This window comes from Rhinatrema bivittatum, chromosome 16 (assembly GCF_901001135.1).
Source record: "Rhinatrema bivittatum chromosome 16, aRhiBiv1.1, whole genome shotgun sequence".
NCBI classification, from domain to species: Eukaryota; Metazoa; Chordata; class Amphibia; order Gymnophiona; family Rhinatrematidae; genus Rhinatrema; species Rhinatrema bivittatum.
The window spans coordinates 49,393,684-49,537,862 of NC_042630.1; positions in this window are offsets into that span (position 1 = coordinate 49,393,684).

A 144,179-nucleotide genomic window follows, 5' to 3' on the forward strand; every position below is an offset into this window, starting at 1 on the left:
GAGAATATGACTTAGAACAAGGAGCATCACATGGAATGAGGAACATCACTTGGAATGAGGAATGATACCAAGAATGAGGAAAATGGTTTGGAACAAGGAACAAGGAGATCCCTGACTGAACATGCTCGATGAGACCATAACTAGGAACTTGGAACTCAGCACTTCACTTGGAACATTAAAACAAGAATGGACTCCAAGCACATGACCCAGAAACATGGACTTGGAAGCTTAGAAGCAGGCCTAGTGCTACGAGGTGCTCTACAGAGCCTGCTAGGGGCTGGTCATGGACTATGATGCAGGCATACCTGCAGGACTTGGAACTCAGAACTTGAGAATGAAGTCTTGGACTGAAACTGAGGACAAAGACAGAATTCCAAAGACTTGGAAAACTTGGTTCCAGGACATGGACTGTAGCACTACCTACACAGCCCGCTGTGGGCTGGTCATAGTCCACATGCTTACAGGTCTAGGGTGCAGGGCTCTGAGGACTCAGAAGACTCAGGAATATGGAACCAACATGAAACAGAGGAAAAAAGAGTTGCACTCTGGACTGAAGATAGGAACCAGAACATGGCAAAGACTTGGATTCAGGACTGAAGACAAGAACCAGGAACCGAAAAGAGACCAGGAACATGGAACAAAGAACAGAAGACCTTAATAGTACTGACAATCCATTGGAAGGCAATGAGAGACCAGCACAGAAGCCCCTTTGTAGGGCTGCATGAATGCATCATCAAAATGGGCCATAGAGTTTTTCCCATTATGGACCCTTTAAATTTAGGCAGAGGCATGCGTTCATGCCTAGAGAATGCCGGCAGCAGAGAGGGAAGTCAGCGGCCTGGGCCGCAAAGAAGATGGCAACGGCGATACTCCCAGCTGCATGAATATGAGGCAGTGTTGGCGGGGCCTCACTGCCACAAGGCAATACATGGCAGCAACTCCCTAGCCACATGGAAGTGGTAGTCAGTAGAGATGTGCAGACAAAAAGTTTATGTTCATAAGTCCATAAGTCGAAGGTGAGGGTCAATTTTGGTCAATATGGACATATGTAGAATTCCATAAGTTGAGGCTATGTCCATACGTGCACCGGTTCCCTAAATAAAAATTTAAACCCCTCACCCTCCTTAATCCCCCCCAAGACTTACCAAAACTCCCTGGTGGTCCAGCGGGGAGTCAGGACGCCATTTCTGTATTCCTTTACGAGGAGCACGTGACGTCGGCGTCACGTCGGAGTGACGCCGACGTCACGTGATTCACCGCACATCCACTCCGGGACCCTCGTTGGACCCAACTGGAACTTTTGGCCAGCTTGGGGGGGTCACCCCCTTCATTTTTCTTTTTCTTTTCTTTACTTTTCTAACATATATATTAGTTGCCTTAGTAATTGTTGCTTTTAGTTTGGCCCACTGTTGTTCCACATCTCTCATTTTATCCCAGCCTTCTAGTTCTTCCTCCAGGTACTTCCCCCTTTCAACAAAGTTTGTGTTTTTGAAATGAAAAACTCAGGTCTTCGTGTGAGTTCCTCGTATCCTATTTGTGAAATGAAACCATACCGTTTGATGACCACTGGTGCTGAGGTTGGCACCCACCTGGACATTAGAGATATTATCTTCATTAGTGAGCACTAAATCGAGTATAGCTCCCTCCCTCATGGGTTCCATTACCATTTGTTTGAACAGATCCCCTTGCCCGGCATCCACTTTCTCTCTACTACCGTTAGATTCTGCAGAAGGGATTCTTCAGTCTACATCCAGCAGATTAAAATCTCCAACAATCACCAATATCCTTTCTTTCCATCTTTTGGATGTCTTCAACAAGATGTCTAGTACTTCCATTTGATTTGGAAGCCTGTAAACCACTCCAATAGAAATGGATGCCCCATCATATTTTTTTAGAATGGCTCATAATGGTTCTTCTTTGCCCCATCTTCCTTGCAGCTCAGATGCTTGGATATTATTTTTGACATAGACACTCCTCCCCCTTTTCTGTCCTCTCTGTCCTTCCTTAACAAGTTATAGCCCAGTGTGCCATATCCCAGTCATGAGATTCCGTGAACCATGTCTCAGTGACAGCAACAATGTCCAAGTCCGCCTCCACCATTTGGGATTACAGGTCTGGGATTTTATTGCCCAAACTACGAGCATTTGTGCTCATAGCTTTCCAGCTATTCTCGTTCAGGTTACTACTTTTCTTGGACTCCTTTTGTGACTTATTTAGCTGACTTTTGTTATCCACTTTGCCCTTTTCCATTGCATTTGTATTTGGGGGTGACATTTTAATTGTTACGCCCATCAGTCTCAGACGGCTGAGACTGCTCTTGCTCACCTCATGCCTCATGGCACCAACTGTGTTGGGTAGACTCGCGGCCTCTTGCAGCTATCCCCGGCCTGCCTGCCCCTGTTCCCGGGCCTACCTGGATGGCCTGGATGCTGCCGACCACCATTTTACCTTCAGAGTTCCTTGCACATGCTCTCGGGCCAGTCTTATGCACGTCATAGCGGGAATCTCGGGGGGTGTCCCCCTTAGATGACGTCATTCATCTGAGACATTTAAGCTGGCTGGTCCTGTCTGCCTATGACTTGGCAATGAGTTTCCTCAATGCTGAATCCACTTCACTCGCTAAGGACATCCAGTTCCAGTTCCTGCTTCCTTGGCATGAGACACCTCGGGTACCTGATCCTCGGGGACCCTTACCTCATCTCTGGCTATCCGCTCCTCAGAGGGCCCTGTGCCTTAGACAGCTATCTGCCCCATTCCCCTGTGCTTCCTCTGGGACCTACGCTACCCTTCAGTGTGTACTCCGCTTTACGGATCTCTTTTACTACTTTCTACTGAGGACCCCTTATCAGTGTACCCCACTCTACAGATCATTGCCGTACCATCTACTGAGGACCCCTCTTTGGTGTACCCCACTCTGCGGACCATTGCCATACAATCTACTGAGGAACCTCATTGGTGTACCTTGCTTTACAGACCTCATGGCTTGTCTAGGTCTGTGCGACCTTTCTACTACACTCCCCGTTCCATGGGTAGCGCTGTACTACTTCTTCACAGAGACTCAAGGACTCCCGAGTTGTATCTATGGCTCCAACCCCTGGGATCATCCTCTATAGCTCTCTCTGTCTACACACACTCTCTCTCTCTCTCTCTCCAACATCTGCTGTGTTATACACCTCACAGCTGAGACCTCGCCTCCTGATGGTGAGGCTCACGGGGCTCCTCCTCGTAGGAGGTAACATCTCTCACCTCAGCCCAGGGGCCCACAGACACACAAATCCTAACACTAATTTCCTTCTGCCACCCCCGTCATCTAGTTTAAATGCCTTATGATATAGGATTTGTATTTATCTCTTAGGATCCTTTTTCCTGCCACAGACAGATGTAAGCCATCTTTGAAAAAAAGCTTTTTACTATTCCATACATGGCCCCAGCCCCCAATATATCCAAATCTTTGTTCCTTACACCAGGATTTGAGCCATACATTGAAGTTATCAGTATGGCTTAGCCTCTCCTATCCCTTTCCATGAACAGGTAACACTTCTGAAAAGGCAATGGTTGTTGCCATGTGACTAATCTGCTTCTCTAGAGTCTGGAAATCTCTCTGTACCACTTGGATGCTGTTTCTAGCAAGGTTGTTGGTTCCCAGATGGATGATAATATCAACTTTAAAGTTTTTACTGTCTTCTTTAATCGCTTTAACTATCTGAATAGCATTTCTGCCAGTCGATGATCCTGGAAAGCTTCAAATTGTAGTGTTTCCATCAAAAAGAGTTCCCAAATTAGTGCCTCTGATGACAGAGTCACCCAGGACAATGAGCTTTTTCCTTTGGTTATTGATTGTATTAAGGAATTTCTGTATGCATTGTGTTTCTTCTTTCTTTTCAGATACCTCTTCAATCTCTTTCACAAGAGCTTCTTCATTATCTAATACAGAGAATGTGTGTCACTTGAGGGAGCATGCATCTCCACATCACAGGTCTTATTCTACTAGAGCCCTCTGTAATCCCATTGCTTTTTGGGTTCCTTAACATGCTGTGTGTGTGTGATGTAATTCCTGAATACTGTGAAGTGGGTGAAACTTTCTTTATTGCAGCTAATTCAGCATTAAATTCAGCCAGCTCCTTTTTCAAGGAAAATAATTCTGAACAAATGGGGCAAGCCCTAAGTTTCCAAATGATTTCTCTCAAAATAAAGGCTCCACAATAGTTACATTGAATAGTCCTCGTTTTGGTAAATTTATTTGATGAATAAAACCTGAGGAATTTTCAAATTTCCAAATTATCTTGTTGCCAATTATGCATTCAGGCAGACTATATCAGAAATACAAATCCAAGGGTGTGTAAAGGGGCAGGGTGAGAGGGAGATAAACAGTTAACACTTGGCCAGGGCTGTTCACTGGACCCTGTATCTACTATTGAGTTTGAACAGACCCTCCCCCAGATTTGCTAGCTAAGTTAAACTTTTTACTTAGCTGGTCACAAGAATCTGTAGTTATGGCTGTCTCCTTGATGTCAAAGCAGATTGAGGACTTGGTTGCCCCCTGAAATGCACTATGGGTCACCTTCCCAAAGCTAAATAGACCAATACCAATGCTCAGAAGTTGCACCACCTGCCGGCTATAGCCACATGAGGGATGACTGATAAAAAGTGCACAGCAACAGACCTTGGCACCATCTGAAGCATAGGGATACTTCCAGGGACTTTTAAAGTCCTGACTATCTGTGGACAGAATCATGAAGCATATACCATTAGCAGATGGTGCAGGAACATGTGGCTTGAGGCTTGAAGGTGAACTTAATGCTTGATTAAGAGATCTACAGGTTTGAGCAGGCTTATAATCAAGTGTGGATTTTGTTTTTGAGTTGGTTTGACAGGAGATAGCTGAAAAGCTGGAAGTGGCTTCTCTTTCATTTCTATAGAGTACATAGAAATGGACCAGAACAGGGCTAGATATTTTTGGACTGGGGAAGGTGGTACCACAACCAGTAATATACTTAGCTTAAGCAATTCATTATCAGTTCTTGCTTCTAACTTCCATTCATAGTGACCATCTTATGCTTTCTCCACAAGATGAGTTTTAAGTTTATAGATAGTGATATTCAGACCCCTTTTCTTTTCACCAAACACAGGACGGGTATGGATAATTGCTTCTCTACCAAATTTAACTCTTGAGCTGATCTTAGAAACACTCAATGGGATTAAATGAAACATACATGAACAAGGTACTCCCAATGGGCATGGAATATACACTTTGTAGTCAGTCTTTCTCACAGTTATTAATGCTTCCATATTATTTCCTGGAAAAAATGGGATTTCCAAACTTGAATTAGAAAATATGGCTTCATAGTTGGTGGTAAGAAGCAGGGTCTCAGCAGTCAGTTGTCTATAATGTTGAAAAATAACTATACTGAAAGGTTTATGTAAAAAGTAGGAGAGACATTCCTTTTGATTAGCCTATTTATAAGGGTGCTGAGACTTGGAACAATCTTCGGGAGGAAAGGCTGTTAACAAAGCTATCCCAAGACTATAACAGGAATACTTCATTTTGAGCACTAAGCAAAGGGAGAGAGCCATGGCAATCTTTCAGGACTTGATAGAAAAATCATTATTTAAGTTCATTGTGTTGATGATGGATAGGGCAATAGAAGCTTCCAAGATAGTGGAATTGAAACCCTGATTTGTATGGCATAACCAGGTCATATTAGTTACCTAGACTCAAGGAGAGTTCTACAGAGATGACATTGGAGAGTAGTAACTTCAATATGGCCATGACAAATGCTCTTTAGAATTGGAGATATCTCATTCCACATCAGCATCTTGGACATTGGTTGTTACCCTACTGATTCCATTTAAGGTAGACTCTCTGTTCTAGGCCCTTTTTGTGTGGGTGTTTCTAGTGATGGAGTATTAGAGGTTAGTAATATCCAAATACATCATTTGTCCTTATTTCTTAGCTGTTAATTGGACAGAGGTGATGGCTTGAATAATGCAATGCATAAGACTAGTGCACAGCTGAAAGGTTGAAACAAGCTGATGACTTAAATAGTGATATAGCTGAAGGCTAAAACCAAGGCTGATGGCTTTAACCAAGGATGGAATGACGTAGAAGCTGAAACTGCAAAGAGAACCAGAAAACTTGGATCGACTGAAAAACTTGAGTGAGGATTGGAAACAGATGCCTCCTCCGAGTGGTAGGCAGAAAAGGTGAAGAGAGAATCTGAAGACTTGAATGAATTGAACAAATCTAGGTGCAGGCACCTCCTGCAAATCTAAAAAAACAACAACCCAGAAACAGGTACAGGTGCCTCCTGTGGGTGATAGGGAAAAGAATTCAGGAGCAAAAATAAAGCTTGGATGAAATTCAAGACTGGCACAAGATGCAGAAAATCCAGGCAACACCGGCCTGTCGCTGGGACAAGTGCATCAAGGTCCTGGCCTTCACAATCTGTTGTGAGTGTGCATAATGCTTGAGAGTGGACTTGAGTGTGATCCCTTGGGTCACGGTAAAATCTCGGGGTGAGGCTCCAAGGAATGCAGCATTGGTAGGCAAGTGTATCCGGGCATGGGCTAGACAGGCTTAGAGATTTGGAACACTTGGAGCCTTGGAGCACTTGGAACACGCAAGCCTCTGCTGAATCTGCATGTACAGAAGCGAGACCCAGCAACACAATGCTTGTCTGTGAGGTAGCCCTCTGACCACTCAATAGCCCTTCTGGACCTGCCACTTGTGAGCAGACTGTGCATAAGGACAGATCGATGCAGAGGACTCACAATAAGATGTGATGAAGGCTTGAACATGACTCTGAAGGCTTGGAATAAGATGATAACTCAGGACTTCAAACTAGACAAATGTCCTGAAGACTAGGACATGGCTTGGAATATCACTTGGAACCTGAAACATCATTTGGAACAGAGATAGAGGCTAGGAATAAGGAACATAGGGTGGAAGAAGGAACAAGGGGATCCGTTGGCTTGACAAGCTCCACGAGGCCAGAACTAGAGCAAGACTAGGAACTTGGAACTCAGAACTTGACTTGAAAGTTTAAAACTCTGAGGACTTGACCTAGTGTAGCTTAATGCTACAAGGTGCCTTACACAGCCCGTTGAGGGCTGGTCACAGAACATGACACAGACACCCCTGTGGGACTTGGAACTAAGGACTTGAGAACAAAGATGTGGACTGAAACTGAAGACAAAGACAAAACTCTGAAGACTTAGCCCCAGGACTTGGGCAGTGATGCAAACTACACAGACTGCCATGGGTTGTTCATGGCCTATGTGCTGGCAGGACTTGAGTGCAGGGCTCTGAGGACAGAAAACTCACGAACCAGGAACAAAATGTGGAATGCAGGAACAAAGACTTGAACTCAGGACTGAAGACAGGAACCATGAACCAACAAGAGACCAGTTACATAGAACGAAGTTCAGAAGACCATGATGGTGGTAGCAATGAGAGACTGGCAAAGAAGCCTCTGTATAGCCTGCAGGAACGACATCATCAGAAAGAGCCATGGAGCTTTTCCCCCTTGGGTCATTTAAAATTCAGACAGAGTGCATGCCTAGAGAACACCAGCAGCAGAGAGGAAAGTCAGCGGCCTGGCCGTGAAGAAGATATAATCAGTGGCACTCCTGGCCACATGAAGAAGTGGCAGCATTGGTGGAGCCTCACTGCTTGAAGGTGACACATGGCATCATTTCCTCTTCTGCATGAAAACAGTGGCCAGGTGGAGCCCGAGGACAGTGGTACTCCATACTTCAGAGAGCAGGGCAGTGCAGCATTAGGGTTAGTAAGCTGCTTGCGGTCAGGCCCACAAGTAGCAAAGCAACATTAGCCAGCTATGTTGAAAATACATTCTGCATATTTTTTAAACACATTATCATGTTGGGAAGATTTAAATGTATTTTATGTAGTGTATGTACATTTGCGTGCATGACATAAAATACATGTGCATGTGTGCGTGCATCCATATAGCTGTCTCTGTGAGTGTGTGCATGCTTGTTTTATTCTCCTCATCTGTAATTGTTTCAAACAACGCTGAACACACAAACTTTTTTTGTTTTGCTTTGTGTCATATCTAAAAACAACAAAAGATATTTTGTTTTGGTTTTGCAGTTTGGCATGCACAAGCATACGAAAATGATTTAGCATGCATTGTAGCACTTCTCTAGGTATAACTGGGATATAGCTCAGGTACATTTGGAAATGGAATGCATCATGCTAATTCCTAATCATGCCCATGTCACAGCCATAGGAATGCAGCCCCCTTAACCACCCTAAAAGTACATGTGCTAGGGATCTCCCGAGAGCAATTTTATCTGGGGTAAGAGTGAGAAATTTTAAAACAGCTTTTTCTGAGGGCAGTTTTCAAAACATCTTATCCAGGTGCAAATCCATGTGTGCTTTGCACTAGCAAACTTTATTGAAATTTTCACAGGGAAAGTCTGTGTGTATTTCCCCTTAAAATTACCCAGCTTGCGGTAAAACAACCAGCTTGCGGACTTTGACTGAGGAAATAGCATGAATACATTTAAAAATGCAATTTATGCAAAGCAGAGCATGAGGAAATGTATTAGTGCTGTACATTCCCGTACAAGTTGTTAGTCGGGTAAAGATTGGGTAACATTCAGATATTATTTTTACCCTGATAAATGGCTTTTGAAAATTAACTCCCAGAATAGCGCTATTTACCTCAGTAAATGGCTTGTGCAATCTGTCCTCCCCAATACCATTTAGTCATGTGTCCTTTCAAATAAATAACTAGAAACTTTCAGCTGGTTTGAGGGTTGTTCCCAGTCTTAAACCTGGAGGGCTATACAGATTTACAGATAACACAAAATTATTCTGAGTTATTAAATAGCAAGTTGATTGTGAGAAATTGCAGAAGGACCTTGGAAGACTTGGAGAGATGGCATCCAAGGGCAGATGAAATTAAATGTGGACGAGGGAAAAGTAATGCACACTGTATTTATACAAAATTAGGAATTGCCAATCACAAAAAGGATCTGGGTGTCACTGTGGACAATATTTTAAAGTTCACAGCTCAGTGTGTGAAGATAGTAAAAAAACCTAAAAAGAATATTAGGAATTATTAGGAAGGAAATGAAGAATAAATGGACAATCTTATAGCCCCTCTGTAATTCTCCATGGTGAAACTACACCCGGACTACTCAATTGCATCTTAAGGCATTTTTGGCTAGGAAAGAAAAAATTCTGGATTTAAAGGTTTATTTCAATTGAAATGTCCTTGCAAATGTATTAGAAATATCATGGTAATAGGTACATATTTTATGATGTAGCTCAGCTTGTTAATTTCTTGAACAATAAGCAGGTTTCCAATATTGTCAGTAGGGATAGCCATATAACAGCTTAGTCCTTTAATAATGAATAGCCAGGCTAATTGTGGTTTGAATATTCTTTTGATTCTCTCTCCCAATTGTGGTTTAAATTAGATGCCTTTCTGTTAATATATTTGTGTTAGTTTTTCTTTTATTACATATTTTTGACTAATGGATCCATTTTTCTCTAACCAAGGCTGTTACTTGGATGATATGATTAAAATAAGAAAGAAATAATTATAAAAAAAAAAAAGAAAAAGAAATTCAATCCTAGATATAAAGGGCCCATATACTTTGCATCTCGTTATTGCGAGAGTTAAATGTTGGCTGGGAAAAGCATGCATGGATTGGAAAATATAATATGTGTCTGCTATTTCCTAATTGTGCCCAAATTATACCCCCTGGGATGTCTCAGCTCATCTAAACGGACTCCCATTTTGGAAGCCTTACACCCACTTTTAGCAGGGTTTAGAGAGGGCATTTTTCAGACAGCCCTTTTACCTAGGTAAATGCAGATTTGCCTGGATGAAAAATGTATGAATATTGACTTTTTATTAACAATTCAGTGAGTTTAGGAAGGAAAAGCCTGGGTATTTCTATTGTTCGTAATGTACTGAAGTTTGCATGTCACAATAAGGTGCATATAAATAACAGATTTGTTTTTAAAAATCATAAAGTGTAATTGAAGCATATTGGACCTGATTATCTAAAGGATTTATGGCTATAAAACCCAATTTTATGCAAGTAAATGGCCTTTTGAAAATTGCCTGAGGGATTGTACACATAAATGTATTTATGTATGTATAAAAGTAGGAGCTTCTTGTTAGAAATCAATAAAGGAAGCTCACTGAGGGGCGGATTTGTGTAGGGGATTTATTTCCGTGCATACATTTGACTTTCAGAAGCGTGCACACAAGTCTCCACATACACATTTGCACCTGCTCTGGAGAAGTTGTAAATATACTCACATGAGTCTGGCAGGGTTTCTGCACACAGTCCTAATTATCAAAGAGGACTTGTGTTGCAAAAGATCACTTTGAAAATTTGAAATAAAGTCTGCAAGCACTTTCTAGTCATATACTTTAAGCCTCTCTGCACTTTTATAAAATTACCCTCAGTGGGGAAAATTGAAAAGAAAAACTGAGCTTTGCCACAGAGTCCCTGAGTACCTGTCACCATGGGGCTTTGTATCAGTTCTCAAAGTGGAAGTATGTTCATGCCCTCCCTTTGAAAACTGCCTATGGAAAAACATCCATAGTGATTTGTACCTGCTTTCTCTGCTCATATTTGTATTCCTCTCAAAAACTATGCACCTAGATTTGAAGAAGCAAAAATAGACAAATTGTTTCATTTCCTACCTTTACCTGGCTCTGTGACATCTCCATTCAAAGCAAGTAAAGTTACTTACATTGTGGTACGACGCGCATCCTATTACAAGCAGGTGGTGGAGGGATTTCCAAATGGCTCTGTTAACCCTGTAAGTAGCCAATTATATGGGCAAATTATTTTGGGAAATTGAAACAAAATGTGGTTGTTTCAGAAGAAACACATTGCTGTACATGAACACTTACTCTCTTCCTTCTGAAAACAAATCAAAATAATAACACTTTTTCAGATCCATAAGTTCACACCTTTTTAATACTCAGTACAAACCCCTAATTAAATTTATCTCATTCCAAATATACAAACCCTTGAACATTTATCTATTGTAAACTACCACCCAAAGAGCAATTTATTTTTTCAAACTTAGGGACCCCTTTGTGTGGTTTACTTAAGAAAACACATGAGTCACATCTAATTTGGTTCTGTTGAGTCTAACTTAGTCTATACAATGTTTGATTTCCTTCTGTGGCTCACGTGATTAGTTTTAAATGTGCTACATGCTAACTTCATGGAATGCCCCCTGGTCCTTTTACTATCCAAAAGAGTAAATAACCGATTCACATTTACTCATTCTAGACCTTTCATGACCTTAAAGACCTCTATCATATCCCCCCTCAGCCGTCTCTTCTCCAAGCTGAACAGCCCTAACCTCTTTAGCCTTTCCTCATAGGGGAGCTGTTTTATCCCCTTTATCATTTTGGTTGCCCTTCTTTGTACCTTCTCCATCACAAATATATATTTTTTGAGATGTGGTGATCAGAAATGTACATAGTACAGTCCTTGACTTTCAATACTGACAGTGTCTTAACTGGACTGCAGAGATAAGCCCATATATTTATGTTAAAAGCATTCTTAAAGATTAAAATAATCTTCAATTGCTTTCTATGCTCAGCAATTGGTCAATGTACTACTTCTTTCTCAATCATAGACTGTGGATCAGGCAGGAGATTTAAGATAAAAAAAGGACAGATGAAGCATGGTCCTAGATTTTGATCACCATAACAAAATAACCTTTACTTTTCAAATACAGTGAATCCAGTAATGTTTTTTTATTTGAGGTCACGAAAAAAGAGCAAAGAGATCCCAGACAAAAAATCATTAAAAAAAAAAAAAGGGGGGGGGGGGGATCAAACAGCAAATTCAATCAATCTGTGTCTGGCTTGAATATTGTCAAGATGGGCTCCTGATGAAGCTCTTACAGTGAAACTTTGGCCGTGGTTGAGCCTCTTTAAAGTTCCTTTTTGCAGTTTGACCATGCGGATAATGGTTACAACACTCTAATTTAAAGCTCCAGTTTGCAGTTTGACCATGTGAAAATGTATACGATGCTCTAACATGTTTCAACAACTTGATTAAATCCGCTCAGCGTGCTCAGACTACGTGTTGAAACATCCACATACTCTCATCATGCGTTTATAGAAGAGAATTTAATAATAAGATCTGTACAAAAGACACTTTAGCAAAGACACTGTTTAATACCGCAAGTGATTGAGAAGCCCGGGCGATCTCATTCAATGCAAGAGATACGCTGTCTGGCTTGCTGATGCGGTTTTAACAAATATCTATATTAACTACAATTCTTAAAATATGAGTAGCATATGGGTAAGCATCAGGATTGATTGAATTTGCTGTTTGAGCCCCCTTTTATTTGAGGTCAACATGCATTTAAATGCTCCCTCAGTATAGATCCTGGTTTCATTTTTTACAAGTTATGGTAGTTTGTCTTTTACTTATAAGAGAAAAATAACATAAGAAATATGCTGGAAAAGATCAAGGGACCATCAACACAGCCATACAAAACTCTAGGAGGTCATGACAGGAGGCCCCTCCAAACCACCCTGAATTTATCTTTTAGGAGGATTTAATGAGATTCCACACCCCAGCAGTGGTTTTAAGCTGCAAGCTGCTGTCAGTTACTGTGCCTTGAATTTATTTTCCTATTACTATATGCACACATTTCCTCCAGCAGAGAGAATTACACATAAATTAAAGCAACTAAAAAGAATGTACGGGGAATACAACATATTTACTTTTAGTTTCCTTGTAAAAATGTTCATCGGGGCATTTAGGTCAGGAAAGCAAAGTATGTCCAGAAAGTGGTCTATTAAAGTCAGTATGCATACCTTTCCTGCAGAACCTGGAAAATCCAATGAGATATTTTGGCTTATGCACCCACAGAAGAAAATTCTCCAAGAAGCGTTCTATGCTTTGTTTCTTTTTTTGATAATTGCCTCTGAAGTCCAAGGGTGTATACGTATCTGCAGACTACCAAAACTTGTCCCTCTCTGAATCAACAGAAAATAGAGCACTCTGCTCAAAAGTAACAGAAGTGTCAGGATAGAGAGTCCCGTCCAGCTTGTGTGGGAGCAGTTCTTAAAAGATTCAGAGTCACAGAATTTCCAAGGTTTCTCAGTCTTACAGGCTCCTCTCCACCTCTGTGGCACAATTTAATTGATTGAACGTTAAAATAAATTATAGTCAATTCAAAAGAATATTTGATTTCTAAATGAAGTATCTTTTTAAAATGTGGGCTTATTCCAGTTTGGAAATACGGAAGGTTGTTTCTTTAAATTGTCATGATCTCTTTCTTACCTAAATTTAGATTCCTTAGTTGTGTTTCAGAAAATTTGTATTCATTGATTCTTTTGCTCCTTCCCCTCTGTATTTCTATGCTACTGATATGCTGATATTCAGTCAAGGTTTCATCCGATTAGTTTGAATCATTTTGAATCACATTTGAGATCCTGCCACTATAACCTTGGCCTAATTTATAATGTTTATTGGGAAGCTGAAATCAACCGGCAAACATTCAACCATTATAAAAAAATTCAGACATGTTTTATACATTTATCAATGGCTGCAATTATAAGGAGGGCCATCTAAATCTTGAACTGAGGCAGAATCAGTCCAGGAATGGTCTCGTTAGAGTAGGTCATCCTTACTACAGGCTCACATTTGTACCAAGGATTAACATTAAAAACACCTTCAGAATTGAGTATTCACATTGTATTGGAGAACACTAGTAACAGATTGAAGTTTAACATAAAGAGAGGTCCTACCCCATCACTTACTGTCTTGGCTGGTAGATCCCACTTCTGTCTGGCATGAATGGTCTGATGAACTATGAGCACTTAAGTAGTGAATGGGTCCATTTGGGATTGAATCCCTGCACCCAGAGACCTTGTTTCTTCTATTTTGAATTTTAGGATTAATTGTATGCATAATCCCCGTAGAGCTTTTCCAGGTATATGAAAATCCAGGGTCATTCATCCATGAGAGTTAATGATTTCCTGCCTACCCAATAATGGGGTAATTTGCACAAATTGTAATACATAAAATTGGAAGAGCAGTCATCAAAACTGTTTTTTTTAAATCTTCGTTTGATCGCTGGCTTAAGGCATTTTTCTTTGATCATGATTTTCTGACTGTAGTTCATTCTATAATGTTTCCACATCTAGATTATTGTAACAGCCTGTTTATAGGGTTACCCAAGATCACGTTGCAACCTATGCAACTTTTACTAAATGCTGCTGCGCGGCTGGTTTCTCATACGAAACGGACCAAGCATATTTCACCAATCCTATGTAAATTGAATTGGTTACCTGTGCATGAATGCATTGAATTTAAAATTGTAATGATCGTGTTTAAGCTTTTCGGTCTGGATGGTTCTCATTGGGCAAATACATTGCTGCGTATTTATAAACCAACTAGAGGTTTCAGATCTTCTCAACTAAACTTGCTTGATATTCCTTCTATGCGGCAAGCTCATCTATTCCATATGAGAGATACATTGTTTTTAATTGTTGCTCCATCTTCATGGAATCTCATTCCTTTTGAGCTGCGTTTTTGGATAACGTAAAGAAATTCAAGAGGCTTTTGAAAGATTTTCTGCTCCATTGGGTCTTTAGTATTTTCTAGAATCTATGACTGTGACAGATTTTTATATCTTTTTTAGGTATGATTTAGGATTTATCTTTGTCTGATTACAATTGTATTATATGTTTACATAATATTGTTTGTTTTTTTTTATTATATATTTATTATTTTTCACATATTCATTCACAAAGAGTACTTTGTAAGGAAATACAGAAATCAAATTCAAGGAAACAGAAACATCATCATATCACTTCTTCCATATATAATCCTAATATATGGTAAGGACAAGAAACATCACTAGTTACATAGGCAATAGTGGGGGGAGGGATCAGGAAAATACAAGGAGATAAGGAAAACAAATAGAACATTGCTACTGACAGGAACATCTATTAATTACCCCCTATTATACCTGGTTATGTCCTTCCCTCTAGAAACTGTCTCAACTGTTCGGGTAAGAAAAAAATATAGGTGTTTCCTGCATGTTTTATGACACACTTACAAGGAAATCGTAAAAGAAAACTCGCGCCTTTGGCTAAAACCTCAGGGCACATATCTATAAACACTTTCCTCCGTTGCTGGGTGGCCCTAGACAGGTCTGGGTAGACCCTAACAGTAGCCCCCATAAAGGGAGTATTAATGTTTTGAAAATAGGTTTTCATAACAACTGCTCTTTCTGGGTCAGAGAAAAAAGACACGAACAAAACTGCTCTTTCAGTCACTTCCAGGTCTGAATTTTCTAGATATTCCGTGAGATTTTCTAAATCTACCTGGTTTCCACCCTCAGCTAATTGTGTTATAACATTTTTAATAAGCAAAAACATAGCTTTCTTTATTGACGGGTGTAACTCCACAGGGATTTTCAAAACCTCAGTCATATATCTTTTAAGAGTTACTAACACAGGTTCACCCATTACTCTGGGAAAGTTCACCAATCTAACATTCAAATGTCTTTGGAAATTCTCCATAGACTCTAATCTTCTTTGTGTTGCTAGTCGGTCTCTCATTAATGTCATATTTAAATCTTGGACCTGTTTAATTTTCACATTTATTTCTTGGATAGCCACATTATTACAACTGGTATTCTCTTTCTGGTCTTTCTCTACCAACTCCAGTCTTTTCAACATTATACCCATCTGTTGGGATTGGTCTCTGAGGGTATGGGCATTTACCATCATTAGGTCCCATAGGGACTCTAAAGTTATCTCCGCCGGCTTCACAAACTCCCAAGGCATGGGAGCCACAGTTCCTACCTCCTCCCGTCTAGACCGTTGGTCTGATGTTCCTGGTGGTGCACTTCCCATGCCGAGGTTTCCCCCTTCATGGGTCTCCCACTCCAGACACGATATAGGTTGGGCTGAGGCTCCCTCCTCTGCTCCTGCAACGCTGGATGTTCCTCCACCTTGAACTCCTCCGACCAAACTTGGGTCAGTGTGCACAATACCTCCAGTGTGCAGAAGTGGAGAGCTGCACAGCGGGCCACGGGGATCTGGGGGACTCAGTGTAATTTCGCCAGGTGAAAATCTCGCTCCTCCCGAGACTGCCACAGCGGCGCTTGGTTCCCCCATTCTTGTTCCTGAGATCGCGAAGTCAGTTATTATTCGCTGGCCTGGTATGCAAGGTGAGTCCGGCGGATAAATCCTCACCTTGCCTTTTCTCTTGTGAGGCATTATTTGTCCAAATTTAGATTTAACCAGGAAAAAAGGAGAATTTTACAAGAGAACACTCAGAGCTGCGAGACTCAGCGTCCTTCAGCGGCGGCCATCTTAGACTCCTCCCTTACATAATATTGTTAAGACTGTGGTTTCTATGAAACTTGATTTGTGTTTTTTTTTTCTCATGTTGTTGTTTTAATGATATTATGTATGTTTGTTGTAAATTGCCTAGACCTTTTTTGCGTTAGGCATTTAATAAATTTTAATAAATGGAAAAAATGGAAATAGAAAAACACTTCTTCTTTCTTGGGTTACACAGGCAAGATCTGGAAACACCCACACAAGCAAACCATGCAATAAGGATGAAAAATTCCTAAAGTAACTATTCCTAACCATGCTCATATCCTGTGTAGAGAAAAGTGTAACCACCAATGTAGCACGATCAAGAATTTCAGAATAGTTCTCAAGAAATTTGGTCAAATTGGAGATACCAAAAGGAGCTTGATTGACAGGAGAAGAAACAGAAGAAAGAAAAGACATTTTACATATTGAAGGAATATTATCAGGTTCCCATCAAGGAGGTACTTCTTAAAGGTTACATCAAGTATTTCCACAATAATCTTGGGGAAATTTAAAAAACACAAATTTAAATGTCTTGCTTGATTTTCCAACTGCTCAGTCATTCTAGAAAGTGTATTGTGGTCTTTCACAAAAGTAGATTGAAGAACTTGTATATCCTTAATAGCCGACTCCATCTGTGAAACCTTCTTAGTAAGAGAGTCAACCTGACCATCATATTTAACTCCCATCAGGCCTAAACAGGAAGAAATGGCATCAATCTTCAGAGAGCAAGCATTTAAGGAAATACCAAAACTTGCCATTAGGTCCCAGAGAAAATCCAGAGTGACAACAGCAGGGAAAACCTTCTTGGACCACATAAGAACATAAGAAATTGCCATACTGGGTCAGACCAAGGATCCATCAAGCCCAGCATCCTATTTCCAACAGTGGCCAATCCAGGCTACAAAACTTGGCAAGTACCCAAAACCTAAGTATATCCATTACTACTGATGCTAGTAATAGCAGTGGCTATTTTCTAAGTCAGATTCATTAATAGCAGGTAATGACTTCTCTTCAAAGAACTTATCCAAACCTTTTTTTTTAATTTTTAATTGTTCAAAATGTTACAAAGCAATTTATGTTCTTTGTATAGTAATATACAGAAATATAAATTTAACATAATCAGACAATAGAAATCTACTCTTATACATTAGTCCACAAAATTATATTGAGGGGTGGAGTGGTAATTATAGGAAGCCATAATATCAACATCAAAGAGAAACAAGAAAGAAACTGGTCATAGCCTGATATTTCTTTACCCCTTAATATAGGTTAAGTAATAGGACTAACCATGGGTGATAATGTACTTATCACCCTTTTTTGGGGATTAAGCCATGTCTTAAGATATTCTGGTATAAGGAAGACATAGGTACAATTATTACATTTTACAATACATCTACATGGGTATCTGAGCTGGAAACTGGCCCCAAGTGCTCTAGTTTCCTGCCATAGTACTAAGAAACCCTTCTTCCATTCTTGTGTAGCTTTGGCCAGGTCCGGGAAGATCTGGACAAATTGCCCCATAAAATGGGCCCCCATATTTTGGAAGTAACTTCTCATAATTGTCCCAATATCTTTTTTCATATATAAAGGAGACTAACAAAGTGGCTCGCTCCCCAATCTCAGTAGCAGATGATTCCAGGAAGTCTGTCAGATTCCCAATATCAAATTGCTTGCTGATAAGGCAAAAAATACACCTTATTCAATGCCGGTATATCTTTAAGGGATATATGTAAAGTTTCAGTAAAGTATCTTCTTAAAGTAACCCTTGGTAGCTCTCCTATGATCTTGGGGAAATTTAACAGTCTTAGATTAAATCTTCTAAGTCGATTCTCCAACATCTCCATTTTCCTGTTTAGGTTAGTGCAATCTAAGATTGTAGTTGACTGCACAGTTTGAATATCCTTTAACTGGTTCTCAATAACCTGAACTTTATTTCCTTGCTCATTTAATTTCCTGTTGTGGTCTTGAGTCACTAAATCCATTCTAGAAGAAATTTGGGAGATTAGTACCATACATGCCTGAAGTGCCACATTCTGCTGGGCCATTAATTCCCAAATTGTGTCCAAGGTTACCATAGGCGGCTTCGACGGAAACACAATACCTGGTTGGATCTCCTGGGTAACAGTAGGCATGGAAATATCTGTTACTGAAACAGGAACGGTCTTACCGTTTTTGCATTGAACCATTCCCTAAATCACTGCCACACTCTGAGCTGTGTCTCCTCCTTGCATCGCTGTCATACTTTCTGGCTCCACCATCGCTGCTGTGCCCTCCATGGTCTCCTTTAAGCACTGCCCGCTCGGGGTTCCCATCACAGTTTCTGGCAGTACTGAAGACAAAATCGTGTGTGGAATCATTAACACCAGAGGGCTGAGTGATAATTCCCCAGACGAGGTGGTGGCCTCCTTACCGGGCTCATCAGCGGGGATCAGGGTCTCTCCTTTCGGGTAAAGTTGCGCGCATTCAAGGATTGTCCATTGTCCCGGTGGGAGTGAGGGTGTTGAGGGAAAGACCTTCACCTTTCGGGGGCATTCCAATTGCTGTAGAAAATCTCAGTAAGAAAACAAGGTAGGATCTCTTGAAACGTGCTGCTATCAGGCAGCCATCTTAACTCCACCCCCCCCCCCCCCCCCCGGCTTGATCATCCAACCTTTTTTAAACCCAGCTACATTAATGGTACTAACCACATCCCCTGGCAAAAAATTCCAGAGATTAATTGTGAGTTGAGTGGAAAAGAACTTTCTCCAATTAGTTTTAAAAATACTACATGCTAAATTCATGGAGTGCCCCCTAGCCCTTCTATTATCTGAAAAAGTAAATAACTGATTCACATTTACCTGTTCTAGACCTCTCATGATTTTAAACACATCTATCACATCCCACCTCAGCTATCTCTTTCCAAGCTGAACAGTCCTAACCTCTTTAGTCTTTACTCATAGGGAGCTGTTCCATCCCCATTATCATTTGGTTGCCCTTCTCTGTAGCTTCACCATTACAACTATACCTTTTTTGAGATGCAGCGACCAGAAGTGTACACAGTACTCAAGGTGTGGTCTCACCATGGAGCGATACAGAGACATTATGACATTTTCTGTTTATCCACTACTCCCTTTCTAATAATTCCTAATCATTTCTAATAATAAGATTTTTGTAATGTTCTCTCAACCTAGCTTGATGTTACCCAGGTAAAGTCCATCAAGTTAGGTGGAGAGAACATTGCACAAATCTCATCTTTGAGTGAGTTTCCTAACTCCGAAGGTTATCAATTCACAAGAGAGAACTGATCTGTTCGTACATCTCACTTTGAATGTTAAAGTGGGCCCTAACCCCTACACAAATACCTAAACATCACCTCGAGTTACTAGGTGGGCCTCCCATAGAGATATAAATATCTATCTAGTGTGAGGACATGACAGCTAGGTTCTCTCTCTCTCTCTCTCTCTCTCTCTCTCTCTCTCTCTCCCTCCTAGTGTTCCTTAACACAACCTATCACACAGCTTAATGTTACTGAAAAAGGTACTATCGCATGTGTTAAAGGTGCTTAACACATGCAAAAACACCATTATGCTATTTGATAAATGACCCTGATAGTTCTCAGCTTTCAACTGTACAGGGAGAGTGTTGGATCCAGAACCACAAAAGTTTCTGGCTCAGTTCTCAGACAATACATTAACAATAAAGATGGAAAATCAAGCAATAGGGACATAGTTCATTTTTTAAATTAAAAAAAAATAAAATAAAAACCAAAACAGAGCTCGAGGAAGTCCTCTGACCACTTTTCTATTCCCAGAAAAGCTCTGGGACCCAAGTCTACCTGGCTGGACTGAACCAAGTGCAGTTCGGGCTCAGTCCCCTCTACTCCCTCTTCCACAAGATACAAATTGTAGCCATAGGCTTAGGGCTATCCATCTTGACCTCCACAGGTCCCTCCTATCCACCCCAATGGAACTATGCTGAAGCTGGGGGACTCTTCTCTGACACCCATCTTACCTCCTGCTGAGGAGTACTTAAAATGAAAAGGGTAGAAGTACTGCCATTCACCCCTGCAGATATAAAATGGCTCTAGAAGTGATGTAACTTTGGTACATCTCCTTATGCGGCTGGAACCATTCTGTTATACAGTCACTTGATATTCTCAGGAGGACGGACACTGAGGGGGAGGAGCTATGCCTGCCTCTTCCTCTCCTTGGCTGGGGAGCACAACCTCTAAGGTCTGACATTGGTCTATGGGATGGGGGTACAGGTTGGCAGGGAGGGGTGAGGGATCCCCACACAGGATTTTCAGCTTTATTTTTTAACATTTCAAAGGGATGAGGCAGATTGGATGGATAGAGGGCACACAGGATGTGTGAAGGGATCCTGATTTGTGTGTGTGTTTTCCTTTTCCAGTTCTCTGGCTAAATTCAGGACTATATATTTTTTTCGATCCAGAGTTAGACAGAGAACTTTACCCAGCTAGCACTGATAGGTATCTGTATTCACAGCCTGGATCATGCCATCCTATCGTGAAATGACTTACATCCCTAAAACATAGCCATTCAGCTAACTGTTTATATTAGCCAGACAAACCCCTTCAAGTACTGACTGCATCTTTTAGACCCGGACTGGAAATCGTAGTTCAGTCTCCTGTGCTCAGTTTTCTAGCTCCTGGATTATGGTTACAGATACTGGGAAAACATCACAACTTATCCCCTGGAAATTGGAATGAGAACACAGGCTTTTAACATCGATGATTAAATAATAATCAATCACTAGATAGAGTTCATACAGCTGGTCCTAGCTCATGATGGCAATGCATATATTGACTTTTAGTAAACTGTTTATGTTGTGATGAAATTCAAAGTCATTATGGCATGAATGCATTACTTCAGGATGCAGAAAATAATAATGCATTTCCTGGTGAGCACATTGATAAAAAAAAAAACAACCCAGACCTAATCGTGTTGTCATCTCTCTCTCTGTATCAGACCAACTCTCTTCGACTGAGTTGTTATCTGTACTTCACAAACTGCCATGTTCTCCTGTAAGCTTCTACCCATAAGGCATCACAGAAATGACTCGGTCTCATAAGACAAAAGTCAGTAAAGCTTGCAAGGTGCTCCCTGAAAATAATGGAAAAAATTATATCAAAATATTTCATAAGTAGATTACCATTGATTTTCATAAAACTTAGCAAGCTAAAAAGGAGTTAGGTGTACAAAATTAATAATAAGAATCAGAAAACAAAAACAAAACAATCTGCAGGAACATGGTCCGTGTGTTCAGGGATCATTCCCCAGATGGACTTGTCATCCAATTTGCATCCAATAAATACTGGTCTTAGCTCAGCAGGCTCTTCCTACTGGAGATGCAGATACCATTGACCAAGAAGGTAAGTGCTGGATCAGATCCTTCTTTATCTTACACAGGAACTTGCACTAACGTTCATCACTGTGATGCATGCTCACTTACAATTTGCAAACGCTGTATCACAGATGTGTTTCACATTTTATTCTTTGGTAAAATTTCCTGACTACTTCATCATTAGGTGCAGATATCCATATGAGTTACATCTTCTGATCTAAATCAGTGCAAAATGTGTCAAATATTTTCTTCTGTATCTTTTAGGTAATTCACAAGTTAATATCCTTGCTATCTAAACATTAGAATAAAGTCAAAGAAGTTTTTTTTTTTTTTTTCAGAAACTGTTAAATGATCCTAGGTTGGCTGGTGTAACTTAGCGAAGCTCTGAGCTATGTGATTTTCTGATTCAGCTACGCCACCATTATTGAAGGTGTAATTTTTATTTTATGAGAATAAAGATGCTAATAATGATAATTTCCTCTGTCAAAAAGAAAATTTCCAAGGGAATGTCAGCTTCAAAGGCAAACATTTCTATCCAATGTTAGGATGTAAAGGCTCTGTGTGTAACAATTTTTTTTTTAATTATTCTTGCAAGTGTTATGTGTCCCAAATGTTAACTTTTTTTTTCTTTTCAAATCAAGTTTTTTGTTTTTTTCTGAGGAGTCCTCAGCATTGGCTTCAAGCATTTCCTTGCTATAACAAAAGGAACAATTCCTATTATTTCTCTATATTTAAAGGGTGATGAGATTTTCTTTCTTTTTATTTCTAGTACGGAGATTTCAGCTCACCCAGTTTCTTATTAACTTTGGGATAATGGCCACTTGTTTCTTTTTCTTTTTTGAATATTCTCAATGTATATTAGTTGTGGTTTTCATAATTTGATTATGCAAATGTAACATTTTTCAGGTTGGATGTTGATAGAAATTCAGTAAAATATTTTATAGATCAAAATTGCTTTTCCTGTTTTGTAGCATTGAAATTTTGTTAAACAAACATAAAGTTACAAATGTTTGTTTCAGATAATGTTGAGAGTGGCAGGATCTGAAGTGTGATTTGAGATAGCTGACATGTGTAGGTTTGATGATTGCTTTGAGCTATGATGTACTAAATCTTTACAGACAGTGTAGGGTGCGATGAATGATCAGTTCTTCAGCTGTCCATGCTGTATGCACACTTTACATGGATTCATGCAATGCTTGCATTGGAGCTCTGATGTACTGAATCTTTACAGACAGTGTGAGGGTGCGATGAATGATCAGTTCTTCAGCTGTCCATGCTGTATGCACACTTTACATGGATTCATGCAATGCTAGCATTGGAGCTCTGATGCACTGAATCTTTACAGACAGTGTGAGGGTGCGATGAATGATCAGAACTTCAGCTGCCATGCTGTATGCACGCTTTACATGGATTCATGCAATGCTTGCATTGGAGCTCTGATGTACTGAATCTTTACAGACAGTGTGAGGGTGCGATGAATGATCAGTTCTTCAGCTGTCCATGCTGTATGCATGCTTTACATGGATTCATGCAATGCTTGCATTGGAGCTCTGATGTACTAAATCTTCACAGACAGTGTAAGGGTGCAATGAATGATCAGTTCTTCAGCTGTCCATGCTGTATGCACGCTTTACATGGATTCATGCAATGCTTGCATTGGAGCTCTGATGTACTAAATCTTTACAGACAGTGTGAGGGTGCGATGAATGATCAGTTCTTCAGCTGTCCATGCTGTATGCACGCTTTACATGGATTCATGCAATGCTTGCATTGGAGCTCTGATACACTGAATCTTTACAGACAGTGTGAGGGTGCGATGAATGATCTGTTCTTCAGCTGTCCATGCTGTATGCACGCTTTACATGGATTCATGCAATGCTTGCATTGGAGCTCTGATGCACTAAATCTTTACAGACAGTGTGAGGGTGCGATGAATGAGCAGTTCTTCAGCTGTCCATGCTGTATGCACGCTTTACATGGATTCATGCAATGCTTGCATTGGAGCTCTGATGCACTAAATCTGTACAGACAGTGTGAAGGTGCAATGAATGATCAGTTCTTCAGCTGTCCATGCTGTACGCACGCTTTACATGGATTCATGCAATGCTTGCATTGGAGCTCTGATGCACTGAATCTTTACAGACAGTGTGAGGGGGCAATGAATGATCAGTTCTTCAGCTGTCCATGCTGTATGCACGCTTTACATGGATTCATGCAATGCTTGCATTGGAGCTCTGATGCACTGAATCTTTACAGACAGTGTGAGGGTGCGATGAATGATCAGTTCTTCAGCTGTCCATGCTGTATGCACGCTTTACATGGATTCATGCAATGCTTGATTTGGAGCTCTGATGGAGATCAGCAGAGTGACACTGTCTGATTCACATAGATTGACAGTGGTGGCAGAAAGTCTGTCTGAGGTTGTTTTGAAACATTTGGAAGGCAATGTTAAAGTCTTTTCTCTTTGGAAATTTGATTAAAAAAAATTGCCCACCCTTTATATGGGAATAGTGATACTTGTAGCATGTGTACATTCCTGGCTTTACCTGAGGAAAGAGGAGATCCTGAGGGTGGGGTTTGCACTTATATTGATAATTTATAATTTGCAAAGGTGTTTTATACTTTAGCAGGTGTAAATGTGTGCATGCAGTTTTTCTGGTGATAATTTTCACAGTGAAGTTAGGTGAGGAAGTTTGCTTTGAATTCTTATATATTGTCTCTGGGGTTTAAAAGTTACCTTCAGAAGAAACGTTGTATCACAATATTTATATTTAGATATTGTCAATATTTAAGCGAAGATATGCTTGTGTGACAGTTATAGATTAGGGACCTTCATAACATCCACGGTGCTGCAAATTAATAATACTTGTGTTTATGGGAAGGCGGTCCGAGCTTGTCCCGGCCCGACGCAGATAACATGGGCTTGAGCAGCTGTGAGTAAGGGATAGGATTAGCAAAGGCAGGTGGGGGTGGGGGGAAAAAGGGGAGTTAGGTAACCAATAGCAGCATAGCAATTTGAATGCTGTGATGCTATTGGTCAGTAGTTAAACAATAGGCTGGAGCAGAGCTTAGAACGGCAGTTGGGAATTCAACAGCAAGCAGAGGGCAGGTTTTTGCTTTGCTGCGCTGGGGATTTTCCAACTGCCATTTTTGCGGTTTCGCGGTCTTTTAGTTAGTTATTTAGCAAAATGAAGAGAGTCAAAAACAAACCGGAGGTGGCCGCATCGGGTAGAACTTCATCCCGTTCCTCAGCGAGGTCGTCACGGGCTGGCAGGGGGACGGTCTCTACAGATCACAGCAGGCCTCATTTGCTAAGTGACTGTCGGTCTGGACCCCGGCCGGCTTCGTCTTCACCCACTGACGTTCCCTCCCCCCCCCCCAATTCCCTCTTGCCCTGCTGTCCCTCCTCCCTCACGGATTCAGGTGAAAGCGGCCCAGAACCTGCTGTTTCCCTCCCTTTTTCCTCTTCTCCTCTCAGGCAAAGCCCAGCCCCCTATGGGACAGCCTCGTGTCAGTGTTCCTACTGCTTACAGTTTCCCCAACCTTGTACCTGTTTTTTCGCCTCCGCTAGGCTCGTGCACCAGTTTTGTGAAGGAGGCAGCCAGCGCCGAGATCCCTGGGGAAAAAACCTATTGGTTTCGGGTTACAGAGGGATTTACATTTAAATGTGAATCCGATAAAGCAGGGGTCGGGAACCCATGGCTCGCGAGCCAGATATGGCTCTTTTGAGGGCTGCATCTGGCTCGCGGACAAGTGTCGCCACACTTCGTGGTTCCCCGCTGACCCAGCTGCTCCCCGGTCCTCCGCCGCCCGGGCTTAAAATGCTGTCAGCCCAGGCGGAACGTGGCAGGACAGCTGGAGTCAGCGGCACCGGCGTGCTCTCTCTTCTCCTCCCCCCCCCCCCCGGAAGAGGAAGTGGAGAGCATCGGGTGCCTGCGCGGGAAGAAGAGACCACACTGGCGTGGTCTCTTCTTCCGCGCAGGCACCCGATGCTCACCACTTCCTCTTCCGGGCCGCAGGGGGGGGGGGGAGGAGAAGAGAGAGTCAGCGGCACGACTGGAGTCAGCCGGGTGCCAGCGCGGGAGTCATCGGGTGCCTGCGCGGGAGTCATCGGGTGTCAGCTGGGTGCCAGCGCTGGAGTCATCGGGTGCCTGCGCGGGAGTCTTCCCGCGCAGGCACCCGATGCTCACCACTTCCTCTACCAGGCCGCGGGAAGAAGAGAGCACGCCGGTGCGCTCTCTTCTTCCCGCGGCCCGGAAGAGGAAGTGGTGAGCATCGGGTGCCTGCGCGGGAAGAAGAGGCCATGCTAATGTCCGACGGGAAGAAGACTGCAGCGCGGCTCGGAGGAAAATGAAGAGTTTCAACCGCGACCGATGGGACTCCGCCTTCGCCTCCGCGAGGGCTGAAAATGAAGGAGGTTAGCGTTGGGAGGAGGCTGCTGCTGCCGCGAGTTCCCGGGGTGGGGGTGGGGGAGAGAGAGAGTGAATGAGCGAGCAAGCATGTGTGTTTGAGATCCTGTGTGTGTGAGTGAGAAATTGCATGTATGTGAATGATTGAGAGCCTGTACATGTGAAAGAGAGTATGTCTGTGATTGAGAGCCTGCCTGTGAGAGAGAGAGCATGAATGTACGTTTACCATTGGGAACCTGTATGTGTAAGTTTGTGATTGAAAACCTGTTTGTGTGAAAGAGTATGTGTGTATGATTGAGATCCTTTGTGTGTGAGAGAAATCATGTGTATGTATGATTAAGAGCCTGTGTGTACAAGTAAGATAGATATCATGTGTGTCTGTGTCTGATTGACAGCTGGTTTAGGTGATGGAGTATGTGATTGAGAGCCTGTGTTTCAATGAGAGAGAGAGACCATGTGTGTCTGTGTGTGATTGAGAGCTGATTTAGGTGAGGGAGCATGTGAGTATGTGATTGAGAGCCTGTGTGTAAATGAGAGAAAGAGAGGACATGTTTGTAAGCATGTGAATGAGAGTCTGTGTGTGAGAGAAAAAGACAGCATGTATTTATGTGATTGAAAGCCTGTGTGTGTGTGTAAGCGTGAAAAGATAGACAGCATATGTGTAAATGTGTAATTAAGAGCCTATATGAGAGAGAAAAAACATGTGTATATGTGAGTACTGAGAGCATGTGTGTATAGGTGTGTCATTGAGAGCCAGTGTGAGAGAGAGTGCTGGTATGTGACTGAGAGAGGAGAAAGTTCCAAGCAAACCACCCCACCTCCTGCTAATTCAGAACAATCTCAGGACACCTGGATATCAAACGTTCCCAGGTATGCAGAGCAAAAAAATTTTTGTATCCTTATTATTTTTCATTACTGGATCTTTGTGTCTGCTATTTTGAAATATTTTGTTGGTATCTGGAAATGTTTTATATGAGTTTTTAATTATTGGATATTCCACTCATCAGCTGTTTCGAAATATGTTCTTTTTGTTAGTACAGTTTTACTGCTGATGATTTTATATTTCTTGATTTGTTTTATAAGGATGGGTGATGTTTCTTTTTTCCTTTGTTACACTGCATACAGAGACTCTGGCTTGTTGCAGTTTCCAATTCAGTTTTTTCTGCATGCTTCTTGTTATGCGTTTTGGTCTCTTTATTCTATGTTAGGTGAGGGACAGCACGTGATTCAGGTGAGGTTTTCTGCTGGCGTGTTGTTTCTGTGTAGGACTCTATAGCAGCCTGACTTGGTCCGTTTTCCTAATAGGAGATGTATTGGTGTCTTAAGGCCTGGTGTAATATTTTCAGGGACTTATTGTACATTAAAAGTGAGATCTTACATAAAATGCACATATTTACTTGTATTTAGTTTTAAACATATTGTATGGCTCTCATGGAATTACATTTTAAAATATGTGGCGTTTATGGCTCTCTCAGCCAAAAAGGTTCCTGACCCCTGCGATAAAGGCTAAGAAACAGAAGGAGCGTGCCTGCTCTAGTGTCAGTAGAAAACCCCCATTCTCTAGCCGACGCCTGCCTGCTATGTCTCCTGTTATGACGGGATATTCTTTTACGGGCAGTGTTTTAAAAGAGCTGCTAGAACAGGCAAGCAGCAGAGTAAAGAGCAAGTTCATAGATTCTTCCCAGAGCAAGTTCCCAGCAGGGGATAATGAAGCTGATAGCAGACTTCCCAGTCAGCCAGTTGCCCCTTCGGTGCCCGTCGGTGCTAGCGCCGAGGATATTGTCAATATTTAAGCTATGGTATGCTTGTGTGACAGTTATAGATTAGGGACCTTCATAACATCCACGGTGCTGCAAATTAATACTTGTGTTTATGCACCTGTGTGGATCATATTTTTTTTTTTTTTTTTTTTTCACATTGCAATAGATATCTAATTGGCAGGGCTCAAATTAAGCATACATTCCAAATAAATAAAGAATCCACATTTACTGTATGAGCAAGAATAATGGAGGGAGTGAGCATAAAGAACAGTACAAAGTACGTTATAAGAGAATCCTGAGAGAAGAAGAGACTAAAACGAAAAGGTAGAGAGGGAATAAGAGAGAGGAAAGATAAAGAGAGAAAGGTAAAAATGCAAGGGAAAGTGACTTATGGATATGGCAGAGAAAGTTGGAATATGCAAGTAAGCATCAGGTTATCAAGATAGAGAGGTGATATAATTTTCAAGCGGTTTCCATACTTGAGCCCAAGAAGCAAGCCGATTACACTTTATAGCCATGGCTTTTTCATACTTATAATACATACACACAGAATTCCACCACCAGGCTTGTGAAAGCAAATCACTACGTTTCCAGTTAGATAGTATTGTGTGAATAGCAATAGCAAACAAGAAGTCCATTAATTTCCGATGAGGAAGAGACAGGGAAAACGTAGGATTGGAACCTCGAAGAAAAAACACAGTATACGTAAAGGAGTGGGAGATGGGGATGATGGAAGTGATCGTTGACCAAACTTGGAGCCAAAAAGTTCGTACATATGGGCAAAAAAAGAACATATGCTCAAAAGTCGCTTTGGGTGCTGAGCATGACCAGCATTGATGGGAGGTAAGTAAACCGGCCCTATGTAATCTCCAAGGTGTCCAAAAAGCTCTGTGCATGAGAAAAAAGGAGGATTGCGTCAAGCTGGAGGATAGTGTGATGCGAGTTGTTATGGTCCAAAGATATCGCCATGTAGGTTGACCAATATGGGCGTCAATTTCTTTAGACCATATGGAGTAAAGCCCATTTCGAAGAACATGAGCATCAGTAGATACAAGAATTTTATATAGTTTCGATGCTAAATGCCTCTGAGGCCCATGCTCCTGGAAAACTTGCAATAGATAGGGGGATGTATTGAGTGGAGTGGAGGAGTATGAGGAAGCAGCTATAACATTTCGTAATTGCAACCAAGCAAAAAATTGAGAGGTTGGTAGGCCGTATTTTGCTCGCATTCGAGGAAACGTATGTATCGTAACATCTTCCAAAATGGAGGCCAAGAACCAAATGCCTTTTGTCTGCCATAGCGGCCAGTTGAGAGGGTGTTTGTCAATGGTCAATCTAGAGTTACGCCATATGGGGGCCATGTTAGAATAGCTCCAAGAGCATATATGTTTGGGGCGAATGGAGTCGAAAAGGGAGTATGCCTTGTGAAGTGAGCGTAAAATTGCATTAGATTCAAGTTGTTTGGATATTTTCATCCCTGGGAAACAAGTAAGTGGGAAAGGGGATACTAGTGAACATTCCAAATCTAGCCATCTAGGTCTTTCCCCTTGAGTAGCAGAGGGAGAGAAATGATGCTGAGCTTGTTGAAGCATGAAAGCTTGATGGTAGGCATAGAAGTTAGGGAAATTGACACCTCCCTCAGCCTTAACGAGCTTGAGTTTAGGTAAAGCAATTCTGGGGGTCTTATTCTTCCATAAGAAGGAAGATAGTATCCGGTCAATTTGCTTGTAAAAGGCATAGGAGAAGAAAATAGGAATCATTGATAATGCATAAGTGATCTTAGGGGCAACCACCATTTTTATAGTGTCTAATCGCCCCCACCATGTGAGATATAGGGGTGACCAGTGGATAGTGAGATCTTTTATCGTTTGGAGAATACGGGTTTCAGCATTAGAAATTGTTAATTGGGGCTCGGAGTAAAAGTAAATTCCCAAATATTTAATACAATGGGGGACTCTTTGTATAGTAGAATTAGTGAGATCAACCAAGGAACCTAAAGTATTGAGGGGGAGGAGTTCCGTCTTGTGCCAGTTAATTTTATAACCAGAGAGAGCAGAGTATGAGGCAATTTGCTGGAGGAGGTGTGGAAGGGAGGAATCAGGATGAGACAGAAAAAGCAACACATCATCTGCATAAGCTGATAACTTATATTCTTCCGAACCAATTTTCACACCTGTAATTAACGAATTTTGTCGGATGGCAAGAAGAAGGGGTTCCAAAGCCAGGTTGAAAAGCAGAGGAGAGAGGGGACATCCTTGGCGAGTTCCTCTATGAAGAGAAAAAATTGGGGATCTGCGGTTATTTAGATATAAAAAAGCAGTGGGAGAAAAATAGAGGAGTTTAATCCATGAGATGAAATTGGGGCCAAAACCAAATTTATGTAAGGTGGAGAAAAGAAAAGACCACTCCACACGGTCGAAAGCTTTTTCAGCATCCAGAGAAACAGCTATGACCGGGGAGGGGGCAGAGGATACCGCTTCATGAATGTGAAAAAAAAGTCTAGTGTTATTTGTTATGAGCCTATTTTTAATGAAACCAGATTGGTCTGGGTGAATAATACTGGACATTATACGGGATAGTCGAGTTGCTAATATTTTAGTAAAATTTTGTAATCTGTATTCAGTAAAGATATGGGCCTATAGTTGCCAACTTCCGTAGCGTCTCTACCTGGCTTTGGAAGAACCACGATACACGCTGTGGAGAAAGAAGAGAAGAGTTCTGGTTGATCTGGGGCAATCAAATAATACTGTTGTAAATATGGAACTAATTCTTTGCTAAAAGTTTTATAAAAATCAGTAGTGAAGCCGTCCGGTCCGGGGGCTTTCCCTGCTGGGAGAGCATGAATCGCACATTCAATTTCCTGCGTAGTAATTGGAGACTCAAGGTCCTGAATCTGTTGCACTGATAACGAAGGGTGGGAGATTGTGGAAAAAAAGGAATGAAGATCTTCTTCTGAAAGATGAACTTCTTGCTGGTAAAGCTTTTCATAAAAGTCTCGAAATTCACGCAGAATATCCACATCTTGAGTAAGAACCTGATTTGAAGCAGATGTGAGATGAGTGATACGTTTTTTTTCTGCCTTCTTCTTTAAGTAAGAGGCCAGAAGATGTCCACATTTATTGTTTTCCGCATAAGTAGCATTCGTGTGAAAAGTAGATAAACGAACAGATGTGCTGAGAAGCTGATTATATTGAAATTTTGCCTTTATTACAGCTGCTAGAGAGGTGCTGGTCGGCCGTTGAATGTGTTCGGATTCCAAAGAGGCAACAGAACTCTGAAGTTTAGCCAATTCTGCTTGTTTAGTTTTCCGCTGATGTGCTGAGTAGCTGATAATAATGCCCCTAATAGTGGCCTTGTAGGCCTCCCAGAGGGTTGAGATTGAGACGTCTGAAGTGTCATTAGTAGAAAAGTAATCCATTAGTATGAGTACGAATGTGGTCTACAAAGGCTGAGTCTGCTAATAACGAAGAATTGAATCTCCATATTTTGTCCGTTATAATAGGTGACTGTAAAGTGCATCGAATAATAATGGCAGCATGATCCGAGACCAATATAGGGGCAATGTCAGCTGAGAGGATCTGCGGGATTAAGGAATGAGATGTTAAGAAGAAGTCAATGCGAGAGTAAGAGGAATGTGGAGCAGAGAAGAAAGTGTATTCCTTGTCCCCAGGATGAAGAAGACGCCAAGGATCTGATAATCCAAATGAAGACATGAGATGTTTGAGAGCTTTGCTTGATTTTGATATGGATAAGCGTGCCGTCGATTTCCGATCTATAAAGGGGTCTAGGACCTGATTAAAGTCCCCTCCAACGATAATCTGTGCAGAGTCAGTAGCCAGGAGATGCGAAAACACAGTGTGAAAAAAAACAGGATCATCTTGATTTGGAGCATATAAGTTGAGAATATTGTAAACTTCTTTATGTATAGAAATTTGAATGATATTCCATCTACCATCAAGATCCGCAGATTGCTGAAGAATCGTTGCATCTAGTCGTTTATTGATAAGTATAGCTGTTCCCCGTTTTTTATGAATTGCAGGACTGAATGAAATTTGACCCACCCAGTGCCGCTTCAGTTTAAGGGACTCAGCTGATGTCAACCGGGTCTCCTGCAGGAGAGCGATATCTGCGTGCAAGGAATTTAAATAAGTGAGAACTTTTTTCCTCTTGATGGGATGCGAAAATCCTTGGACATTGAGAGATACCACAGTAAATGAGGTAATGGCGGTAGTCATGAGCAAGTAGGAAGAGGAGCGATGTAAAAATAACCTGAAGTATGCCTTTGTAGTTTAGGAAGTAAGAGCAAACAAGAAGAGAGATAGATAAGTAAATCTGACAGAGAGGAAGAAAGAAGAGGCTAGAAGAGGATTAGAAAGAATATAGAAAAGAGTAGCAAAGAGAAAAGGAGAAGAGATGAGAGAGAGAAAAAAAAAGGAAAAAAGGAAAACAAAAGATGTCAAGTGTTGTTAGCACTATCCGTGCTATTCTAGGAAGTCCCTGCAGGGACTAGTGATGGGTTTCCAGGCGGACCACTGGCCTTCCAAACGATCCGCTCCGCTCATCTGAATATGCAAAAAGTGAAATCAATCAAAAAGGGGAAAGGAAGAAGCATAAATGTCAACTGTACCAGCGAAGTTGACGGCCTTTCAGCTCTAGTCAGAGCTATTGCAAAAGGAGTGCCACTTTAGGGCTAAGAGTAGCCTTATATAGTATCAATTCAGGTATTCATATCTTGGCTATCTTCAAGGGATTGAAGGAAGACCTCCAGGTCATGAGGTTGTTGATATATCCTGGTGTGATTAAGGTGAGTAACCTTCATCTGCGCTGGATAGAGTAGCCCGTATTTCGCACCTACGCGCTGAAGCCGTGGTCGGAGGGCGAGAAAGGCTTTACGCCTCGTAGCAGTTTCCTTGGCTAAATCGGGAACAAAAAGCACATTATGGCCTTTATATTGAATAGGTGCCTGAGTCCTGGCAGCCGCCAGTATTTGAAGGACTTGCGGATGACGCAGCAATTTGAAAATAATGGGCCGCGGATATTTAGAGTTATGAAGAGGTTTAGCGGGCACTCTATGGGCCCTTTCAATTTCAGCAGGATACTGAAGTGCGAGATGGAGGCTAGTGTTAAGCAGTTTAAGGATAAAGCCGCCGATATCGTTACCTTCTTCTCCTTCTGCAACACCGAGAATCCTTATGTTATTGCGGCGATTTCTGTTAGAGAGGTCTTCTAGAGAATTTTGTAAATGTGCCACATCTTTTGTAAGCTGGGGGACGGAAGTAGTTGTTAGTAACAAGGAGGAGACTTGAGTTTCCACATCGTCGAGACGGGAGCGAAACGTGTCAAGCTGGGTGGAAACCGCTTGCAATTCGCCTCGGATTGCGTTAGTGGCATCAATATTAATATTAATCAAGTCTTTGAGTTGTCGCAGCTCGATTAATACAACATCAGCGGATGCCATGACTTTCGCCGGCGGGGCCTTGCCTGGTGACGGAGGGTCAGCCTTCGATCTTTTTGTTCCGGCCGCCGCCGCAAAAGCTGCCTCTATTTTCCCGGTTTTGTTCGCTGCCATCGGGTGCAGTAACGATTTAGGAGCCGTAGGATCTAAAAATTAGCGCTGGAAAATATTTTGGAGTATAGTTTCCCCAGATTATTGGAAAGACTGGAGCGGAGACACTCGCTTAGGCGGCCATTTTGATCGCTGCGCTAGAGCGCCCCCTCGTGTGGATCATATTTAATCATTGGTCCAGTAGTCCATTGCTCATTCAAATGTGTTTTGAGCTTTTTTTTTTTTTTACGTTTTTATACTTTTTCTATTTTCTTAAAACACAAATGGGTTACTTCCCTGTGTTTGCTTGGCCGGAGTCAGAGGTCCGACGCGTGCGTTTCGTGGTGCGCTGCTTCAGGGATATTTAAAGCTGACTTGTTTCACCCAGCGCTCTTCTCCACGGTGCTACTGTGAGTGAAGACTCCATTTGTTGCAAATTTGCAGGTGGTCCCTTCAGTTATTTCAGACCTATCTCCATGCTGAGTTTCGGCATGTCAGCCAACATGAATGAGCCCAATGATTAAATATGATCCACACAGGTGCATAAACACAAGTATTAATTTGCAGCACCGTGGATGTTATGAAGGTCCCTAATCTATAATTGTCACGCAAGCATATCTTAGCTTAAATATTGACAATATCTAAATATAAATATTGTGATACAACGTTTCTTCTGAAGTTATACTATTCGTTGTACTGTAGATAAAGAGTAACATTTGTTTTGGTTTAAAAGTTACCCCCATATTTTACACTAATGCAGACTGATATGGAATTACCCTCCTCACTTTAATTATTGCCTGAGGAATGAAATGGAAATTAAAACAGACAATTTAGGATCTTCATGATTTAAGTTAACTGCCAACAGAATCAGTCTATTAATTTAATATTTTAAATTCAATTGTATAAAGAATATAGGAAAGTAGTTTCAACTATGCATTGCATTTTGCTTTAGATGTGAATGTCTTAATAAAGAAAAATCAAGTTTTTATACTTTTGAAAACAACATAATTATAAATATGTGAGCATGTAACATGGAGACTGTGTCACTTTGGAGGAAATTTTCAATGAGGATTTGTGTGCAAAATTAACATATAAGCCCATAAGTAGCATGCATTCGTATATATGTTATTTTATAAACATCAAGACTGCATGCATATTTTCCATTTTGCACGTACCAGTAGAAAAATGGTGCATTCCAAGGGCTCAGAAGTACATGAAGAAGTTTCAGTTTTGTAAAAGATATACACTTATGCATTACTGAATATATTTGTACATTCTTACACTTGCCAATGTACTCATGCAAATAAAATGGGACTTGTCTGTTTGCAGATTTAGGGTGGGTGTTAGGGATGGAATTGGTTGGGGTTCACGGTGAAATACACGAGCGTCTAGGTGAATGGGAAATGGACTGGATGAACTAGCAGTGGTAGCTTACTGCTGATTTGCTTATAAGTGCAATTAATTCTTTTTAAAAGTGTACACATATACAGGGTGGCCCATGGAAAAGTAGCCTGCCTCCACAACCATCTTACTGATGCAAGCTGCACAGAAGGGCTGAATAGGAAGGTAAAATAAAACCAGATCACTGCACATGGGGCGACACCACATCGCCAGACAGACAGACAGACAGTCTACAAACAGAGAGCAAGGGGTTACAGACTCTCTAAAGAGTGTGGTGCCAGTATTGGTGGTGGGCTACTTTTTCATGGGGCGCCCTGTACTTTATAAAGCACCTGTCTCTTCATACAAATCTGGATTATTACACCTTTATGTTGTATTTTTTATGGGCCTAAAATATACACGCATCTCTCTAAAATAGGTTGAGAAGGGAAGTGCTTGATTACATTAGAAATATTCGCAGGTACTAAAACACACACGTGGACTTTTGGAGTAGAGCCTTGTAATACTGTGTAAACTGTGCTAGTCCTGCTCCGTATAAAATACTAGCATTAATCTCTATGTAGCCACTTAAAGCTTGCAAGGGTTGTACCATGCATTGATTTGGAAGGTTGGCTCCCTTAACCTGTAACCATGGATCTGTCTCCCTATGACCCTCCATGACTGTCACACTGTAACTGTGCATCTTCAAATACCTCTTACATTGTGAGACACAAGGTACTTTCCAAACTCATTTCCAATGGTAAAATATTACTTTCTTCATGAAAGTGGCACCCTTTATATTTGCCTGGTGAATATGCAAGCAACCTTATATAGGTATGTCCTGTTCATGCATGGACTGAGCAGGGCTTTTATCACTGTAAAATTACCCATGAAATATATAATTTATTGTATCATATAGAGAAAAAGAAAATATTCATTGAGCACCATGGAAAACATTTTTACTAATATTGACTCGGCTGTTCTGAAACATTACTTCAGCATTTGTGGTAATGCTTTTCATATTTTATTTTGGTCTCTTTGATGCTTTGTTTCTTTTCATTTAGCCTCATTCTTTCTTATTTTCCTCCTATCAGCACTCTATGGAATATGAAAACAGGAAATGGGAAATCACAGCGCTGTGATAGAATTCCTACTTCTGGGGTTCTCAGAGCTCCCAGAGCTGCAGCTCCCTCTCTTCACTCTCTTCTTATTCCTCTACCTGATGGCTGTGCTGGGGAACCTCCTCGTTTTCTGCATTGTATGTGCCGATCCACACCTACACACCCCCATGTATTTCTTCTTGGCCAACCTGTCTGCCTTAGATATATGCTCTTTGACCTCCATTGTTCCAAAATTGCTGGCAACTCTATCAAGCAACAATAAGATATCTTTCAGGGCATGTATTCTGCAAATGTACTTTTATATGATCTGTATAAGTACAGAATTTACACTTCTCACTGCCATGGCCTACGACCGTTATGTGGCAATATGCAATCCCCTGCGTTACACCATCATCATGAAAAAGGGAGTCTATGCTCTTCTGGCAGCTGTCTCATGGATAATAAGTTTATTTGTGCCATTGCCTTGCTTTATAGTTGTGGCCAAGTTTTCTTTCTGTGAATCCAATGTAATCAATCACTTCTTCTGTGAACTCTCAGCAGTGGTGAAACTTTCCTGCACAGACACCTCTGTCATTCAGACTATGATTTTAACAGAAGGGATCTTTGTAGGAATCACCCCTTTTCTGCTAACCCTGACATCCTATGTGCTCATCATATCTGCCATACTAAAAATCCGTTCTAGAGAGGGGAAAAGCAAGGCCTTCTCCACCTGCTCCTCTCACCTTACAGTCATCATTCTCTTATATGGGACTTTGCTAGGAGTCTATATGCAGCCCAAGACATGGGACTTTGTGAATTCAAGCAAGCTGCCTACCACATTATATGTAATCATTCTCCCATTGTTAAATCCCCTGATTTATAGCTTGAGGAGCAAAGAGTTAAATGTGGCACTCAAAAAAGCCATCAAGAGGAAGCCATCATTTGTGAGACACTAAACATTTTTTCTAAGATATCTGTTCTAGAAATGGGCATTAGCGAATCTAAAACAAAAGAGGAAAAATTGTCCAGTTAAAACCCGGCAGTGTGAAAATGAATACATCCTTAGCACAGCTGAAAAGTATGTGTGTGGTGTCCACAGCACTAAAAAGGACCATTCCTGAGGGCATATTTAGGACAAGAACAGTGCACATAATTGATGTGTTGAAAACTCAGCAAGCTATTTTCCTTTGAATATTATCCTACTGCAGATGTGCTAGAAAGAGATGCTTGCTTCATGACTGAAGCAGGGTGTTTGGGAAAAAAAGGTTCAGACGCATCTCCCATTTCTCTCACTCATCCTGCACATCGGTCTTAGGAAATATTCATAAGTCAGGGCTCGCTTAAAATATTTTACTTGTGTGCTTTTTTAAAATGAAATTTACAGTTCAACACTCACCCCGCCCAAAAAAAAAAAGTTCTTAATTTCTCAGTACCTTCAGCAAACTCGAAAAAGATGGGCTACATAATACTAAAATCTAATGGGGTCAATTTTCAAAAGGGATTCTCTCTAGTTAAATGGTTGAATACCCACAGGAAAATTTTCTCCTTTTTATAATTGCAACTCTCCTCATACCTTCCAAGAATGGACAAAGTGAGACAGTAGGTGAAGAGCCAGGCAATCCCAGTGAAGTACTCATGAGATTTTAATTTTCAACTCTCTGTGTATACTTCCCAGCATAAAGTTTGAACCTCTAAACTCTGAGGGCACACATGCACCTGCAGTCTCTATCAAGAAAGGATTTTCAAAGGGAATCTACCTACTGGGAGTCTGATACTGGCTGCAGGGTGAAAATTAAAGAAATAATCCAGAACACCTGACATACTCTTGCAAATTCATTCCAATCTGAAAATATACAAGAAACTAACGGGTACATTTGAAAAAGAATGCACAGGCATCCAATTGCACGTGGTTAAGAGCATAAGAAGAACATAAGAACATGCCATACTGGGTCAGACTAAGAGTCCATCAAGCCCAGCATCCTGTTTCCAACAGTGGCCAATCCAAGCCATAAGAACCTGGCAAGTACCCAAAAACTAAGTCTATTCCATGTTACTGTTGCTAGTAATAGCAGGAGCTATTTTCTAAGTCAACTTAATTAATAGCAGGTAAAGGACTTCTCCTCCAAGAACTTATCTAATCCTTTTTTAAAACACACCTACACTAACTGCTAGGGATGTGAATCGTTTTTTGACGATTTAAAATATCGTCCGATATATTTTAACTTTTCAAAAATCATTAGAGGCAATATTTAATAGGAATTCCCCTGATTTATTGTCAAAAATCGTAAATCAGGGGAAGGGGGAGAAGAAGGGGGAGGGCGGGAAAACCGGCAAACTAAAACATCCCTAAAACCCACCCTGACCCTTTAAAATAAATCCCCCACCCTCCAGAACCCCCCCAAAATGTCTTAAATTACCTGGGGTCCAGTCGGGGGGGGGGGGGGTGTCCCGTTAAGAACATAAGAACATAAGAAAATGCCATGCTGGGTCAGACCAAGGGTCCATCAAGCCCAGCATCCTGTTTCCAACAGTGGCCAATCCAGGCCATAAGAACCTGGCAAGTACCCAAAAACTAAGTCTATTCCATGTAACCATTGCTAATGGCAGTGGCTATTCTCTAAGTGAACTTAATAGCAGGTAATGGACTTCTCCTCCAAGAACTTATCCAATCCTTTTTTAAACACAGCTATACTAACTGCACGAACCACATTCTCTGGCAACAAATTCCAGAGTTTAATTGTGCGTTGAGTAAAAAATAACTTTCTCTGATTAGTTTTAAATGTGCCCCATGCTAACTTCATGGAGTGTCCCCTAGTCCTTCTACTATCCGAAAGAGTAAATAACCGATTCACATCTACACGTTCTAGACCTCTCATGATTTTAAACACCTCTATCATATCCCCCCTCAGTCTCTTCTCCAAGCTGAAAAGTCCTAACCTCTTTAGTCTTTTCTCATAGGGGAGTTGTTCCATTCCCCTTATCATTTTGGTAGCCCTTCTCTGTACCTTCTCCATCGCAATTATATCTTTTTTGAGATGCGGCGACCAGAATTGTACACAGTATTCAAGGTGCGGTCTCACCATGGAGCAATACAGAGGCATTATGACATTTTCCGTTTTATTCATCATTCCTTTTCTAATAATTCCCAACATTCTGTTTGCTTTTTTGACTGCTGCAGCACACTGAACCGACAATTTCAATCTGTTATCCAGTATGACACCTAGATCTCTTTCTTGGGTTGTAGCACCTAATATGGAACCCAACATCGTGTAATTATAGCATGGGTTGTTTTTCCCTATATGCATCACCTTGCACTTATCCACATTAAATTTCATCTGCCATTTGGATGCCCAATTTTCCAGTCTCACAAGGTCTTCCTGCAATTTATCACAATCTGCTTGTGATTTAACTACTCTGAACAATTTTGTGTCATCTGCAAATTTGATTATCTCACTCGTCGTATCTCTTTCCAGATCATTTATAAATATATTGAACAGTAAGGGTCCCAATACAGATCCCTGAGGCACTCCACTGTCCACTCCCTTCCACTGAGAAAATTGCCCATTTAATCCTACTCTCTGTTTCTTGTCTTTTAGCCAGTTTGCAATCCACGAAAGGACATCGCCACCTATCCCATGACTTTTTACTTTTCCTAGAAGCCTCTTATGAGGAACTTTGTCAAACGCCTTCTGAAAATCCAAGTATACTATATCTGCCGGTTCACCTTTATCCACATGTTTATTAACTCCTTCAAAAAAGTGAAGCAGATTTGTGAGGCAAGACTTGCCCTGGGTAAAGCCATGCTGACTTTGTTCCATTAAACCATGTCTTTCTATATGTTCTGTGATTTTGATGTTTATAACACTTTCCTCTATTTTTCCTGGCACTGAAGTCAGGCTAACCGGTCTGTAGTTTCCCGGATCGCCCCTGGAGCCCTTTTTAAATATTGGGGTTACATTTGCTATCCTCCAGTCTTCAGATACAATGGATGATTTTAATGATAAGTTACAAATTTTTACTAATAGGTCTGAAATTTCATTTTTTAGTTCCTTCAGAACTCTGGGGTGTATACCATCCGGTCCAGGTGATTTACTACTCTTCAGTTTGTCAATCAGGCCTACCACATCTTCTAGGTTCACCGTGATTTGATTCAGTCCATCTGAATCATTACCCATGAAAACCTTCTCCATTACGGGTACCTCCCCAACATCCTCTTCAGTAAACACCGAAGCAAAGAAATCATTTAATCTTTCCGCGATGGCCTTATCTTCTCTAAGTGCCCCTTTAACCCCTCGATCATCTTACGGTCCAACTGACTCCCTCACAGGCTTTCTGCTTCGGATATATTTAAAAAGGTTTTTACTGTGAGTTTTTGCCTCTACAGCCAACTTCTTTTCAAATTCTCTCTTAGCCTGTCTTATCAATGTCTCTCTCTTAGCCTGTCTTATTCTTTATTTATCATTTTCCATTACAAAAATTCATCATTTTTGCAAAATCGAAAAAGCTGAGATAAACATTTCCAATTTAAACCATAGAAACTGCCACTTGGGCAATTGCTTAACATATATTTCTCATAATCCAAAAATCAATAATTTCTATATTGGACCCCATGCAATTCAAGGAGAGTATATTAAAAATAGAAAATTCAGAGAAGAGAAACATGGTACGCTGACAAGCAACATATTTACTTCATGCATTAATGGGCGTAGATGTACCTGGCTTCTTCGAATCTATAAAGGTCTTTAATTGTTCAGAGGAAAAAAAGATAAATATTTCTCCACCCCTTTTTAGGACGCACTTACAAGGAAATTTAAGCATAAAAGAAAAACCTAAATCAATAACCTCTTGACGAAGGGCTAAAAACCCCCTTCGTCTAATTTGTGTACTTGCGGCCAAATCAAGGTAGATTTTAATATTGGCATTCATAAATGATATAGGAAATTTTCTGAAATATTTTCGCATTACACCTTGTAAGTCAGATAAAGAAATGAAAGAAACCAGGAACGTTGCTCTTTCTAATATTTCAATAGTGGAGTTCTCAATTATTTCAGTGAGATTCTCTTGCCAATTTTAACCAGCGCTTGTTGCAGCTGGTCTAGGGAGAAAATAGTAGGGGTGTGCATTCGGATTGACCGCATTAGTAAAACGCAACTCATATTTTTTTTTTACTTAAAAAATTGATTCGACATAAACGATCGGATTTCCCACATATCGAACATAGATATGTTCGATATGTGGGAAATCGCGATTGTTGAGCCAAAATAAAAATATAAACCCCCTCACCCTCCTTAATCCCCCCCCCCCCGACTTACCACAACTCCCTGGTGATGGAGCGAGGAGTGAGGACGCCATTTCTGCAATCCTTGGCGAGAAGCATGTGACGTCGGCGGCACGTCGAGTGACGCCGGCGTCACGTGATTTCCGGCTCGTTCGCGCCGGACGGCTCGTTCGGCCCAAAAAGAACTTTTGGCCAGCTTGGGGGGGCCTCCTGACCCCCCCAAGCTGGCCAAAAGTTCTTTTTGGGCCGAACGAGCCGTCCGGCGCGAACGAGCCGGGAATCACGTGGTGCCGCGTCACTCAGACGCGACGTCACGTGATTCCCGGCAAGAACTTTTGGCCAGCTTGGGGGGGTCAGGAGGCCCCCCCAAGCTGGCCAAAAGTTCTTTATGGGCCGAACGAGCCGTCCGGCGCGAACGAGCCGGGAATCACGTGACGCCGCGTCACTCGACGTGCCACCGACGTCACATGCTTCTCGCCAAGGATTGCAGAAATGACGTCCTCACTCCTCGCTCGATCACCAGGGAGTTGTGGTAAGTCTGGGGGGGGGATTAAGGAGGGTGAGGGGGTTTAAATTTTTTTTTTGCACATATGTACATATACCCAACTCATTGGATTTTTTTTATGTCCATATTGGCCGCAAGTGGGACCCCCTTTCGGACATAAAAAATATGAACATAAAATTTTGCTCTGCACATCCCTAGAAAATAGCACTTGTTAATCGAAGGTAATTCTTCTTGTGTATATTCAAAAACTTCCACCAAAAACTTTTTCAAAGTGGTAAATGGGGTTTCCCCAATAACTCTAGGAAAATTCAACATCTGCAAGTTCAATTGCCTGGTTTTGTTCTCCAATATTTCAATTCTTTTTGCAAGAATTTCTATATCTCTAACCGTGGCCACTTTGAAATCTAATGTCCCAGATTCTTTCTCTTCTAATGCAACAACTTTAGCTGATAAAGAGTTTATTTGATTCTGCATTTGAGAATTTAAGTTTGTATTCTGCAATATTGAATGCTCCATTTTAACATTAAGAGCATTTAAAGCATTAGTCATTCCAGCTTTCATGTCCCATAATACTGCAAGAGTGAAGACTTGAGGCTTTTCAGGGACTACTAGGGGTACAAAATCAGGAGTTCCCCCACTAGAACTTGGCAGCGAACCTCCAGTGGCATCAGCCCTTAATGTGCCCGGTTCCAGCCCAGTACCTGCTGTTCCTCCGCTAATCCGAGTGCCGGACTCCCCAGTTCTGATTTGACCTGCTTCTCCTGAAGCCACGGGCATCGATGTTCCATCTGCACACAGTCCAAGAGCGGTGCACCCAGTTAGCGGTCCGTGCTGCAACACTTCCCCAGTCCTCTGTGTCGGAGCTTGCCTAAGATCAGGGCTCAAAGATAACTCCTCCGCCGGCACAAACGAAGCTCCCTGTTCGCTTGGCACATCAGGATCCTCATTCCTTGGTTCTTTTGTTGAAGTGTTGAGAAATTTTGTAATTTCCAGCTGTACTGCAGGTGATGGTAAGGAAACAGCAGGGAAAACTCATATTTTCCCTTTTCTTTTGGGAGGCATTGTTTAAAGAAGAAAAAATCACTGCGGAGCTAGAAACACACAGCCTCTCCCAACGATCAGCGTGCCACCATCTTGGGGTCCCGGAGTGACATTGGTTTTATGTGAAAATTGAAAAAATTAATATTTTATTGTATTTTCAATAAAGTATGATTATTTTAGGACAAATAATACTTTCTGTATGATTATTGTATAAGTGATAGTGCTTTTTTCTTTTTCCCCAAAGTTCTTTTGGGGTTTTTTTTTGCGTGTTATAGCAAAAGCACAGACTAAATTAATACAATGCCTTTATATATATATATATATATATATATATATATATGAGATTTTGTTTCATGTTGTGGGTTTGAGAGATGAATAAAGTATGTATTATATTTTTCAACTCCTGGTCTATAGAACAATGCAGCTTCATTTGCAGCTATTTGAGGGGTGTTAATATGTTTTTTTCCCCAAGTTTTAACCAATTCATGCAAACACACCCCCCCCCCCCCCCCATTCCTTGCAGGGCTATTCCTTGTTCACGTACCACAAATTGCTGCTTCCTTCATAAACTAGCAAACATGAAATCAGATAGTAGGTCTTGCCATTGTGCAATGGCTTAAAATCTCCCACTCCCATCCAAACCATTTTAAATATTTTGAGCCCTGCTTTCACAGCATTTCCAGGAATGGCTGACCTGAAAAGCAAACATTAGGGATGTGAATCGTTTTAGGACGATTAAAATTATCGTCCGATAATTTTAATATCGTCTTAAACCGTTATGGAACACAATACAATAGAGATTCTAACGATTTATCGTTATAAATCGTTAGAATCGTGAGCCGGCACACTAAAACCCCCTAAAACCCACCCCCGACCCTTTAAATTAAATCCCCCACCCTCCCGAACCCCCCCCAAATGACTTAAATAACCTGCGGGTCCAGCGGCGGTCCGGAACGGCAGCGGTCCGGAACGGGCTCCTGCTCCTCAATCTTGTTGTCTTCAGCCGGCGCCATTTTCCAAAATGGCGCCGAAAAATGGCGGCGGCCATAGACGAACACGATTGGACAGCAGGAGGTCCTTCCGGACCCCCGTTGGACTTTTGGCAAGTCTCGTGGGGGTCAGGAGGCCCCCCACAAGCTGGCCAAAAGTTCCTGGAGGTCCAGCGGGGGTCAGGGAGCGATTTCCCGCCGCAAATCGTTTTCGTATGGAAAATGGCGCCGGCAGGAGATCGACTGCAGGAGGTCGTTCAGCGAGGGTTCCGGCGCCTCGCTGAACAACCTCCTGCAGTCGATCTCCTGCCGGCGCCATTTTCTGTACGGAAAATGGCGCCGGCCATACACGTATGGCCGGCGCCATTTTCCGTACGAAAATGATTCGCGGCGGGAAATCGCTCCCTGACCCCCGCTGGACCTCCAGGAACTTTTGGCCAGCTTGTGGGGGGCCTCCTGACCCCCACGAGACTTGCCAAAAGTCCAGCGGGGGTCCGGAAGGACCTCCTGCCGTCCAATCGTGTTCGTCTATGGCCGCCGCCATTTTTCGGCGCCATTTTGGAAAATGGTGCCGGCTGAAGACAACAAGATTGAGGAGCAGGAGCCCGTTCCGGACCGCTGCCGTTCCGGACCGCCGCTGGACCCGCAGGTTATTTAAGTCATTTGGGGGGGGGTTCGGGAGGGTGGGGGATTTAATTTAAAGGGTCGGGGTGGGTTTTAGGAGGTTTTAATGTGCCGGTTTTGCGATTTTTCGATTTTTCGATTTTTCACGATTTTTCACGATATTTTACCCCCCCAAACGGCAACAATACGATTCCCTCCCCCTCCCAGCCGAAATCGATCGTTAAGACGATCGAGGACACGATTCACATCCCTAGCAAACATTCAGGAATCAATGCTCTGGTCTTCCACACGATGGTGCACAAGCACCAACACCAAGTATAATGGCCAGGCTCTATGGTATACTGACAGTAAGTTGTGTGGGGAAGCAGATAAGGCAGACACAGGTGAGCAGTAGAAAAGTTTACTTTACAAAACAGCAGCATAATACAAGCAGGTTCTAGTAAAAAAAAAAAAAAGTGACGCAGGTAATATATCAGCGATTATAGCATATGTGCATGTAAGCAAATAAAGAAAGGAAATGAAACTATTGCTAGCAGCAAGCTTACGCACAGAGCAGCAGCAAGAGAGAGAGAAACAAGATCATGTAAAAGGTATTTTAAGAACTAGTATTTGCAAGTCAGTTGAACATCTGCACACATCCCTGAATATGCTCCATGGCTATCCAGCAACGGCACTCCAGTTATGCCTACTGGGAGCTTGACATCGGGTCAGATATATCGTTGAGCATTTGTTTCCCTCTGTACTGAAGAAGTTGAGGCTTGAGGCAGGGGATAGAATATTTAGTGTGTGGAGTAAGGATTTCTTTCTTCAAGTTGTCCTAAACTGCAGATATGTGTAGTTCATAGAGATGTGAATCGGAACCGGAATCTGATCGGTTCCGGTTCTGATCCAAATCTTAAAATTTTTATCGCCCAGCCTGATTTGAGTTCTGATTATTGGCTGCGCCCGATCCGATAATCAAAAAAAACTAACCCACCCTCCCGAACCCCCAAAAAAGGTTTTAAAATTACCTGGTGGTCCAGCGGGAGCGCGGGGAGCGATCTCCCGCTCTCAGGCCATCGACTGAGTTAATAAAAATGGCGCCGATGGCCCTTTGCCCTTACCATGTAACAGGACAAAGGTAGCGCTGGCGCCATTTTGAATATTGGCAATACGGCCTGAGTGCAGGAGATCGCTCCCGGACCCACGCTTGTCCCCCAGGGCCTTTTGGCCAGCTTGGGGGGGGCCTCCTGACCCCCACAAGACTTGCCAAAAGTCCAGCAGGGGTCTGGGAGCGACCTCCTGCACTTGGGCCGTATTGCCAGTTTTCAAAATGGCGCCGGCGCTACCTTTGCCCTGTCACATGGTAAGAGCAAAGGGCCATCGGCGCCATTTTTATTAATGCAGCCGATGGCCTGAGAGCGGAAAATCGCTCCCCGGACTCCTGCTGGACCACCAGGTAATTTTAAAAGGTTTTTTGGGGGGGAGGCTAAGGGGGTCATTTTAAAGGGTCAGATGTTTGTTTTTTTTTATCGGGCCATCGGCACCATTCATATTAGTGGCAGCCAAAATGGCGCCGATGGCCCGAGAGTGGGAGATTGCGCCGGGACCCCCCTCTGGACCACCAGGTAATTTAAAACATTTTGGGGGGTTCGGAGGGTGGGGGATTTGTTTTAAAGGGTCGGGGTGGGTTTAGGGGTTGTTTTGGTGTCCCAGTTTTCCCGCCCTCCCCCGATTTACGATTTTTCACGATAAATCGGGGGAATTTCTATTGTATCGTGACTCTAACGATTTTTGATGATTTAAAAAATATCTGACAATTTTTTTAAATCGTCAAAAAATGATTCACATCCCTAGTGGCTCAGATGTCTTCGTGCCAAGCATGTTAGGTTATCAATCAGAGCTTAGTCTTTCACTTTTCCGTGGAACTATTCCTACATTTAGAAATCTTTTGATTTACTGTCCCTAGTGACAACACACCAAGAAACAAGACTGTACTATGGCCATATCTATTAAAGGAATACACTCATATCATTCCCAGTTTATGATGACAACCTACAAAATCCTCATTAATTTACAAAGAAAATGAGTCTTGAAATAGGGAAGTTGATTGCCTATTTCAAGGGTAATTTTAAAAGGAGTTACATGTGTAAATGTATCATACTCTGGGCTGGATTTTAAAAGCTCTACGTGCGTAAATCACCTTATGCGCAACGGGACCTTTTTTCAAAAAGCTCGGCAATGCGCGTAAAGCTCCAGGATGCGTGTAAGACCCAGGACTTTAAAAAATGGGCGGGGAAGGGGCGGGGCGGCGTGGGGTCAGAGGTTCCCGGCACAGTGGCCATTTGCTGCTCGACTGGCGTGCGCAACTTACTTCAGCACCAGGGCTGAAGTAAGTTTTAAAATAAGAGAAAAATAGAAATGAAATGAAATGACATAGAAACATAGAAATGACGGCAGAAGAAGACCAAATGGTCCATCCAGTCTGCCCAGCAAGCTTTCACACTTTTTTTTCCTACTTTTCTGTTATTCTTGTCCCTTTAAATAATTTTTTTGGTTCTATTTCCCTTCCACCCCGCCATCATAGCAGTGCTGGAGCTGCATCTAAGTGAAGTATCCAGCTAATTGGTTTGGGGTAGTAACCGCCATAATAAGCAAGCTACTCTCACGCTTGTTTACCCAGCCTGTGCAATTCAGTCCTTGTTGGCTGTTTGAATATAAATCCTCTTTTCTTCATTCCCCCTGTTGTTGAAGCAGTGAGCTGCGCAGTATGGGGTCGATTTTAAAAAAGTGCGCCTTTGCGTACTTTTCTTGGTGCACCAGGCACAAACAAAAGTACGCTGGATTTTAGTACATACGCGTGTAGCCGTGCGTATCTGCTAAAATCCAGGATCAGCGCGCGCAAGGCTGCCGATTTTATGCAGCTGGCGCGCGCCTAGCCGCGCAGCCTGCCTCGGAGGGAACTCGCTTTTGCCCTCCCCTCACCTTCCCCTCCCTTCCTCTATCTAACCCACCCCCCCGTCCCTATCTAAACCCCCCCCCACCTTTGTCGGGGGATTTACGCCTCCCGGAGGGAGAAGTAAATCCCCTCGCGCCAGCGGGCCGCTAGCGCGCCAAGACGCAACCTGGGGGCGGTTCTGGAGGGCGCAGCCACGCCCCTGGGCCCGCCCCCGAAATGCCGCGTCCCGCCCCCGAAATGCCGCGTCCGGCACCCAAAACGCCGTGCAGATCGGCCCCGCCAAGACACGCCCCACTCGAAAACCCCCGGGACTTACGCGAGTCCTGGGGCTCTGCTCGCGCCGGCAGGCCTATGGAAAATAAGCGCGCCGGCGAGCAGGCCTTTTAAAATCCGCCCCTATATGTATTCTAAGTGAAGTATCAGACTTGATTTGAGGTAGTAACTGCTGTAACAAGCAAGCTACAACCATGCTTATTTGTTTTACCCAGACTATGTAATTCAGTCTTTGTTGGTAGATGTCTAAATATAAAACATCTTTTCTTCATTCCCCCTGCCATTGAAGCATAGAGCTATGCTGGATATGCATTGAAAGCGAAATGTCAGGCATTTTTGGTTTGGGGTAGTAACCGCCGTAACAAGTAAGCTACTCCTCTGCTTTTATGTGAATGCAAATCCTTTTTCCCACATTTCCTCTTGCCGTTGTAGCATAGAGCAATGTGGGAGTCGCATTAACTGTATGTATGTTTATTGAATAAGGATATTCATCTAGAGATAGTAGCCGTCATTCCCATAAGCCATCTCCATGCCTCTTCTCTTCATTCACTTCTAGACTTTATGGAGCCACAGTATTTATCCCACGCCCCTTTGAAATCCTTCACAGTTTTGGTCTTCACCACTTCCTCCAGAAGGGCGTTTCAGGCATCCACCACCCTCTCCATGAAGAAATACTTCCTGACATTAGTTCTGAGTCTTCCTCCCTGGAGCTTTAAATCATGACCCCTGGATCTGCTGATTTTTTTGCAATGGAAAAGGTTTTTCGTAGTCTTTGGATCATTAAAACTTTTCAAGTATCTGAAAGTCTGTATCTTATCACCCCTGCTCCTCCTTTCCTCCAGGGTGTACATATTTTGATTCTTCAATCTCTCCTTATAAGTCAATTGCTGAAGACCCTCCACCTTTTTAGTTGCCCTTCTCTGGACCGCCTCCATCCTGTCTATGAAGAGAAAGGTAGGGGAAAAGGGCGGGGGAGATAGGGGAAGGGAAGGTGGGGTGGGGGGGGTAGGGAAGTTTCCTCCGAGGATGCTCCGATTTTGGAGCGGTCTGGGAGGGAACAGAGAAGGCAGCGCTGGAAATTCGAAGAGGATGCCCCGGATGAATTCAGACGCTGCAGGGTATTTAAACCCAACATCAATATTCAGCTGAGAGAGAACTCTTGTTAAAAATGCATAGGGCAACCTTCATAAATAGCCTCAGTACACTTATGGCTTATTTGGTGAAGCCTGTAATATTCTGGGCTTAATATAATCATGGGTTGCATAAACGCTTTTTACAGCGCCAAAAGACGCTATAGATGTAACACGACCACTGTGTAATAGGAAATCACTAGTGCGTGCACTTATCTTGTTTAAACACAGGAAAAAGGCAAATGGTCCTGAAGTGTTGCCTCCAACACCTTGGTGTTTCGGAGTATATTACTCCTTCATCAGGGACCTTCAGGGAGAAACGAGCCTTCTGGATTTTTCTGCGTAAAAAGATACAATTATGAGAGTTCGTGGCATGCTTAACAGCTAAAACATGCAATGGCTTGATTTGGATATGGAAACTTCGCTGTTTCTTGGTCAGTGTATGTATTGAAACGGCGATTATCTGTGCGCTGTAACAAGTGAACATTTCTTTAAGCATAAAAATGATAATTCCTAAAGTTTTTGAATAAGAGTTCCAAATTTGTCAAAACTTACGTGCACTGTAGCGATGACACCTGCCAGCTTACCGTTCAAAAACTGACAGCTTGTGCGCCGGAGAGACGCTGATTTTAAGGGGAATCCATCGAATCAATCTTAGGCAGGAAATGACGTATAATGGCACAAATATGGTCATATCCACAAAAGGAAAGTGACGTGGTATGGGAAGCCCTTGAGGGCTAACTCCAAAAAAGGAAAGTGACATCATCGAAGCGGCCATCTTTAAAAAATTTTGACGAGTGACAAAGCTAGGAAACCTGATATGAAGAAAATGTTTATACAGAGAAAATCATGCTAAAAAATGAAAATTCGAAATTCAAATAACAGAAACCTGATGTGAAACCAAAAGTTTAGATTATGGAGAACCATTCTACCTTCTCATTTAGTCCATATGGCTCTATACTTTGCAATTTAAAGATCCATCCATTTTCTTTGTAGTTCAACAAACTGGAACGATCTCCCCCCCTCCAGTTTGGGGGAATATGTTCAAGTATCACCCATTTGAAATCTGTGAATGAGTGTGTATGTGTGATGCAATGCTGGACAACAGGTGCTTTTATGTCCTTATTATTGATCCTGCTCCGATGTTCCGTGAGGCGAATACGTATCTTGCGTTTAGTACGTCCCATATAAATTTTTTTACAGGGACACTGCAGAGCGTAGATCACACATTCCGTATTACACGTGACTTCTTGTTTGATCTGAACTTGATATCCTGTCTGTGGATCTTGCCAATGGGTGCCAACATGTGCCTGAGGGCAAACAGAGCAACTACCACATGGAATTTGTCCATTCCGTTGTGGCCGGGAAGTTGTGTTTGTGACCGCCCTAACTATCCTCTGTTTAATGTTAGTCCCACGAGAGTATGCGAACATGGGAAAATCTTGAAATATAGCATGGGGGCTTAAAACATGCCAATTATGTAAAATGGCTGTTTTAATATGAGTCGTAAGATTGGTGTATGGAAGTACACAGATTAAGTTAGGTGTTTCTTTCTTTTGTTTGTATTGTAAAAGTTGCTCTCTATCCGAGAAGGTGGCTCTCTTATATGCCCTTTTGATCACACGTGTGGGATAGCCTCTCTCCTGGAATCTATCACTTAATATTGCTGCTTGATTATGGAATTCTTGGACGTCTGAGCATAGTCTTCTGATGCGGAAAAATTGTCCGATCAGAAGTCCTTCTTTAAAGGGTCTAGGATGATGGCTCTCGAATCGTAGGTAATTGTTTCTATCAGTAATTTTTCTGAAAATAGTCATTTGAATACCTATATGAGTTTTCTGTATTTGAATATCTAAAAAGGATAATTGAGTGGCATTATATGTGAGACTGAATCTAAGATTGGAATTAACTTGGTTGAGCCACTGATGGAATTGTAGCAGAGATGCTTCTGTATCAGTCCATATGAAGAATATATCATCGATGTAACGAGACCAAAGTATCACATGTTGAAAAAAAGATGACATGTATACATGTTCTTCTTCAAACTGCATGACATATAAATTGGCTACATCTGGCGCTATGGGTGAACCCATTGCAACTCCATGGGTCTGGAGATAATATTTTTGTTCAAATGAGAAAAAATTATTGAATAGAATGAACTCAGTTAACGTGATCAAAAATTCTGTAGGTATGCTTTGTGGTCTGGTCCTGCTATTGAGCACTTGTTGAACCAATTGTAAAGCATCTGTTTGAGGAACATTGGTGTAAAGGGCCTCAACATCTAAACTGAGTAATAAATAGTCATTAGACATGTGATCCACCGCTGCTAGTTTTTTCAACATGTCAGAGGTATCTTGAATATACGATGTGGCTGCTTTGACAGCTGTACAAAGAAACAAGTCTACAAATTTAGCTAAGGGTTCTAAAAGAGATCCATTTGCAGAAACTATGGGTCTGCAAGGCGGGTTTGTTAAAGTCTTATGGATCTTTGGTAACCCATAGATGACTGGAACTCGTGGTGATGAAACTTGTAGAAAATTATATTCTTTTGAGGTGAGGAAACCTTGTGTTTGAGCCTTCAATAATGTGTCTTGGATGTTCTTATGCAGATCGAAAGTGGGGTCATTATCTAATTGTTGATAATATTTCTGATCCCCCAACTGTCGCAATATTTCTGCTTGATAATCCGCACGGTTCATAATGACAGTAGCCCCGCCTTTGTCCAGCAATGGTAAAGGTCTGCTGTGTTCCTACTTCTCCAGGAAATTCTCACCTGCAGAAAGAAATTATGGTATCAGAGACAAAGAACTTCTGGCCATAAAGATGGCCTTCAAAGAATGGCGCCAGTGGTTGGAATGGGCCCAGCACTCAGTGATTGTGTATACGGACCACAAGAACTTAGAATACCTGTGCTGTGCCCAGCGCCTTAATCCCCGGCAGGCCCAGTGGTCCCTCTTCTTTAGCCTCTTCAACTTCCGCCTCCGCTACTGGCCTGCAGACAAGAACACCCAGACGGATGCCCTTTCCCATATGGCAGAAGTGGAGGACACCCGTAACCCACCACAGTACATCCTTGACCCAGCCAAAGTACTCCTTGCGGCCTCTGACGTGGCCCCGATGGGGAAGATGTTGGTGCCACTCCACCTTTGAAAAAAGGTCCTTTCTTGGGCCCACGACTCCCTGACCGCCGGTCACCCTGGAGTAGCTAGAACCCGCTAGAACCCAGGAGTTACTCTCTGAATTCTACTGGTGGCCTCAGTTTAAGAAGGACATTCGTCTCTATGTTGGCTCCTGCCCAACCTGTGCCCAACAGAAGACTCTACCGGCCGCCCCTAGGGACTCCTTCAGCCTCTGACTGTGCCTACTGAGCTGTGGACCCATTTGTCCATGGATTTTATTGTAGATCTATCCGCTTCAGAAGGGAAAACAGTGATCTGGGTTACCATCGACAGGTTATCTAAGATGGCTCACTTTGTTCCTCTCGCTAGGTTGCCCACAGCACCAGAACTTGCAAACCTGTTTACCCGCCACATCTTCTACCTTAATGGACTTCCCCAACACATCGCCTCAGACAGGGGCTCCCAATTCACGGCGAAGTATTGGAGGGCGCTCTCTAAAACGTTTGGGGCCCAGCTAGACTTCACGACCACCTTCCATCCCCAAGCTAATGGTCAAGTGGAATGTACAAACTGGACATTGAAAACATTCCTCTGGTCCTTCGTAGGAGATCTGCAGAACGATTGGGTGGCCCTACTCCCTTGGGCGGAGTTCTCATACAACCACCACAAGCACTCCGCCACCGGTAGTTCTCCCTTCTACACGGTATATGGGAGACGCCCCCAACCTCCTTTGCCCTTGCCGTTGGAAGTGCCATCCCCAGCCGTGCAGCTCACGGCCCAGCAATTGTGCCAGGTCTGGAGGTCTACCCGGGAAAAAATTCTGCGCACTGCGCTTATTGCGAAGAAATTTGTGGATTGCCTGCAATGGCCAGCCCCGTCAATTCTCCCCGAGGAGAGGGTGTGGCTAAGTACCAAAACACCTCCGCCTGCGGCTTCCTTCGATGCGTCTGGCTCCAAAGTACATTGGCCCGTTCGCTATCAAGGAACGAGTAGGGCTGTTTCCTACCGCCTCCATCTTCCGCCTACACTCAGGGTACATAACGTCTTCCACGGTTCCCTGTTTAATCCACTGGTTCTCTCCTCCTTCCATAGGAAGACGCCTGCACTGGCCACTCCTAAGGCACAGGAAGATATGGTCTATCAGGTTAAGGAGGTAATGGACGTGCGGTTCCGCCTCAGACGCTGGGAGTACCTCCTCTCATGGGAAGGCTACGGCCCCGAAGAGAATTCCTGGGAGCCAGCCGCCAACATCTTGGACAAGGCCATTCTCCATCAGTTTCATGTAGATCATCCAGCTAAACCCAGGCCTCCAAGAAGGGGGCGTAGGAGGGGAGGTACTGTTATGGGAGTGGGCCATGCCCCAGTCCCTCCTCCTACCTCGGGGCCAGCCCAGCCCGCACGGACTCCTCTTCAGCCAGGTAGGCCCAACCAGTGTCCTGCTGTGGCTCTCCCTGTGGGAGGGAGACGCTGCCGACCAGACATGCTTGGACCCGCCCCCTAGGCACGCATGCGCCCAGGGGCTGGAGCCTTAAAGGGGCCAGCATGGGAAATTCGAAGAGGACCGCCCCGGATGACGTCAGACTCTGCAGGGTATTTAAACCCTGCAGCTTGACTAGGACAGTGCCTTGCAACAAGGTTCACTCAGTTCCCTGAGTTGCTAGTTGCTTCGTTGGATCTTGGATCATCTCTTCTGTCTTCTGACCTGGCTTCGTCTCTTGACTACGTCTTCAGCTTCCGCCCCCTGGTTTTGGTTTTGACTTCTGACTTCTGGCTTCTTACCCGGCTCCGTCCCACGACTCTGTTTCCAGCTTCCATCCCTGGCTCTGGCTTCGGACCTCTGACTTCTGGCTTCTGACCCGGCTTCGTTCTTGGACTCTGAATTCAGTCTCTTCCACCACCTCAAGTATCCGGTACTTGCTGGCCCAGAGGATTCTCCTAAGTCCCAGCGTCTCCGGCTCTCACGGGCTCCTCCTGGGGGAGCCGCGGGCTTCCAAGGGGGAAGATTCTTCCAGCCTCCTAGGCCCAGTCATCCTCATCATCCATCTCTTCGGCTGCTGCCTGGATCCTTGGTCACATAGGATCCCGCCTAAGTCCAAGAGGTCCAGGTTCCTACCGGCTCCTCCTGGGGGAACCTCAGACTTCCAGTGGTGAAATCTTCTCCAAAGTCTCTTCAGTGCCGCCATCTGGATGTGATGCTCCCTGTTGGTTCTCACAGTTCAACATCTGCAGTCTCAGCCAGCCCAAGGGTCCACGAATATAACATACAGATAACGGTACCATAGAAGAGAATGACGACGGTCAGGTGAGAAGAGCAGGATGAGAAGGCCCTGTGCCGACCCTCAACAGAGTGGATCTTCAAGATGGCAACAATGATGTAGGCATAGGATGACGGACTCAACAGAAAGGGGATGAAGCCCATGAACACATCCTCAACAAAAATGGTGAGTTGTAAGTCGTAGATTCCACTGCAAGCAAGTTCCATCAAAGGCAATAGGTCACAGAAAAATTGGTTGATTATGTTGGCATGGCAAAAGGAGAGCCATGAAATGAAGACCATATATGGCATTGTGTCCAATAAGTAGTCAATCTAGATACGTTAGGTTATTGAAATTTTTCACTATACATGAATGGTACCGATTCTTAAATATATTTATGGGTGAGTGACTCTCATACCATCCCGCTAGCTTTTTGGCAAATATGCTTAAATGATAATTGATAGAGTTAGCTGATATATACTACATATTGTGTCCAGTAAGCCAGTAATCCATGAAATGATGGCCAACAGAATACAGGTTCTCTTATTTATGGTAAGGGCATAGCTCAAGGGGTTGCAGATCTCCACAGAGCGGTCATATGCCATGACACTGAGCAGAAAGAACTCCATAGTTGTAAAAGATAGGAAGAAGTAGAGCTGTGTCACACATTCCATGAAAGTGATCACATTATTTCCTGACAGGAGGCATATAATAATTTTTGGGATGGTGACAGATGTGTAACAGACATCGAAAAAGGAGAGGTTGCTGAGGAAGAAGTACATGGGGGTGTGCAATCAGGGACTCAGACATACTGCTGTAATTATATGGAAGCTTCCCAACAGTGTGAGGAGGTAGAGAAGAAAAAACATTAGAAAAATGAAGGGTTGCAGCTCTGGGAAATCTGAGAACCCCAAAAGAATAAATCCAGAGAGAGAAGTATCATTGCCCCTTGCCTTTCTGTGTATTGAAAACCTAGTGGAATAGCCAACAGAGAACAGAGTTTTACATGTTGAGTTTAAAGAAAACACACAGACAGAAGCTGCTTGCAGTTCAACTTCTGAAATTTCCATTTTTTATTTTTAAAAATAGGAACCAGGAAATAGCACACAGCTTGGCAAGGATATCATCAAAGGATTAAGGATCACTACAATTTAGTTAGCTAAATTGTCACTGTTACTTACCTCTAAGTGCAACATATGTTTTTCATTATAGTTTAGAGTTAAATGTATCAAGGAATGGTATATTCATTCTCCTCAGCTACCTCTTAGCAAGTAGCACATTTAAGACTAATTGGAGAAAATTCTTTTTCACTCAACGCACAATAAAGCTCTGGAATTTGTTGCCAGAGGATGTTGTTAGTGCAGTTAGTGTAGCTGAGTTCAAAAAAGGTTTGGATAAGTTCTTGGAGGAGAAGTCCATTAATGGCTATTAATCCATTTTACTTAGGGAATAGCCACTGCTATTAATTGCATCAGTAGCATGGGATCTTCTTAGTGTTTGGGTAATTGCCAGGTTCTTGTGGCCTGGTTTTGGCCTCTGTTGGAAACAGGATGCTGGGCTTGATGGACCCTTGGTCTGACCCAGCACGGCAATTTCTTATGTTCTTATGTTCTTGTGATAGCTTATCTGGGCATATTTTGAACATTCAGAAACTTAATGGGTTTGCTATGGAAAAAACAGACAAAATATTCAGGTATTTTATCTATTTATGTGATTCATATATAGCTTTATTTCTAATAAATAGTCATAGGTTATTAATGTCAACATAAACAATATAAACCACAAATAAAGAATAAATAAAATCATAATTAAAAACAGAATTAAAATTATACAAATCAACCATAAATATGTATAGTACCTGCATGTAATCCATTTTGAAGTGCTTAAAAAATGGAATATAAATCAATGAAATAAATAAAATTCAAATATCAGATTTAAACTTCCTGCTAAAAACTGAATAAATACACTAACTCTGAAATACCATGTCTGATAGGAGCCAGGTACATACAAGCTGAAGCTGCCTCACCACAGGTGAAGGTGGGATTAGATCAGGGGTGGGAAGTTCCGGTCCTCGAGGGCCACAAACCAGTCTGGTTTTCAGGATATCCCTAATGAATATGCATGAGAGAGATTTGCATGCACTCTGCCTCAGTTGTATGCAAATCTATGTCATGCATATTCATTAGGATATCCTAAAACCTTGACAGGTTTGTGGCCCTCGAGGACTGGAATTGCCCACCCCTGGATTAGATGGAACTATTATTATACGCTTCTGAAGCCTGTCATCCACTGAGAGCTAAGTCCCCAGAGCAGAGGTGCTGGACCTTGCATCACTGGCTGAAGAAGTGTGGGTGAAGTAGCTGCAACTCCCTGCAAACTTCTTGTCATGCATGCACAGTTGCACACACACATACCCACATCAACAGTTACATATATTAGCAAAGAGAGCTACAACAATGTTCATTGATCTTCTAGCGTAGGGAGTCCATTATCTTTGCAATGAGTGTTTCCAAGCTTTGGTGGGTCTGATATACCTGCTGTGTCTGTGTGTATGCATCTGTCTTTGTGCCTGCTTTTGTGTATACATATACTGTATGTAGTGATGTGCATGTGTAAATTCAGGTTTGCATGGATGAGTATAAATATCTGCTTTTGTGCATATGTATGTGAATGTTTCCATATGCACTCTCAGGCAAAAGAGCAGGATTTGATTACTCATGGCAACTGGAGCTACAGATATTACAGAGAATATTTGAAAATGTGTCCCATTTCTGTGTGCACAAGGTTGGTTGCTCAAAATTTCACTTATATATACAATTCCTTCATTTTACTACTGTTTTTATTGTCAAAGCCTTCAGAAGGAAACTGGTAGGTGCCATGCTATATCTGAAACAGCTGATTTTGAAAGCCTGTCTTCCTAGTTCAAAGTCAGACTTCTATGTCCAGATGTGCACAGTCCATTGTGGAAAGTATGACTCTGAATTCTCCATTTACATACAGCATATGTGTATACATATGAAAGGAAGATTGAGAAGAGGTGTCAGTGTGCTATAATGAGATAGCTCACTTTTATATGAGATATAAGTTGGAAGACTTTTATGAAGTCCTTTTCTAATGGCCACTTATTCTTTATTTCTGTAAGACAAGTCATTCTTTAGTCAGTTTGTTTACTATTGTGAAGGCTGGACATGCTATCTAGAAAGGTTGGAGTGAAGAATGAAATCCCAACATTATAGAAAGCAGAGGTGTATTGTTTTGAAAGGGAATGGCCTCCCTTCATGCAAAGTGTAAGTAATGGAGTACAAAAAAAGACAATTAATTGTGTAACTCTGCATAGTAATATAGTAGCATAGGAAATGATGGCAGATAAAGACCAAAAACTCCAATCCAGTGTTCAGCACAGGAGTGGACTGGATTGGGCTCGAGGGATCAGGCATGCCTTGGTGGGCCAGTTTGCCTGGTCACGTAGTCTCCCACAGCTCCTGCCTGGCCTATTTTTACAACTCAAAAAAACCACAAAAGGCACCTATTCTAATAATTATAAACCAATTGAGGCGTGCAGACAGATGACAAGTAGGTAAAGCAAAAAAAATATAATATATTTGTGTAAAGGCAGGAGCTGCATCTGCAAGCCTGACGACGTGTCTAACCTTACCCGGACAGACCGTCCGGTCTGTTCTTCATCTGCGGCTCTTGCCCGGCCGTGAGGCCTGTTGGTGATTTATATAGCACTTAAGCCTTAAAATTATATTGTTCCTGAAATGACAAATGTAAACAATGTCCAATGTCCCGAGAGTGTTATAGCCAAATTCCCGACAGCGGCCGGTGTTTCGCTGCCTACCTGGCAGCTTCATCAGGGGTCAAGCAACAAAATCAGGGAATAACTAGTATACAATCAATATGGAACAATGACTAGCTATGTAAATGGATGTTTGCTGCAGAAATTAACAAAATTCAATTTTGCTGATAAAATAATGTATTTTGTTCAATCTACAACTAATTAATAACAGTGTGTGTAAATCAGTTTTTTATATAGAGATAAGACCTCAGTATTGGCAAGAGATCTGAAAGATCAGGAACTTCTTATTAGCCAATTGTTGCAGTCACCGGTCTTGTACTCTCTAATTTTAATTTTTAATAAAATTACCTGAATTACCTTACTAAACACAAATTTAATTATTGATTCTGGTTAACTCTAATTTTAATTTTTAATTTTGATTTTTAATTTTAATAAAATCATTTAAACTCGATATGTGTCTCTAAATAATTCTTTCTTTCAACGGCACCGTTTAATCTTGATAAGATTGTAACCTTGAAACACTTCAATTAAACCTCATCCATTGTAGTTTTTTATCACTGAGTTTCTGCAAATTGATTTTTGCTTGAAAATGAATTTACTTTTGTAACTTCTCAATTGTGACTTTGTTGAAGAATAATGTTACAATGTTCATAGGACAATGTTGCCACCTGTACAGCTGGATGAACTTAGCTGGCACAATGAAAAATATTTTTTTTCTTTCCTTCTCAATTTTTACTTTGTGGCAGCAAATTTTGGTTACAATGTCTTGAAGCAATGTAAGGTGCCGTATCTACTGAATTTACTTGAGTAACTCTTCAAACGATAACTTATCCCAGCTTGTTTTAACCATGCAATGGCAATGCAATAGCAATTCGAGCTCTGCAGCAAAACATACGTTGAAACTTTATAATGTTATTTCAGTCTCATAGTAATATAGTAGCATAGGAAATGATGGCAGATAAAGACCAAAAACTCCAATCCAGTGTTCAGCACAGGAGTGGACTGGATTGGACTGGAGGGATCAGGCATGCCTTGGTGGGCCAGTTTGCCTGATCACGTAGTCTCCCACAGCTCCTGCCTGGCCTATTTTTACAACTCAAAAAAAACACAAAAGGCACCTATTCTAATAATTATAAACCAATTGAGGCATGCAGACAGATGACAAGTATGTAAAGCAAAAAAATATAATAATATATTTGTGTAAAGGCAGGAGCTGCATCTGCAAGCCTGACGACATTTCTAACCTTACTCGGACAGACCGTCCGGTCTGTTCTTCATCTGCGGCTCTTGCCCAGCCGTGAGGCCTGTTGGTGATTTATAATAGCACTTAAGCCTTAAAATTATATTGTTCCTGAAATGACAAATGTAAACAATGTCCAATGTCCCGAGAGTGTTATAGCCAAATTCCCAACAGCGGCCGGTGTTTCGCTGCCTGCCTGGCAGCTTCATCTGGGGTAACAACCTTGCAGGAGAAGGAAAAAATCATTATAAATAACGGGACAGTGAAAAATTGTACTTAGCTCGTATTAGCGCAACGCCACCCTCCTTCAAAACGGACTTCCAGTCTCAATGATATCTTCACAGAAAAGGATGCGGGAAAGAGACCGGTTACTGCAGGATAGACTAATTAAATAGCCCGCGCGAATCCGGGCGTCATGACATCATGACGCGCGGTTGCCATGGAAACTGTGTCAACGAAACTTCTTCCTATAAGAAAACTGACAGCTCAAGGGCAGAATTGAGACCATTAGGAGAGGTAGTGTCTAACAAATGTATCCAGCATTGTTAATCCTGTAGCAGAGCTCCATTAAAATCTCTCCCCCGCCAGGATGGAAATAGCTGTTTTAAGACACAAACACGTAATGAATCAAAATCATGAGCATTATCCAAACAATGTGTGACCAAAGGGGCCATAGTACGTGCTTTATTAAGACACAATCTGTGCTCTATTATCCGGGTTTTCAGCTGTCTTTTTGTTTTGCCCACATACCACAGATTGCATGGGCATTGGATCAAGTAAATAATGCCTGTGGATGTACAATCAGTCCGATGTTGCAGTGACAAAGTGAAATCCAATCTTGAAAAAAAAAAAGAACTTCCGTGTCTATCATCACTTTACACACAGAGCACGACCCATAGGCTTTGTGGAACCCAGTGCTGTTAGTTTGTAATGCTTTGCTGGAATCAGAATGGACTAAACAGTCCCTCAAGTTAGTGCCTCTGGTGTAGGTGAACCGTGGAATGTGCTGAAACTCTGAATGGAGCTGCATAAATAATATGCCAATTTTGTGCAATGATGTTTTTATATGACACGTCATTGAAGAAAAAGGAAGCACGCATGTGAGAAAGGCAGATTGTTCTTCAGATTGATGTAAACATAGCCATTCCCTGTGCACAAATTTAGCTCGCTTATATGCTCGCTTAACGCAGTGTGCTGGATAACCTCTTGTCTCAAACCTTGTCCTCAATGCTTGAGCTTCAACTTTAAAATCTGTCATAGTAGTACACAAACGCCGAATCTGGAGAAACTGACTGACGGGTAAATTTTCTTTAAGACTGAGTGAGTGAGCGAGCACTAGTAAAGTGCAAAAAGGTATTACTAGAGACCGGCTTGCGATATAGAGAGGTAATAAATTTGCCAGCAGTATTACTGATAGTTATATCCAAAAAATAAATGCATTCTTTTTGAACTTCTGCAGTGAAATGTAAGTGTGGATTACAACAATTAAGCCAATCTAAAAATAGCAATAAATCGTCACTTGTTCCAGACCATAGAAGAAAAATGTCATCTATGTATCTTTTCCATGTTGTAATGTATTGCAAAAAAGGATTATTAGAGTAATTCTATTGCTTCTCAAAATTAGCCATATATAAATTGGCTAAATCTGGGGCCATGGTTACCCCCATGGCCGTCCCATTTATTTGTTGGTAGAAAGAACCCTCAAAGGCAAAAAAAATGTTTGTGAGGGCAATCTATAATAAAGATTGTAAAACTCAGTGGGAATTCTTTGTGGTGCTGGACGTGTGTTAAAAAACTCTGTTGCGATTTCTATAGCTTCATCTTGCGGTATGTTCGTATATAAAGCCTCTACATCAAGTGTAACCATCAGTAGATGGGATGTGTCCATATCAAAGGATTCCAAAAATTGTATCATGAATGATGACTCTCTGATATAACATTCTTGTAATGGTACAAAAGGTGACAGAAAAAAAATCAATAAACTTGGATAATGGTTCTAATAAAAGCCACGGCTGGATACAATGGGTCTTCCTGGAGGCTGCGTAAGATTTTTATGTATCTTGGGTAAAAGATAAAAAACAGGAACTTTTGGAAATTTTTTCTTCAAAAACATAGCTTCTTCAGAAGTCAAAAAACCGGTTTCAGCGCCAGCGTCTGTCTTGTTGAATACTACTTATCCTTGCTGAAATACAGTGCAAGGGGTCTCTGTGAATTAATGAGCTTGAAATTAATTCATGCTGACATATTTTGATGATATATTTTCATTCTGAGCCTCTGGTATAATATTTTAAAACAGACTGTATGCCTCTACAATAATTTGAATCCACTGACACCACTTTTTAATCTCTTTTAAACTAGATTTATTTTTGTGTAGTTGATTTTTAAAAAAATGTTTAGATATATTTGTGATTTTTTTTCTTCAAGGTCATATTTTCTTCTTCAAGGTATTGAATTTAGCTAAAATATAGATTACAGGAAAATGAGAGACCTGAATGGCCTTGAGAACTCACATACAGCATCATCATTTCATAATGTTTGTTTTTTCCAGATGATGATATCACAATCTCTGAAGAATTCAACCTGGCTATCAGAACTGTGAACTAGACAAACATCATTTATAAAATATATATTTTATTTTTGACTGTGAATATGAAACATAATGTGTTACTGCAAAGTATACCTATGCTAGTATTATTTCAAAATATCCAACAATGTTTTGAGACATTTATTCTTAGGAATTTTAAGTTGATGATAAGTGTTATCATTCCACCAAGGGAATTTGAAAATTTTCTGTGTCTCAGAATAAAAAGTGAGAATAAACACATTCTTCTTTAACATTATTTGGAAGCACTCAGGGATGGTAACCTTCAAACTGGCACACAGGTGCACACTGGCATGTGTACATCAGCCCACGCCCAGGGAGGTGGCCATATTATAACTTGCACACGTACATGTGCCATGTTATACGATAGTCTGGCCACACTCACATGCTGCCAAATTTTAAGTGGGCAGACTAATCCTGCTTCTACCGCATAAGCTGGGGGATTTTAAATGGGGCGCATGGCGATGCCATTACCAGTTTACCAATTCATCCACCAGTTTGCCCAGTTAACAGCTAGGTCCTACAGTCCCCCCTGGTTTGATAGCCTGTACTCTCCCCAGTCACTCCAGATCCTTTAAAACCCTCCAAAATAGCTCGATCTTTTTCTTTTACAATTTGCACACCATCCATAGCAGCAGTGAAGTCACGTGGCAGGGGACCTTGGCGTGCGTCGGGGTGCATAAGTACCTATGCACGCATCTCTCAACTTGCTCAGACCCTGCCCATGCCCCACCCCTTTTTGAAAAAGTTTTGATTTGTGAATGTCATGGTATTTATGTGCGCATCTGGGCACTTTCTAAAATAGGGTCTGCACATGCAAGCCCAACTTATTTGCACATCCCCTAATTAATGTGCACACGGGGCTTTTCAGATTCATATTTTAATGTCCTCTCTCAAGCTTGCTTTATTTTCAAGGACTGCTCAAAATGCTCCTTCTATAAGCATGTCACATCTATAAGCATGGTACAGCTGCATTGGTCTTCCCCAGCCCTTGCATTTTTCAGTTTAGTATTATCCTAATCTGAAATAATCTCCTTTCATTAACAGCTTAACTCCCCCTATTTCTTATGCATACTCATTCGGAGGAAATCACATGCTCACACTTGGACTTTATACACCTTCAACATGGATACAAGCCCATTTTTGAATAGAAGTTTCTCATATGTTCAAACACACAGCAGAGAACCAGAAAGTTATCAGAAACATAAAGGGGAGGATTTTAAAAGGCCTGCGTGCGTAAATCCTTCCGGATTACGCGCGCAGGGCCCTCGTGCACCGGCGCGCCTATTTTGCATAGGCCGCCGGCGCGTGTAAAGCCCCGGGACGCACGTAAGTCCCGGGGCTTTCGAAAAGGGGCGGGAGGGGGCGTGTCCGGGGGCGTTCTTGAAACGACGCGGCGTTTCGGGGGCATGCCTCGGTGTTTTGGGGGTGGGCCCGGGGGCATGGTCGAGGCCTCCGGACCAGCCACCGGGACCGGAGGACAGAGCGGGGCTGCCGGCCGGTGCGCGCAAAGTTACGCCTGCTAAAAGCAGGCGTAACTTTGCCGACAAAGGTAGGGGGGGTTTAGATAGGACCGGGGGGGTGGGTTAGGTAGGGGAAGGGAGGGGAAGGTGGGGGGAGGGCGAAGGAAAGTTCCCTCCGAGGCCGCTCCAAAATCGGAGCGGCCTCGGAGGGAACAGGCAGCGCGCGCTGGGCTCGGCGCGCGCAGGTTGCACAAATGTTCACCCCCTTGTGCGCGCCGACCCCAGATTTTATAAGATACGCGCGGCTACACGCGTATCTTATAAAATCCAGCGTACTTTTGTTCGCGCCTGGTGAGCGAACAAAAGTACGCGATCGCGTATTTTTTAAAGATCTACCCCAAAGAGTGGTGTGATGCTGCAGAAATGTAGTAAGTACTAAGTAGCATGAGTAATCTGAAAGGAGCATTAGATTTCACTACTGCACTAAGTACTGATATCCAGACATTTAGGAAAAAACAGGACTGCTTCTACGGTAAAGTCCAAAAGTAAAGCTCATTCAAATAACATTGTCTGAAGACTGCTCACCCTAATAAAATGTTACTAGTAGTAATGCTACCCTTAACATGACGCTTGGGGGTAACTTGATTGGAGTGGCAGTTACTACCCCACGAGAAACATGGGGTACCCTTCATGAAGCAGTTAGTACCATAACAAACTTGCTGAGTAGACTGGATGGATCATTTGGCCTTTTTTTGTCGTTATTTCTATGTTACTAAGTAATTTCTCTAGCACACAATCTATTGCACATGAATTTTGTTCATATCCTTTCTTCATAACATACAGATACCTCCATTCACAGTTCATGATTTATATAGTTTCTGACACAGACATTACAACACAAAATCATTTATACAGAAAATGACATCATGCACTAGGCATATAAAACAGTAAATTTATTTACAAGAAAAACCAACAAAGCAACCTAACTCATTTCATAGACTGAAGTAAAAGGAAATGTTCTGGGGGTATTTCTGTGTCCCCTTCTAACTTTCCAGTCACCACGGCTGCTGCTCAGCCAGGGAGGTGCTATTTCCCCTCTTCCTGTGATGGCCAGAGCACAGCAGCCTTTATTGTGCTGTAGAAAAAGAAGTGAAATGGGATCCAATAATCAGTGCTTAAAAACCTTCCTTAAGCTCTATCTAACCCCCTACAATGAATTACTTAAACTCCATTCTGATGAAGGAGAGAAAGCTGACAGCAGACAGGAGTGGTCAATATTGGAAGCAGCTGCAGAGGACGAGTACCAATATGGAGGCAAAAGTCTGGAGTTTCCTTGAAGCGGCAACATCGTAACAAAAGTTATGCAATCCTATAGCAAAGAGGGTGGTGAACTCTGGCACCAAATCAAAGGAAATGATCACCCTCCCCATCAAATGGCAGAGCAGCACTCCCTTCTTCCCATGGGAAAACATACACATAGGCCCTCATTTTCTAAAGTATCGCAGGCCTGCGATACTTTAGAAGATGAGGGGTGGGGGGCCGAATCGGGGGCGGGCCTGCGCTAGCCGGCAGCGATCGCACCGTCTCGGTGCGATCGCTGCCGGTTTCGCACCCAATTGCGCCACCATAGGAGGTGTAGCTATTGGGAGCGAAAGCAGACGCGAAAAGGGCCTTACCTTTTCACTGTCCGCGGCGTCGGCATAGAGTCGGCCCCGGTGACGCCCCGACTCCTCCTCTTCCGGGGCCGACTCCACCCCCATCCTGGTATCACACGCGATAAGGGACTTTTCGCTTGCGAAAGGTCCCTTATCGCGTGCGAATGGCTTGGAAAATGAGGCCCATAGTGACCCAAGCCTGACAGGTCTTAATTGTAGCATGGATGATGGTGCAGTGAAGGACTTCATGACAACTCAGCCAGATCCATGTGCATGAAATGGAAATGGCTGTTACCTGAGCAGGCACTACAGAGAGCTCATCAGATCATCCTTGCTGTCAGACACACACACACACACACACACACACACACACACACACATATAGACGTGCAAGCATTCAGAAAAGGCTGCTAATGCAGTGCTCAGTTCTCTACACTGAGCACTGCATTAGCTGAGCTCTATCAATAACATGTTAGCAGAAGTTATCACCTGGTCTGAGGCAGGTGTTACATTTTAGGCCATAGCAGGAGCAAGCTAAATGGATTTTTTTTTGCACATGACAGTCCTTTTGCAATCACATACATGCTCATTTTAGCAAGTACACACTAATGATTTTCAGACCAGTTTAGCATGCAGGTTAGAAGGTGAATTAAAAGCCCGACGAGCACATTAATTAGGGGATGTGCAAGTATGTTGGGCTCATGCAGGTTGAGCGGATTTTATAAGCTGCCTGGATACATGTATAAATGCTGCAGTGCACTCATCTGGCTTTTCAAACAGGCCTTTTCATGACCCCCTTCCACACCAACAATCAAGCCCCAAAACTCAATTCCTGTACAAAGGTCCTCTCCTATTCTACCTTATTATCCTATATATATATAAATACATTTAGCTGTTTTGCTCTCACTCTGCTCTGAAATGTTTTGTGATTTCTCTTTTAATGTTGAGATGTAATTTCCTATTCTTATGCTAACACTACGTTTTTCTATTTGTTTCATTGTAAACCGATGTGATGTGCAAACGAACGTCGGTATCTAAAAGCTATAAAATAAATAAATAAATGAATAAATCCTAGAAGTTTACAAAAAGGCGGGTTGTGTTCTGGGTGGAGTAGGGGCATTTCAGGCCATGAAGCTGAGACGGGCACATAAATACTTATGCGATCTGGGGATGCTGAGACCCCCTGCCGTGTAACTTTACTTCTGCTATGGATTGCCATGTAAGTAATAACATAAGGATAAATAGGGAAATTTGTGGGGTTTTTAAGGTCAGGGATAACTGGGGGGAGTGAAGGCTATTCAACCAGGGGGGCTTGGAAGACCTACCACTTAACTGGGCAAACAGGGGACAAATTGGTATAACTGGAAATGGCGTCAGCACGTGCCCCATTTAAAATCCCATGATTTAGGTGCTAGAAGCAGCATTTTGCATGCACTCACTTAAAGTTTGGCGCAGATGTCCTCATGACCAGGCTATTTTATAATGCACATGCATACACATATGTAAGTTATAAAATAACCACATCCCTGGGGTGGGCCGAGGAATGTGCACACATGTGTGCCCATGCGCTGATTTGAAAGGTAAGGTCTAAGGGGGTAATTTTTAAAATGATTTATATTAGTAAATGTAACTACTGTTATAGCCATTTTCAAAAACTATTTTTTTTTCATGATTTTTCTTTTATTGAATTTAATAAATTATTTTCAAGCAATTTTACATCTTGATTTGAAATCAGAGATACAAATAAACAGAGATATTGTAAAATATAATACAGAGGAAAGCATAGAACAATATCTCTATACTTAAGTCCACAATTTTTTAATCAAAAAACAACCTGAGGTGAAAATTGTATTAAACAATTCAAAAAGAAACAAAGACTGTTGTACAAAGTACAATCACTTTCACTTATGGAACTATATGCCATACCTATCACTCATTCAGCTGTTATTGGAGAGGAGCTAGTAACCGGAAGACTTTTATCTACAAGCAGAAAGCTGATTTGGTTGGAAGAAAATATACGAGAGGCCTTGGTATTTTACAATGCATTTACAGGGAAATTTTAAAAGAAATAAAGAACCTATCTCAATAACCCTGGGTCTTAACCCTGGGTGTTTCCTTCTTTTTTGAGTTGTTCTAGACAGATCTGGAAAGATATTGTTACGCCCCCCGCCCGCGGCCGTCCCGCGCACGGGACCGCTCACCTGTATATTCCTCAGCGGGTCCCGGGATGACCTCCCTCGTGGTAGTTGCCAGCTCAGCTAGGCTCTGGTGTCCCGCGGAGGCGGTCGCTGGGCCTTCCACTGCGCGCCAGGCCTCACGCCAAGGTTTGGCTTTTCCTACCATGCTAGCCATGCCCCTATGCGCGCGCGGACTGCTCGGATACTTGTAGGGCCGAGGGCAGGTCTTGGTTCCACGGCGCGCCCTGATTGATCTAACAATATAAGGAAGTTCCTGTCTCCACTTTCTTGCCTTGGCAATCGGGTCGGCTTGTATGCTAGATTGTCTCTTCACTTGTTCCTAATCTTGTTCCAGGATCCTTCTGTTCCAGTTCCATTCCTGACTTGTTCCTGCATCCGCATTCCTGAGTCCTGCCTGTTCCTGTGTTCGTCTATCTGTCTACCCAGGTAGTACCCTCAGACTGACTTTCTGGTATTGACCTCGGCTTGCTCCTGATCTGCCTGCCTGCCTGATGCCTGCCTCACAACCCCAGCCTGCTTCTGATCTACCAGCCTGTCTGCCGCCTGCCTCAAGACCTCAGCCTGCTCCAGACCTGCTCGCCTGACTGCTGCTTGCCTCACGACCCCAGCCTGCTTCTGATCTACCAGCCTGTCTGCCGCCTGCCTCAAGACCTCAGCCTGCTCCAGACCTGCTCGCCTGACTGCTGCTTGCCTCAAGAGCTCTGCTTGCCTCTGACTTTGTCTGATCTCCGGTATCTGATCCTTTCTTCATTGACCACTCCTCGGACTGACTTATAAACATTGACCTTTCGCCTGCCTGACCTCGTCTCCAGATTCTGGCTCTGTTCCTCACCTTGTCATCACCAACTCTGTTCTGGTTCTCCCTGCTCCAGCTCGAACCCGACCACGCTCCTTCTGTGTATGCGGGCACGCCAGACTTCCATTCTCCCAGGAGACGCTGTGAGGCCCACCTAAGTCCAAGTGGCCTGGGTCCCTACGAACTCCTCCCGGGGGGACCTCGGGCTTCCAGTGGTGAAGCTCTTCCTAGCCTCTGTCTCCTCCAGTGTTCTGCCCCCTGGGGGCAGTTACCTCCTGTTCCCTTTCAGGAGCCATTCCATCCCTGCCCCAGGACAAGGGTCCATCCCCGAGTGCAACATATATTAACATTATAATCCATGAAAGTTTCTGTACGATGATAAAAGTACATTTTTAACATCTATTCCTTGTCCACCTCAAGAAAAAATGATACTACCAATGTAGAAGGAGTACTAGAGTCCTTCTGAGTGGTTTCCAAAATAGCTGTTAAATTTAATTTCTTGAAATTGGTTACACTTCCAGGTTTACCTTTGCAGTACTCTGACTTCAGTGATGTGTTCTCTAAGCAGAAAGCGGATACCTTACCCAATTACGCAAGTTCAACTGTCCTATTGAACTCCTGCTGGGCACCTCACCTCCCAAAGGCTGAACGTACCTGTTGTCTCAGCCTGAGACCCAGGCTATGTCAGAATATATTAAATATAATCTTGAAAAGGGCTTCATTCGTCCATCTGATTCCTCCGCAGGAGCGCAGGAGCTAGGTTCTTCTTTGTGAAGAAAAAGGACGGTGGACTCTGTCTCTGTATTGATTACAGGGGTCTCAACGTGATAACCCGTAAGGATCACTACCCATTACCCCTTATCAGCAAGTTGTTCGATCACCTTGAAGGGGCACAAATCTTCTCCAAACTAGATCTGAGAGGTGCGTACAATTTGGTACGCATTCAACCCGACGATATCTGGAAGACAGCGTTTAATATGAGAGATGGCCACTACGAATACATGGTAATGCCTTTTGGGCTATGTAAAGCACCAGCCGTCTTTCAGCGGATCATAAATGAAATCTTCTGAGATCTCATGTACAATTTTGTAGTTGTCTACCTCAATGACATCCTGATCTTTTCTAAGGATATAGAGTCTCACACCGTGAACACGTCCGCATTGTTCTCCAATGTCTGAGGGAGAAAAATGCTTGTTTGAGTGGAACTGCTCACCTTCTTGGGATACATCATCTCTGATCATGGATTCTTGATGGACCCAGAGAAACTTCAGGGAATCGGCGACTGGCCTCAGCCAATAGGCCTCCGGGCATTAAAACGCTTCCTAGGATTCACTAATTATTACCGGAGCTTCATTGCGAACTACTCTTCGATAGCTGCCTCACTCACTGCTATGACTAGGAAAGGGGCCAACACCCAAGTTTGGATGCCTAAAGCAATTGCTGCCTTTCATAGAATTAAAGAAGCCTTCAGTTCCGAGCTCTGTCTCTTCCACCCCGATCCCAAACATCCATTTATTGTGGAAGTCGACACCTCAGCGGTCGGCGCCATTGCCGTCCAGAGTCAACACACTCCCACAGGCAAGCTAGTTCCCTGCTCATTTTACTCTCATACGTTTTCTCCCACAGAGCAATGTTACACAGTCGGTGACCGCGAACATCTTGCGGACAAATTGGCGCTTCAGGAGTGGCGCCCCTGGTTGGAAGGGGCGCAATACAAGTTTACCATCTTCACGGACCACAAGAACCTCGAACATCTCAAAGAAGCTCAACTTCTGAATCCCCGTCAGACCCGGTGGGCTTTGTTCTTCGAGAGGATTCACTTTAACCTTTGCTTCCATCCTGGTTCTAAGAACTTGTGCGCTGATGCGCTCTCCAGATCCTTTGAGCCGGAGGACTTTCCAGAGGTCCCCAGCTTTATTATCTGTGAACCGGAGTGATATGTATATTATACAGGAACATCCGGTATATAAAAACCAAAAATAAATAAATAAAATAAATTATTGACCCTGCTGTATTTCCCTGGCTGTGATTACCACAGTTCCAGTGGGGAAGACCATCATTCCCCGCCGGTTACGTAAGCGTGTTTTAAGGTGGGCTCACGATTCCAAACTGGCTGGTCATCCTGGTCGCGCCCGGACATTGGAGATGCTGAGAAGGCATTACTGGTGGCCTACTATGATACAAGATTCCCAAAACTACGTGGACTCATGTCCCACTTGTGCTCAGCAAAAACTGCCTATGGGGAAGCCTTGGGGCTTGCTTCAGCCTCTCCCAGCACCTACTGAACCATGGTCCAGCATTTCTAAAGATTTTATTATGGATCTGCCTGCGTCCCAGAATAACACAGTGATATGGGTCGTCATCAACCGATTCTAAAAAATGGGACACGTTATCCATTTGCCAGGTCTTCCCTCAGCCCCGGAACTTGCCAGACTTTTTCTGAAGAATATCTTTCATCTTCACGGTCTCCCCAACCAGATTGTATCCGACCGGGGACCACAGTTTGCCGCCAAGTATTGGCGTACTTTGTGCCAAAAGTTCAATATTACCCTGAATTATACGTCGGCCTACCATCCTCAGGCTAATGGGCAGGCTGAGAGGACCAATTGGACCTTGAAGACATTTCTACATTCCTACGTTAATGATCAGCAAGACAATTGGTTGGAGCTCTTTCCCTGGGCCGAGCTGTTGGCACTAATGTCGCAGCAGCCACCGACACATCTCCGTTTGCAGTAGTCTTCAGACGGCAGCCCCGACTGCCTCTTCCTGTATCTTTGACGGTTCTGTCTCCAGCAGCTCAATCCATGGCTCAAACCATTCGCCTCGTATGGACATGAGTAAAGGAGCGACTGGTGCAAACTGCGGAACGCACCAAGCGTAGCTCTGATCTTCACAGAGGACCTGCTCCACTCTTTCTTTCAGGCCAGAAAGTATGGTTGAGTGCTTGACTCATTCGCCTAAGACTACCCTCTCACCGTCTGGCTCCCAAATACATAAGACCATTTCTGGTAATCAGAAGAGTGGGAGCTGCTTCGTATCAACTCCAGTTACCTCATTCATTGGGTATCCACAACACGTTTCACATGTCCCTGTTGAAGCCATTAGTTCTCTCCTGGCTTTCTCGTAAAGACCCTCCTGCTCCGCATGCCTCTGCAGAACCAGACATGTCTCTCCAGGTAAGAGAGGTCCTCAATGTCCAGCAATGCCATGGCAAGTGGGAATATTTCTTAGCCTGGGAGGTGGGGCCGAGGAGAATTAGTGGGAACCATCCCAAAACATTCTCGATAAGGATTTCCTGAGGACCTTCCATATAATGCACTGAGAAACCACAGCCGCGTAGGGGGAGGCCTAGAAGGGGGGGTACTGTTACCTGCCCCACCCGTGGCTGTCCCACGCATGGGACCGCTCACCTGTATAGTTCCTCAGCAGGTCCCGAGATGACCTCCCTCGTGGTAGTTGCCAGCCTAGCTAGGCCCCGGGTCCCACAGTGGCAGTCGCTGGGCCTTCAACTGTGCGCCAGGCCTCTTGCCGATGTTCAGCATCTCGTACCATGCTAGCCACACCCCTACATGCACGTTGACTGCCTGGACACTTGTAGGGCTGAGGGCGGGTCTTGGTTCCACGGTGCGCCCTGATTGATCTAACAATATAAGGAAGTTCCTGTCTCCACTTCCTTGCCTTGGCAATTGGGTCGGCTTGTATGCTAGATTGTCTCTGCGCTTGTTCCTGCTTGTTCCTAGTCTCGTTCTAGGATCGTTCTGTTCCAGTTTCATTCCTGACTTGTTCCTGCATCCTTGTTCCTGAGTCCTGCCTATTCCTGTGTTTGTCTATCTGTCTACCCAGGTAGTACCCTCTGACTGACTTTCTGGTACTGACCTCAGCTTGCTCCTGACCTGCCTGCCACCTGTCTACGACCTCAACTAGTTCCTGACCTACGCGCCTGTCTGCCGCCTGCCTCAAGACCTCAGCCTGCTCCAGACCTGTTTGCCCGACCATGCTCCTTCTGTGTCTGTGGGCACGCCGGACTTCCATTCTCCCAGGAGACCCTGCGAGGCCCAGCTAAGTCCAAGCGGCCCGGGTCCCTACGGGCTCCTCCCGGAGGTCTTCGGGCTTCCAGTGGTGAAGCTCTTCCTAGCCTCTATCTCCTCCAGTGCTCTGCCCCCTGAGGGCAGTTACCTCCTGTTCCCTTTCAGGAGCCATTCCATCCCTGTCCCAGGACAAGGGTCCATCCCCGAGTGCAACATATATTAACATTATAATCCATGAAAGTTTCTGTTCGATGACAAAAGTACATTTTTTACATCTATTCCTTTTCCGCCTCAAGAAAAAAATGATACTACCAATGTAGTAGGAGTACTAGAGTCCTTCTGAGTGGTTTCCAAAATATCTGTTAAATTTAATTGTAAAAACAGTAGGTGTTAGAACTTTCTGATCCAGAGACCCCTTACTCTTGAAGGGAGGAATATAGTAGACTCTTGAAGTCAAGGGAAGTGCTTGTTTCAGGAACTTTGATAAATTCCAATAAATACTTCTTCTACATATCTTTTGGTAAAATCAGTTGATCTCTGGGAAAATCTATAAAATGGAGATTTTTCACCTTAATCAAATTTTCCATGTTTTCCAATCTAGCAGAAAGCAACTGATTATCATTCATCAAAGATGTTTGGAATGGCAGTTTACTACTTAAATCCTGCTGCAATTGCTTGATACTAATCTTAACCATTAATTCTTTTTCCAGGTTTCCAATGCAAGAGTTTAGTTTTCCCATATAGACATAGACTGGGGCCATTTGGTTAAAGATATTAGTATTCAATGTGGGGCAGATCCTAATAGAAGCACATGGGCATACTTTTGTTCGCACATCTCTGCGCAAACAAGAGTATGCCGGATTTTAATAGATACGCGCGTAGCCGCGCGTATCTTTTAAAATCCGGGGTCGGCACGTGCAAGGGGGTGAACATTTGTGCCCCTTGCACGTGCCGAGGCCTGCGCGCGCTGCCCGTTCCCTCCGAGGCCGCTCTGAAATTGGAGCGGCCTCAGAGGAAACTTTCCATCTGCCTCCCCCCACCTTCCCCTACCTAGCCCACCCCCCAGCCCTATCTAACGCCCCTACCTTTAATATAAAATTTATGCCTGCCCGAGGCAGGCGTAACTCGCACGCGCCGGCTGGCTGCCGGCGCGCCATTCCCCGGACCGGGAGCAGTTTCGGAGGCCTCGCCACGCCCCCAAAATGCCCCCGGTCCGGCACCACTCCCCCAACATGCTCCCGAACGCCATGCCACCCCTGACACGCCCCCGACACCCCCCCCCTAAGAGAAGCCGCGGGACTTACGTGCATCCCGGAGCTTGCACACGCAGCCGAGCTTATTCAACAAAGGCTCGGTGTGTGCAGGGGGATCTTGAGGGAAGATTTTCGGGGGGTATGCGCGTATCTTAAGCACGTACCCCTTTGAAAATCTGCCCCTAATTGTATAGCTTCCCAAATTGAGTCTAAGGAAATGACAGCTGGTTTACCAAATCAATTTTTGAAATCCCTGGCAATACAAGCATCTCTCCAACTCCAAACTGCAACGCAGTGCTTCTGGCTTATTCCCCGGCTCCCGATACCATAGAGGAAGGCCCAACAATTGCCTCAGATGTCTTCACTCCATCCTGCCCTCTTCAATTCTGACCACCATCGAACTCCAGAGTTCCAAGGGCTCGCGCGTATCTTTTAAAATCCGGGGTCGGCACGTGCAAGGGGGTGAACATTTGTGCACCTTGCACGTGCCGAGCCCTGCGCGCACTGCCCGTTCCCTCCGAGGCCGCTCTGAAATTGCCTTTCGCTGGGTTACCTGGGGCCATGCGTTCCTCCAGGGATATGGTGCTATGTACCTCAAGGGAGGCGTCGGGTAGAACTTCCTCCTGAACGCCGCCCAGTGAGACCATTCCTGGCTCTAATGTGCTCCAAAATTGAAGCAGAGGGTTTCAGCTGGGCTTCTCTCTCTTTTGCCGGCTACTTCCTTGCAGAATGAGGCATTGAGGAAAGAAAATATACACGGCTCAGACGGAGCTGCCTCACACACATCCAGCAGCTTCAGCCATCTTGGATCCAAGATATCCCCTTGCTATTTACCTACGTAAAGCACATTTACATAGGTAAATCCTTGGGACATTTCAATGGAATAAGTTGCAGCAATCTTCAAAGCTCACTTACATGGGTAAAGTGTATTTACACAGGTAAAATCCATATTTAACTGTGTAAATGCTTTTAAAATCAGGCCTTAAGCCACTAATGCATACCATATTATTTTTAGCAAATGCTAAATGGTTTTAGCATGTTTGGTAAGCTTTAGGGTATGGATCCCAAACAGTCAGCATGGAAATCTGTGTTAAAATAGGAAGCATTTCTACCTCCAAAATTACTTTTATTTCATAATTCTTTTACCAACAAGCAAAGTCAGGGCTAATCCAAAGTATAGCCAGCTGTTTTAATTTGGAAAGAGGGACAGTAATTTTTAAACCGGAGAGTGGGTGAATGTTGACCCCAGCACAGGCCAGGGCAAGGAAGTATTTACGCGTTAATTTCAAGTCAAAAGCCAGGAATACCCATGCCCCAATCAGACCACATCCACACACCCCTTTTTGGAAATTTTTCATTTGTGCACGAAGCAGGAGATTAGCACGTACCTGGGCAGCTTTTAAAATCTGGATGGCACGCACGCTGTCCTGACATATTCATGCATCTCCTAATTGACATGCGCATTGGGCTTTTAACATGCACCTTTAAGGTGATAACTTTTAAACCGGCGTGTGTGCTCGCATGTACACGCATTCGTCAGCCCGTGTTCAGGGATGTGGTTATTTTATAACATATCCGTGTATCTGTGCACGTGTTATAAAATATCCTGACCGCACGCACATGTGTGTGCAAATGCTGCTTCTACTGCATAATAAGTGGGGAGATTTTTAAAGGCACGCATGCCGATGTCATTGCCCATTTTCCCAATTCATTCCCAGTTCACCCAGTAAGGCATAGTTCTTCCAAACCCCCCTAGTTTAATAGCCCCGATCCTTAAATCCCTACTGATGTGCTAAGTTTTTTTTTGTTGTATTACTTACACACTATCCAAAGCACAGGTAAAATTACATGGCAGAGGATCCCAGCACACGCCAGTGCATGGAAGTATTTATGCACTAATTATAGAAACATAGAAACATAGAAATGACGGCAGAAGAAGACCAAATGGCCCATCCAGTCTGCCCAGCAAGCTTCACACATTTTTTTCTCTCATACTTATCTGTTTCTCTTAGCTCTTGGTTCTATTTCCCTTCCACCCCCACCTTTAATGTAGAGAGCAGTGATGGAGCTGCATCCAAGTGAAATATCTAGCTTGATTAGTTAGGGGTAGTAGCCGCCGCAATAAGCAAGCTACACCCATGCTTATTTGTTTTACCCAGACTATGTTATACAGCCCTTATTGGTTGTTTTTCTTCTCCCATGATGTTGAAGCAGAGAGTTATGCTGGATATGTGTGAAGTATCAGTTTTTCTTCTCCCCTGCTGTTGAAGCAGGGAGCTATGCTGGATATGTGTGAAGTATAAGTCTTCTCCCATGCCGTTGAAGCAGAGAGCCATGCTGGATATGCATCGAAAGTGAAGTATCAGGCACATTTGGTTTGGGGTAGTAACCGCCGTAACAAGCCAGCTACTCCCCGCTTTGTGAGTGCGAACCCTCATTTCTTCTCCCCTGCTGTTGAAGCAGAGAGCTCTGCTGGATGTGTGAAGTATCAGTTTTTCTTCTCCCCTGCCATTGAAGCAGAGAACTATGCTGTATATACATTGAAAGTGAAGTATCAGGCTTATTTGATTTGGGGTAGTAACCGCCGTAACAAGCCAGCTACTCCCCTCTTTGTGAGTGTGAATCCTTTTTACCACATTTCCTCTTGCTGTTGAAGCTTAGAGCGATGTTGGAGTCACAGTAAGCATGTGTATGTTTATTTAATAAGGGTATTGTCTCCAGGCAGTAGCCATAATTCTGGCGAGTCACCCACTCTTCATTGGCGGCCTCTTGACTTTATGGATCCACAATGTTTATCCCATGCCCCTTTGAAGTCCTTCACATTTCTGGTCTTCACCACATCCTCCGGAAGGGCATTCCAGGCATCCACCACCTTCTCCGTGAAGAAATACTTCCTGACATTGGTTCTGAATCTTCCTCCCTGGAGCTTCAAATCGTGACCCCTGGTTCTGCTGATTTTTTTCCTACGGAAAAGGTTTGTCATTGTCTTTGGATCATTAACACCTTTCAAGTATCTGAAAGTCTGTATCATATCACCTCTGCTCCTCCTTTCCTCCAGGGTGTACATATTTAGATTCTTCAATCTCTCCTCGTACGTCATTCGATGAAGATCCTCCACCTTCCTGGTCGCCCTTCTCTGTACCGCCTCCATCTTGTCTTTGTCCTTTTGAAGATACGGTCTCCAGAACTGAACACAGTACTCTAGGTGAGGCCTCACCAAGGACCTGTACAAGGGAATAATCACTTCCCTTTTCTTACTCGATATTCCTCTTTCTAAAAGCCAAGAATGCCCATGCCCAATCCCATTTTGGAAACTTTTAATTTGTGAACGCAGCAGGAGATAACACACGTATCTGGGCAACTTTTAAAATCTGCTTGGCGCGCACGCCAGCCTGACATATTTGTGTATCCCCCTAATTGATACGTGCATCAGCCTTTTAAAATTAACTTTTATGTTTTTTGGGTTTTTTTTTTAAGAATACTAGCTCAGCTAGTTTAGCAATAATGAAACACATTGGAGGGAATTTTCCAAGAGTTATGTGGCAGTCTTGCACATAAAAATCCTATATATGCCTATAAGAAGCATGAGTGTGCATGTGTGACATTTTATAAACCTTGCAAATGCACGTGTATTTGCACTATTCCACATAACTTTTAACAGGGAAACAAAAGGATGCTCTTGGATTGTTCCAGGGTGGGGTTCATAAGTTGTTATTTTGTAAGAGGTATATGTTTATATAATACCAAACTTGGTTGAACACTTTTACATCTGCTGATTGCCCTCTACAACAAAATTGGGCGTTATCTTGTGTCTCCAGTTTTTAGATGGGAGTCTGGGTGAACAGGTGGGGGGTTCCGGATGAAGTGCTAGAGCAACTGGTCAAGGTCTAAGTGAACTGGTGATTTCAAGTACCCATGCAACTGTTTTCAGAATGGTGTACACACATACTTTAAAATAAACCTGCCTTTCCATTTATTCAGGGTTATTACACACACATTGTTATAATTATTTTTCACATATTGTACACACATATTATTTTCAAATGGGTAGAGCAAGTATATGCATTCCTAGATTACAAATATAAGTGCTTACTACAACATACATGAACACTTTCAGGACAGAAATATGCGGTATTTTATAAACACTGCAACTCCCACCACACAGATTATAAAATAGTAGCACAAATCTCTGTGGGCTATTTTGAAAGTAGGGCTCATTATGACTAACATTATCACTCATTTAATATAGAAGAGAGTACACATATGTAAATGTCTTGAGGAAATTCAGAAAACACTATCCCATAGTTCTGGTTCACACAAACAATAATAAAATATTTCAAAGAGAAATATCAACCAGGGACATCAGAAAAAAAAAAGTAAGACTTTTCATTCCATTCAGATGCCTTTTTAAAATTATATTAATGTTTTAATTGTTGCTAGGGTTTGTTTTCTAAAACATATACTTTCACAAGCTTTTGTCATAATTATTTATGTTTTGAGAATATTAATTTCTCAGATTTTTTTAAAATATATTTTTTTTTATCTGTGCATATGAATGGCTTTCATTTCTGCTTGTTCCCTGCTGATAGGTTGTGTGTCAAGGCACTAATGAGTGCCATAACATTTCCATCTTTAAATATATGTTATATACAATTACTGATCAGCTTTTCATGTTTTGTTTTTTTTATCTCTATAAAACCTGAGTGGAGTTTCCAGTATCAAATTGTATGGATAACTCACATTTTGTACCATTGATCTTATGATTTTTCTTCAATCTCTTAGACATGTCTGAATAACAAGAAAATGCAATAATGCATATGCTTTTCTTTCATTATAGTGTTTTGGTGTATACTTGTAATTGATCTTTGTAATAAAAAAAAATGAATGATCCTAGGTCTCAAATCTCACTTTGTTTAGAAGCCATCATGAACTGAAACAGTGTGAGGAGTCATAGTCAAGGCAGACTGATGGTCAGTTGTTGTTCCTGTAGATACAGAGAACATGAGATGTTGCCTTGACATCATTGGATACGATCACCTCCAGAGCCCATTCTTGATTCATGAGGTTCTTCTATGCACAAATCAAGAATGGGATCTGGGAGTGAATGATTGCCTCAGGATGCCCAAAGAAGTGGAGAAAGAGATGACAAAAGCCAGAAAGATGCTTGGCTGAACAGGAATGGTCAGAAGAAAAAAAGGAGGTGATTTTGCCTCTGTATAAGTCACTGGTGAGACCTCACCTGGAATACTGTGTACAATTCTGGAGACTACTACTGCAATAGGATGTAACCAGGATGGAGTCAGCCCAGAGTGTGGCTACTAAAATGGTCAGTGGTCTTCAGTGTAAAACATATAGGGACAGAATTAAAGATGTAAAAATGAATACCTAACAAAAAAAGGCAGCTTAGGGGAGATATGAGAGAGACATTTAAATACCTCTAAGGTATCAATACATAGGAGGTGGGCCTTTATCAAAGGAAAGGAGGCTTTGGAATGAGGGCTTATGGGATGAGGGTGAAAAGGTGAAATCTAAGGAAATATTTCTTAAAAGAAAGGATGGTGGATGCAAGGAACAGCCTCCTAGTGAACGTGGTGGAGATAAGGATAATATATGAATGCATGAAAGTATGGGAGAAGCCCAGGGGATCTCTGAGGGAATGGTAGGGATTGTAGAAGTGAGCAATTGGTGTAGATGGCATACTAGATAGGCTGTATGGTTTTTTTTTCCCTGCTATCATATTTCTATGAGAGGAGGAAAAACATTTTTGTTTCTTACCATACTCTTGTTTGTTTTGTTTTTTTAAGTAGTTGTGTCTTATTACAAAATCAGTTAATATAACAAAATAAACCAAAATAAATAACATTTGTCAGCTTTGAACATTTTCATGCCTTCAGAATCATTTTCTTCCTCTGATTTTAATAAATGCGTTCTTCATGTCCTTGTTTTTCAGACTATAAATAAAGGGGTTTAATGTGGGAACCACAGCATTGTACACAAATGCAGAAAGCTTGTTCTGATCCAATGAATACAGGGATGCTGGCCGCAAGTACACACAAAGCACAGCCCCATACAAGATACCAGCAGAGGTGAGGTGGGATGTGAATGTCGAGAAGGCTTTGTGTCTCCCCTCTGCAGAACGAATCCTCAGGATGGAGGAGACTATGTACACGTAGGATGTCAGGGTTAGGAGAAAGCAGGCTATGACTAGAGACATGTTTTCAGCCATAACCAAGATTTGAATAAGAGATGTATCACTGCAGGAGAGCTGTATTAGAGCTGTGAGGTCACAGAAGAAATGGTTTATCACCCTGGATTGGCAGAATGAGAACTGGGAGATGATGATGGTGTGCGCGATGGTATGTAGAAATCCCGTTATCCAGGATGCAGCAGCCAGTGGGATGCACGTCCTCCCGCTCATGATGACTGCATAATGTAAGGGGTCACAGATCGCCACATAGCGGTCATAGGCCATGGCGGTGAGAAGGAAGAATTCTGTGCTTCCACAGGACACAAACAGATAGAGTTGTGTCAGACAGCCAGAAAGTGACACGGTTCTTTTCCCAGTCACAAAACTGTAGAAAATTCTTGGGAATGTGACTGAGACATAGCAAATATCTAAAACAGACAAATTAGTGAGGAAGAAATACATGGGCTTATGGAGTCTGGAATCAGCATACATTAATGTTAAGATGGCAATGTTCCCGACCAGGTTTGTCAGGTAAATGCATAAAAACACAACAAAAAACAAAACCTGAATCTGTGGACGGTCTGAGAATTCCAATATAATAAATTCATTCATTATGGTCTGATTATCTCTTTCCATGGGAATATTTTTCACAGCCTGTGGAGTCAAGAGAAAACAAAGATACACAGAAAAACAAATTATAAATCCACTGGAAACAAGAAAATGTCTCATACTGCTACCCAGAGACCATTAATATAGCAGTCTTCAAAACCATGGGTTTTGCACCAGCTCTGAATGAGAAAATGTAAGCATGTGTTGCCTTTGAAAACTACAACCCCTTAAAAAAAAAATCACCCACAGAGATTTCTAGCAAAAACGTGCCTTGTTTTGAAAATACAAAACTACATTCCTTATAGCTTCCCCCAGATTAAACCTGTCCTGGGAATGCTTTCCTGAAAATTCAGGCAAATGTAGATAAACAGGGGTCAGGACATTAAAAAAAAACAAAAAAAAAACAAACGCCCTTTTGCTGGGGTAAAATACATTTTACATGGGTAAATGACTTTAGAAAATTGCCTTCTGCTTTGCCTAGTTCTGACTCTGTAATGAGAAGATTTTGCATTTCTTGGCAATCCTGAGACCGAGATCTGTTGGTGGTACTCGAGGATCAGTGCTCACCATCCCTGCTGTGTAACACCCCACACTTGTGCTAGGAAGCATTTCCATCAGCATTTTTTTAACAGACCTGAATATAAGAAATGGCACTGCATTTCATCCCATTTAAACAAAGGGACCACTGTAATACTGTCCTTAAAAGTCATGCACAAGTAGTATGTTTAGATGTTGTGCGAATCTCCAGAATCCCACTTCCTCTGGGTCTAGTGTTCCGCATTGTGTCCTCTGGAGGGAACCTCGAGTATGTTCATCTTTAAATAACTGCTAGTGTTCATCTTTAATTAATTGCTAGTGTCAGAAAATACTTGACAAGTTAGGGACAGTAATACTGAGGTTGAAAATCAAAGGGGTTTGTCTAGGTGACTTTTGGAATTACCCAAACAAAAGCCAAGATTTGCACATTTCACCTCCATTCACCTGATAAATTACATCTGGGAGACTCCTTACCTGTGCAATATTAAGCTTGATAAAAACAGGCTGTGATGGAGACGTTATGTAACTAGTCCAGAAATGCTAACAGACACGCTCAGCTTTTCACACTTGAAACACTGAAATAGTTCTGGTAGTGTCGGGTGGTTATTGGAACACAAGATTTCATGTGCATTCAAATAATTCTTAAAAACACAAATTTTTGATGACTGATGATTATAATACAGATGTTGTCTGGAAAAGACTGTGAACAAAGACCTACACATCCTTATATGATGGTCATATAGATCTCAAATATATCAGATGTTTTTCTATGCTTCAATAAGGTGGATTGATTCCTGTTTTTTCTGTGTCATGGTTGGTTTATTCACCTCTCAGTTTCTTGAAGTTAATGCATACATTTTAGCCATTGAATGCTGATGTTCAGTGCTAACCGGATGCAGTTAGCTGATTAAGTCCGGTCAGAAAAAATAACTGTCCTAATGTTATCCAGATAACTTTATCCATTATAGTTTCTCAGGGAACTTTCTCCCTCACTGGCAACTGAGCATTGACCTCATTGTTATATAAATTACAAACTATAAATTAGTCATTCATGATATTCTTACTTAAGCTGCGGTACAGGGAACCAGCTCTTCCTTCCTGATTGAGGCTGGCGGTGGCATAGGTATTTATAATATTGTTTCTAAACCCATGGGATTTACATGAGAGAGCAAGGGGAAAAAGCTGACAATGAAAAGAGATCACCAAATAATAAAAAAAAAAGGCTTGAGATTTGGTTTGTTCCTTTAACTCAGGAATTACATATTAAGGGGCAGATATTAAAAGGTTGCACGCGGGCATACATGTGCGCGCGCTACCTGGCATGCACACATGTACACCCGATTTTATAACTTGCGAGCATGGAACGTACAAGTTATAAAATCCGGGGTCAGCGCGTGCAAGGGGGTGCACAGTTGTGTACCTTGCGCGTGCTGAGCCGTGCAGCCTTCCCCCGTTCCCCCTAACCTCACCTTCCCACTCCTTCCCCTAACCTTCCCCCCCCAGCCCTACTCTAATCCCCCCAAAATGTTTGTTTTATGTTTTGCACCTGCCTCCAGGTAGGTGTAAGTTGCATGCGGTGGCCAATTGCCGGCACGCGATCTCTGACACAGTGGCAAATGGCTGCTGTGCCAGGAGCCGTTGACCCCACCCCCGGACCACCCTGGATCACCCATGCCCCGCCCCTTTTTGCAAGCCCCGGGAGCTACACGCGCGCCATCGGGCCTTTTGAAAATAGGCCCAGCACATAACCTTTTGAAAATCCAGCCCTAAGGTTTCATTTTTACCTCTTAATGTTTCACATGATTCATTGGAATGTACAGCCACTGCATTGGCAGATGAGTTGGAAAGAGTCATTTAGAGACTGGCAATGTATTGAACTGGAGTGATGTATCCTGCAGTGATTAGACACCTTCCAGGCTCTTCTAAGATAGCATCTTCCTTAGAATTGGAAACGTAAAAACTCACCAGGGTTGCCTTCACCTGTCTTTTCATTTGATGCTTGTTCTGCTTGACTGCTCAGTCCCCCTCTCATTCCTCGGGGCTTCCCTTTTCTTCTGGGCCCCTGGTCTTTGATTCTCTGTTAATGTAATGTCATTCCTTAACTTTACCAAGTTTCTACAACTTACTGTGCCCAGGATTCTCTTCCAAACACAGCTGGATTTAAAGAGAACATGGACCAGCGTTGAACCAGGTGCTTGCTTTTCTTCTCTATTTAGATCTTAAATTATTCTTCTTTACTTGCACTTTATACCTTTATCTTGTGAGCTTTGCCCATCCTCAGTTAATTTATTATTGTGCTAACTGATTCTCCAACTTAGCAAACCCTGAAGACGTTTTCTCCTGTTTGTCTGCTGCTCACCAACCTCTTATATCCTCAGATATACTGTACATCTATAATCTCTTGGCAGATCAGAGATTTTTCAGTTGTCAAAATTATCTGTCTTTTTAAAACAACAAGCCTTCCCACGATTTGGAACTTTTAACCAATAGTGCTTTCATAATTACAGGTAAGACATATATACTTAGAGTTGCCAGATTTCTCACGTCAACCTATTTGTCTGGTTTTGCCCCATTGCATGCATGGATTTGTAGTTCTGATGTCTCAAAGAACAGTAGGAGCTACATCTACCATGAATTCAGTGGAAGACAAAATCAGGAGAGTTGGCAATGCTGGGTATAATCTGTCCATGAGGAGAAAGAAGCAAGAAGCATGAGAGGGGGAACAGTGGCTTTTCGAGCAAGAAGAAAGAGGGAAAAAGAAAAAACACAGACTTTAACCACTGGGATATATTTCTATCCACCAAGTTACTGGGATTTGTCTTCCTCTCTCGAAGAGGAAGAGTTGGGGGTTTCTTTTCATTTACCTTCACAGAATGGTCAAATCGAAGACATTCTAAGCTGGAAGAAACAGATGAGTCCTATTTCTATGACTACTAATCATTTTTACAACACTACTAGATATAGGCAACACTGTACAGATAAATTTAAAGAAGGGAAAGATTTATATTTGTTCTTCACATAATGGAGCCTTCCAGGGTAGAGAAAACACTGAGGAATGATGCCAAACTAACAGGGTCATTTATAAAATGTGTTATGGCCTTATCACGCATGTGATATTTATTGCAACGTGCGGTGTGAATGCAAATGTTTTTTAAATTATTCAAAGCGGCAAGATTGGGGAGGGGTTTGGGCAGGATCAATGAAAAAGAGGCGTATTATCGCACCATGCAATAGCATAACACACGCTATCATATGTTTTTAATGCCAGAAACTTTTTTTACTGGCAGTAAGCTGTGCGATATGTCCGAAGTAGAATTTGATAGTACCCTGGTAGAGAGTCCATCAAGCTAGGGTGAGAGAATATTGCAGAAATCTCATCTTTGTATGAATTTACCTACTCCAAATCATGTCAATTCTTCACTGATGTGAACTGTGCTGTTTGTATGTCTCACTGTACATGTAAAACTGGCCCCAAAACCCTAGACCACCACTAAAACCTCACCTCGAGTTACTAGCTGGCCCTCCTATATTTGTACAAAGAGTTGACTACTATGAGAGCCCTGTAAAGAGTATTTCTTTCTCTTTATCTCCCTCTCCAGTCCAACGTGAGAAATGTGGGTTTGGGCACTTTAACGCATGGTGCTCCAGGGAGGAAGACTCAGAACCAAAGTCAGGAAGTATTTCTTCATGGAGAGGAAGTGGTGAAGACCAGAACTGTGAAGGACTTCAAAGGGGCGTGGGATAAACACTGTGGATCCATCAAGTCTAGAGGACATGAATGAAGAGGGGGTGGCTCGCGGGAATGAAGGCTACTACCTGGAGATAATACCCTTATTCAATATACATACATACGGTTAATGTGACTTCAACATTGCACTAAGTTTCAACTGTAAGAGGAAATGTGGAAAAAAAAAAGATTTGCATTCATAAAAAAGCGGGGTGTAGCTTGCTTGTTACAGCGGTTATTACTCCCAAACCAAATAAGCCTGATGTTTTACTTTCTATGCATATCTAGCATAGCTCTCTGCTTCAACGGCAGGGGAGAAAGTCTGTTACTTCACTTTCAACGCATATCCAGCATAGCTCTCTGCTTCAACGGCAGGGGAGAAAGTCTGTTACTTCACTTTCAACGCATATCCAGCATAGCTCTCTGCTTCAACGGCAGGGGCAATGTAGAAAAGAGAATCTATTTATAGACAACAACCAACAAGGACTGAATTACATAGTCGAGTAAACAAAAGCATGGGTGTAGCTTGCTTATTGAGGTGATTACTACCCCTATCTAAACTACATATTCAATTAGATGCAGTTCCAACACTGCTCTCTACATTAATGTTGGGGTGGAAGGGAAATAGAACAAAAAGGTACTAAGAGCCAAGCGTAACAAGTAAGAAGGGGAAAAAAAAGTGCATAGCTTGCTGGGCAGACTGGATGGGCCATTTGGTCTTCTTCTGCCGTCATTTCTATGTTTCTATAACAAAGTACCTATGCAAAGCGCTACTATGGCATGCAGTGTGGTAACTCTTAAAGTATCATAGCCATGTCTCTTTTCCTTATCACAGGCATTATTCATGTAAACATTAACCTATTCATGCAGAAAGGGTCTAGCTCACAAAACTAAACCAGTGTCCAAGCACTGGAAGCCAATCTTCCTGTCTTATTAACAATGCTTTAGCCATGAAACTGTGTGATGATTTCAGCAAAGTGATTGTACACTGAATGAAAATCATGCAAAATCTAAACATGTCATTTAGTGGATTCAAAAGCTAAACTCTTTTAAATGCACATTATGTCGTGTTCTTGGTAAACAGTATCAAGAACTGGTTTTACACTTGTTTTACTCTTGTCTTTAACTTCCCATCATTCTTTGGTCCCAAAGAGGTGCCATTAACTGCCTCACTGGCAAAAAAAAACTATCTTTCTAACTGTGGCTTTGCGCAATGCCCCTTTTAATTCTTTGTTCCTCAGGCTATAAATGAGAGGGTTTAACAGGGGGATTATAGTCACATATACTACATTAATGAGTTTGTTTTCCTCCATTGAGTAGACAGAGGGAGGCCTCATATACATACAGAGAGTAGTTAAATAGCAGACAATCACGACAGTGAGATGGAAAGAGCAGGTGGAGAAGGCCTTTTGTCTCCCCTTCGAGGAACGGATTTTTAGGTTGGTAAAAATGATAAAGACATAGGAGGTGAAGGTGAGCAGAAAGGGACCTAACCCTAAAAATATACCTTCCACATAAGTCACAGTTTCAATGGCAAACGTGTCACTGCAGGAGAGTTTCATGAGTGCTGTGAGGTCACAAAAGAAATGATTAATTTCATTGGAGCCACAGAACGAGGACTGAAGGACAAAAAGAAAATGAGGCATGGTGTCAAGGAAGCCCGTGACCCAGGAAGCAGTAGCCAACAGGATGCAGACTTTCCTGTTCATGGTGACCACGTAGCGCAAGGGGTCGCAGATGGCCACATAGCGGTCATAGGCCATGGCAGTGAGGAGGCCGAACTCGGTGCTTAGGAAACCCATGAAGGAGTACATCTGCAGCACGCAGCCACCGGGAGAGATGCTCTTCTGTTGGGTCCACAGGGTTTACAGCAGCTTAGGAAGCGTGGCGGTCATGTAGCAGACATCGATGACGGACAGGTTGCTGAGGAAAAAGAACATGGGCGTGTGCAGGTGGTGATCGGTGCACACTGTGCAGAAAATGAGCAGGTTTGCCAGCACAGCAATCAGGTAAATTATTAGGAATAACCCAAAGAGAAGAGTTTGTAGGCCTGGGAGCTCAGGAAACCCCATGATGAAAAATTCTCTTACATTGGTCTTGTTTTCCATTTTGTTTTGCTAAACAGTTTCCATTTTTTTTTCTGAGGGAAAACATAAGCAAATAAAACAGAGATAAAATGTAACTTCATAGGGAGGATTGCTAGGTGGTGAGAGAATCATCTTCTTTCACAATCTTTCACTTCTTTCTCTAAAAGAAGTTTATTTTATCAGCATGCATATTCTTTCCACCCCATCCACCTCTATATCCTTTCTACTTGTATCTCATGGAGCTCTGACGTTTTCTATCAGTGCAGGGTCAGAATCTCTCTCTCTCTCTCTCTCCTGTGTTTCTGACAATGCTGGTTCAGCCCCTCTCCCCTCTCAATCCCATGCAGTGTGTTTCTGTATCTGGCAGTGCTGGGTCAATCTCTCTTTCCTACTTGATCTCACTTATCCCTGACTGTGCTGGGTCAATCTCACATCTGCGTCCCCTGTATCTGCCGCTGCTGGGCTGGGTTCTCTCCACTCTGGAGTTCTGACTGTGTCTGAAAGCGCTGGGTGATAGGAAAGCGCAGTGATAGGAATGTGCTCTCAATGTTTTATTATTAATTATTTAGTGCCCTCTAAATAAAAATGGATTGTGCCCTAAATAAAAAACAAAATAATCCATATGACACAAATAAAAAATGAAAATGAAAAGAAAAAAAACCCTGCTATAGAGGGACTGCAAACACCTCTCTCTAATTCTGCTTAGCTGTACCTCACGGATGTCTCGGAGCTCAGTCTGCCTCACAAACTCTGTCTACCTCTATCCAGTCTCACATATCTTTCCTGGTGCTCTCATGGCCATTCCTCCCTGTCTGATGTCTACTTCATGAAGATGTCTCATTGATATATCTGCCCACTCTGTGTCCTGGCCGTCTTCTTCATGTCTGTCTGTCCGTCCCTGTCCCTGAATCTCTGACTGTCTATCCCTGTTTCAGTCTAGGGGCTCAGTCTGCCTCACAAACCTCTGTCTATCTCTAACCAGTCTCACAAATCCCAATATATAAAAAAGGCTCCAGGAGTGATCCGGGTAACTATAGACCGGTTAGCCTGACTTCAGTGCCAGGAAATGTAGTGGAAAGTGTTCTAAACATCAAAATCACAGAACATATAGAAAGACATTTAATGGAATACATGCAACACGGATTTACCCAAGGGAAGTCTTGCCTAACAAATCTGCTTCACTTTTTTGAAGGAGTTAATAAACATATGGATAAAGGTGAACTGGTAGATATAATATACTTGGATTTTCAGAAGGCATTTGACAAAGACCCTCATGAGAGGCTTCTAAGAAAACTAAAAAGTCATGGGATAGGAGGCAATGTCCTTTCATGGATTACAAACTGGTTAAAAGACAGGAAACAGAGAGTAGGATTAAATGTCAATTTTCTCAATGGAAAAGGGTAAACAGTGGAGTGCCTCAAGGATCTGTACTTGGACCGGTGCTTTTCAATATATATATATAAATGATCTGGAAAGGAATATGATGAGTGAGGTTGTAAAATTTGTGGATGATACAAAATTATTCAGAGTAGTTAAATCAGAAGTGGATTGTGATACATTACAGGAGGACCTTGTGAGACTGGAAGATTGGGCATCCAAATGGCAGATGAAATTTAATGTGGGCAAGTGCAACGTGTTGCATATATGGAAAAATAACCCTTGCTGTAGTTACACGATATTAGGTTCCATATTATGAGCTACCACCCAAGAAAAGGATCTAGGCGTCATTGTGGATAATACTTTAAAATTGTTGGCTCTGTGTGCTGCAGCAGTCAAAAAAGCAAACAGAATGTTAGGAATTATTAGGAAGGGAATGGTTAATAAAACGGAAAATGTCATAATGCCTTTATATATCGCTCCATGGTGAGACCGTGCCTAGAATACTGTGTACAATTCTTGGTGCCACATCTAAAAAAATATATAGTTGTGATGGAGAAGGTACAAAGAAGGGCAACCAAAATGATAAAGGGGATGGAACAGCTCCCCTATGAGGAAAGGCTGAAGAGGTTAGGGCTGTTCAGCTTGAAGAAGAGACGGCTGAGGGGTGACATGATAGAGGTCTTTAAGATCATGAGAGGTATTGAACGAGTAGATGTGAATTGGTTATTTACTAGGGATGTGAATCGTTTTAGGACGATTAAAATTATCGTCCGATAATTTTAATATCGTCTTAAACCGTTATGGAACACAATACAATACAGATTCTAACGATTTATCATTATAAATCGTTAGAATCGTGAGCCGGCACACTAAAACCCCCTAAAACCCACCCCCGACCCTTTAAATTAAATCCCCCACCCTCCCGAACCCCCCCCAAATAACTTAAATAACCTGCGGGTCCAGCGGCGGTCCGGAACGGCAGCGGTCCGGAACGGGCTCCTGCTCCTGCATCTTGTCGTCTTCGGCCGGCGCCATTTTCCAAAATGGCGCTGAAAAATGGCGGCGGCCATAGACGAAAAAGATTGGACGGCAGGAGGTCCTTCCGGACCCCCGCTGGACTTTTGGCAAGTCTCGTGGGGGTCAGGAGGCCCCCCACAAGCTGGCCAAAAGTTCCTGGAGGTCCAGCGGGGGTCAGGGAGCGATTTCCCGCCGCGAATCGTTTTCGTACGGAAAATGGCGCCGGCAGGAGATCGACTGCAGGAGGTCGTTCAGCGAGGGTTCCGGCGCCTCGCTGAACGACCTCCTGCAGTCGATCTCCTGCCGGCGCCATTTTCCGTACGAAAACGATTCGCGGCGGGAAATCGCTCCCTGACCCCCGCTGGACCTCCAGGAACTTTTGGCCAGCTTGTGGGGGCCTCCTGACCCCCACGAGACTTGCCAAAAGTCCAGCGGGGGTCCGGAAGGACCTCCTGCCGTCCAATCTTTTTCGTCTATGGCCGCCGCCATTTTTCGGCGTCATTTTGGAAAATGGCGCCGGCCGAAGACGACAAGATGCAGGAGCAGGAGCCCGTTCCGGACCGCTGCCATTCCGGACCGCCGCTGGACCCGCAGGTTATTTAAGTTATTTGGGGGTGGGGGATTTAATTTAAAGGGTCGGGGGTGAGTTTTAGGGGGTTTTAATGTGCCGGTTTTTCGATTTTTTCGATTTTTTTTTTTTAACGATTTTTTTCACGATTTTTCACGATATTTTACCCCCCCAAACGGCAACAATACGATTCCCTCCCCCTCCCAGCCGAAATCGATCGTTAAGACGATCGAGGACACGATTCACATCCCTATTATTTACACTTTCAAATAATAGAAGGACTAGGGGGCATTACATGAAGTTAGCAAGTAGCACATTTAAGACTAAATGGAGAAAATTATTTTTCACTCAATGCACAATAAAGCTCTGGAATTTGTTGCCAGAGGATGTGGTTAGTGCAGTTAGTGTAGCTGGGTTCAAAAAAGGTTTGGATAAGTTCTTGGAGAAGAAGTCCATTAACAGCTATTGAAATTTACTTAGGGGTAGATTTTCAAATAGCGCAATTTGGCGTACTTTTGTTGGCGCATCAGGCGCCAACAAAAGTACGCTGGATTTTAGTAGATACGCGTGTAGCCGCGCGTATCTGCTAAAATCCGGGATCGGCGCGCGCGCAAGGCTATCGATTCCGTATAGCCGGCGCGCGCCAAGCCGCGCAGCCTACCTCCGTTCCCTCCGAGGCCGCTCCGATTTCGGAACGGCCTCGGAGGGAACTTTCTTTTGCCCTCCCCTCACCTTCCCCTCCCTTCCCCTACCTAACCCACCCGCCCGGCCCTGTCTAAACCCCCCCTTACCTTTGTCGGGGGATTTACGCCTCCCGGAGGGAGACGTAAATCCCCGCGCGCCAGCGGGCCGCTAGCGCGCCGGGACGCGACCTGGGGGCAGGTCCGGAGGGTGCGGCCACGCCCCCGGACCGCCCTGGGCCGTAACCACGCCCCCGGGCCCGCCCCCGAAACGCTACGGCCCGCCCTGAAAATGCCGCGCGGATCGGGCCCGCCCCCGACATGCCCCCCTCGGAGAACCCCGGGACTTACGCGAGTCCCGGGGTCTGCTCGCGCCGGTAGGCCTATTGAACATAGGCGCACCGGTGCGCAGGGCCCTGCTCGCCTGAATCTGGGCGGATTTAGGCGAGCAGGGCTCTGAAAATCCGCCCCTTAGGGAATAGCCACTGCTATTAATTGCATCACTAGCATGGGATCTTCTTAGTGTTTGGGTACTTGCCAGGCAGGTTCTTGTGGCCTGGTTTGGCCTCTGTTGGAAACAGGATGCTGGGCTTGATGGACTCTCGGTCTGATCCAGCATGGCAAGTTCTTATGTTCTTTTCAAATTTAATTTCTCCCATCACTGTGCTTTCATACTTATTCAGTGTAAACAAGCATATTGGACAGGTAACTCTTGTGGTGTGCAGATGGCAGACAAGGTGAGGTCTCGCGTGGTGGGAGCATGGATGGTAAAAAGTGGACATTTCAATGGTGAGTTTGGAATCAGGATTTGTGAGGTAGAAGTAATTCCTTTTAGGGGAGTGCCTTGTCTATATATGATATAATGGGATGGAGTAAGGGGGTGATAAAGATCAGCCAATATAATAAGTGAGATTTTACGGTCCAAGAAGAGTGTCAGGTATTTTCAAGCTTCTTTAGGCTGTAAAAGAGAGTATATATGTAGGAATACCAAAAAATGTATATATATCAAGGTAACCAACAGCTTTCATCCATGCTGTAGACTGATATTTATTTATTTATTTATTTATTTAACATTTTTCTATACCGAACTTCATGACAAGCTTCATATCAGGCCGGTTTACATCAAACTTAGGGGTTACCTGAACATAACCATATAACAGGAAGGCCGAAGCGCAGATACAAAAAACAGGGAGAGTGAACTTGGGGGCTAGAGTAGCCAGGAAATAAAGGACAGAAACAACTGGAGAATGAGAACGTATGAATATACAGTGTTTAGGTCGGTCATTAGTCTATTGGGCTAAATGATAGAACTGTTGCAATGTTAGGCTTAAGGGAAGGCTTGGATGAAAAGCCTTCCACTATATCCACTTCAAGTGGATATAGCCTTCCTTCTATATCCACTTGTGATATGGATCACAAGTGGATATAGAACAAGAAAATAAGAGAACATGCATAAGGTGAGAGGATCAGGTGGAGTAGGCTTCTGCAGTACATCTGGTTTTCTGTTGATAATGATAAAACATGGATTATTAAAATTTGTAGAAATGGGGCGATGCCTGAAAACACCCTTTCAGTAAAATACCAGATCTCAACATCAAAGTTCTCAGTGGAACAAAGTCTCACCAGTGCTGTGAAATCACTAAAGAAAAGGGTGACTACACCTGAATGATAGAAGTACAGTGGTGGAGCTCCTCAAGCTATTTTGCTGTAACAAGCGCTGAACGGTTATGTGGGAAAGTGTGAGATAAATAAATATCATCATTGTAACTATAACTCTGCCACTGCCGCAGACTATAAAACTGTCAAGGCTGGCCTTGCAGGCTCTGGTGCTCCTACTTCTTGCTCCCCTCTAGTCTTTTGTCGATGTACAATGGTGCTCTCACCACATGCATGATATCCTGTCTGGCTCACATACCTCTGTTAAGGATTCTGTTTCCAGTGCCTGAAATTATTGATGGCATCCTGCTTCAGAAAACTTAATCCAGGCTTCTGCTGTTCTGATAACTTCTGCTTCAGGTTCTTGTGACCTCAGGTAAATCACTTTATCCTCTAATGACTGAGGTACAGACTTAAAGGTGAAGTTTAAAAGCCAAGCACAGGCATTATATAGGGAATGCAGGAATAAGTTGGGCTCACATGCATTGAGCAGATTTTAAAAGCTGGCGAGATACACTCATACCTCCCGCAGCTCACACATGTAGAAAATGTTAAAAGGGGTGGGGAATAGGCTTTTTGGGCATGAACCTGAGTTGTGTGCGTAAATACTTACGTGATCCGTTACACGCCGAGGCCCCTGCCACATATCTTTGCTTCTGCTATGACGATGTGAATGTTAAAAAATAAGATTAATAGGCAGATCTGCAGATTTTAAGGGTCAGGGCTAACTGGGGGAGTGCGGGCAAGGGATGTGCAGATGGACGCCATATGTTGCATTCGGGATTCGGATTCGTCGGGGGCAGATACGTTGCATTCGGCCGTATGGCGCCCTGATACGTTGATACATTGATTCCTATTCGTTTCCCCACTAAAGTTAAATTAACTACAACCCCCCCACCCTTCTGACCCCCCCAAGACTTACTAAAACTCCCTGGTAGTCTAGCGGGGGGTCCGGGAGCCATCCCCTACACTCACACCCTCGGCTGCCATTTCAAAATGGTGCCGATAGCCTTTGACCTACTATGTCACAGGGGCTACCGGTGCAATTTGTCAGCCCCTGTCACATGGTAGGAGCACAAGATGGCACCGATGGCCATGTGACAGGGGCTGACCAATGGCACCGGTAGCCCCTGTGACATAGTAAGGGCAAAGGCTATCGGCGCCATTTTAATTACTGGCAGCCGACAGCCTGAGTGCAGGAGATTGCTCCCGGACCCCCACTGGACCATCAGGGACTTTTGGCAAGTCTTGGAGGACCCTCCTGACCCCCACAAGACTTGCCAAAATTCCAGCGGGGGTCTGGTAGCGACCTCCTGCACTCCGGCCGTCGGATGCCAGTATTCAAAATGGCACTGATTGCCTTTGCCCTCACTATGTCACAGGGGCTACCGGTGCCATTGGTCAGCTCCGTCATATGGTAAGAGCACAAGATAGCGCTAATGGCCATGTGACAGGGGCTGACCAATGGCACAAGTAGCCCCTCTGACATAGTAGGTGAAAGGCTATCGGCACTATTTTGAAATGGCAGCTTAGGGTGTGAGTGCAGGGGATGGCTCCCGGACCCCCCGCTGGACTACCAGGGAGTTTTGGTAAGTCTTGGGGGGGGGGGGGTCAGGGGGTTGGGTGGTTTGTTTAAATTGGCTCCTTTAGGCTGCCGAATACTTTGGTGAATATTTGTTGTATTCGTGGGGAATCGCGATACGTTTCACTTCTCCACGAATACAATGAATAGAGCCCTATACGTTGTGGATTCCCAATTTGTAGAGAATGAATGCACATCCCTAATGCAAGCTATTAAACCAGGAGGGTTTGAGAACCTGTCTCTTAAATTGGGTGAACTGTAGATGAACTGGTAAAACTGGGAAGAGCATCGGTGTGTATGCCTTTTAAAATCCTCCAAATAATTTTCTAGAAGGCAGGATTTGTACACCCATGTTACAGTTGCCAACTGGCTCCATGTTTTCAGGACAGGCAAGTGCAGTTCTGGTTTTATTGCAATGCATGCTGGGACTTATTCTGATTTCCTTATTGCATGCCCTAAGGAAAGCAAGACTATAAGTACCTGCATGCAGAGGAGTAAAACCAGGACTGGATCAACCTGTCCTGTAGATCTGGAGCCAAGTGCAACCCTAGCCCATGTGCACGATCACTTAAAATGTGCTGCACATGAACATGCGGCCAGGCTATTTTATAACATGCATATATATACACTCGCTAATTATAAAATAGCTGCACCCCTGGGCCCGGCCGATGCATGCGCGCACCTGTGCACCTACGCTTCGGTTTGAAAGTCACTGTCCTGATTATAAGCCCTCTGGGGATAGGGAAATACCTACAGTATCTGAACATAATCCACTTTGAAGATCTGAAAGGCAGAATATAAACAAATATAATAAATAAATCAACCATTTCAGTACCAAGCCTTAGGTCACTGCTGCCTCCATAGACTGCTCTCCTCACTAGTGAGGATTGTCCTGCCGATTTAAATCTGCCTGGATTAATCTTCTGAAACATAGAGCCTGCCATCTTCTGCCCATTATTCTTCAGCTCTAAAGATGAACTATTATTTTATGATCCCATTTATTTTTCTGGTAGTTCCCAGTGCCACCCCCACCTCTATTTCCTCACAAGCAATAGTTCTATAGAAATATTTTTTCTTTCATTCCCTGGGAGTGTTCCTATGGCTCAGGGCAATGGCAGACAGCTCCCTGCAGATCAGATGTGTTTAGGGACTAAAAATGTCAGTATTCTGCATAAGGCTTTTTTCAGGGCCACTTTTAACTCTTTGTTTCTCAAGCTGTAAATGAGTGGGTTTAACAGAGGGAGAGTGACTACATACAATGCGGTAGGCAATTTATTTGATGTTTTAGAATCTCTGGAGCTGGGCTGCATATAAACTCCTAGTATAGTCCCATATGCCAGAATGATGACTGTCAGGTGGGAGGAGCAGGTGGAGAAGGCCTTGCTTTTCCCCTCTCGAGAACGGATTTTCAGGATGGTGGAGATGATAAACACGTAGGATGTCAGGGTCAGGAGAAATGGGGTGAAGCCTGAAAACACCGACTCTGTATAATTCATAGGTTGAATGATCGAGGTGTCTGAGCAGGAAAGTTTCAGCAGCGCTGTGAAGTCACAGAAGAAGTGATTGATTACATTGGAGTCACAGAAAGAAAACTGGAATTAAATGACTGTGAGTGGCAATGTGTCTGTTAAACCTGTTACCCATGAGACAGCTGCCAGAAGAGCACAGACCCTCTTATTCATGACAATGGTGTAACGCAGCGGGTTGCATATCGCAGCATAACGGTCATACGACATGGCAGTGAGAAGCAGAAATTCTATCTCTACACAAACGTGAAAACAATACATCTGTATAAAACATTCAGTGAATGATATGGTATTTCTCTGTGTCAGGAGGATGGCCAGTAACTTTGGCACAGTGACTGTCAGGGAAGAGATGTCAAGGATAGACAAGTTGGCCAAGAAGAAATACATGAGGGTGTGCGGGTGTGGATCGGCACATACTATGCAGATAATGAGGAGGTTCCCCAGCATGGCCATCAGGTATAGGAGTGAGAAGAGAGTGAAGAGAGGGAGTTTCAGATCTGGGAATTCTGAGAACCCCAGAAGCAGGAATTCTGTCACTCCCGTGTGATTTCCCATTTCTCTGAAGTTATGCACCATGGTGTGCTGAAACAATTGAAAAGAAACAGAATGGGGAAAAAGTGAATAAAGATTAGGCAGCCTTCAGAGCAAAAAAAAAAAAAATGTGTTCTCTGAAATGCTGACAGCCTGATAAAATATAAAATGTGTCACTTATTATGCCCTAACGACTAATAAACAGTAATGAGTATAGGTAAACTTCGCTTTTTTCCTGACTCAGTAAAGGTTGCTTTATCCTTGAGTTTCCTCTTCTATGGAAAATGTCAGCACTGTCAGGTATCTGAAGGTTTCTTAGTGCTCCCATCCCTTCTTTCCTCCAGTGAGTACATTGTAAGCACTGTAAGCCTTACTTCGTAGGGATTGCAACACAGTCCTAGGTCTCAACGGCGGCCGATGTAATAAGCAGTGCTAAAGCTGGTGCAGGTTTATGCGCGAATGTTGCTCTTGGTTTCTCCCACAAAGCCTATACTGGTGTCTAATAAGGGTTTGTGCATGGGGAAAAAAACGCACAAATAAACCTGCTTACCAACCCGCAGCTTGTTCTGTGTGAGTGCATGCTAATGACATGCAAAGGAAGCGATTATCTAATCATGGACAATGCAGAAAGCCACGCTAGCAGGGAGATTAGGTTAGTGTATGTCTTTTACTGTGTTTTTTAGTGCCTGGGTCAAGGCAGAAGTTAAGTGAAAGTGTTTGTGTGGAGACTGGTTTTTTGATGCTTTTCTCGGTCAGTCAAGTGGAGGACGAAACTGGAAGAGAGAATGCAACTTCTTAATGAGCAGAATCACTGATCTGAGTTTCATGTTCTCAGCAGCTGTTGGAGGTTGATCATGACATCAACCTCCAGACCACTATTGTCTTCTTTTTTTTTTTTTTAAGGCTTTTGCTCCAAGAATCAATCACAGGTGTTCACACTCTGATGGGTGTCCACGTGGGTTTCTGTGCAGATGTCTGTGCATTTTACTACTTAGGGCCATGGGTATCCATTACTGCAAGCATTATAGCACATATGCTTGGTGTGCACATATTTATGCGTGTATCTGAAATGCGGCCATTATTACATTCTGCGGGTCCACTGATTTTTGCCATGAGCACCAAAAATGTTCACGCAGAAAAATCAGCGCAGATTTCAGTGCAGATCTTATTACATTGGCCCCAATGTCCTTATAAATGTCCATCCACAAAAACAACACAGCGCTCAAGGTGAGGATCTTATAAGTGAGCTATCCAGAGGCAATAATGCCTCCTTTCTCCTACTAATAATACCTCTACTTATGCATTCAATCACACTGATAGCTTTGCCAGATGCTTTGTTACTTTAACTGGCTAACGAGGCCATTTGTTATAATTATACCTAGGTCTCGTTCCTATTCAACAGTTTGCAGTTTTTGACCTTTAAATGATGCATGGCTAGCTGATTACTTGCACCTGAAGGAGGTAATTTTCAAAGGAGTTATGCATGTCAATGTAACATACTATCACATCAATTTTCAAAAGCCATTTAATCGAGTGACGTGCACTTAATCGAGTAAATCCTATGGATAACTCCAATGACATATAAAGATGAATTTTAAAAGCCTGACATGTTCCCAGATCAGTAGATACACACACATTTTGGGCTGGCATGCGCCTACACTATTTTAAAAGCCATCAAGATGTATGTGGTTCTCCTCTTACGCGCACATCTCAAGTGGCTGTCAAAAGGGGCAGAGTGTGGGCAGGACCTGGGCTGGCCATGGATGTTCTGTGGCAGGGAATGGGAAGAGACAAGAGATATGCACGTATCAATTTACATGTCTGGGCGGGCGCCCAGGTCTAGTGCTGCACATCTTTACTTCTGCTTGGGACCAGGTATAAGTTTAAAAAAACTCAAAATACCCATAGCTGAGGGATTTAAAAGTTCTAGAGCAACTGGGGGAGAGTAAGGGCCTCATTTTCTAAAGTATCGCAGGCCTGCAATACTTTAGAAAATCGCGCTAACGGGGGGGCGGGGGCCGAAGCGGGGGCGCGATGCCGGCAGCGATCGCACCGCCGCGGTGCGATCGCTGCCGGCATCGCGCCCAATAACTACACCATAGAAGGTGTAGTTATTGGGCGCGAAATAGAGAGCGAAAAGGGCCTTACCTTTTCGCTTGGCGCGCTGTCCTCACGGAGTCGACCCCAGTGACGCCCCCGACTCCTCCTCTTCCGGGGCCGACTCCGCCCCGATTTCAGTAGCGCAGACCTGCGCTACTTTTGCTAGCTATCGCAGGCTTGCGCTAATAGCGCAAGCCTGCGATAGCTTTGGAAAATGAGGCCCTAAGTTATTAAACTAGGGGGATTGGGAGGATCTAGCTCCTAATTGGGTAACTGGTGGATAGGGATGTGCAGAGCAAAAGTTTATGTTCATAAGTCCATAAGTCGAAAGGGGGTCCCATTTGCGGTCAATATGGACATATGGAGAATTCCATAAGTTGAGTCTATGTCCATACGTGCAAATAAAAATTTAAACCCCTCACCCTCCTTAATCCCCCCCCCCCCCCAAGACTTACCAAAACTCCCTGGTGGTCCAGCGGGGTCAGGACGCCATTTCTGAACTCCTTTGCAAGGAGCACGTGACGTCGGCGTCACGTTGGAGTGACGCGGCGTCACGCGATTCCCCGCGGGTTCGCTCCGGCACCCTCGTTCGGCCCAAAAGGAACTTTTGGCCAGCTTGGGGGGGCCTCCTGACCGCTCTCATTTTTCCACTCCTTTATTGTGTCTACTGTGATACATTCCTGTTCTCCTGTTGTATGTATAACTTTAACTTTTGTAATAAAAAAGTCCAAGATGGGAAACACTATGGGCCAGGTTTTCAAGGGGTATGCGCGTAAGATATGTGCGCACCCCCCGAAAACCAGGCCCAAGCTCCCCCTGCTCGTGCCGAGCCTATGTTGCATAGGCTGCCGGTGCGCACAAAGCCCCAGGACGTGTGTAGGTCCCGGGGATTTCCTGGGGAGGCGTGTCGGGGCAAGTCGCGGGGCGTGTCACAGCTGGCACGTCATCGGGAGCGTGTCGCGGTCCGCACATCAGCGGGGTCGTTCCGGGGGTGTGGCCCCGGCATCCGGACCAGCCCCTGGACCGGACCATGGCGCGCCGGCGGCTGGCCCGGTGCACGCAAGTTACGCCTGCCTCTTGCAGGCGTAACTTGTGCAACAAAGGTAGAGGGGTTAGATAGAGTTGGGGGGGTGGGTTAGGTAGGGGAAGGGAGGGGAAGGTGCGGGGGGTGGAAGGAAAGTTCCCTTCGAGGCCGCTCCGCTTTCGGAGCGGCCTCAGAGGGAACGGAGGCAGGCTGCGCGGCTCGGCACATGCAGGTTGCAGATTTTGCACAGCCTTGAGCGCACCGATCCCGGATTTTAACAGATATGCGTGGCTACGTGCATATCTGTTAAAATCCTGCGTACTCTTGTTTGCGCCTGGTGCACGAACAAAAGTACGCGCGTGCACAGTTTTGTAAAATATACCTCATATATCAAAATAACAATAATCCTTCCAAAATAATTAGCACCAATGTGAACTATATATACAAAATTTTTCTAAGATTTTTAATTTCTTTCAATTTTTTAAAAAGGGTTGCAAAAGCATCATATCAACAGGCAACTTTAACTGCAACTATTTTTTTGCCTTAATGATTTTTTAATCATCGATCTGTCCACCAACCTTCCCAAAATTTTAACTAAATTTTAGGGTTAATATAAGTGAAAACAAAACTTATCTTAGATATCCATCAGAGCACCCTTCTGGATTACACAAATTGTTTCTTGAAAGGAGAAGGAACTTCATCCCAAAGTAGTCCAAATTTTGGAAGTTACCAAACTTCCTACCTCAGAGAACCAGTCTCAATCTTCCCTCGGTAATTGACATGTAGCTTCACAAAGATTTATAATCCACAGGATCTTTTGTTCATCCACAAGCAGTCCCCATGTATTATTAATTCATTTGGGGTAGATTTTAAAAGACCTACGCGTGCCGGGCCTATTTTCAAAGGGCCAGCCATGCGTGTAAACCCCCAGGACGCATGTAAGTCAGAGGGTAGCTTAAAGGGGCGGTCCAGGGGCGGGGCAGGGAGGTCCAAGGGCAGGGCTAGAGGTGCCCGGCACAGTGGCCATTTGCAGCTGTGTCGGGGGATCGTATCCTGATGGAGTGACAGAGTGCTGGTATGTGCAACCTATACCTACCTACTTGAAGCAGGCATAACAGGTAAGACAAGGATTTTGGAGGGTTTAGGATAGGGCAAGGGGGCAGGAAGATTAGGGGAAGGGGTAGGGGCAAGGAAGTTCCCTCCCAGGCTGTTCCTACATTAGAGCAGATTGGAGGGGCCGTGGCCATTGGCACGTGCAGGTTGCACAAATGTATACCCTCCTTGCATGCACCAACTCCTGATTTTATAACATGTGTGCACTGGTGTGTGTATGCTATAAAATTGCATGTCCATGTCTGCACGCCGGGTAGCTCACAAACATGGATGCACGCGTGCAAGCTTTTAAAATCTACCCCTTATAGTTCATGTTGGTGCTAACTTTCGCTTTTTACATTTATAATACCGGCATTAGTAGCATAGGATATATTTAATGTTTGGGTACTTGCCAGGTACTTGTAATCTGGATTGTCCACTTGGAAACAGGATACTGGGCTTGATGGGCCCTCAGTCCTACCCAGTGTGGCAAATATATACAAGAAATAAAAAGGAATGTCAAAAAAGGAGAAAATTTTTTTTAATATGGATAGAAATCCACCATTTGAAAGGGGAGAGAAAAAAAGAAAATAGAAAGCACAAACATTCCTGTTACAATGGAAATCCAGACCAGGAAGGAAAGAAATTGAATCCTCCAAAGATGATCGTGAACCTCATCTTGTCCCCTCCACCCCCACTTCCCTAGAAGTTAATGATTTGTGATCTTGCATTAATATCTCTAACTAGTGATGTGCATTCATTTTATTCGTGGGATTGCAAAATGCATGGCAATCCCCCACAAATAAAACATATCATATTAGTTTAATTATTTTGGTTTGCAGTGATTTCTCAACAGCTGTTTGAAATAGAGAAGGCCATGTGGGAATATTCACAGCAAAAACCAGCCCTTTCCTGTGAGTCATAAGTGACCTCACAGCCCTGTCATAGAGTGGCTCAGACAGGTTGGCAAGGAGACGAGAATGCAACCTATGAGAGCTAAGCAGCCATTTTTCTAATGCAGTCAATCGCCGCTCTCACTCAGTGCTCTGTGACCTTAAGCATGTGCCGTGCCACCCACTTTCTTTTAGGGTTTTTCCTGAAAAGGTCATTGCTTTTGATCTCTCTCCAAGTGTCTCAAATCTGTATTCATTTGCTATCTACTTTGATAGAATTTTCCATTGAAAAAGATATTTGTTCATTTTTGCTGCTGTGCCAGCCAGGCTTTTTTTGACTATACTTTTTTTTATTAAACTCAGACCGTCTCTCTGTCTCTGTCTCTCCCACTTAGACAAGCTGCCAGCAGAGGCATTTTGCTGCTGATGTTACCCCCCTGGGGTAGGTTGGTGCAGGCACAGGCAGGGTTTGGGTGGGAGATGGTATGAGTTGGTATTTTCAAACAAGAAGCAGCATCAGTAGGAATTGTGTTTGCTCAGGCTTCCAGTCTTTTCTCTGTAGTTTCATTTTTTTGTACACACACAGAGCAGTCTCAGTTGTAGTATACATCAAGGCACTGCATCTGTGTGTGGTTTTCCAGACGCACATATATTAGTACAGCAGTGTTGTTTTAATCCAAATCCCCAGTAGGCATCTTCTGGAGTTAAAATTTTGTTGTGTGCACACATAGCAATCTCAATTGTAGTGTACATCAAGGCACTGCTCTGTGCATTTGTGGGTAGTTTTCCAGACTCACATATATTGGTACAGAGGTGTTCATTCACAAATAAAGAAATAATTAATTTAATTGAAATCCCTAGTAGGCAGTGACAATAAATCCATGATGTCAGGGAAAGGTACACATGGTCGAGTGATTGGAACTGGCAGAGGAGGCACTTCAATAGGCAGTGCCAGTCCCCCATTAAAGTTAAGAAGGGAGCTGTTCCAATCTAAAATCTCTGGAGGGGCAAGCAGTTCCATCCATAAAAAACTGAAATTTAAAGATGATGCACCGCCACCACCTGTTTCTGACCCTGTTGTTTTGGAGGTGAGGGAAGGGGAGGCTGAGTCATGCAAGACAAAAGGGTGAGTCCCAAATGCAGCACTGCAACAGTAGACTCTACTTAACGCTGACAATGTAGCGCAGACACTGCTTCTGATTGCGATGAAGAATCATCTTGTGTTGTATTCTCATCATCAGAAATGGAAGAAGTAATAGCTGAAGAAGGTTTAGGAGGATTAGATAGTTCAGTCAGCCTCCACTTCAGTGCTGCAGGGGAGAGATGAAACTGATGATGATGAGGAGGAAGAGCAGTCAGTGCAGGCATTGCTTCTCAGGGTGTACCCACTACTTCAACTCTAGTGCCAACATCCACCCTGAAGGCTATAGAGAAGGGATCATGAAAGAAATCTGTGATCTGGAGCCACTTTAAAGTGACGGAGGACCCAAGTTTTGTTCAGTGCAATTACTGTGCCAGGGCTATTAGCTGAGGCAAGCAAATGGAATATCTAAACAATTTTGGCAAATACCCAACATCTAAATAATTTTTGGGCAAATACCCAACAGTACTGCCATCTGGGGATAGTAGCAGTACCAGTCAGGGGACCCCTTTTTCCAGGCAGTGCAAAGTGGTTGAAAAGGAACAGAGTCATCCCACACCCTCAGCCCCTTCTATCAGTCAGGTGGCAGGCCAGCAGCCCCCTGCCATGTGTCACAAGCGACAACCCAACATGAATAAAATGGGGTGGTATTTGGTAATGCTATCCTGGGGAAGGAGGCAGGCAGCCTCAAAAGTTGTAACCAGGAACATTGGAGAAATGATTGCCCTTGATGACCAGCCCTTGCAGATAGTGGAGAATGTGGGTTTCAAGCATTTTCTGAAGGTCTTAGTTCCAAATTACAAACCAATTTACAACCAAATTACAACCAATGTCACAGTCGCATCCAAGCACTGCTAGCTAAGGCAGAGGGGAGTGTGCATTTCACCTCCAATATCTGGACCACCATGAATGCTGCATATTCTTACCTCTCCCTGACAGCACACTGGTGGGACTTGGCTGAGGCAGGGGCAGGCAGCAGCTCTATCAGTGAACAAGTATCAGGGTGGAGGTGGGCTTTACTGCACACCCACTTGAAGGACATAGGTATGTAGAGTCCCCTAGGGCATCATGATTGGTTAGTCATGAGTCAGCTGGTAAAAATCATGCAGCCCTTCAAGGACTCCACAGAGGAGATGAATTCCAGAAGTGCCACCTTGGCTGACATCATCCTTGTAGTTAATTTTCTGGAGGAAAATATGGAGGGCTTTAAACAGGAAGAGGGAATGACAGCAGAGGTGCTGCATTGTCTGGACCTTTTCAGAAGCAGGTACAAGAGAGATTAAGACCTTTAACAGAAGACCACACATAAATGCTCACCACAGTCTGTGATCCCTGTGTGAAAGGGAAACTCGCCCTACAGTACAATTGTCTCATATTTGTGAAGGAGCTGCTGTTAGTAAAGGTCCGTGAACAGGAGTGCCATAGGCAGAGACAGATTAGGCATGAAGCAGTGGAGGAAACAGCGGGCACTTCAGAGAGTAGTGCAAGCCCAAGCAGGAACATAAGAACATATGAACATGCCATACTGGGTCAGACCAAGGGTCCGTCAAGCCCAGCATCCTGTTTCCAACAGTGGCCAATCCAGGCCATAAGAATCTGGCAAGTACCCAAAAAACTAAGTCTATTCCCTGTTACTGTTACTAATGGCAGTGGCTATTCTCTAGGTGAACTTAATAGCAGACAATGGACTTCTCCTCCAAGAACTTATCCAATCCTTTTTTAAACACAGCTATACTAACTGCACTAACCACCTCCTCTGGCAACAAATTCCAGAGTTTAATTGTGTGATGAGTAAAAAAGAACTTTCTCTGATTAGTTTTAAATGAGCCCATGCTAACTTCATGGAGTGCCCCCTAGTGTTTCTATTATCCGCAAGAGTAAATAACCAATTCACATCTACCCGTTCTAGACCTCTCATGATTTTAAACACCTCTATCATATCCCCCCTCAGCCGTCTCTTCTCCAAGCTGAAAACTCCTAACCTATTTAGTCTTTCCTCATAGGGGAGCTGTTCCATTCCCCTTATTATTTTGGTAGCCCTTCTCTGTATCTTCTCCATCTCAATTATATCTTTTTTGAGATGCGGCGACCAGAATTGTACACAGTATTCAAGGTGCGGTCTCACCATGGAGCGATACAGAGGCATTATGACATTTTCCGTTTTATTCACCATTCCCTTCCTAATAATTCTCAACATTCTGTTTGCTTTTTTGACTGCCGCATCACACTGAGCCAACAATTTCAATGCGTTTTCCACTGTGACGTCTAGATCTCTTTCTTGGGTTGTAGCACCTAATATGGTGCAGCACTCTGTCAGCGACAGCTAGTACTTCCTCCTCCACTTCAGTATGCCAAAGCCATGTTGCCCCTAAAAAAGCATCTGTTCTGGAATGGGCTAGAGAAAAAGCAGCTGGCAAGAAGGATTCTCAGCCCACCCAAGCAAAGGAGACACCAGCACAAATGTCAGTGACATGGTATCTCACAGAACCTATAGAGGACATGCATACAGATCTGCTGGCATATTGTGCACACAAGTCCACTGACTGGCCACACCTAGCCAAAGTGGCTCAGAGATATCTGTCATGTCCACCAACCAGTGGGGTAGATTTTAAAAGCTCTGCACCTATTTTGCATAGGCTACTAGCGTGCGCAAAGCCCCGGGATGTGCGTAAGTCCCGGGCTTTGCTTGGGGGCGTGTCAGGGCGACGTGGCATTTGGGGCATATCAGTGGCGTGTCCGCTGGCTTGGTGGTGGTCCAGGGGCATGTCCAAAGGCATGGTGGCGGTCCGGGGCGGGGCCGAGTGCTCCGGCACAGCGGCCTGTGCCAGGGCAGGGAGCTGGCGACGCGCGCAAGTTATGCCTGCCAGAGGCAGGCTTAACTCAATGGAATAAGGTAGGGGAAGGAGATTTAGTTTGGCCTTGGGTGTGGGTTAGATAAGGGAAGGGAGGTAAAGGTGGGGGGAGAAAAAAAAAGTTCCCTCCGAGGCTGTTCTGATTTCGGAGCAGCCTCGGAGGGAATGGAAGCAGGCTGCATGGCTCGGCTCAGCCTTGTGCGCGCCAACCCTGGATTTTAAAAGATACGTGCGTCTACGCACGTATCTTTTAAAATCTGGCGTACTTTTGTTTGCGCCGGTTGCGCGAACAAAAGTACGTGCGCATGTACTTTTTTCAAATCTGACCCAGTGTGCCCTGTGAGCATGTATTTTCAATGACAGGGGATATCATGAGCCCCCATCGCTCAAAGCTGGCACTAGAGTTGATGGAAATGCTAGTGGTTTTGAAAATAAATATGCCTTTGCTTGGGTTTCCAAATTTTCCCTGTGAATGGCAAGATGAATAAAAGCAATTTAAAACCTTTCAGCAGCTCCAACTGCCTCCTATGCTCCAGATAATATCAGCACATGTACCTGACCTCAACCGCTGTGCCTGTCTGTCCACTGTCCAGCCCTCATCACTATAAGTGCCTGAACTCAAACTCTGTGCCTGTCCTACCAGCCCTTACGTCACTATAAGGGCCTGACATCAAATGCTGTGCCTGACTGTCCAGTACTTACGTCACTACAAGGGCCTGACCTCAAACACTGTGCCTGTCTATCCAGCCCTTATGTCACTACAAGGGCCTGACCTCAAATGCTGTGCCTGCCCGTCCAGTTCTTATGTCACTACAAGGGCCTGACCTCAAATGCTGTGCCTGTCTGTCCATTGTCCAGCCCTTATGTCACTACAAGGGCCAGACCTTAATCACTGTGCCTGCCTGTCTAGCCCTTACATCACTACAAGGGCCTGATCTCAAATGCAGTGCCTCTCTGTCCACTCTCCAGCCCTTATGTCACTACAAGGGCCTGACCTCAAATGCTGTGCCTGCCCATCCAGCCCTTACGTCACTACAAGGACATGACCTCAAATGCTGTGCCAGCCTGTCCAGCTCTTACATCACCACAAAGGCCTGACCTCAAATGCTGTGCCTGTCTGTCCACTGTCCAGCCCTTACGTCACTAAAAGGACCTGACCTCAAATGCTGTGCCTGCCCGTCCAGCCCTTATGTCACTACAAGGGCCTTACCTCAAACGCTGTGACTGTCTAAGTTTAGTTCTAGTATTTCTAATTTCAGTTTCACGTATTTGTGCATCACTTCTTTACAGAATATTATTTTTCCTGTTTTGCAACATTTGGAATGTAAGAACATAAAAAGATGACTTAAGATGTTTGTTTAAAGCTTGCATATTTCATATGCTCAATAGTTTTCATGACCTTCATAATATGTTCCATTTTCCCTAAATCTTTCTTAGGTGCCAACATTAATGTTTCTAGTACTATAGAAAACTGGTGGTAGTTGCACTCTAGTTCATCCTCTCTGTTCCCATAATTTACAGAGGGACTGTGTAGGGTACAAATTCAACATAGGTTGATATTGTAGATTTCGGCAGGAGATGACGTCAGCGCTTCTTTTGGTCCTAATGGCTGAACCCTTGTTGCAAAGGAAACTCTCAGTCTCTGGCAATTCAAACTACTAATCCTTCACAGCATGGATCCTTAATTAAACAAACAATTTGCTTTTAGTTTCAGGGTAGAGCAGAGAACTTCCTCTGTGTTTCTCAGGAAATCATGATCTGTCTGCACATGCTTAAATCCTAACAATTTGTACCATTATACAGGCAAAATAATAATGAAACTCCATTACAAGGCTGCTAAATAATCATAGCTAACTACAATACAATTCACATCAATGCACATATGAATGAATTTTCTTTTTTTACCTTAATTAAAACAAAATTTGGCCTCTTCCACGTCGACTCACCACACTTTGAAGGCTTGTGCTCCACTCTAGGGACCAACCTATTCCAAGGAGCCCTTTCCTTTCCTGTGCAAAGGAAAGGGAACTCTCCCCGGGTATAGCCAGCCTATTAGTACCTGCTGACCCATGTTGAACCAGAATCACTTTTCACATGTAAAACTCCTCCACGTTGACTCACCATACTTTGAAGGCACGTGCTCACCTCTAGGGCCCATCCCAATCCAGGGAGCCCTTTCCTGCGCAAAGGAAAGGGAACTCTCCCTGGGTATCACCCGCTGACCCATGTTGAACCTCTGTTCACATGGAAACCTCATTCGCTTCGGTCTTCTAAATTCTCGTTTGTATATCTGCTATTTCCATTAGATCTTAAAAGACCAGCGAGAGCTCACTAGACGCCAAAGGAATCACCCCATTCTAGGAGCGAACCCATTCTAGTGTGCCTTTTCCTGCACAAAGGAAAAGGAACTCTCCATGGGGCCAGCCTGTCTTGTCCCTATCAAAATCATAGGGACCTGACTACCTCAGCTCTGCCAGCCTGTCTTGCCCCCTATGAAAACCACAGGGAACAGACTACCTCTGCTCTGCCAGCCTGTCTTGTCCCCCTATCGAAACCACAGGGAACAGACTACCTCTGCTCTGCCAGCCTGTCTTGCCCCTATCAACTTTCTGCCACTCTGCCTTGCTGCCATATACCAGACAACTCACTCTACTCCTTGTGATATTCTTGCCACTATCATGGTTCCTCAGTGTGTTGGTGCTAGTCTTTTTGCTTGCTATGTTCCCCCTTCATTGTGCTGTAGGATGTTGATGCCACTTGATTGCCACTTTGCCTGTTGTGCTGCCTTCAAGGGTTCATGCAACTGTTCTCGGTGCTCTCTTTTGAAGCTGTGGTGTGTTTTTGACACTCTCGCTGCTGCTTTGCACCTCTGTTAAAGCACTCTTGCCATTCCTGGTACCCCTTTGCCCCTTTATAGTGCCTTAGGCTATTCATGCCACTTTGGTGCCACTTTGCCACAGTCTAAGTACCTTGGAGCTCTTTTCTCATTCTGATGATTGTTCCCCAGATGTTTCATCAGAATTGCTAAGAAAACCCCAATTCTGCAGCCAAAAATAGGCTGCAAAAAAGGTCTCCCATTGACTTTAATGGCAAATGGAAAACAAATTAAACTAATCAACGCATTGGTTATTTCCCCTATGAAACCAATGCAATGAATTTGGGTCTCAGCAAAATGAAAAGCAAATCAAAACACATGTTTTCCTTCTGCACATCCCTATCTCTAACTGGTCATTATAAGAAAAATAACTATGCTGCTCCCCAGGCAAACATGCGGGATTTTAAAGCCGTCTCTGTTACACATTCCACAATCAACAGAAATCTGTCATTATTTTCCCTTCAGTCCCCCAGCAGGGACACCTATAAAAGCATCGGAAATAAGTGGTCTCAGTAGCAAGCTCTCAGGAACCCGACTGATCACTTTGCCTTCATTATTGTGGATTCCGTTGATCACCATCTTTTGTGCCCTGCCTGTCAAAAACATCCTCACCCACTTGCAACCCTTTCAGCCAGTCTCATACCTTATTTATTAGCATTCAATGTAGACCGGTGTCAGAAGAACTTACTGTTTTCCAGTTGGGCAACATCTGCCTCATCTTCCTGATCCATCATTTTTGTTAGTTCTTGAAATAACTCATCCAAGCTAATCTGGCAAGAGCCTCTTCTTGTCTGCTGTACTGTACTCTATTCATTTCAAGATACTGCCCTATCATTTTCTTGGCAGCTTTTCAAAAGTTCTCCTCATTACTAGAGATGTGCATCATTTGTTGTGTTCGTGTTGTTCTTTATTTTTCGGCCACCATGAAAAAGTCTTTTTTTTTCGGTTCGGGTCTTTATTTTCGTGAAAAATCAGTTTTTAGTTAGTGAAACCGTTAGATTTTGTTACTTTTTGTTACTTTTTGTTAGTGCACGCTAACGGGAGTTAGCGTGCACTAACGGGGAGTTAGCACACACTGACTCCCGTTAGTGCGCACTAATCGAAAAACAAATGTTTGCAAAAAAAACGGTAAAATCCCGATCTTTTTCGGGCTCCTTGAAACATGCCAAATTGGACAATTTCGTTGATTTTCCAATTTTGCAAAAACGAATGCACATCTCTACTCATTACTGGCATTTGACTAACCGGACTATTGCTGCCTGCCTCCTCCCTGTTTCTGCCTTGTGTAACAGAATCCAATCTACTATCTCCCAGTTCTTCGGAACCTCCCTGGTCTTCATTATAGAGCTTATTAAGTATTCCTGGGCATAGACTACTGAATCCCATACCTTTATGCACCCTCACAAATTTAAATAATTATTTCTCTTCTGTAAATTGCTTCATAACAAGGTGACATTTTGCCATGCTGTTTCTCATCTTCCATGCACCATCTTCCCCTTTTGTAACTGCCAAGCATAAAGACTTTATTTAACTGTTCTGACTTTTGCAGTTACACAGTTTCACACTATCAGTGTCACAGTGACATGGTTGCATGGTGACAGATACAAAGAGACAAAGTCACCGTATTACATGCTCACTCATATTCAGTTACATTTTTGCAGTTTTGCATATATGCTGGGATTATCTTTTTATTTATTTATTTATTTAAAATCTTTTCTATACCGTCGATAAGTTATATACCATCGCAACGGTTTACAAGTAGGCACATATTTAATGTAGGTAAAAGTGTACTATAGTACATTCTAACAGGTGCCGTCAAAGGTTCGGTTACAATATTTCATTAGACAAAACAATTTTTAGAGAAGTGGGTCATGACCGAGTGTACTGAAAATACTTTTATGGGTAAATTTATCAATCATAGTGTTATCAATATGCTAGTTGTGATATGGGGTTCATAGGCTACTCTACTGTATCATCCTAAATACTGTGTGTCGGTGCTTATCTGCTTATTCCTAATTAAAATGGTGCCGATGGCCCAATTAAAAAAAAAACCCACCTGACCCTTTAAATCAACCCCCCTTAGCCTCCCCCACCCTCCCGACCCTTTTTTTTTAGGGAGGCCCGCGCCACTAAAAAAAAAACAAAACACCCGACCCTTTAAATCGACCCCCCCAAAACCTTTTAAAATTATCTGGTGGTCCAGGGGAGCCTCAGGGGGCCTCAGGGAGAGATCCAGGGGGGCCTTGGGGAGAGGAGAGATCCAGGGGGGCCTCGGGGAGAGATTTCCCGTTCCCAGCCATCAGCTGTTCTAAAAAAAAAAATGGCGCCGATGCCCCTTTGCCCTTACCATGTGAAAGGGTATTCGTGCCATTGGCCGGCCCCTGTCACATGGTAGGAGCACTGGCTGGCCGGCGCCATCTTTAAAGATGGTGCCGGCCATCTTTACTCATCAGCCCCTATTATAGAGTATAGTATAATAGGGGCTGATGAGTAAAGATGGCCGGCGCCATCTTTAAAGATGGCGCCAGCCAGCCAGTGCTCCTACTATGTGACAGGGGCTGGCCAATGGCATGGATACCCTGTCACATGGTAAGGGCAAAGGGGCATCGGCGCCATTTTTTTTTTTTTAGAACAGCTGATGCCTGGGAATGGAAAATCTCTCCCTGAGGCCCCCCTGGATCTCTCCTCTTCCCGAGGCCCCCCTGGACCACCAGGTAATTTTAAAAGGTTTTGAGGGGGTCGGGAGGGGGGGTCGATTTAAAGGCTCGGGTGGGTTTTTTTTTTTTAGTGGTGCGGGCCTCCCTAAAAAAAATAGCAATGTGAATTGGAATCGGAAACGATTCCAATTCACATATCTTAACGATCAGATTCCCCCCCCCCCCCAGCTGAATCTGATCGTTAAGACGATCTGGCACACAATTCACATCTCTAGAATATACCATGTAACATAACTGTATAAGTCTGGCTGAACTGGGAGAAGTTCAGGCTGAAGATCCAGGATGATTTTGATGAACTGGAGAAGGGCTGGGAAACTGGTGGACTAATTGGTAAATTTGTTAATTTCTATGACATGCACATATTTTACAATTGGCTGACTTATGCATGTCAATTGAGAATTACTAAAGTAAGTCCTAGTTTAGCTTTCAGATGTAAAATATATAAGAATATATTATTAAAATAGGTAGGTAAAGTACACATGTTCAATGCATTGAATGACGTGATTTCAATCCATTGCATGTATTTGCATGTTGGCTTACATATACATATTTTATAATGTGATATGTGCATATAATAAAATAATATGGTAAATCTATGCACCACATATACTCATATCTGCCACCATGTGCCGTTGTTTGAGAGATTTTATTCTTATATGAAAGGAACATATTGGTAAGGACTCTAAAGTCTGAGGTCTTCACCTACTTGCTGGAGGTTTCTGTATCATTGGAATGAAGGATTCAATGAGTTAGGCGTAAGTTAGCTGATGAAACCGTTTGGGAGATGACTCCCCATGACACACACATTGCCCTTGCTGTGTGTATTTTGTATCTTTAGATTAATTCTTAATGTGCCTACAGCACCTGTGGATTTTCTCTCTGATTTCAATGGACAGGGGAATACTTCCCTTCTCTTTGTGCTGTTGCCATCATTATTCCTATTGCTGAACTCTGCAATCAGATGTTTGTGCATCTTTTTCCTTCCACACATTGCTTATTGAAGGTTTTTGATTGGCAGAAAATTAAGCGCTCTGGGGCTCAGAGATGTTTCTGTGGCCAGGGGGCTCAACGGCTGTTCTCCATTGACTCCTCTGAAGTATGCACTTTTTTGACTTTGAGATTAAAGTACACATGGACTTGCAAAAACCTGCATTGTGTTGAAAACTGCCTTCTCAGAGACACTGAAGTTATTTGATAGAAATGGCACCTTGCAGAAGTCTTCAACAGCTCTGTAATGTTGACTTAAGAACATAAGAACATGCCATATTGGGTCAAACTGAGGGTCCCTCAAGCCCAGCATCCTGTTTCCAACAGTGACCAATCCAGGCCATAAGAAACTGGCAAGTACCCAAAAACTAAGTCTATTTCATGTTATCGTTGCTAATAGCAGTGGCTATTTTCTAAGTCAACTTAATTAATAGCAGGTAATGGACTGCTCCTCAAAGAACTTATCCAATCCTTTTTTAAACACAGCTATACTAACTGCACTAACTACATCCTCTGGCAACAAAGCAACTGCCTGCTGATTACTTTTTTCAGGGACATTTTTAACTCTTGGTTTCTCAAGCTATAGATAAGGGGGTTTAATAGTGGGAGAGTGACAATATACAATGCAGTTGGCAGCTTATTTGAATTCCCAGTGTCCCATGACCTGGAATGTATATACATTCCTATTATAGTCCCATATAACAGAATGAGGACTGTAAGGTGGGAGGAGCAGGTAGAGAAGGCCTTGCTTTTCCCCTCTGCAGAATGGATTCTCAGGATAGTGGAGATGATAAACACGTAGGATGTCAGGGTTAGGAGAAATGGAGTGAAGACTGAAAGCACCGATTCTACGTAAGTCATATTTTGAATGACAGAGGTGTCTGTGCAGGAAAGTTCCAGCAGTGCTGTGGTTTCACAGAAGAAGTGATTGATTACATTGGAGTCACAGTAAGAAAATTGTGATATAATGATAGTGTAAGGCAATACTTCTAATAATCCCGCTACCCACGTGGCAGATGCCAGAAGAGCACAGAACCTCTTATTCATGATGATGGAATAATGCAGGGGATTGCATATTGCAACATAACGATCATACGCCATGGCTGTGAGAAGCAGAAATTCTGTAGCTACACACATCATATAGAGGTACATCTGAAGAATGCATCCACTGAAAGATATTTTACTGCTGTTTGTTAGAAGGATTGCCAGCAGTTTTGGTATAATGGTGTTCAAAGAGCAGATATCTAAGGCAGACAAGTTGACCAAGAAGAAAAACATGGGTTTGTGCAGGTGCTGATCGGCACATACTATGCAGATAATGAGGAGGTTCCCCAGCACGGCCATCAGGTAGAGGAGAGAGAAGAGAGCAAAGAGAGGGAGCTGCTCTGGAAATTCTGGGAATCCCAGAATCAGGAATTCTGTTACTCTGCTGTGATTTCTTTTTTCCATATATTCATGCTTCATGAGTTGATGAAGAGAAGAAGAGACAGAATGAGGAAAAGTGAATAGAAATTAAACAATAAGACCAAAAAATAAAATCACAAAATAATCCCACAAAACCTGAAGTAATATATGAAGACAGTCAGGACAAAGCAAACATTTTTATTATTATGTGATAGTGAATCACAAGTTGACATTGGGGCATTTGGCATTCTTGGATTCTTCTCTATCTAAAATAATAAAGAATACTTCCTGTTTATATATTGTTCTGACTTTTGTAGATTATTACTCTGAATCTGTAAAATTCCTACATGCTCCAAGTATGATAAGAGTGCGTAATTTTACTGTTTATTGGATCCTTGCTTCTCTTGAACATCGTCAATATCTTTACTGTTTCAGTGGGGTCACAGAGATTCAGATTAACAAAAATATACCTTAATGCTGTCACATAGATGTATAATCACACAATTAAAAACATGAAGCTACACTTTCAGATATTTTATTAATAAAGCATATACGCAATTGCACAATAATAAAATTACACATTCTCCTATTAAAATTCCCACAGTCTGGGAGATATTTGCAGTTACAGTTTGAGATTTCCAAAGAGGAAGCATGGGATGCCCAGCTGGAAGGAGGATTGTGGGGGGGGGGGGGGGGGGGGGGGAGGGATTCTGATGGGTGGGAGGAGGGCGTTAGAATAACATCATAGAAACAGCAGGAGTTGGTGGGATTGCCACAAGAGGCTTTTTATTCCTGGCTTCATAGATTTCCTGCAGCCAGAGGAAGCGGGGAAAGACACACCCTGGCTTGACATTTTGCATACAGTGGGAGAGAGGAGGGATGATGTGTGTGTGTGTGTGTGTGTGTGTGTTTGTGGGGGATGGGGTGTTAGTCATTCAGTTCATTGTTTTTAAAATGATATGAGGAAAGGGGGCATTCTGGTTTGAGGGGATATTCAGCCTTCCCTGGCTCAATATTTAAAAGCAACTAGTGGGAGTGAGCATCTAGATGGGCAGCTTTTTACATAATGTAATATAATTAATCACAAATTTTTATATGGGTTTAGATGAGAAGAGGATACATTAAATCTGTACTTGGTAGTGAATCAGTCAAAAGGTTATCTGGTTACAATACAGCATCCTTATGTCAGGCTTAAAATTATCCCAAGAATATCATTAGAAATATATTTACCATTGAAACTTCTGAAAATTAGCTGACTCTGTATAATCTTGAAGAACATTAGTACAGGTTCTAGTGTAAATTAAAGAAATGTCTTATTCCCATCACCTACCTTCAACTTCTTGGCAAACTCTTCCTGCATCTCCGGCATAAAGATGCTGATGAATAGGACTATTCTCATTCAGTTATAGGTCCTTTTGGGAGATAATACCTTGGCATACAGACCATGCTTCTTGTTTTGCTGTACTTATTATTCTTTATAATAGTTTCCACAATTTTACCTGGCATTGAAGTCAGGATCACTGGGTCTATAGTTTGCCAGCTCACCTCTGGAGCTTTTTTAAATATTGGTGGTTATATTGGTCACCTTCCAGTCTTCATGTACAATGGATGATTTTAATGATAAGTTACAAATTACCTGTAGTAGGCCTGAAATTCCATTTTTGAGTTCTTATATATATATACATATATCTCATTCAGTCCAGGTGCTTTGCTATTCTTCAGTTCATCAATCTGGCCTACCATATCTTCTAGGTTTACCATGATTTGGGTCAGTTTATCTGAATTGTCACCCTTGAAAACCATCTCTGGAACGTGTACCTCCCCAACATCCTCCTCAGTAAACACCAAAGAAAAGAATGTGTTTAGTCATTCCCCAGTTGCCTTATCTTCCCTAAGTGCCCCTTTAACCCCTTGATCATCTAACAGTCCAACTGATTTCCTCTCAGGCTTTCTCCTTTGGATACATTTTAAAAAGTTTTTATTATGAGTTTTTGCCTCTATGAAATGTATTAACTTTATTGAAGTGATTATAACTTTTTTTTTTCAAATTCTCTTTTAGCCTGTCTTATCAATGTTTTGGACTTCTCTGATTTCTATCTCATGTAATCAAGAGTACATTTTATTCTCTTTTATACTTGTTGGTCTAGAATATTTCTTCAACTGTGGGAATATTTGATTTTACTGGTTATTGGATTACGGCTTTTCCTGAACACTACTGCTAACTTTCCATCTGTCAGCCCGATCCAGTAAAGTCCGTGGGAGAGCGGACTAACGCCCGCTCTCCCGGCGCGCGCACCGGCCCCTCGCCGGTGCGAGCGATCCAGTATTTAAATTAGGCGACGTGGTGCAAACGAGGAAAAGGAGGCGCTAGGGACACTAGCGCGTCCCTAGCGCCTCCTTTTGGCCTGGAGCGGCGGCTGTCAGCGGGTTTGACAGCCGACGCTCAATTTTGCCGGCGTCGGTTCTCGAGCCCGCTGACAGCCACGGGCTCGGAAACCGGACGCCGGCAAAATTGAGCGTCCGGTTTTCGGCCCGACAGCCGCGGGCCAAATTCAAATTTTTATTTTTATTTTTTTTTACTTTTTTTTACTTTTGGGGACCTCCGACTTAATATCGCTATGATATTAAGTCGGAGGGTGCACAGAAAAGCAGTTTTTACTGCTTTTCTGTGCACTTCCCTGGTGCCGGAAGAAATTAGCGCCGACCTTTGGGCGGCGCTAATTTCTTAGAGTAAAATGTGCGGCTTGGCTGCACATTTTACTTACTGGATCGCTCGGGAATACCTAATAGGGCCATCAACATGCATTTGCATGTTGAGGGCGCTATTAAGTGCCGCGGGTGGGCCGCGTGTTTTCCTCCCCTTACTGAATAAGGGGTAAGGGAAAACACGCGTCCAGAGCAGGGTGACAGTGCGCTCCGACGGAGCACACTTTACTGGATCGACCTGTGTGTGAGCTGGATTTCACACTCACAGATTTACACAGTTCGACCTTTCTACAGCAGCATGCAATTTATTTTACTGCTGGAATATTTCCAGGTTCTTGTAACGTAGATTTGCCACTGTTGGAAACAGGTTGTTGAGCCTGATGGACCCTCAGTCTGATCTACAACCATATCAGGTGCGTACACTATTCATCTCCTCTTTCCAACACAAATGGTTTTTCATCTCACCCCCATTGACCCCCCCACCCTCCTCCTTCCTTCCCCAATTATAATCATTTCAATAAAGTTAATACATTTCTCAAGCAGTCCTTCTCATTAGGAGCTTGGTGAGTGACTTATCAAATGGAGAAGTGGGAAGTTCAGGGACACAATCAGGGATTTCTATGGTAAATATTGAACAGATTGCAGCATTAGGTTTCCTCAGACAGATCAATAAATATTAAAGTCTGAGATTATATGCTATTAGATAATTCAGTTCATTTTCTTTAGCTGTTATTTAAACCACTTTTGCTTTGGGAGGTTTTGTGGCATGTGAGACCATTCCACAGATGAATTTACCTGATGCCTTGGGTATAAGTGAGCACCAGCTGTACAGAGTCTGCAAACCTGAACCTCGGATCCCTATGTATTACCAAATACTAGAACCCAATCTCCCTTACTATGTACAATTCAAGAGGAAATATCACTCCCTCCTCAATAAAAGGATTAAAAGAACAGATAGCATAGCACAGGATGATACCATTTGCTTGATTAAAATTTAAAATGAATTGTACTTGTCAGTTGAATATTTGCCTTTTAAGTTAGGCATCATTTTTAAATGAAGACATTCTAATTCATAAATCTGGAATGGCTTTCTCTTTAAATGTTATGACCTTTATTTTGTAATCATAATCCCATTTTTCATGTCAGGAGATTTGAAATCATTATAAGACCAGTCAGACACTAAACATTACTTTCCCTCTATCATTTTAAGATGCTGATATGTGCTGTTGCTCTGCTGAGTGTTTGCTGGGTCAGTTGTAACCACTGTGAAGCATAATTCAGATCCTGCCTCCCTAATCCTATCCAGATTCTAATGTTTATTGATAGGATCTACTTGTCATCTACCCTAGACCATTATTAAAAAAAAAAAATCCTAAAATATATTTTACACATTTTTGACTGATTTATATCAGGAGTCATTTATATCCATACCTGACGATGAAGTAGTCAAGAAATGAACTACTTACCAAAGAACATCTTTATGTCAAATTTACAAACATAACAGAGAATATCATGGCAAGACTATTCACCCTAAGAGGTCTAAATATTATCTCTGATTCATACCGGAGAATATTTGTACCTGCAACGAAAACCATGCACATACCTCAGCAGGTCCAGACCCTGACTCCAGCTCTGCTCTTTTATCCACAGGTAAAACTATGCACCTTGTTGCAAGAAAGAGGAGGGAAATTAAGTTTTTTTATTTTATTATTATATTCCACAGGTAAATATTTTTTTCCCACAGAAATCCCTTTCAAAATTGCTCCATAAAGAATGACTACAGCATGGACAAGCTGAAGAGCAATTCTTTCACTGATCCCCCATTCAAGCCTGACTCTCAAACATGTAAAACTGAAATACAGCACCAACAGCTGATGAATGAGCTTAGGAAATGCAATTGAATAAACTGAATATAGAAGGAGAATATCATTTGGATCTTCTTCTGTCAAATAAATCTAGAAATGTGTAAATGTATGTTTCAAAGTCTATTGGACAGATAAGAATAACTCTCAAAGTGAATAGTCACCAAAGGGGCAAGCTGATATTTTGAATAATCTGATGTTTTCATTGCTGGTATTAAAGAACATTAATATGATTCTCAAGAAGTCCTGATGATTAGCAGCCTGGTTTCTGAATTAACACATTGGTGTGCACACGTTCAGGAGATTTTCTGGTAAATACTTTGAAGATTGTCCCTTGAGGTTTCTTTATTGAAAGTAAATTATAAGTTCAGTGACAGCCTCTAGGTAGAACTATGAATTTCAGGAATTTGGAATCTACAATTAGATAATGCAATTAATTTTCTCACTGTTGTTGGGTTTTGTTTTTTTTTGTTTGCCTCCTGCAAAACAATTTCACAAAAGGCATTCACCTGATGACATGAATGCATGTAAGTGTCAGTCGCACAGAAGCTGCAACATTGAACAGGGGATCCCCACTGTCACTAAGATGAAGAAACCAGTCTCCCATATTCTAGAGGTTATCAATGGCAGTAGGGATGTGAATCGTTTTTCAACGATTAAAATTATCGTCCGATAATGTTTATATCGTCTTAAATCGTTATAGAACACGATACAATAGAAATTCTAACGATTTATCGTTAAAAATCGTTAAATCGTGTTAGTGCGCACTAACTCGAGTTAGTGCGCACTCCCCGTTAGTGCGCACTAACTCGATTTAGTGCGCACTAACTGAAAATGATACAAATAAACACTTTCCAGGTCACTGAAGGTCAGTTAGGAATGAATATGTGTTCCTATTGGCTGGCTGCCCTCTTATCTATTGATGTTACCAAGGTTACCACTGAGGTGATGGTTGGGGGGATGGGAAATGGAACTGGAAACTAACGAACACCAACAGAAAATGAAACAAAGTGTTCACACTTCCCAGGTCAGTAAAGGTCACTTAGGAATGAATATGTATGTATGTATTCCTATTGGCTGGCTGTGCTCTTATCTATTGATGTTACCAATATGGTTGGGGGGATGTGAAATGGAAACAGTTGGAAGCTTGACAAAAAAAGTAATGTAATGATCAGCACTCACGTGACTAGAACTTGTTTGTTTATTATTTTTGTTAGCAGGCACCTGAAATGCTAGTGCATGTTGAATTTGCCAATCACTGTGCATTTTAGAAAGGTGGTCCTGGCTGGAACTGTACACAGTTCAAATATATGTAATTGATTGTTGGTAAGTGTATTTTTTAAGTAGCCACACTGGCACCAGTATGTTTACTTTTCCTCCTACTTAACTCACTAGCTCAGCTTTGTAAGAAGGGCTTCTCTGCTTGTGTGTTGTTTTTGTTTGGTGTGAGGAGAGCAGAAACATCAGATCTTTATTCAATCTACTACAGTCATCTCTTACAGTGCCCTATCCCTATTAATACCAGGAGTGTTGTGATCTTCCTGCACACAGTGCCCTAACCCTGATACCAGTCTGAGACAGCTCCCTCCCTGCATTACTAGTGAGAGGCTGGCTTCACAGACAGGGGGGAGCTGCCTGACCCTCACTCCTGACTTCCCCCATGTCCCAGCTAGTGAATGGTGTGTGGGTGAGGGGGGGGGGGGAGGATGGTGAAGTCTGAGACAGCTCCCTCCTGCATTACTAGTGAGAGGCTGGCTTCACAGACAGGGGGGAGCTGCCTGACCCTCACTCCTGACTTCCCCCATGTCCCAGCTAGTGAATGGTGTGTGGGTAAGGGGGGGGGGGGAGGATGGTGAAGTCTGAGACAGCTCCCTCCCTGCATTACTAGTGAGAGGCTGGCTTCACAGACAGGGGGGAGCTGCCTGACCCTCACTCCTCCGGGGTATTGTGATCTTCCTGCACACAGTGCCCTATCCCTGATACCAGGGGTGTTGTGATCTTCCTGCATGCAGTGCCCTATCCCTATTAATACCAGGAGTGTTGTGATCTTCCTGCACGCAGTGCCCTATCCCTGATATCGGGATGTGTGCAAGAAGATCACAACACCCCCGGTATCAGGAATAGGGCACTGTGTGCAGGAAGATCACAACACCCCCAGTATCAGGAATAGGGCACTGTGTGCAGGAAGATCACAACATCCCTGGTATTAGGGATAGGGCACTGTGTGCAGGAAGATCACAACACTCCTGGTATTAATAGGGATAGGGCACTGTGTGCAGGAAGATCACAATACCCCTGGTATCAGGGTTAGGGCACAAGTTCTAGTCACATTGACTGATCACATTACTTGTTTTGTCAAGCTACCAACTGTTTCCATTTCCCATCCCCCATATACTGTCAGTAGGAAACTTGGTAACATGAATAAATAAGAGGGCAGCCAATAGGAATACATATTCATTCCTAAACTGACCTTAACTGACCTGAAAAGTGTCAAATTGTATCATTTTCAGTTAGTGCGCACTAACTCCCAGTTAGTGCGCACTAATTCCCGTTAGTGCGCACTAACTCGAGTTAGTGCGCACTAATCGGAAAAAACGATTTTTAACGATTTTTTAACTAAAAAATCGTGCCTAAGACGATTTTCTTGCCCTGCCACACGATTTCTATCGTTAAGACGATATGGAAAACGATTCACATCCCTAAATGGCAGTTATGGCACTGCCGCAGGAATGAAATGTTTTTCAAGAGGGTCCTTGCTATTAGCATCCTGCTGTCTGATCTCACAAAATGATGAAAAAGGCACTTCTGGGACTCATTCTAGTGAATATTTCTAATGGTGATTGTTGCCCAAGGTTTCCTCATAGTAAGATAATTTTTTAAAAAATCACATGCAAAATGGCAAAAAAATCAAGGATTTTCATAATCTGCTGTGAAATCATACAATAAAGTGTCTTGCAAGTGTTTTAACATTATTTATTTATTTTGAGTGATTTCGATTCTACCTTTCCAGAAACCTTGGCTAAATTGTTTAGCAAATACATTTATCTGACCAGAAAAGTGAGAAAGGAAGGGGCAGCTGAGTCTGGAAGAATCAATGCAGCTGGTGATCGCTCACAAGGAGTAATTTTCAAAGGTGTTACACGTATAAATATAATTACTATCATAGCAATTTTCAAATGTTATTTATGCAAGTAAAGTGCACTTATAGAGGTATAATGGACAATTCAATGGCATATATTGTAGCAATTGTCAAAATCCCACTTCATAAAGTGCATTTACATGTATAAAACCCAGTTGTAAGTGTATAAATCTTTTTGAAAATTATCCTCTAAATTGAGCAAAGGATTCCCCAGCCTCACAAACTGAAGGAATCAGTCTCCCATACTTTAAATGATTCAACACAAAACAGCACACCCTCCCTCTATAGCTTCAGTACTGACAGGTTAAAGATTCCACGCAGCACAGTAGCAAAAAAATCAACTTGAATTTACATGAGCTTGTGTTTGAGGCAGCTCTCAAAATGTTCCTGAAATCACTGAACTTCTTAGTTTGAGAATAATTTCTCCCTCCTTCTCTGTGGCATCAATGAATTGATAGAATGTATAGAAAATTAAAACCAAGCAATAAAATATTTGATTTTTAAGTTTACCATCTAAAAATAAAATAACAGCATAGGGGTAACCTGCATGGCAACTACTAATACTACCATATGCAACTTTCTGGGCAGACTTGATCTACCATTTTTTTCTGATGTCATTTACTTTGTTTCTATGTAAACACTGATTTCAGTTAGAAGTCTGGAGATGGTTTCTCTTTAAATGCCATGACCTGGTCCTTTTATAAGATAAGAAATATCACTGCATAACCACCGAGATCCATTCCTCCCTCTCCCTGTACGTTTAAGTTGCTGGTGCTCTGTTGAGGGTACACCAGATCAATTGTGATTCCTCCTAAATTACACTTCAGATCCGCCACTATAACAGTGACCCGATTCTCAGATTTATTGAGGTAAAGGGATAAATTTTGAGCTTCTACCCCCAAAGACATTACAAAAAAAGCAGAATTTGTTTTATAAATCTGAAATGAACACATTTATATCTGGACCCAGTGATTAACTAGTCAAGAAAGTATTCATTCACATGAAAACCCTGCATTTAGTATAAGTACTTTTTACAGTTTGTATCAGAGGAAGCATGATATTGAAAAAAAGAATTGAGCAGATCCTATTGTAAAGTAGAGATGTGAATCGTGTGATCGATCGTCTTAACGATCGATTTCGGCTGGGAGGGGGAGGGAATCGGATCGTCGCAGTTTGGGTTTTTTAAATATCGTGAAAATCGTGAAAATCGTGAAAATCGTGTAAATCGAAAACCGGCACACTAAAACATCCCTAAAACCCACCCTGACCCTTTAAAATAAATCCCTCACCCTCCCGAACCCCCCCAAAATGCCTTAAATTACCTGGGGTCCAGTGGGGGGAGGGCGGGAAAACCGGAACACTAAAACAACCCTAAAACCCACCCTGACCCTTTAAAATAAATCCCCCACCCTCCCGAACCCCCCCAAAATGCCTTAAATTACCTGGGGTCCAGAGGAAGGGTCCTGGTGTGATCTTTTACTCTCGGACCTCCGGTGCTTGTAGAAATGGCGCCGGCGCTACCTTTGCCTTGTCATATGACAAGTCAAAGGTAGCGCCGTCGCCATTTTGTTTTTTGTCCCCCGAGGTCAGGAGCGTAGGAGATCACTCCCGGACCCCCGCTGGACCCCCAGGGACTTTTGGCCAGCTTGGGGGGGCCTCCTGACCCCCACAAGACTTGCCAAAAGTCCAGCGGGGGTCCGGGAACGACTTCCTGCATGCGAATCGTTTTTCCGTACGGAAAAACGATTCGCGGCAGGAGATCGCTCCCGGATCCCCGCTGGACCCCCAGGGACTTTTGGCCAGCTTGGGGGGGCCTCCTGACCCCCACAAGACTTGCCAAAAGTCCAGCGGGAGTCCGGAACAACCTCCTGCAGTCGAATCGTGTTTTCTATGGCCGGCGCCATTTTGCGCCGCCATTTTGCACAAAATGGCGCCGGCCGTAGGTTCGGGAGAATCGAAAAACAATTGAATTTTTCCGAAAATTCAGAAAAAAAAAATCATTTTCGGGTTTGCGTGCGCTAACCCAAAAATTGGGGCCTCCCAAAAAAAAAAAAAAACAGAACCAGGGAAAAAAATAATTTCCTGCGGGGGGGGGGGGGGGGCGAAACGAAGCCCAACAAGAAAGTTAAACCCGACGCCATCTCTACAGTTTTGTTGTTGTGAAGGCAGATTTTCCACAGAAACCAACTTATGTAGCTATGAAAATACAGTCCGGGGTAGAAAAAGAAGGTCACGTTCACAAAGTAAGCATGTTTAAAAGCCTTTTTTTTTTTTTTTTTTTTTTTTAAATTTACACTTTATTAATTTTTTCAAAAGTATACATAAATCATACTTTTCAGGCAAATATAACAAAAAGACATAAAAGAAAATAATTTTAAACATTACATATTCAAGTGAATTCCATCTAAATCACAAATATGCCCTTCGAAGAAACAAAAAGATTGAGTGGGGGCCTGAGTCCAATGGGAGAAAATTGCAAAAACTAACAAAGTAAAACTGGCTTAACGTTACAGGTGATGTCTAATTAATGATTGCCTCTATTTACTTGCTATGAGGCTGTAGTTACAATCCTGGCGTTCAAGAAAGACTTAAGTTGTTCTACAGCAGTAAATGCAAAACTTTCCCCTTTTCCTTTAATAAGACATCTACATGGATATCTTAATAGAAATGTGTAGCCTAAAGCTACCACCTGAGGTCTTAATTTAATGAATTCCTGCCTTCTTAATTGGGTGGGTCTAGCAAAGTCAGGGAAAATTCTTACCAATTGACCATAGAAATTTTCAGACATATTTTGAAAGTACGCCTTCATCACATTGCTAATATCTATTTCCGTAACAAAAGATACTAATAAAGTACCCCTGCTCAATATCTCAATCGCAGAACTTTCTATAAACTGAGTAAGATTCTCTAACATTCCCAATTGGTTTCCTACAATTCTCCTCTCCATCTTTGTCAGGAAATAAGCTTTATTCACAATTGGTAATTTTGATTCTTCAAACTTTAAGTTCTCTAAAAAAAACTTTTTTAATGTGCTTTGGACATCCTCTCCTAAAGCACGTGGAAAATTCAAGAATCTCAAGTTCAAATGTCTATTAAAATTTTCCAAGGACTCCAGTCTTTTGGACTGGGATCCCAGATCTTTGATCATTTTAACATTAACCATTTGAGCTTGCATTGATGTTTTCTCAACTTCTTTCAGCCTGTTTCCCAAATCTTTGAAATGTCCCTTCGCCTTAAGATTTAGGACTTGCATTTCTGCTTCCACTTTCTTGTATCTGTCATCTGCTTCCTTTACAAACTGGCCAATGTTGGCCATTAAGTCCCACAGCAAGTCCAGCGTCACCGTGGCCGGTTTAGGGGGAATAGAAAACTCACCCCTTCCCTGTTCCATCGAGGCAGCTGAAATTCTCACCGTGGAAACCTCCAACAGTCTCTTCTCCTCTTCACTCGGGCAAACTGGAGACATCAATGGCTCCGGATCTTCTAATCCCGGCATAGCTGCTGCTCCCAGCAAGCTAGAAGAGAGTCTCAAAGGCAGCACTGCTCCAACATCTCGGCGTTCCCCCTCCGTCGAGTGTGTGATGTCATCCGAGGGCGCCAGCTGCTGGAGATCCGCCTGGTACACAGGCGCCGGTGGAGGTCGGCAATCCGGGGGACTGAGGCTGACCTCCCCAGGTGGCGCAGGAGCTCCCTCTCCTAACGCTGCAGCGGGGACTTCGTCTCCCGTTCTCACCACCAGGGCAGACGCATATTCAGTAATCCGCCTCTGTATTTCGGGCAAAGGAGGGTCAACGGGGAAAACCCTGACTTTGCCTTTCCTTTTCGCCGGCATCTTCAATTAAGGTAGGAACAATTTCAGGAGCGTCTTTCTGTGCGTCTGCTCACGCCGCCATCCTGCGGGGGGGGGGGGGGGGCGAAACGAAGCCCAACAAGAAAGTTAAACCCGACGCCATCTCTACAGTTTTGTTGTTGTGAAGGCAGATTTTCCACAGAAACCAACTTATGTAGCTATGAAAATACAGTCCGGGGTAGAAAAAGAAGGACACGTTCACAAAGTAAGCATGTTTAAAGGCCTTTTTAATGACATAAATGGATAGCCGTGTGCAAAAATGTTTTTGGCCATCACACGGGCCTGAATAACAAACTCTTCTTGGGAGGAACACAGGTGATAGTCACAGGAATTGGCCTGTAGGAATGTTATGTCTAAGGGAATGTGGTAGTGGCTATTAAAGTGGATTCGCGCGCAGCCCCTGAAAATCCACCCCTGCTTCCCCTGGGCGCACCAAGCCTATCTTGCATACGCACGTATGTCCCGGGGCTTGCAAAAAGGGGCGGGGAGGATGTGGCCTGACCCTCCAGGTACAGCGGCCATTTGCCGCTCTGCCCAGGATCTCGGGCCGGCCATCGGCTGGCACGCGTAACTTCTTCAACAAAGGTAAGGGGAGGGGGGTTCTAGGTAGGGCTGGGAAGGGAGGGGAAGGCGCGGAGGGGCGGAAGGAAAGTTCCCTCCGAGGCTGCTCCTATTTCGGAGCGGCCTCTGAGGGAACGGAGGCAGGCTGCACGGCTCGGTGGGTGCAAGTTGCACAATTGTGCACCCCCTTGCGCGCGCCAACCCTGGATTTTATAACATGCACACGGCTGCGCACGCATGTTATAAAATTGGGCGTAGATTAGTTTGCGCCAGGTTGTGTGAACAAATCTGCGCCCACGCGCAGGTTTTTAAATCTGCCCCATCTGTATAGCGATGCCAAGTCAAGATGAACTGCCAGAAAAAGGTGGCGTGGCATAGAGAAAGTGAGATTCAAAGCTGGTGGATCAAGTTGATATCACACAGTTATACTTTCAAAACGCTTTACACAAGATCTTTCAAGAAAGTATTTTAAAGGAACTCTTGTCTTGAAAGCAAAGGAAAATTCTTTTCATGGGGATAAAAAAATTGATCAAAGGTAGTATCTGAAAGTCCCATGTCATGATTCCTCCATCCTTTCTAAGAATGAGGTATTTCCTGTTGCTGCTCTTCACTCCGCTTCCTTGGGGTCTTCCACCATAATCATTTGTTCTAGAACATTCTTTTCTCTCAAAATATTTGTTTTTTGTGCGTTAATAAATATTCCTCAAAAGACAAAAATGAGGGGGAAATATTCTTAAATGTTGAGATAGAGTGAGATAATGTGTCTGGTGCAGTAAATTCTTGGGCTATAACCACTCTTTATTTAACCTATAACCCAGTGAGTGCACCAAGTTAATCGGATTGTAACTGCTGAGTGTGCTGTTCATCATGGCTGCCACCTTGAGCCCCTGAAGCCGACAGAACGTCAAAACACTGTCAGTGTCCAGCTAATTTGAACACCAACAATGTACTGCCAACCAGGCTCTGTGAGCACTGTGGTGCCGTTATAACACATAAGATACCGTTGTTTTCAACCCTGGAGCAGTTACAAGAGGGCACTTAATGTGATATGTTCAATAAATATGGGCCAAGAAGTTCTTAATTTATTTAAGAGAGACATTTTTAATTGCATTTAAAAAACAAAAAATAGAAAAATACAAAAATTCTTGAGTGTCTACATACAACAAAGTTTATTAAAATCTGATTAAGTTGTTTAACTCACTGGATTATAGCTTAAATAAATAGTGGTTGAAACCCAGCATTTACTGCACCAGACACATTATCTCAGCATTTTAAGAATATTTCCCCCTCTTTTTTGTCTTTGGAGACAGGGCCGGAGGAACTACTAGAAAGCTAGGCCTGTGCCTAGGGTGCCATGATTTAGGGGGCACCGCGGCAGGTGGCATAATTTTGAAAGGGCAAAAAGTGCCCTTTCAAAATTCTGTCAGCTCCCGCCTCACGATGCCATTCTCCCGACGCCCCCCTTGTGGTCCAGCAGAGGGCCCGGGAGTGATCTTCTGCTCCCGGTGCCTCGGCTGCCACTAAGCAAAATGGCGCCGGTGGCCATTAGCTCCTACCATGTGACAGGGGCCAACCAATGGCACCGGTAGACCCTGTCACATGGTTGGGGCTAAAGGTCATCGGCGCCATTTTGCTTAGTGGCAGCCGAAGCCCCGGGAGCAGCAGATCGCTCCCGGGCCCCCACCTGGACAACCAGGTATTTTGTAAGTTTCTTTTGGGGGGGAGGAGTTGAGTCTGCAACCAGAGGCGGGGCTGGGGGGTGGCATGACAGGGGGGCAGCACAAGGCTGAAGGTGCCTAGGGCGCCCAATCCCCTTGCACTGGTCCTGTTTGGAGGTACACTATAGAGGGTGGATTTTTTAGGCTTTTTTGCTGGTCATAGTACATACTAACATTATTAAATATGTCCAAATGATTTCTGTGGGAGGAAAGAATTTGCTTGCAGAATTCATCTATCTAAAAATTGCCTACCCTGAATGTGGCAAAAAGCATAATATAGTTCCACTACCCACATAGTTTTACCTGCATTGTAGTGGAGTTGTTCACATGACAGTGTTAGGTTGAGGAATAAACAATGCACATACATTTTCAATTTCAAAATTGTGCATGTTATTTTTTTTAAGGCAAATGACAGGAAGCTACAGACAGATGATCTTCACATTTCCCATGCTGGCCAGCCATCACCTGGTAAGGAGTCCAAGCAAGACTCATCCTACTTTCTTTGTAGGCCCCATGCTAAACCTCCTACTTCCATGTTCCTTTGTATCCCCAAACCAACCAGCAGCTAAGATCTAACTACATGGCTCAAAGGTGCACATGGACCAGCACTTTCCATCCTTCCCTCCCTCACAATTCTCCCTCCTTGCTATATATCTTCTTTTAACCAATAATATTAGAACTAAAGTGGATGGAGAAGGGGATGAGGGAAAGATATGGCTTGAACCTGGGTCAGGAACCTATGTTATCATGACAAGCCTTGAATCAAGACCCAGCTGCCTTTCCAGAAAATGTATTTATTAGCAATTTTTCTTTTCTAAATTGTCAAAAATAAAACATTTCATGTGCCTTATATTAGGATTTTTCTCTAAGAAGGATTTGTGCAATGCCAGTTCAGAAAGGAGAAAATCCTTAGTCTTAGAGATTGACTAGATTCCAAATGTGAAACGGGTACCTTTCAAAAATGTTTCTTAATCGAAATTGTAGACTTTATTCATGATTTTTTTCAGGGCTACTTTTAAGTTGATTTTATTTATTAATTGTCTCTTTTTTCTATACTGCATTTTGTCAATCTAGGTGGTTTACAAATTTTACATACATAAAAGTTTAAAATATATAAAATACAATAATAATACGAAATAATATAAAACATACAACAGGAATAAGTGACTCTTGAACTTTCGCTCTAAGTCCCCTTGCTGAGTAACTCTTCAGCCTATCTCTTTACTTTTAGATATCATTATAAGCCTCCTTATAAAGCCACGTTTTTAATGTTAATAGCTTATGTTCTCTCATTAGCTGTAACTCCTCCAGCATTGAATTCCAGGGTACTGGTCCTGCTACTATAATTGTTTGTTCACGCATCATGGTCAAGCTAGCTTCCTTCACTGAAGTGGTCACTGAAAGACCTTTGTTCACAGACCGTAGTTCCCTTTGTGGCACATACCACTATAATCTGGATTTCAACCATCCATTTTCCAATTTATAGAGCACATTATGTATTACTACTAACACTTTAAAACAGATCCTAATAGATACTGGTAATCAATGAAGGTCCTTAAGTACAGGCATGATATGTTCATACCTCCTCACTCCACTAAGTACACTGGCCATGGAATTTTGTAACAATTGTTCTGAATTAATCATGTTTTTTGGTAATCTTAGAAGAAGTGAGTTACAATAGTTAACATTATTTAGTACCATCATGTATAACTAACCGAAAATCATCAAATCCCAAATATGGCTTTAATCAAAGCAATATACGCAATTTGAAGTACCCAGTTTTCACCAGCTTATGCATATGATCTTTCATAGCTAATTTGCAATCTAGCTGGACTCCCAAGATACATACAGCTGATGATAGTACAAGATCAGTTCCTTCAAATGACATCTTCGACACGCTGGCATCATGCAAATATTATTTTGCCAACAATATAATTTCGGTCTTACATAGTGTTCAATGTTAACCAATTTGATTTAACCATATTTTTATTATTGACAAATATGATGCTAGCATTTCAAAAGCATCCTTCAGGGAATCTGAAATTGGGAACAAAAATTTAATATGATATGTGAACAACTGATACTCTATCCCCAATTTTCCCAATACCTGGCATAACGGTGCAATATAAATATTAAATAGGGTACCAGACAGAGAAGATCCCTTTTGAACCCACATTTTAAGTTCCCATACCAAAGATTACCTGAAAGAAATGAGTAAAACCAGTCTTTCATAACCCCAGACATATCGAATTCAGACAGACAATGTAGTAGCATAGTTGTTACAAAAGTCATAATTTCAATGATTGTGATGTCTCTACAGGAAAGTTTCTGCTGAGCTGTGAGTTCACAGTAGAAGTCACTGATTAAATTAGAAAGAAAGAAAACTTGGATGTAATGAAAGTATGCGGCAATGCTTCTATTAAACCATCTTTAAAAATGGCGCGGGCCATCCAGTGCTCCTACCATGTGACAGAGGCTGGCCAATGGCACGGATACCCTGTCACATGGTAAGGGCAAAGGGCCATCGGCGCCATTTTTATTAGCGCAGTTGATGGCCTGAGAGCGGGAGATCGCTCCCCGTGCCCCCACTGGACCACCAGGTAATTTTAAAAAGTTTTTTGGGGGGTCGGGAGGGTGGGGGAAGCTAAGGGGTCAGTTTTTAAGGGTTGGGGTGGGTTTTTGTTTATCGGATCGAGTGCAGCCGATAAACAAAAACCCAATCGGGCCGGATGATAAAAATTTTAAGATTTGAATCGGAACCGGAACCGATCAGATTCCGGTTCCGATTCACATCTCTAATACTAACTGCACTAACCACATCTTCTGGCAACAAATTCCAGAGTTTAATTGTGCGTTGAGTAAAAAAGAACTTTCTCCGATTAGTTTTAAATGTGCCCCATGCTAACTTCATGGAGGGCCCCTAGTCTTTCTATTATCCGAAAGAGTAAATAACCGATTCACATCTACCCGTTCTAGACCTCTCATTATTTTAAAAACTTCTATCATATCCCCTCTCAGCCGTCTCTTCTCCAAGCTGAAAAGTCCTAACCTCTTTAGTCTTTCCTCATAGGGGAGCTGTTCCATTCCCCTTATCATTTTGGTTGCCCTTCTCTGTACCTTCTCCATCTCAATTATATCTTTTTTGAGATGCGGCGACCAGACTTGTACACAGTATTCAAGGTGCGGTCTCACCATGGAGCAATACAGAGGCATTACGACATATCCTTTCTACTTGTATCTCATGGAGCTCTGACGTTTTCTATTAGTGCAGGGTCAGAATCTCTCTCTCTCCTCTGTTTCTGACAATGGTGGTTCAGCCCCTCTCCCCTCTCAATCCCATGCAGTGTGTTTCTGTATCTGGCAGTGCTAGGTCAATCTCTCTTTCCTATTTTGTCTCACTTATCCCTGACTGTGCTGGGTCAATCTCACATCTGCGTCCCCTGTATCTGCTGCTGCTGAGCTGGGTTCTCTCCACTCTGGAGTTCTGACTGTGTCTGAAAATGCAGTGATAGGAATGTGCTGTCAATGTTTTATTACTATTTATTTAGTGCCCTCTAAATAACAATGGATTGTGCCCTAAATCAAAAACAAAATAATCCATATGACAGAAATAAAAAATGAAAATGAAAAGAAAAAGAAAAAACCTGCTATAGAGGGACTGCAAACACCTCTCTCTAATTCTGCTTAGCTGTACAGATCTACTCACGGATCTGACTGTCTATCTGTTTCTGCCTAGGAGCTCAGTCTGCCTCACAAACCTCTGTCTACCTCTATCCAGTCTCACAAATCTTTCCTGTCAGTTTCCTGGTGCTCTCATGGCCATTCCTCTCTGTCTGATGTCTCATTGATATATCTGCCCACTCTGTGTCCTGGCCGTCTTCTTCATGTCTGTCTGTACGTCCCTGTCCCTGGATCTCTGACTGTCTATCCCTGTTTCAGCCTAGGAGCTCAGTCTGCCTCACAAACCTCTGTCTACCTCTATCCAATCTCACAAATCTTTCCTGTCAGTTTCCTGGTGCTCTCATGGCCATTCCTCTCTGTCTGATGTCTCATTGATATATCTGCCCACTCTGTGTCCTGGCCGTCTTCTTCATGTCTATTTTTCCATCCCTGTCTCCCTTGTCTGTCCCAAGGAGCTTCACAACGATCTTGGCTGTTTCAAATAAATTGCTACTCTCATAGGGTCACCGTCGCTGCATCAGAAGATGACGCCAGCACTCCACGTGCAATTTATTGGAAGGAAAGAAAAGAGCAGGGGGGCAACCTCACTAAAAGCAGAGTCACAGACACAGAGTTCAGCTTAGCAAAGAGCCACTGTGTTCATCTGAGATAAAGTAATACGAACTAAAGAGCCTGCTGTCTGTAGTGCACATGCAAGCGTGTCCATGGGCTACATTTATGCGTGGATCAGAAAATAAAATCACCCCACCCCCCACCCACTGGTGTCCTGCAAATTTAAGAAGGATAGGACATCAAAATAAAGGTTAATTAAGAGGGAACATGCACACACAAACTAAGCCTTCTTTTCCTTTGGAAAGTAGGTTACAAAGATCTTTTTACTCACTGTTGGATCTCTTTATATCCTGTTAAGATTCAGCTTTGAAGCAGAGTCTCACTAGATATGATTGGGTCCAGCTCTGAAACAGAGACTCTCCATGCACTGTCGATAGTCTCCTCACATACCGCTGGGTTCAGCATTGAGGTACAGTCTCTCTACTGTTGGGCCCAGCCTTGAAGCAGTCTCACTTGATATGATTGGGTCCAGCTCTGAAACAGAGACTCTCCATGCACTGTCGATAGTCTCCTCACATACCGCTGGGTTCAGCATTGAGGTACAGTCTCTCTACTGTTGGGCCCAGCCTTGAAGCAGAGTCTCACTAGATATGATTGGGTCCAGCTCTGAAACAGAGACTCTCCATGCACTGCTGGGTTCAGCATTGAGGTACAGTCTCTCTACTGTTGGGCCCAGTCTTGAAGCAGAGTCTCACTAGATATGATTGGGTCCAGCTCTGAAACAGAGACTCTCCATGTACTGTTGAGAGTCCCCTCACATACCGCTGGGTTCAGCATTGAGGTACAGTCTCTCTACTGTTGGGCCCAGCCTTGAAGCAGAGTCTCACTAGATATGATTGGGTCCAGCTCTGAAACAGAGATTCTCCATGTACCTTCGAGAGTCTCCTCGCATACTGCTGGGTTCAGCATTGAGGTACAGTCTCTCTACTGTTGGGCCCAGCCTTGAAGCAGAGTCTCACTAGATATGATTGGGTCCAGCTCTGAAACAGAGACTCTCCATGCACTGCTGGGTTCAGCATTGAGGTACAGTCTCTCTACTGTTGGGCCCAGTCTTGAAGCAGAGTCTCACTAGATATGATTGGGTCCAGCTCTGAAACAGAGACTCTCCATGTACTGTCGAGAGTCTCCTCACATACCGCTGGGTTCAGCATTGAGGTACAGTCTCTCTACTGTTGGACCCAGCCTTGAAGCAGAGTGTCTCTACATACCGTTGGGTCCAGCCCTGAGGACACTTGGAGCATAGGGAAAGGGTATTTATAAGAACTGGGATCCCAATGGACAGGTTTTCATGAAACTGAGCATGTGCAGACTTTGCGACATCTGCAAGATAGACAAGGCCATTAATTTTTTTTTTTAGTTTAAGAATCTTAAAGGAGAGCTACCATTAGAAATTAAAATTACAGAAAGCAATTTTATCCTACAACTTAATCATGTTAGAGTCAGATTCCAGCTTCCAAGACATTAGAATAGTCTTTATATATATATATATATATATATATATATATATATATATATATATATATATACCAACAAACTCCCCAACAGACTACTGTCAGGGTTAAAAGCACTATTATAATATGTAATAAAGCATTTCAAAAGATGTGGTTATTTTTGAAAATATAAAATTTATTAATGGCTTCAACCAAATCACCAATGATGTGTATGAATAAATATATTACAAACCATGAAATATAACTTACTAAAATCCTCACCAAACACCTTAATATTGACCCTCCATCCTCTTCTAATATAACCCTCAATCTGACCCTGATCAACTAAATATTCCCTCCTCTCATTGACGTTATAACAGGTCTATGTTAAAGAAATACACCACTTAGTACTTCAACTATCTTAAAACTCGTGTCTTCAATCGCATTCCTTGATTCACACATTGATCAACTACTAGTGGTGTATGTCCTTTAGATGTCTTTACATCCCATCCCGACAAGGTCCTCGTTTCGCCAAGATTGGCTTCTTCAGGGGAATACTTTAATTATGGCCAAACGTCAATGGAAACAAATAAATTCCATCACTTATATCTGAAAACACAAAACTCACATGAGGTCAAACTAAACTTCCCCTCTAGTACCTTAATTCTTTATAATTAATCACATACATCCCAATGATAATTCCCAACCCACCTATCAACCTTTCCATATATAATAAAACCTCTATTAAATAAATTATACCATTTAAGTTTGCAAAAAACCTTACCCTGATTCCCACTCCTACCTGCACTCTAAGCGGAGTGGATACAGGAAAATACACATCCAATTCACTCCGGCTCAATGGCTCCTACGTTTTATGTGTAAATTCTCCCGAATATGAATGTGAACCTATATATTAATTCAGAAGAATGAAAATTTATTCATGCTTCGATGTTCCATATAAAAAAATGAAGCTTGTATGTTGATATTTCAGAATATACGTTAACCCAATATTTTTTATAGTCTAGTATTGTCTTCTGATTTAGCCACTGAGACACCCCTATGTTGTTACCTCTATGCCGCCTCTTCACTCCGTCCGCACATGCTTCCGATCATAAACACTCCTCCCCCCGGTTTCAAATTTGTATCACCACACCTACAAAAACCACAGAGAGTCAACCCGCGCTCCTCCTAATATCATGTTAAACTTACCATCCCCCAAATACTCTGCTAACCCACAAATAAACCTCATAGGATACCTTATTTGAGGAAAAAACCGCTGTATTCAAAAATGGAGTCACCACTCCCTCGATCTTAGCAAACTTTCAACCAGTACAGCGTTCAACCGTACCAGTATCGGTTTCTTATCTTCTCAAATTAGTTCAAACAGCTGCTCCAAAGTCCCTCTACCTCTCACATGTTTTCCTATACAAAAGATAAACAAAAGCCACGTCTAATTCTTCACTGAAACGCTCATTTTATAAAAAGAGCTCCAACACTCACCTTGCTCTTCAATGACCGTGCATGTCCTTCAGAAGCTCTGTTTAAAAGCTCCTATCTGCTACTGCCTTTTATGTGCTCCTCCTTAGTGTGTACGTCATCCAATCCCGTTTCACGTTGTTGTTACCAACCAATAACATCACTTCTCCTATAGTCCTTCATTCAGGAGCCCCGTCCTTATATTTCTCAGTGTTCCATTCTCAACACCTCATTAAACCGAATCCCCGCTACATCCTAGATCTACTCAAGATATTTGGCAACTACCGTATACTGGGTAGAATATATGACTCACACATCTACATCCTAGATCTGCTCAAGATATTTGGCAACTACAGTATACTGGGTAGAATATATGACTCAAACATAGCATTGAACCACTAGTTTATGATATTAAAAAGACGTTCATACCTTCACTATCAGAACTATTAGTCCAATAGACATATAATCCCTTCCATCCTACAAAAACGCTTCCCACTCAATTGTCGCATTTAGTCCCTTAGGTGCCATTGTTTGCCAATAATAAATGAGCCTTTGTTCTGTTTGCCGCAGATCCTGAGAAATGTTCCCACCCCTTCTATTAGATCGTTGCTGTAAAATGCAAAATTTTAGTTGATCTTCAGTGTGTCCACAGTCTTGCCAATGCTTCACCAAAGGTGACTCTAATTTACCTGTGTGTATACAACTTCTATGTTGTATAATACGAGTACGGATTGGCAGTTTAGTTTGACCAATGTATAGTTTCTGGCACGGGCATATGATGACATAAATAACCCTATCTGTACTGCAGTCAAAATGACGGCTTAACACCTGTTTACATGGCATAGTTGGATGCTGAAACATTCTTGTTAATATGACATGTTTGCAAACAGAACATCCCTGGCATCTGAATTGACCGGGTGCCAATTCTGAATACTCCTGACACGAATCCAAATGCACTAATAAATCCCTTAAATTGTGTCCTCTAGTGCGTGCAAATAAAGGTCTGTTCTGTAATGATTCGTGAAACGTCAAGACATGCCAATGTTGAAGTATAATCTCCTGAACCTTCTGTGTTCTTTGTGTATACGGAAGTACACACACTAATCTATTCTCTTCTTTTCGCTGCTTAATTTGAAGAAGGGATGTTCGATCCGCATATAACCCTCTCTTATATGCTGATTTAATAACTTTACCCGGGTACCCCCTTACCAGGAACTTATCCCGCATCTTACCTGCCTGTTTCTTATACTCATCCTTACTACCACACAGCCGCCGCAATCGAAGAAATTGACCCGCTGGAATGTTAGTCCGAAGATTCTGCGGGTGAAAACTACTGTAGTGCAACAAATTATTGCGATCTGTATACAGCGATACTACGTCCGCTGTCACCAATAGCCACTCGTCCTCCACGTCAGTTAATGTTTCTAAACGTAAAATGAAATCTGAGGAGTCTCGTATATATGAACGACTCTTTTTGACTAATGGATTTAAAAAAGAGTCAACATACTTTGATAAGGGTTCCAAGATTGAGTGAATGCCCGAGACTATCGGACGTCCCGGAGGGGCAACCAAGGATTTATGTATCTTCGGAACCACATAGAATATCGGTGTATTTGGGTACGGTTCCCACAAAAAATGTTTTTCTCTTTTAGTTATTAATTTCTCAACTTCACCCTCCTCCAAAAGATCATAAATCATATCTTGGAGTCTTGACGTGGGATCTTGTGTTAACAAAGTGTAACATCTTTGATCAGTAAGCTGTCGCATGACTTCTCTATCATAGTCCTCTGTATTTAAAACCACTATACCTCCCCCCTTATCAGCGGGACGGATAGTGATGGTATTATCATTTTGAAGGGCTGTGCACGCCTCTCGCTCTTCCCTAGTTAGATTATGAGCCAAATGTAACGATGATGATTCTAATGCCTCTAAATCTCGCATTATTAATTTCTCAAATACAGCTAGAGCTGGATCCGCCCCCCCTGGCGGAGTCCACCTCGTAGGTCTCCACAAACCCCTGTCTTCTAATCGGGGTTGGCCTTGAAAATAATGAGATATTTTTAATTTTCTAAAAAATTTTTGCAAAGAAATGCGCATGGAAAAAGCATCATAATTCGTACTCGGAACAAAAGATAATCCCTTTTGTAACAAAAGCGTTTCTACTCGAGAAAGTCCTCTTGATGATAAATTAAATACCAATGAATCATTCACTGCTGCGACCGCGTCTTGCGCTTGTCTATATCCGCATTGTTTGTTTTGTTCTGCAAGATCCCTTTCTTCTTCGTGGTGGCTGTCTGTTGTGAGAAAAAATCAGACACTGGCTGTGCCTGTGTTGGCCCTCCCTGTCGTGGAGTCTGGAATTTCACCCTTCTACCCATATTTTGTCTATTATTCAAAGAGGGATCTTCATCGGAAGAATCACTAGAAGATGAATCAAACGTCCTCGCCCGTTTATATACTCTGTTTTTGTTCATCCAAGGGTACACGTACCCCCGTGTATAATCAGATTCATCCCTTTGAAATTTCTGAATTTTAGCTGTTTTCAATTCCTCCCAGTATTTATCCATATCCGTTTTAAATTCGGACAACTGATTAGTAAAGGTATCTAACGTCACCGCCGCTTTGATATTATCAATGTGGGACTCTATTTGTATCTGTAACTCTACCACCGACTCATTAGACGTTTCAATGATCAATAACATAAGGTCATGAGAACACTTATTTAGAATAGCGTTCCAACGACTTATGAATTTCTCATTCTGAGCGTGTAGAAACGGCTCTTTATACATCCTCAAACCCCGAGGTATTCTTTTCATCCTGCAATACTCGTTGAGCAGGGCTGAATGTAATTCAGTCCGTGTTAAACGCTTTTTCAAATTAATGACAGTATCCCAATCTGGAGGTGTAACATGTGTCTCAGTGGGGGCATCAAAAAGACGTATACCCGACAAAACTTCCGCTGCCGCGGTATCAGTATAGCTAAACATTTCCGAATTATTTGCTTCTTCCATCGCCAAAAAAGTACCTAATATAGCTAACCAAAAATTTGGCAATACTATCTCCCCTAGTGCTGAGGCTTATATACCAACAAACTCCCCAACAGACTACTGTCAGGGTTAAAAGCACTATTATAATATGTAATAAAGCATTTCAAAAGATGTGGTTATTTTTGAAAATATAAAATTTATTAATGGCTTCAACCAAATCACCAATGATGTGTATGAATAAATATATTACAAACCATGAAATATAACTTACTAAAATCCTCACCAAACACCTTAATATTGACCCTCCATCCTCTTCTAATATAACCCTCAATCTGACCCTGATCAACTAAATATTCCCTCCTCTCATTGACGTTATAACAGGTCTATGTTAAAGAAATACACCACTTAGTACTTCAACTATCTTAAATCTCGTGTCTTCATTCGCATTCCTTGATTCACACATTGATCAACTACTAGTGGTGTATGTCCTTTAGATGTCTTTACATCCCATCCCGACAAGGTCCTCGTTTCGCCAAGATTGGCTTCTTCAGGGGAATACTTTAATTATGGCCAAACGTCAATGGAAACGAATAAATTCCATCACTTATATCTGAAAACACAAAACTCACATGAGGTCAAACTAAACTTCCCCTCTAGTACCTTAATTCTTTATAATTAATCACATACATCCCAATGATAATTCCCAACCCACCTATCAACCTTTCCATATATAATAAAACCTCTATTAAATAAATTATACCATTTAAGTTTGCAAAAAACCTTACCCTGATTCCCACTCCTACCTGCACTCTAAGCGGAGTGGATACAGGAAAATACACATCCAATTCACTCCGGCTCAATGGCTCCTACGTTTTATGTGTAAATTCTCCCGAATATGAATGTGAACCTATATATTAATTCAGAAGAATGAAAATTTATTCATGCTTCGATGTTCCATATAAAAAAATGAAGCTTGTATGTTGATATTTCAGAATATACGTTAACCCAATATTTTTTATAGTCTAGTATTGTCTTATGATTAGCCACTGAGACACCCCTATGTTGTTACCTCTATGCCGCCTCTTCACTCCGTCCGCACATGCTTCCGATCATAAACACTCCTCCCCCGGTTTCAAATTTGTATCACCACACCTACAAAAACCACAGAGAGTCAACCCGCGCTCCTCCTAATATCATGTTAAACTTACCATCCCCCAAATACTCTGCTAACCCACAAATAAACCTCATAGGATACCTTATTTGAGGAAAAAAACGCTGTATTCAAAAATGGAGTCACCACTCCCTCGATCTTAGAAAACTTTCAACCAGTACAGCGTTCAACCGTACCAGTATCGGTTTCTTATCTTCTCAAATTAGTTCAAACAGCTGCTCCAAAGTCCCTCTACCTCTCACATGTTTTCCTATACAAAAGATAAACAAAAGCCACGTCTAATTCTTCACTGAAACGCTCATTTTATAAAAAGAGCTCCAACACTCACCTTGCTCTTCAATGACCGTGCATGTCCTTCAGAAGCTCTGTTTAAAAGCTCCTATCTGCTACTGCCTTTTATGTGCTCCTCCTTAGTGTATACGTCATCCAATCCCGTTTCACGTTGTTGTTACCAACCAATAACATCACTTCTCCTATAGTCCTTCATTCAGGAGCCCCGTCCTTATATTTCTCAGTGTTCCATTCTCAACACCTCATTAAACCGAATCCCCGCTACATCCTAGATCTACTCAAGATATTTGGCAACTACCGTTGCTGTTTGAACTAATTTGAGAAGATAAGAAACCGATACTGGTACGGTTGAACGCTGTACTGGTTGAAAGTTTGCTAAGATCGAGGGAGTGGTGACTCCATTTTTGAATACAGCGGTTTTTTCCTCAAATAAGGTATTCTATGAGGTTTATTTGTGGGTTAGCAGAGTATTTGGGGGATGGTAAGTTTAACATGATATTAGGAGGAGCGCGGGTTGACTCTCTGTGGTTTTTGTAGGTGTGGTGATACAAATTTGAAACCGGGGGAGGAGTGTTTATGATCGGAAGCATGTGCGGACGGAGTGAAGAGGCGGCATAGAGGTAACAACATAGGGGTGTCTCAGTGGCTAAATCATAAGACAATACTAGACTATAAAAAATATTGGGTTAACGTATATTCTGAAATATCAACATACAAGCTTCATTTTTTTATATGGAACATCGAAGCATGAATAAATTTTCATTCTTCTGAATTAATATATAGGTTCACATTCATATTCAGGAGAATTTACACATAAAACGTAGGAGCCATTGAGCCGGAGTGAATTGGATGTGTATTTTCCTGTATCCACTCCGCTTAGAGTGCAGGTAGGAGTGGGAATCAGGGTAAGGTTTTTTGCAAACTTAAATGGTATAATTTATTTAATAGAGGTTTTATTTTATATGGAAAGGTTGATAGGTGGGTTGGGAATTATCATTGGGATGTATGTGATTAATTATAAAGAATTAAGGTACTAGAGGGGAAGTTTAGTTTGACCTCATGTGAGTTTTGTGTTTTCAGATATAAGTGATGGAATTTATTCGTTTCCATTGACGTTTGGCCATAATTAAAGTATTCCCCTGAAGAAGCCAATCTTGGCGAAACGAGGACCTTGTCGGGATGGGATGTAAAGACATCTAAAGGACATACACTGTCCTTTAGACCCTCCCTTCCCTCTATTGCTCATACCCCCTAGGTGACCGCCCTTTTCCTTATATTAAGGAATCTAATCACAATGTACATTGTTGTCTTCTTGTTATGACCTCTTGTTGATTTCTTGTTGTTTAATCTATTTTCCCTACTGCTCTAGGTTAACCCCCTGCCCAGTTCGCCTCCCCTGTTGAAATGTACTTCTAAATCTTTTGTTAATATGTGAACCGGTATGATGTCCCCACTAATACCGGTATATAAAAGTTTCTAAATAAATAAATAAATAAATAAATAAATACACCACTAGTAGTTGATCAATGTGTGAATCAAGGAATGCGATTGAAGACACGAGATTTAAGATAGTTGAAGTACTAAGTGGTGTATTTCTTTAACATAGACCTGTTATAACGTCAATGAGAGGAGGGAATATTTAGTTGATCAGGGTCAGATTGAGGGTTATATTAGAAGAGGATGGAGGGTCAATATTAAGGTGTTTGGTGAGGATTTTAGTAAGTTATATTTCATGGTTTGTAATATATTTATTCATACACATCATTGGTGATTTGGTTGAAGCCATTAATAAATTTTATATTTTCAAAAATAACCACATCTTTTGAAATGCTTTATTACATATTATAATAGTGCTTTTAACCCTGACAGTAGTCTGTTGGGGAGTTTGTTGGTATATAAGCCTCAGCACTAGGGGAGATAGTATTGCCAAATTTTTTGTTAGCTATATATATATATATATATATATATATATATATATATATATATATATATATATATATATTTATTTATTTATACAGTACAATTGACACAGAAAGATCCATAGTTTTTTATTAGTGAGGACATTGAGAGCAGACATTTTTAGTGTGATTTTCAAAAGGTTTCAGCATATAAAATTGGAAGTCATGCATGTAAGTAGCATGTTCATACACAACAAGCATTTTGCAAAAGCTTGGCGTATGCGTTCACTGGCAGTGTCATGCACAAATATAAATAAAAAAGAGTGTGATTTCATTGCATTTCATGCTGGGGTTTGGTAGTTCACACACTAATTAGTATTTTGTAGATCGTATAGGTGCATACATAACCAAACATATGCATGATTTTACATTTACTAATGGAGTTGCAGAAATGAAATTTCACTTTTCACTTGCAGTTTTAGGTGGGATTTAAGTGGTAGAGGTGGGGATAAGAACATAAGAAATGACCATACTGGGTCAGATGAAGGGTCCATCAAGTCCAGCATCCTGTTTCCTACAGTGGCCAATCTAGACTAAAAGTACCTGGTAAGTACCTAAAAACTAAGTGCCCTTGGGCCTCGGCCCGATCCCAGACAAATCCAGGACTGAACTGAGGGTTGGCGGCGTGTCCCAGCATGGGTGAAAACAAGGTCTGACCCTCTGCCGGACCTGCATGCTTCCAGAGCCAAGAAGCTGATGTTGGTATATGAACAGTCCTCCGACCATTCCCAGCCCTTTCGGACCTGCCGCTTAGGATCGGCATGAAGCAGCAGGCCGGACTGAGGACGAAGGCAGACGGAGACCTTGTAACACAGAAGACTCTGAACGTGAAGACACTGGAAGTGGGTGAGGATCTGGGAAAACTCTTGACGAGACTGGGAACTTGGAAGACTCTTGGACGAGACAAGAAGCTGGGAAGGTTAGAAATTGGCATTGTCTCTCAGGGCGCCCTACACAGTCCACCTGCGGGACTGGTCACAGACCACCCTGTCCCACTGCGCACCCTACACAACCTGAAGAGGCTGGCCAAGAAGGCTCTGGAACACAGGAAATGGATCCAGCTGTGACAAGACTCCAATGACGGAATAAGGTGTCATCTGGAGAAACACAGGAGCTGGTGGATCATGAGGACTTGAAATGGCGAAGGAGGGTGGAACCTCGGAGACATCAGGAAGGGTGGAACGTCAGGAAGCAAGACATCAGGAAACGTGGAACGTCAGAAAGCAAGACATCAGGAAGCCTGGATGAAGGACCTCAGGAGACGAAGACATGGAAGACAGGAAGCAGATGAGACATGGAGTTCCAACAATGAACAGAGACCTGACAGAGCGCTGGAAGACAGGAACTTTCAGGAGCGAAGTAACTCCGATGCAAGGCAAGGCATGAGTGCTGGAGAAGATCTTTTTTAACCCAGAAGCAGGCAACTCCCTGGGAGGAGTCCAGAGGATTCGCCCCTCGCTGGCTCCATAAGAGTGGAGAGGAGCCACGGGTCCGCCCCTTAGGAGAAGGGCGTGGCCCACACCAGAGCATCTAGGCTGCAGTGGAACAGGCCTCAAGTAGGCCCCAATCACTGAAGGCCTCCCAGGCCATGGAGCAGGATCCGGACAGTTACTCAGGCAAGGTTCTGGCTTCGGAGCTGCCTCCAGAGAAAGGTGAGATGTCTCCTGGAGCGCATCTACAGGTGGAATCGTAACAGAACAGCCCTAACTTCTTTAGTCTTTACTCATGGGGGAGCTGTTCCATCCCCTTTATCATTTTGGTTGCCCTTCTCTGCACCTTCTCCATCAAAACTATATCTTTCTTGAGATGTGGTGACCAGAAGTGAACACAGTATTCAAGGTACGGTCTCAATATAGAGCGATACAGAGGCATGACATCCTCCGTTTTATTCACCATTCCCTTCATAATAATTCCGAACATTCTGTTTGCTTTTTTGACTGCCACAGCGCACTGAGATGATTATTTAAAAATATTATCCACTATGATGCCTAGATCTCTTTCGTGGACAGTAGCTACAGCATGGGTTATTTTTCCCTCAAGCATCACCCTGCACTTATCAACATTAAATTTAATCTGCCATCTGGATGCCCCGTTTTCCAGTCTCATAAGGTCATCTTGCAATTTATTACAATCCTCTTGTGAATTAACTATTCTGAATAATTTCGTATCATCTACAAATTTGATTACCTCACTCGTCATATTCCTTTCCAGATCATTTATAAATATATTGTAAAGCATGGGTCCTAGAACAGATCCTTGAGGCACTCCACTGTATACCCTTTTCCACTGAAAAAATTGTCCATTTAATCTTATTCTCTGTTCCTGTCTTTTAACCAGTTTGTAATCCACGAAAGGACATCGTCACCTATCCCATGACATTTTACTTTATCTTAGAAGCCTCTCATGAGGAACTTTGTCAAATGCCTTCTGAAAATCCAAATAAACTATATCTTCTGGTTCACCTATAAGTACATGTTTATTAATCCCTTCAAAAAAGTGAAGCAGATTTATGAGGCAAGATTTGCCTTGGGTAAAGCCATGCTGACTTTGTTCCATTAAACCATGTATGTTCTGTGATTTTGATCTTTAGAACACTTTCCACTATTTTTTCTGGCACTGAAATCAGGCTAACTTGTCTGTAGTTTCCTGTATCGCCCCTGGAGCCTTTTCTAAATATTGGGGTTACATTAGCCACCCTCAAGTCTTCACGTACGATGGATGATTTCAATGATAGGTTACAAATTTTAACTAATAGATCCGAAATTTCATTTTTTAGTTCCTTCAGAACCCTGAGGTGTATACCATCCGGTCCAGGTGATTTACTTCTCCAGTTTGTCAATCAGGCCTACCACATCTTCTAGGTTCACCATGATTTGGTTCAGTTCATCTGAATCATTACCCATGAAAATCTTCTCCGGAATGTGTATCTCCCCAACATCCTCTTCAGTAAACACCGAAGCAAAAAAATTGTTTATTCTTTCCGCGATGAACTTATCTTCTCTAATTGCCTCTTTAACCCCTAAATCATTTAATGGTCCAACTGACTCCCTCACAGGCTTTCTGCTTTGGATATATTTTAAAAAGTATTTACTGTGAGTTTTTGCCTCTACGGCTAACTTCTTTTCAAATTCTCTCTTAGACTGTCTTATCAATGTCTTACATTTAATTTGCCAGCACTTATGCTTTATCCTATTTTCTTCTGTTGGATCCTTTTTCCAATTTCTGAATGAAGATCTTTTGGCTAAAATAGCCTCTTTTACCTCACTTTTTAACCATACTGGTAGTCTTTTTGCCTTCTTTCCACCTTTCTTAATGTGTGGAATACATCTGGACTGTGCTTCTAAGATGGCATTTTTTTAACAGTGTCCATGCCTCTTGCACACTTTTTACCTTTGTAGCTGCTCCTTTCAGTTTTTTTTCTATTTTTATCATGTTATCAAAGTTTCCCTTTTGAAAGTTTAGTGCTAGAGCTATAAATTTACTTACTGTCCCCCTTCCTGTCATTAATTCAGATTTGACTATATTATGATCACTATTGCCAAGCGGCCCCGCCACCATTAGCTCTCTCACCAAGTCCTGTGCTCTACTAAGAATTAGATCTAAAATTTCTCCCTCCCTTATCAGTTGCAGAACCAATTGTTCTATAAAACTGTCATTTATTCCATCCAGGAACTTTACCTCTCTAGCATGTCCTGATATTATGTTTACTCAGTCAATACTGGGGTAATTTAAATCTCCAAGTATTACTGTACTACCAATTTGGTTAGCTTCCCTAATTTCTGTTAGCATTTTATTGTCCGTCTCACCATCTTGGCCATGTGGACAGTAGTATACGCCTATCACTATCCTTTTCCCCAACACACAATGGATTTCTACCCATAAAGATTCAATTGAGCATTTAGTCTCATGCAGGATCTTTATCCTGTTGGACTCTATACCATCCCAGGCATAAAGTGCCACCCTGCCTCCCAGATACTCCTCTCTGTCATTGCAATATAATTTGTACCACGGTTTAGCACTGTCTCATTGGTTATCTTTCTTCCACCATGTCTCTGAGATGCCAATTATGTCATAATTCACTGCTATACATTCTAAGTTTCCCATCTTACTTCTTAGACTTCTGGCATTAGCACACAAACATTTCAAAGTGTGTTTTTTGTTTATTTATTTATTTATTTATTTATTGTTTTTGTTATACCGAGTTTCATGATAGGCATCACATCAACCCGGTTTACAAATAACAAGGAGTGTAAAGCATAACGTAACGTAAAAAACAATATTTTCAATAAGAACCTTGAACTTTAAATACAGTGAATCAGAAAAGGGAGAGGGAAAGTTACAAAAAACAAGGAAAATAAACTTGGGATGGAAGGGGTAACAAGAAGAATAAAGTGTAGAAATAATAACAATAACATGGTTCCTCAATGTGAGAAGAGAGGATAACCAAATATGGTTCCTCAATATGAGGAGAG